Source organism: Hyaena hyaena, unplaced genomic scaffold, assembly GCF_003009895.1.
Source record: "Hyaena hyaena isolate Hyena2069 unplaced genomic scaffold, ASM300989v1 scaffold_1305, whole genome shotgun sequence".
NCBI lineage: Eukaryota > Metazoa > Chordata > Mammalia > Carnivora > Hyaenidae > Hyaena > Hyaena hyaena.
The window spans coordinates 295450-432594 of NW_024081941.1; the positions used below are offsets into that span (position 1 = coordinate 295450).

The 137145-nt window shown below is 40.1% G+C and overlaps 1 protein-coding gene across 6 annotated transcripts; it reads right to left on the reverse strand.

Annotated features, from left to right (window-relative positions):
* Nucleotides 1-2898: 2898 nt before the first annotated feature.
* Nucleotides 2899-85745, reverse strand: LOC120225023 (ankyrin repeat and sterile alpha motif domain-containing protein 1B-like). Of its 6 annotated transcripts, none has more exons than XM_039223250.1 (10): nucleotides 85639-85745; nucleotides 83401-83580; nucleotides 64610-64681; nucleotides 58226-58354; nucleotides 55813-55884; nucleotides 38884-38895; nucleotides 37875-37961; nucleotides 27766-27903; nucleotides 12257-12424; nucleotides 2899-3340 (listed from the first exon to the last, which is right to left on the reverse strand). In XM_039223250.1, the coding sequence occupies exons 2-10, from the start codon at nucleotides 83482-83484 to the stop codon at nucleotides 3233-3235; spliced, it is 870 nt and encodes a 289-aa protein (XP_039079181.1). In that variant the 5' UTR covers nucleotides 83485-83580; nucleotides 85639-85745; the 3' UTR covers nucleotides 2899-3232. The 6 variants fall into 6 exon arrangements, with proteins under 6 accessions (XP_039079181.1, XP_039079179.1, XP_039079180.1 ...); XM_039223248.1 differs by having other exon boundaries at nucleotides 2899-3343; XM_039223249.1 differs by having other exon boundaries at nucleotides 64610-64684.
* Nucleotides 85746-137145: the final 51400 nt, after the last annotated feature.

The window sequence follows — 137145 nt, forward strand, 5'->3', positions numbered from 1 at the left end:
TGTGTAGACCATATCAATGGGCTCCTTGTCCTCTGGCTTTCAGTGGGTTCAGGTAATGCAGGGTGGAGAGTGAGATCAGGTTGTTTTAATCTCTGGCTCCCTCTCTGAGGGCACCACAGCTGGCCATGTCCCTCAGCCTGTCTGGCAGCCCCCTCCATGCAGTTTTCTCCCTTCCCATTCTCCCTTAGGCAGTTACCAGCCCAGGGACACTGTTCATCTGTCTGTTTCCCTACATGCTGCCAGCTCCTATGTAAGTATTCTATTTATTAGACTCTTAAAATATCCCAATTGGAGTGTGCCATCTGCTTCATGCTGGGACTCTTAACAGATACAAATATGCATTTGATTCACAGAGAGAAGAGGACTGCTTACCTCTTGGTAGTTAGCAAAGATTAAAAAAAAAAGGGGTGGGGGGGCGGGCAAATTAACCCAGTTGAAGCATTACCATGTAAAGTTTTTTTAAATGTTTTCTTGAGAGAGAGAGAGACAATGTGTGAGTGGGGGAGGGGCAGAGAGAGAGAGGAGACAGAATCTGAAGAAGGCCACAAACTGAGCTAGCAGTACAGAGCCTGATGCAGGGTTCAAACCCACAAACCACAATATCATGATCTGAGCCAAAGTCAGAAGCTTAACTAACTGAGCCACCCAGGTGCCCCAAAGCATTACCATCTAAACTCCCAGCCCAAACCTTTCTTTAGGAAACCTGTCACTTGACTTGCAGCTGGCACATGTTTTAGGAAAATGGAAGGATGGATGAAGTAGTGATGGAATGTTTTGTCCCCTCAAAATTCATATGTTGAAGCCCTAATCCTCCAGTCTGATGGTATTTGGAGATGGACCTTTGTGGGATAATTAAGTTAGATGGAGTCATGATGGTGGGGCCCTCAGGGATGGGATTGGTGCCCTTATAAAGCTAGACACCAGAGAGCTTGCTGCTCCCCAACCCTCTGCACATATACAAAGAAGAGATCATGTGGCCACATAGTAAGATGGCAGATGCCTATAAACCAAGAGAAGAGCCCTCGGAGTGAAACCTGGGCCAGGCCAGCACCTTGATCGTGGCCTTTCCAGCCTCCAGAACTGTGAGAAATACATTTGTTTTTTAGCCACACAGTCTGTGGTATTTTGTTATGGTAAATCGGGTTGACAGAGACAAATGTGTAGATGTTTTTCCAAACATGCTATCTGCATTGTCCCAGACAAGTGATCTACTTGGGTGGCCCTGGCTTTTTTAGAAATTTCTGTTTTGGCAAGTCCTCCTTGTAGCCTACTTTAATATTTAAAGGCAATGGGGGTTGTTTTGGCTGAAATTTAAGCTTTAAAGGTCAATGTATCTTTGAGACTGATTGAACTTAGAAATGAGCAAGTTTTCTCAGTTTTGCCAATTACAAAATACCATTAGTATGGATGTTGAGGAGGCTGGGCCTTTGGTTTTGTTCCTAAATGGAAGTGGGAAGGTGCTCACAGACGATGCCAAGCACCGGTGGCTGTACAATTTGTTTTATTTTGTGTGCTTTTTTTTATAGGATATAAATAATGACAAAAATTACAAAATTTATAACTGGAAGCCCAAGCATTATTTACATGTATGTTTCTATTTCAGCAAAGCTACGATTTACTTTGCTCCTATACAATTACCTTTTGGTACCATATTTCAGTGTTATTTTATTCTCTGTTTACTACATACATATCAACAGTGAATAGGCAAAATATATACAAGGAACTGTTCAGGTCAAGTAATTTAATATTGTATTAAAATTCTTCAACACTGAACTAAATCCATATACATTTGTCAGTTTGAAACAAAATTTAGTTATCCTTTAAAACTCACCAACTGATAAATAACTGATAAGCCTCAGGTTTAAAATAATATTAGTTAATAAAAAAACATTAAGACAATCCCACAATTTATCAATATCGCTATAATGAACTTCAAAATGATTCACAATATGATCAGTTAGAACAATATACGTTAAAATGTTATTTTTTTCTATAATGATATTGGTACTGTTTATATAATTTGATTCTACATAAATATACATTATGGTATCATACAAATACTCCACAGACATTAAAAAAATTAAAATACCTTAAAGAAATGTAAGTAAATTTTATTTAATCAAATAGTAAGCAAACATTTATTTCAAGAAAAGAGTTTTATTACTTTGGAATCTCTCCTTTTTTTTTTTTTGTACTTTTTCTAGAAAAAAAATTTTTGCAATAGAATTTTATTAACACGGTTCTCAAAGGTTTCCATGACAGAAATCTTGACAGCAGGAGCCCTAGATTTTTTTTTTAACGTTTTCTTTAAAACACTGTGAAGGTTAAAAAAAAAACAAAACAATCTTTGCAGCTTATGGCTGCATCAGCACTTTCGGTTGGATGCCAGTCTGCTTGCCCTAGTCTCCTGCTCTGGGGAGCGTCATCAGTACTTTGCCACGCCCAAGCCAGTCCTCTCAGCGGTAGCAGTAAAAATTTAGTTATTTGAAATGAAACCAGAAACATCCCTCACAACTAACCTACTTTTCTTATCAGTGCATTAATGAAACATTCTTTTAATAAAAATATTTAATACAAGACACATTTCTCTGTGCATAATAAATTCCTGTTTTGAATCATTCTTAAATTTTGAATCAATCCATAGATGTAAATTTTTCTTTATCCAACATGGTTTATTACATATAAAATCCACAAATATAGAAATTGGGAAACAGGATTTCCTGGCAATCATGGGGGTGGTTTTTGTCCTTATGCATGAAATGATGCTCAGTGATATGATTTTACAGGTGTTTTATGGGGGTAGTTCTGTTCTGATTCTACCTTTAAAGCTGCTGACTGAAAAATCCAAGATTTTTATACTTTTAGGCAGTATTAGGGATCCCCTGTACTTTTTTTTTTAAAGTTATTATCCCCAGATTCAGCAAAGCAGTGTTGGGGCAGAGTCATTAGAAATACCTTGGGTGGCGGCAGGGAGGGGAGTCGGGAGAGTCAGCAAAAAAATCTCAACTCGTGCCTCTCAAGGGTTACAGCTGGAAAGTCTTGGTTGCACACTTTCTGTCACTGGTGCAGAAAGAACATCCCCAGGAATGGCCAGCGGCCTTTCGCCCGTGACAAGGCCACACAAACAGAGCAGTCTTCCTCCTGGGCTGGGTGGAAACGGAGGCGCGAAGGGAAGCCTGCTCCGGGACTGCTCCGCGTGCAAGGCACCGCGAGGACAGGAGGATGGTGAGTATCAGAAAATTGTGGTTTCATACTTGGTATTAATTCCTCTCTTGGCTTCTTGTCCCGGCTCCACAATCCACGGCAGATTGGCCAGAGTCTTTTGCTCAGATGGGTCGATCTGCTTTAAAACAGAAAGGCTGATGCCTGTTATACGGTACCTGTAACTGGGGTGCAAACATGCTTCCTAAAACGTCTTAGAAACCAACACTGTGCTCTGACAGGACTGCAGGGATACTGATGCGTGAGAATCTTGTGTTTGTCCTTTTAATACACATTTATTGCAGAAGGACTATATGCAAGGCACTCAAGGGAGTGGGTGGTGAATGAGACTCAGCCCTTGCTCTTGAAGGCACACAGATGGGGAGCAAACACAGAATTCTGCAGCTTAGTACTGGGAACGGAGAAAGGAGGAAGGGCAGGTGCTCTGTGGCCAGGGAGCCAGAGGACTTCCTAGAGAAGGTAACCAGGTTATGTTACTCCCCAGCTCTCAAGCCTACAGTGGTTTCTGTCACAAACCCAAAGTCCTTAAGGTGAAGTCCAGCCAGTCTAGCTTTGCTTCTTCCCGCAGGCCAACCCCACACCAAGGGCCTCTACTCACATCATCTGTTCTGCAGGAATGCCTTACACCCTAATGTCATTCAGGTTGCAACTCAAACATCACCACCTCACCTGTTCACCCTACACAAAATAGCATCCTAACTTTTCAGCTCTCTTCTTTATAATCCTCATTCCACTTACATTATCTCATGTTTATTGGCTCATCTTACACTGCAGCGTAGGATTTTGTTCTGTCACTGTTTTCCCCAAACTTAGAAAAGCTCCTGGCAACCCAGTAAATAATAGTAGGCACACAATAAATACTTAATAGAAAGATACTATAAAAGAATGAGGTAATATCTGAACAGCTGGAGGATGAGCAAGAATTTGCCTGGCAAGGGGGCAGGGAGAGGGGAACAGCATGTACAAAGCCCTGAGGTAGGGAGAAAGGGCTGGTTGAGAACTTGAAGTTTGCAGAGTGGGAGACAGGAGGGTAAATAGGTAAGCAGGGTCAGGTCAGGCTGAGCCTTGAACCAAACTGAGCTGAGCTGTAAAACAATTAAAACCATTTTAGCTCCTGTGCATACAAAGTCAAAACAGGCCATTCCTGGGTAAGGGTTGAGCTGTCAGCTCTCAGGAGGGGCCTTGGGAGGAGTTCTTCCCCACATTGCTGCCTCATCTTTGGTGCTTCCACATCTGCCCTGGCCCTGGCCACGTGCTCTGCTCAAGAATGCTGGGGCAAGGTAGCCTGGAAAGGCCTCTCTCATTTATCTCCTGTGAACTTTGGTGTCTGCTAGAAGGCTGTGGGACCCATGCCCTTTGGCTACCTTCCAGCATGATTTGATTGTATCTCCACAAAGCTGTGGGGAAGACTCCACATATTCTGAGGAATCATGGAATATTTTTCAGTAATAAACAGCTAAACCTGAAGGGGATGGGATGTTGAGGCAGTTAAAGAACGTCGGTATTATTCACTGTATATTTTCATATTTCTCAGTGAAGGGTTTATATGCATATTCTTTGAGCCCCCATGGCATCCAGCCCAGTTGTTCTCTCTTGGAAGAAGTCTATGGGGACCAGACTAAAGTCAGATGGAGGCACCTGCCATGAACAGATTTATCCAGCCCGTGTGAGAATGATTACAATAGTCTAAGAGAAAATCCAAAAAAAATTCTGAAAACTCCTGGAAATTTAACTTACAGTTTTGTGGGGGAAGATAATGAACAAATCTCTATCAATAAATGCTACACAGAATTAAAAGGTATATGCTTATGTGTGAAAAGGCATCTACCTCAGATTGGGTGGCCCAGGAAAAGCTTCAGTAGTGGAGACCTGAATGACAAGTGGTAGTCAGCTGTGCAGAAATGTGGGGGATACTATGCCAGGTGGAAGGGACAGGTAGCACGAAGGCCTTGTATAGGAGTGAGCTTTGGTCTGTTTGAGGAATAGGGAGGCCTGAGCATCATAGAGAAGTGTGGTGGAAAATTAGCTTTTGGAACTTGGAGCAGTGGCGCCATGATCTGATGTGTTTTTTAGGATCACTCTGGTTGTGTGGAGAAGAGAGGACATGTACTGCAATAGTTCTGGAGAGTAGTGATGATAGCCTGGATGAGAAGAGTGAGGAAATAGGAGTTGACAGATCTTTGTTTTAAGGGTTGAGTGGATAGAATCTGCTCATGGTTGTACATGGTGGTGAGAGGAAGACAGGAATTAAGGATGGTGTCTGGATTTATGGCTTAAACAATATGGTGAATGCTTATGCCATTTACTGAGCAGGGAAAGATTGAGAGTGTAAACCGCTTTGAGGGGAAAATCAAGAATTTTATTCTGGGGACTTCCAGGGAAGATAGTGGCAGAGAAGAATCCTAGGCTCAACTTATCCCATGGAAACACCTAGATAACACCCACAGCAGTGTAAATAACCCAGAAAATGACCTATAGCCTGGCAGAACAGACTTTCCACGGCTAAATTTAGGAAAGAGGCCACACTGAAGAAGGGAGGAAGGACAGAGATGCAATTGGAAGCCAAATGGGCTTTGGGACCTGAAGGAGGGATGCTGTAGGCACAGGGTACCTGCACCGTGGAAGATGAAGTCCCATAACGTCTGGCTTTGAAAACCATAGGGGCTTAACATTATGAGTTCTTAAAATCAGTTGGGCTTACCATACCTCGAACTTTGAAAATCAGTGAACCAGAGGGTGATAGGAAACTAAGTCTCTGCCCTTAAAGAGACAGCATAACAAATAGTCCCACCAAGTTTCAGCATAGAAGCAGCAGTTAGAAAAATGCCTGGAGTATACAGGAGGGAGGGAGGTTTATTTACTAATCTCTGAGCATGTGCCAGAGATCTTTGGGAGACTTTTCTAAGAACAAATGAAATGCCAGGCATCATTTCCTTCCCCCAACCCCAGCCTAGACACCAGTATACCTGTATGAACCAGTGCAGCAGGAACACTCTCTACCTAGCTTGCTAATAGCATCCCCTGCCCTGCCCCCATGGTTTCCTGAGGACCCACCTCCCAACCCAGCCTGTTGAGTCCATCCAAAGCAATGTCACAAGTGTGTCAGTATGCAAGCAGCCCTGACGGGGGTCAGCACCACCCCAAAGCAACTCCTGTCCTGGGGAGAGGGGAAGTAAACCACACACAGCAGTCTGACCACGGCCCCAGGAAGGGACTGGGAACATTTAGTCTGACTGCAGGCCCCCGCACTGCCCCCCCTCCCCCAACAAAAGCTTCTCAGGGGACAACACAGGGAGCACCTTAAGTGTGGTGCTCCTGTAGCTCTGGTCTAACCCAACTTAAGCCCAAGGCAGCCCCAGACTGACCCCCTAACACAGGGACCAAACCCTGCCCACATCAGGCAAAGAACCATAGCAGACAATTGGACTGAAGGCAAAAACAGGTCAGCCACAACAGTAAGGCACACACAACACAGAGAGGAGACACTTCAGAAGTGCCAGATTCTGGTGAACAGAGGACACTGCACTGTAGGGCACTATAGGACCTCTTGATAAGATCACTACTTTCAAGAGCATAAGACATAACTAACTTTCCTAATACACAGAAACAAGACACAGAAAGACAAAATGAGACAGAGAAATATGTCCCAAATAAAAGAACAGGACAGAGTCACAGCAAGACAGCTAAAATCTTAGAGATAAGTAATATGTGTGGGTAATAAAGTTCATAAAGATAATGGAGTTAAGAGTAGAGGACCTCTGTGAGACCCTCAACAAAGATAGAAAACACAAAAAAGAACCAATCAGAGATGAAAAACCCAATAACAAATTAAAAACACATCAGAGGGAAAAATAGTAGACTAAAGGAAGCAGAAGAATGGATCAATGACCTGGAAGACAGAGTGAGGGAAAGCAATCAAGCTGAAGAGGAGAAAGGAAAGAGCTTAATAAAAAATGAGAATAGATTAAGGGAACTCAGTGACACCATATAGCATAATAACATGCATTATAGGGATCCCAGAAAGAGAAAAAGGGGCAGAAAACTTATTGGAAGAAATAATAGCTTAAAAGTTAGCCAGTATCAAGAATGAAACAAATCTAGATCCTGGAGACACAGAGTATCCCCAACTAAATCAACCCAAGGAACAACACACCAAAACATACAGTAATTAAAATAGCCAAAAGTAATGATAAAGAGAGAATTTGTAAAGTAGCATGAGAAAGAAAACAGCTAAATACAAAAGGAAGCCCCATTAGGCAATCCGCTGGTATTTCAGCAGAAATTTTGCAGGCCAGAAGGGAGTGGCATGACATATTCAAAGTGCTGAAAGAAAAAAAAACCCTGCAGCCAAGAGTACTCTAATCAGCAAGGCTATCATTCAGAATTGAGAGAGAGTTCCCACAGCAAAAGTTAAAGGAATTCATGATCACTAAACCAGCCCTATAAGAATTGTTAAAGGGACTCTGAGTGGAAAGAAAATTTTCGCTCCTAAAAAAGGAGTAAAAATTTATTACCTTTATTTTATTTTATTTTTTAAAGTTTATTTTGAGAGAGAACACACATGAGCAGGGGAGGGACAGAGAGAAAAGGAGAGAGAGAATCCCAAGCAGACTCTGCACTGTCTGCATGGAGCCCAAAAATGTGGGGTTCCATCTCATGAACCATGAGATCATGACCTGAGCCAAAATCAAGAGTTGGAACCTTAACTGACTGAACCACCCAGTCACCCCAGATTTTATTGCTTTTAGAATGGGTTCAAACTTAAGTGCCCATCTACTTAATATAGACTCCTATATGCATAGGATGTTATACACAAACCTTATGGTAACCACAAATCAAAAGCTGGTAACAGGCAAAAAATAAAGAAAAGAATCTATATCATTAAAGAAAGCTAGCAAACCATGAGAGGAGAGAGAAAGAGAAGAAAGAAACAGAGAAGAACTACAAAAACAACAGGTAACAAAATGGCAATAAGTGCATACCTATCAATAATTACTTGAATGTAAATGGACTAAATGCTCCAATCAAAATACAGAGGGTGATGAAATGGATAAAAAAGCAAGACCCATCTATATGCTGCCTACAAGAGACTTATTTCAGACCTAAAGATATATGAGATTGAAAGTAAAGGGATGGAAAAGCATTTCGCATGCAAATGGAAGTGAAAAGAAAGCTGGGGTGGCAATACTTACATCAGACAAACTAGACTTCAAAACAGACTGTAACAAGGGACAAAGAAGGACACTATATAATCATAAAGGGAACAATCCAACAAGAAGATATAACATGGAAGCACCCAAATACATAAGAAGCTCATAACAAACATAAAGGACATAATTGATAGTAATATGACAGTAGTACGGGACTTTAATGCTTCACTTACATCAATGGACAGTTCACCCAAACAAAACAGATAAGGAAACAGTGGCTTTACTAGATGGACTTAACAGATATATACAGAACACTCCATCCTAAAACAGCAGAATACACATTTGTTTCAAGTGCACATGAACATTTTCCAGAATAGATCATATTAGGCCACAAGATAAGTCTCAACAAATTGAAAAATGCTGAAGTCATGACTTGCATCTTTTCCGGCCACAACACTATGAAACTAGAAATCAACCGCAAGAAAAAATCTGGAAAGAATGTAAATACTGGAGGTTAAGTAACACCTATAAAACAATGAATGGGTCAACCAAGAAATAAAAGAGGAAATTAGAAAATACAAATGAAAACACAGTGGTTCTAAATCTTTGGGATGCACCAAAAGCTGTTCTAAAAGGGAAGTTTATAGCAATACAGACCTAACTCAAGAAGCAAGAAAAATCTCAAACAATGTAACCTTATAGCTAAAGGAGCTAGTAAAAGAAGAACAAACAAAACCTAAAACCCGTAGCAGGAAGGAAATAATAGAGCAGAAATAAATGAAATAGAAAAATAAAAACAAAACACCAACAGAACAGATCAATGAAACCAGGAGCTGGTTCTTTGAAAAGATCAAGAAAATTGATAAGCCTCTAGCCAGACACATCAAAAATAAAAAATAAAGAGGACTCAAATAAAGAGGAGAAATAGCAATGGACACCACAGAGAAAAACAAGAATTATAATATTATGAAAAATTAATGCCAACAAATTGGACAACCTAGAAGAAATTGATAAATTCTTAGAAACATATAATCTCCCAAAAGTGAATCAGGAAAAACTAGAAAATTTGAACAGACCAATTGCCAACAATGAAATTGAATCAGTAATCAAAAAACTCCCAACAAATAAAAGTCCAGGACCAGGTGGCTTCAGAGGTGAATTCTATAAACATTTAAAGAAGAGTTAATTACCAATTCTTAAACTTTTCTGGAGAATAGAAGAGGAAGGCAAGTTTCCAAATTGATGCTGATACCAAAACCAAAAGACACTATAAAAAAAGAGACCTATAGGCTAATATCTAATGAACACTGATGCAAAAATTGAGAACAAAATATTGGCAAACTGAATTTAGTAATACATTAAAAAAAATCACTCACCAAGATCAAGTGGTACTCCCCACCTCCCCCCATGCAAGGGTGTTTTGATATTTGCATATCAACATGCTATGTCACATCAATAAGAGGATAAAAACCATATGATCATCTCAACAAATACAGAAAAAGCATCTGGCAAAGTGCAATATCAATATTCATGATAAAAACTCAACAATGTAGGTTTTAGAGGGAACATACGTCAACAAAATAAAGGATGAAAAACCCACAGCTAACGTCATACTCAATGTTGAATAACAGAGCTATTCCCCTAAGTTGAGGAATAAGTGTGTCCACTCTGACCACTTTTATTCCAATACTGGCAGTCCTAGCCAGAACAATCAGCCAAGAAAAAGAAATGAAAGGCATTCAAATTCGTATGGAAGAATAAAATTCATTATTTTCAGATGACATTATACTATGTATAGAAAACCATAAAGACTACCAAAAAACTACTAGAACTGATAAAATCCATATACAAAAACCACTGCATTTCTATACACTAATAATGAAGCAGCAGAAAGAGTAATTAAGAAGATACCCTCACTTATAATTGCACCCAAAATAATAAAATACCTAGGACTAAACTTAGCTAAGTAGGTGAAAGATCTATACCCTGAACAAACACTGATGAAAGAAATTGAAGATGATATAAACAAATGGCAAGGTACTCCATGCTTACAGACTGGGAGAACAAATATTGTTAAAACGTTTACCTAAAATAATTTACAGATTAAATGCAATCTCTATCAAAATGCCAACAACTTTTTTCACAGAACTAGAAGGCATAATCCTAAAATTTGTATGGAACCACAAAAAGACCCTGAATAGCCAAAGCGATCTTGAAAAATAAGAACAAAACTGGAGGTATCACAATCCCAAATTTCAAGATACATTTCAAAGCTGTAGTAATCAAAACAGTATAGTACTGGCACAAAAACAGATACGTAGATCAGTGGAACACAAGAGGGAGACCATAAATAGATCCATGATATGATCTATGAGTCTTCAATAAAAGAGACAAGAATATGTAATGGGAAAAAGAATCTCTTCAACAAATGGTGCTGGAAAGTGGACAGCTACATGCAAAAGAATGAAAGTGGCTCACTTTCTTACATATACACAAAAATAAACTCAAAATGGATTAAGGACCTAAATATGAGACCTGAAACCATAAAAATCCTAGAAGAGAGCACAGGCAGTAATTTCTCTGACATCAGCCATAGCAACATTTTTCTAGATGTCTCCTGAGGCAAGAAAACAAGAGCATAAATAAACTGTTGGGAGTATATAAAAATAAAAAGCTTCTGCACAGCAAAGAAAACAGTTTACAAAATTAGACAACCAACTGTATGGGAAAAGATATTTACAAATGACAGCTGATAAGGGGTTAGTATCCAAAATCTATAAAGAACTTATACAACTCAACACAAGAAACGCCAAAACCCAATTAAAAATAGATACGCATGGGAGCAAATGGCTGGGGTGGGGTGGCAGTGAGCAATCAAGGAGAGAAGTGCTGGAAGGATCATCTCCATGGATGTTGAAGCTGCCAAGAATGGTGACAGGAGTAGAGGCCCAAAGGAAGACTGTAAACCAGAAGCCACATGGTCACCAAGGGAGGCACTTCCTGACAAACATTAAAGATTCTACACTTCTGTGACCCCATGGGCAGGGATGGTAGGAAGGAAAGAGTCGGAGATAGAGGGATATATGAGTATGAGAGCAGGGCATCTGGGGGTGCCTGCCTGCCCCAAGCCACAGAGTTGCTAGGATGCCATAAGGCAGCTGGAGCAGAAGCCAGATGGGAGGCTGATTGGGAATGCACCAGCTTCTGGGTATTGCTACTACCAGAAGAGGCCGCTTTGAAGTCATGAAAGTCTGTTAGGACAGGATGTCTACAGAGCTTGTGGGAGGGAAGGGGGAGGAAATTCCTAGAGGAAGGCAGATGACAAGGAGGAAGGTGAAGAGTCACCACTCTGCAGGAAGCCTCAGCTGCTGGGAGAAAGCCTGCCAAAAGCTGGCATCTAGGCCTCCAGCAAAGGGGGATAGGGCTGCTTTGCTGTGAGCACGCACAGCCTGTGCACCTAGCTTCCTTTAGCTGGGTACCTGGGACACCTTGCTGTGAACCTCTGCCAACCACTCCAAGGGCCAGTAGCCTGCAAGAGGCTCTGGTCCCTGGTGTGATGGCAGCGAAGCCTCAGAGAACATCATTCCCAAGCTTTCCTGGACCTTGAGGAAAGATTCATCAAGGAAAAGCAGCAGCATCCAGTCCCCTCCCCACCCCCCCGCCCCACGACACAGAAAGAGTGAAATTTTCTTGGGAACCTCAAGGTTCAGGCAGATCATCCCCCAAGACTTTGCAGGAACCAGGCTGGGAGGATGAAGGATGCATGCCAGGAGGAGGCCAAGGGAGACAGAGAAATGTGGTCCCACACCACTCAGGGCCTGCTTAACAACTTTCTCTCCCTCCAGCTCAAGATTTTCAGAACATCTGTTATCTTTTCTACTTACCACCGATTTGCGAATGCTGACACGGGGCTTGGGGATGGGTTTGGAGGGTTTGTTTTCAAAGCTTTCTGGAAGTGTAGAGGAATGCCCCCCTTTTCTTGCTTGTAGTGCAAGCTGGTAAGCGACTTCAAATGCCTGTCCCAGTGTTAGGATGATTTCATAGGCTAAATTCTGCAAGAGTAAAGAGAAAGCATTTACTATGGTGTACCATAGGGTGGCCAAGCCGAGTGGCTGAGGAGCACTGTGGGAGGTGAACTAGCAAGGACCTTGAACTACTCCACCTGGTATGGCAGTGAGTCAGTGGAAATCTGTGAAAAACAGGAAACTAGGTCCAATTTGGAGTCTATATGAGGCATTAGTCAGCAATGTGATACACTCTTACAGCCATGCTATGGAGCTGACCCCCAACTTCACCCCATGGGGAGCAGGCCCCCACCCACTGGCCCCAGGAGCCTACTCCATTCAGAGCCTCCTCATGGGCATCTGGTTTGCTCCCAGGCCTTGGAAGATAAGGGGTTAACTCTGGTCCTTCATCTTAGTTCTGGGAGCGCCTCAGCCCCAGAGCCCACACACACCACAGGAGGTGTTCCTGAGAAGTTTGGGTCTTTTTACCTCAAACATCTGTGACTCAGTGAACATCTCTAAAGCACAATCAAAATCTAATTTAGGCGGAGGGGAGAGGCATTAGTCATGCTGGTGTGGCGTCTCACAGTTACAGCAGCCAGCATGCAAACAGAGCCAATTATCCATCTATTTCTTGAGGCGCTTGCTCTCCCTGTGGGTCCACTCCATATTTTATCATCAAATCAGCAAGAGACAGGAGATTGTGTCAGGCCTGAATGCCATGCCAAGCAGTGCTTGGGAGAAAGGTTCTTTTCATCAGACCTTCAATCACTCCTTTCAGGATGACTTCTAGCTTTCTTTTCTCCTCTCCAGATACGTATCTTGGATTTCTGCCTTCTCTTCCCAGCACAGCTCCACCCTGTCTTCTCTCACTGAGAAAACATGACATTGTCTGACCCCAAAGAGGCAGGGTCTCGACAACACCCCTGAGGTCACAACGCACTGAAGAGGTAGATGCCTATTAGTCATAGAGAGCTTTCTTAAAATCACTGCACCAGCAGAGAGGATGCATGGTCTGTCCCAAATTTTCATTCTGATCAATGTCCCTAGAATGTCTATTCATGGTTTCTTAAAACACAGAAATGGCATTCTGCTTATGCTGCTTTTGCAACTATACCCATCTCTAGCCTCTCTTCCCCAGTCAAGCATATGGAACAGCTCAACTCTCATGATTCTGGGGAGAACTGTTTGGGACTATTCCCACTTGAAGATGGTGAAGGAGATACAGGATGGCCTTCAGAGGCCATGTGGAAGGAGCCTGTGCATTTCAGGACAGACCAGATTTCAGATCAATGCCAGACTGTTGTGATCTTGGGCCCAAGCAAGGAGAACACTTCCGAGCTCAAAAACTGTTTTTGACAGAGGCAGTGTCTTCTTTTTTGAGTGACATGTTATGAAATGATGGCCCCACAAGACAGATGTGTGCTTGTTGGAGACACTAAACCTCACGCAGCCAACCGAGCACATCCTGCAATGAACACTGATCCTGTGTTTGCCTCCAAGGATGAGTCAGACTAGTAAATTAGCAGTGCACCAACAAATGATAGTGGAGGAGGGCTGGCAGACAGCTCCGGCCATCACTGTACAGAGGGCTGAACCCTTCGACTGCCTACACTTGGCACTCACGTCATCATCAGCCTTGCCTTCTTGGGCACAGATGGGACCCCTCTGAAAGGCAGACTGGGGCTTCTGATTTCTGCAGTCTCCATGTGAAGTCACAGGCTCTTGGTCTTGTTCACCATGACTGTGGAGATGGTTGATGTCCATCTGTCAGGCCATATAGCACATATTCATTGCTCTGGGTGGGCAAATGGACTAAGGGAAAGATGGCAGATTCAACAATTCTGTAATGTTCAGCTTTTAGGTCTTGGAACAGTGGAGCTTAATGAGTGTGAATTCCTTTATCATTAACCTAAAAACAAATTCCTGAAAGTGAGATTTACTTAAAGCTCCAGTGTCTTCAATTCAAAGTTGAAGATCCTCATTTGAACAAGTGAGATTTTTCACATGACTATTATGGGAAGCCTAAAGGGTTTGAAAGGTACTGGGTTAGAAGCCCTGCATTTTCATTTTTAATTACTTCCTGCTGTTATGAAACTGCTCAAATAAGACAGAGAGGCCCCAGGTATTGCTGAGCAGAGAAGAGCAGAACTGCGGTATTCTGCCCAAATCCCTAACTCACAGAATCATAAACATAATGAAGTGGATGCTCTTCTATGTCACTAAGTTTTAGAATGGTTTGTTAAGCAGCAGTAGATAACTGGAACACCATGTAGTGCTACAGAAGGCTGGCTCGATCCTTATTCAGGTAGCAGGAAGAGGAACTTCCAGCCTTGAGCTGGGATGAACAGTATGTAGTCATGGGGAGTTACTCCTGGAGCCACCAACCCTCAGCCCCAGCCATGGAAAATCTAGATGTAAGCACTAAGGTGTCCCTTCACACATGCTAGCCCAAACCACAGAGCACTGGAATGTCCTTTTAAGTTGGCACAACCATGTTCTCATCTGTAGCCACTAACTCCCTTGAAGTCAAACTCCTTTAGCTTTACATTCACTACCTTACATCTTTCAAATGCTGTAATTGGGCTAGTCTCTGACCTTGGCTCTTCCTGTTCCTCCTAGCTTATTGAAAAATACTTGCCCTGAATTTTCCAGCACCAGTCTCTTTCCAGAATCACATTTATTATGGCAATTGGCAATGAGCCAATGATTACTGGGGAGAGGATGCTCTGAGCCTCACTTTTCTTAATATGCAGTACTTACCTTGCTGGATTGTTTTGAGAATCACTCACAATTACACTTAACCAATGACAATTCAGCCAACACTCATGATTTTCTGTGTGCCATGCACCGTATGACATGCTTCACATGAACTCTCTCCTTGAATCATGACAACTCTGTGGGTGCTATTAATAACGCTGGAATTATTATTCCTAATTTATATGTGAGCTCAGAACAGTTAAATAACTTGTCCATGAAGTTAGTACCAGCAGAACTGGGATTTGAATCCAGGTGTGGAGAGGCTATGCTCTTGACCACTATACCTTAGAACCACACTTAAGATAAATGACTTCTGCAAACTGTTAAAAAAAAAAAAGTATAAAAACATTAAATACAGAAGCTCCTGGGTGGTTGATGCATCGTGGCTGGGATGAGGGTACTTAAAGGTACACAATTTGCCTGGGTCTCATGCCAAAACCAGTGGAGAGGCAGCCTACAGGCAAAGGGTGTCCTTTGTGACTTAACATGATCCATCATCGCAGGGATTTTCAACCAGTGGATGCGCCCCTTTCATGATGAGGGATGCCAGGCAACACTCCCTCTCCAGCAGAGGTCCTTTAGGATGAATGCAGGGAATTCCAAGTCAATGGGGACAACCATCCCTAGGGAAACATCACCATCTCCAAAGCCCTTCCCTTTTCTCCTAGGGACTTTGATCTGTGAATTAAGAATTACCACATTAGAGGAATTTGCAGAGCCATTGTATTTTAAGGATAGATCTTAACAGTAATCAAGGGACACAAACTGGAGATATGTAGGCAAGCTTGCATTTACTGTGAGCTCAAGACAGGACTACAGTTGACCATCAGCTTGGATACTTACTGAGCTACTTCCATGTGTCAGGGGCTGAGTTCCTGATGCCTAGCCCATGCCTGGTCTGTAGCAAGTGTCCAGGAAGTGCTCACTGAATGATGTGGACAAGGGGAGGCTCGTGGAGACACAAAGACATGTCCCCATTGTCCTCCTGCATCCTAGTCACTGAGGCTGTACCTTGCACATTGATCAGTTTGGTGTTAGAAAAACTTCAGCAGAGATATGGACAATCTGTTCCCTAGGAAAAATTTTGGCCACTCAGGTAATTAAGTTACATTGACTGATGCATCACTAAGATTTTTTCCTGCTTTATAATTTTGTGTTTTATTTGAAAAATTAATACTTATCATTTCCATAATCTGATAATAATCATTATAACAAAGGAAGAAGTAAACATCAAATAGCTTAGAAAAGAAGAATCAGCTCATAAAACTTAGAAATTTTTTTTGAGATAGAGAAAGAGCAAGTGAGCAAGGGGCAGAGAGGGAGGGAGGGGGAGAGAGAGAGAGAGAGAGAGAGAGAGAGAGAGAGAGAGAGAGAGAGAGAGAGAAGCGGGACTCAACCAAGGTGGGGCTTGAGCTCATTTGATGTGAGACTTGAACTCACAAACTGTGAGATCATGACCTGAGTTGAAGTCAGATGCTTAAGAACTGAACCACTCAGGAGCCCAAAACTTAGAAATGTTTAAGCACACTGGACACTAAATATGCTCTTGCCACCTGTACAGAACATCGGCAGGTGGGATCTAGAATGACCATCTTAGTAACCGCAACCCTAACCTGCATCCCCTCCCTCCTAGGAGGAGTTCGTCCTTCCTTCCTTATTGGAAAAGCTCTGAACAAATTCAGGAAGAGCCTGGTTCCTGACCTTGCTTGCCCTGGGAATCTACTGTGTCTTCCAGCATTGATCCAGTCTGGGGTTCGGTCTAGGGTGCCTGGTTTCAGGGGTGCCTTTTGATTCTGTCCTAGCAATAAGCTTTATCTCCATTCCTAAGAGCCAGGCCACCACCAGGTCTGGAGGAGCAGCTGTGGTGGCGGCCTGGGATGGGATCAGAAACGAAAGCCTTCTTTCATTTTTAGAAGGAAAAAAACCAACCCAAGCAGTTTTAGATAAAGTAGGGGTTTGAACATTTTTTAGGCTGAAGGGTTCAGTGGCATATTTGCAAGAATATTATAATTTTTAAGATTTTCATAAATAGAGGACTGATTAAGTATACTACATAGATCCACACAGTGGAACACTAGGCAGTTAATTAAAATGAAAATTGAGTCATTAAAAAAACTGGTTAAAAGACTCTACATAAAAATATATGGATATATACAAACATAGATGGTATCTATGTGCACTGAAAACAGGGATATATATTAAGATGTTACTAATGGTTATCATTGAGTGTTGAGATTGTGGATGATTTTTCTCTTTATGTTTCTTTATGTTTTAAATTTTATTCAACTGAAGATGAATAATTTTATAGTCATAAAAATAATAAACTTTTCCATTTTAATAATTAAGAGAAAATATTCTAGCTAAAAAAAAATCTTGCTTATTCTTTACCCATCACCTTGGGGTTCTGAGTGCCTTTTCATTCTTTGGCAGAGAGGGCCAGAAACTGTTCCAAGCAAAACCCGGGCCCTATTGCAGGTGTTACCGTGGCTCAACTCCATGTACCAGTAGGGCTAGCCATCCATTTGGCCAAAAATCTAATTTAGGTTCTCTAGTTTTCACACTTGATGTCAATTCTAACATCTGCTCGGTTGAATTTTAGACTCCCTAGCTTTTCCTGTAACCTGGAACCCCAATATTTCTACTCTAAGTACAAGGAGTTGAACCTTCTACTGTCCAATTTCTAGCAAGCTCAGCTGAAAACTGTTGTATGTGGACATTAACTTATGGACACACACTCAGTCCATTCATGCAGCTGTGCTAGGTTTTATCACCGTACCAAATCAGACCACCTGTGAACCGGAAGCACATTCTATTTCATTTCACAGGGCCGATAAAACAGACCTAGCAGCAACTAGCACATGACATTGCTTACTATGTCCCAGGGACCTGCTCAGTGCCTGATGTGGATTGCCTAACTCTCAGAGGTACCTTAGGGAGAATTATCACTCTCAATTTTATGTGTGAGAAGTTCAGGATTAGTGAGATTGATTAGCCTGGCCAAGTTCACACTGCTAGTAAGGGGCAAAGCCAAGATTCAAACCCAGATCTGACCTCAGATGAGCCAGTATTTTGTGCCACAGCTTCCTGCCTTGTTGCTTTTCATGAGTCTGTTGGTGTTCTGCTTTCACTGAGGGAATTGTGTTTCCGAGATTCACTGTATATGAATGTTGGTAGATACTATCACACAATATTCTGTCATGAGAGACTCAGGACAAAAAGTTCTTTCAGACTTTAGTCTCACTGAATTTTTGTTTTCTGAGAGGATGTGTTATACTCCACAATACAGGAGACATGTATTTATTTCCCTATTTGCCTTGACCTCCAGGAAGCTCAGAGCGAAATTTATGGCTTGGCTCTAATAACTACATACAATTCTGTAGTCTGCATATTGATGTTAAATCTTTTCCTTTGGTGTTGATCTCCCTTTTAGTCTGTATTTTCCCTAATTCAGATCTGTGTGTACCTATATTTTTAGATCTATCATACCCATTTAAGTAGGGTGCCTTAAATCCTTGATGGACGAAGACATGGTATAAACGGTGTCCATTTGTTCATGCAAATATTTGTTTGAGAGCTCACTTTGTTTAACCCATTACTGCCAAAATGCCTGACAAGCTACATCATACATGGCCTTATCATCTGATAAAAGTGACACCTCAATAAGTGAGTGAGCTGAGAAGGGGTGGGACACCACAGGTAGAGAAGGCCCTGTTGGCCCAGGCTGGTAAGTTACTATTTACAAGCAGACCATCCTGACCTATTTTCTGGCACTTTCCACTAGCATTAAAAAAAACAAAAAAAACAAAAAAAACACCACATTTCAGTAACCGGAATTGAAGGAATAAAGAAATAAGTTCCACAGCCTCAGAAAACTACAGGCCCACACCTGGTTATTCTTTGGCCTCTTGGGGTCAGCAAAGGTACTTCCTGAGGTCAGTAAAGGTTACCCATGCCTGAAGAGGATGCCAACACAGACATTTAAAGGGCTACCTCTGTGCATAGAAACCCTAGACAGGGTGGAAGAGCCACAGGCATTATGAAGAGGCTCAAAGGTTTGGCACACCAGCACTGGTGAATAAAGACCATGCCTACATCATCTGCATGGGCTAAAGCTACTATGGGCTACCTACCTATGGCACCCATCACTGCCGCTGAGGGGACGACACTGAGTGCAGTCTGGTCCAGGTTACCTTCAGGTTCCTTTCCACCCTGGGAGATCCAGGATTCTAATCAGAAGCTGGTGTCTCTTACTATGGATTCAGTTTAGAGATGTACATATAGTTGACACCATGTTAAGTTGTAGCATACTACACAAAGGCTAGACTGTAGGCCTCGACAATCCACCAGTCAGTGCTTAGAGAGGCAATGACCAAGGGGCTGGCCTTACTCTCAGAGAATGTCCTCATTGCAACAATCACCCCCAAAACTATTCCAAATGGTCTAGTATTTTGTCTGTTATAAAATGGCTCTTGCTTTTAGCAGAACACCCTTTCCCCATCTCTTACCTTTTGATGATGACTTATTGCTCATCCTTGAAGTTTCATGTGGGGCATTCTATCTTCCAGGAGCCTTCTCTTAATCCCCTTTCCTGACCCTTTGGCTAAGTAAGGTGCCCCTCGTCAGGCAGCCCTGAAGCATCTTTACACAGTTCGACTTACTTCATGGTATTTACTAGTATTTTCTCTCATTTGACTTTGTGTCTGTAGGGCTTATGGTAAATTAGCTGCCTGGTAGCTCCCTAAGATCAGAGGACATGCACCTTAAGGGTTAGATAAGGGTGAATATGGATGGCCAGAGGCAATTTTTGCCTTCTCTCTCTTCTCCCACAGGTAGAATTGGATGAACAAATGCCAAACAAATGCAGACAATGCCATCAGGGCCCTGAAGACAGAGGAGAGTGGTTTTCAATCTGGGTCCTCTCCAGGGTCTCCAGAAGGAATCTACATTTCTCTTTTGGCTGTATTTTGCTTGTACTTCTTGTTTTTTAAGACCTAGGGTACGCTTCATCTACAAGTTGCTTCACCCACGTCTTGAAGCAAAAATAACTCTGAGAATATTCTGGGCATATTCACAGAATTCATTGACATCTCCTTAACTCCACCTATAGTTAGTTCTCTCAAGTACAAGCCAGAAATTAATCTCTACAGATTATATTTGAAAAAATAAATCCTGCCCAATCACAGGTCTTTAGTATTTAGAAATAAACATTAGGCATCCTGCTAAGATGTCTATTTGGTCCAGGGCTGACATGTGGACTGACCAATATACAGATAATGTCTTTAGGGCTAATTTCAGCTCACTGAAAGAATCATGAAATTAATATTTTCCCCTAATTACAACACAGGTACATGTAGACAATTTTGAAAATATATAAAGAAGAAAGTAGAAAATCACCTGTAAAATCCTGCTGGAATACAGCCAATACTGCATTTTGGTTTATTTTCTTTTTACATTCATATATATATATATAAATACTTTGATATGCTATATGAATATTTACATATGTAAATTAAAAAAATTAAGATCATACTTGATATGTGGTTTCAAAGTTGCTTTCTCATGCAACACTAAATCATGAATAGTTTTTGCCTGCTACCAAATTTTTTTTTTTTTTTTTTTTACAAATAGTTTATTGTCAAGTTGCTTTCCATATAACACCCAGTGCTCATCCAAATGTTCTTTAAAAAGCAGATTTTTAGGGGCGCTTGGGTGGCTCAGTCAGTTAAGCATCCGACTTTGGCTCAGGTCATGATCTCATGGCTCATGGGTTCGAGCCCCACGTCAGGCTCTGTGCTGACAGCTAGCTCAGAGCCTGGAGCCTGCTTCAGATTCTGTGTCTCCCTCTCTCTCTGACTCTCCCCTGCTTATGCGGTCTCTCTCTCTCTCTTAGAAAAAAAACAACAACAACAGATTTTTAAAGGTGGCAGGGCATTATTCTACCACCTTCTGCTAAGATTTAACCTTCTGCCTCACCCTGAGTACAAGAGTGCCCACTGGCTTAGCAAAGATATAATTAGCCAGGAGGTTGGGCCCTCCTCCCTTAAGCCATGACTTGCTTTCTTGTAACATTCCAGGTTCTCCACGGAGACCATGCACCTGTGCCCCATGGTCACCTGTCCACATGGAACCACAGCCTAAGCTGGCTGGATGGCAGGCCTCCACAGTAACTTGGAGAAAGGGTGTGCAGAAGAGAGATTTGCCCAATTTCAACCTCTCCCCACTTTTTTTTACTTTCATAGTTTATTTTCAGGTTGGTTTCCATATAACACCCAGTGCTCATCCCAACAAGCGCCAAGCTCCTAATGGAAGCTACAGTAAACCTTCACTAACCTGTGATGCCTTTGAAAAGGTGCACGTCCCAAATTCAAAACCCTTTTTATTTTAACCCTTTTCATTGAAAGTCTTTCTCAAATGGACAAGTCCATTTCCTTGGCTTAATAAAAAAGGTAAATATAAATGACTTCTTGCTTACTGCAGGTGCATGTGTAATACCCTGAGCTCTCCATTCCCAAGTGAATTAATGAGTTGTCACGCCTCCAAACTTATCACACGTTCACACAAACTAAGCATTCAGCTTCCAGCCCAAGCACGCCTCCTCTGAGAGCTCCAGCCCTGTGAGGTGCTGGCACAGCTCCAGGACAGCACGGGTCTGATTTCATGGCAGCTATTTGTTATGTCCCTACTTCTCCTACTGAACTATGAGCTTCTAGAGAGCAGGGACCTGTGCCTGACTCATAGTAGGCACTCAATAAATGTAATTAAATGGACTTTGAGTTTGTTCCTCAAGTGTGGAATGCTGTAGCAGCAAACACATGCTGTAAATGAAAAACTGGTTTTCATATGGGTTCTGACGACAAGAAAAAATACAACTGCTACTACCCCTCTCCTGTCCTCAGCAGCTGAGAATGGCTGAAGACCCTGGGCTGGAAATTGACACATACTATCTCATTTAATTCTTATAACAGCCAGAAGTGGTGAGTACTAGTTACCTCTGTTTTACAGATGAGGAAACAGGATTAGTTCTTGGCCAGACTATAAATCTAAGAAGTGCTGACCCGATTCTAAAGGCTACACTTCTAAACATGACACATGAGTTTTAGTTCTTTGGGAAGAGGCTTTATGGACACAGGTATGAATGTTGCTAGACGATCTGTGAAAAAAATCCAGAATGCTTTTCTTAGATCTTTACAAAAAAATGAGGTTGATTTTAGGCACTAATAACATCTATCCTTTCCTCCCCTTCAAAAAATAGAGATGAGGAGAAAAAAAGTGATTATTATGCTTTGAATATCCACCCACCTTTGACTTTGTGACTTGGCTAATTCTCAATGATTTATGCCAATGGAGAAAAGATACAGATAAATTCATGCTGACAACGTTAATTTATTCCCTTTTGGTGAGGGAACAGGCGGTGGTGTATAGGTACCACCAGGCTGGGAACACTGCCTTTTTATATTCAATTAGAGCCACTCATTGCTCTCGGGAGCAGGAGCCCTTCTGACATTGACTTGCTGAGGAGTCTCGCTGGCTTCTGGGCCAGGGAATGGCCTGACTTTTGCCATAAGTTGCTATCATAAGTGGGAAATAAGGCAAGGAAAGTGTTAGAGTTCCATCTAAAGGACTCTATGCACTTTAACTGCTTTCTATTGCCATGTACTTTCATATTTCATAGTCTCATAGTCAAAGAGGTTGAGGGCCATTTTCAGGTGGAGAAAACGAGAAACAGAATGAAAGCTATGACCTGGCTCCACGTACAATATTAATTTAGTTGTCAGAGGTCAACTAATATCACCACCACCACCACCACCAACAACAACCGTGTTTTGCACCAAGATCCCACTTTGTTGGATAACCTCTGCTGGATAAGTCCTAAATACTTCTCTCCAGGAACTTCAAGCTACACCATTAATCTCACAGTTTACAAACAGATAGTACAGGTGAAGGAGGTCAAAAGGTACAAACTTCTGGTTACAAGTTCTGGGAAATGTCAAGTCTACCACGGTGACTACAGTTAACAATATTATGCTGTATATCTGAAACCTGCTAAGACAGTAGATCTTAAAGTTCTCATCACAAGGGGAAAAAGTGTTTAACTTTGAGGTGGATGGATATTAACTAAAGCTGTTGTGGTGATCATTTCACAACATACACATAAATCATCATGTTGTATACTTAAAACAAATACAAGATTCTATGCCAATAATATCTCAATAAAACTGGAAAAAAGTGGGCTCAGGATTTTTCATTTCATTAAACAGATGAGAAAACCAAGAAAGAAACTTGTAGCAGAGCCAAAGTCAGAAGCTGGCATAGGTCTCATTGGTCAGGACAGTGTGGTTGACTGGACTGTCCTTTTCTGTCTATGCTTTGCTTGCTGGGACATACTGGTGGCACAGTACTATCAGATGCTATCACACAGTCTGCCAAACATGTCTGCCTGCGTTTCGTCATCTCTGCTTCTCCAGTTTAGTTCCTCTCATGGCCCACATTCAGCCAAGAAAGCACAGGAAAGAGGGAGCTTCGTCTCCCACATCCACCACCCACCAGCGTCATGACTCCAACCTTGCCTGCACATTCGTGAGCCAGTCTGCATCATACCACGTGCTGCATGCTCAAGATTACAGAATTTGGGAGTTGCACATAAGAGAAAAATGAGCATGGTTAAAAATATCAAAGACTGTTTGATTTATGTTCTTTATAGAGAAAATAAGAATTAGCAAGGGTCTAACAACAGTCATGGCTTTTAATGCTATTTAAAAAACCTCCTTTCGTATTTTAAAACTATTGAATGAGGTCCTTTCTAGATTTTTACAATAAATCTGATAGTCCTACAAAGAATGTATTGAAATGTTTCTGATCTACCTATCTCATTACTTAGAAATCTAGAATGAGTGAACAGTATATAGAAGATGCAGTTTCTTACCTATAGCATCCATCTAAGGATGATCACTGCAGGTTTGGGATCCAGGGGCCACTGAAATACTCATTCCCCCCTTGCAATCCTTGCTGCATAGTATTCCCCTTCAGCTACTTGAGATAAGGCAGGAGGGAGGGAAAGTTGGATCCATGTTTTTAACCCCTGCAGCCAGTCTCCTGACACATCCTTCTTTTCTACCCAGCCCTGTTGCTGCCTCCTCTCCTAAGTTCTCACTGCCTGGATGGTGAGGTTTGGGAAGCCTTCTGTTCTTTTTTTTTTTTTTTTTTTAATGTTTTATTTATTTCTAGGAGAGAGAGAGAGACAGAGAGCGAGAGAGACAGCGTGAGCAGGGGAGGGTCAGAGAGAGAGGGAGTCACAGACTCTGAAATAGGCTCCAGGCTCTGAGCTGGCAGTCAGCATAGAGCCCGACGCGGGGCTCGAACCCACGAACTGCGAGATCATGACCTAAGCGAAAGTCGGACGCTTAACCGACTAAGCCACCCAGGCACCCCGGAAGCCTTCTGTTCTATGGTGGATGAGATGCATTCTGGGCCTTGCAAGTTAGAGATGGGAATAGAAATCCACACCATGACAGTGAGAGTCTAGAATGCAAGGACGCTGGGTGCTTGCTAATAGGTACATACTGGCTTTTTTCATGGGGACCTGCCCCCTAATACTGCTTTTGCTCTAGTCTTTTTACTTGCATTGATCTACCTGTCATCCAAAACTGAAACTATCACAAGCTGAATAGCTTAGCATAGATTCTAAGTAATGGAAAGAGGCTTAGAGATCCTAAAGTATAACATTTCCTAAAGTGTGTTCTGTAGAACACCACCCCTGCAAGCTGCTCTCCAAAAATGGCTCCATGGTCAGGTGAGCTTGGGATATGTGGCGCAGTCCACCCCTCCTGGCATCTGAGCTTATGAAAAGCTTGGCAATGTCACTTAGTAAGCAAACTATGTTAAACTCACATGGTAGATTTGTAGGGGGACTTGGGCCTCCCTTCCCAGACCACAGGATTTCTAAGGGAAAGTACTCTCAATTTCAAATCTAACTCTCCACAAATTGGAAGTGTTCTAGACATCACTGAATTTTCTTGATGATGGCAGATACTCATAAAAACATTTTTTTTTGAGCTGTAAAAGCTTTCCAAGGTCAAAGATGCAATAACTTTGCAATAAAAATGTGTATGTATTCATATATATCAGCTAAAATGTATACTTATAGCACTTTTTTTTCCAATTTGAGCAGCCCAGGGGAATGACTCATATCAAAAAAATTTTAAGGCTTCAAGACTAGACTGAATATTGAACTGTCCTATATAAAGATACAAAATCCATACTCAAAAAGGCTTTTTTTTTTTTTTTTTTTAAGTGCAAGCAAAGCTTGTTGCATCTCAAAATTGCTCAAAGGCCCTGTTCAAGGCTGGTGGCCTTTGTTACTATTTTTGAAGTTAGACAAACTGTTCACCTAGAGAGGATTAAAATGGTGGATTTGTGGTAGACGGTGAAAATCCTTTGGAGCTGATTCCAGCCAGAATCCTAAGCCAGAGTCCTAAGCCTGTGAATATCTACGGTAAATCAAACATCTGGGTGAAAAGCTAAAAGATGAAGCAATTCTCTGCATGCTTTCCAAATGTATCAGGGCCATCATGTTGATCCTGGAATGAAACAGTTGACTATTTTTCCCCCACGTTTCACCTCAGTATTCTGGCATCACAGATACACTACTAAAAATTCAAGGGGGCAGAAGGCCCGTAGGTATCATTTTTAGTTTGAATACAGGACAATGTTTTGGGTATGATCATAAAGGCCAATTTTATATTACTTTAAAAACTAATAAGTGCTGCAGTACTCAACAAGAGGCTGGAATTCATCCTGAAGAATATGACTAATGTTAACACTTAGTGAAAATGTTGCATGAAGGCAATATACCATTATAAGGCCTGCGGAGTCAATATTTTCTTTCTCTTGTTTCTATTTTATTTATTTATTTATTTATTTATTGCTTCTATTTTTTTCAGTTACCTTACAAAAGCAGTGGGAAAACTTTGGATCATAAATACATTTCTGGCAAATCTATTTAATATCTTTTAGAAGAAAGAAGGCCAGGTTGTCAATTGTGATGTAAACAGCCAAGGAGAGGGAAGAGGTAGGGAAGGAACATTGAACACCTGTTATTTATGAGGCACTCTCCATATGTTCCTTCATTTCACTCCTGATGAAAACGCGTGAGGTACAGATCCCTGTACCTGGTTTATAGACAAAGGAAATTGAGGCTCAGAAAAGTTCTACAACTTGTCTAACCCCAGGGTGCAGGAAGCAGAGCTGGCATGTGAACTCTGATCTGCCTCTTCTTTCTATGATACTAATCCAACTCCCATAGTAAAAGGTGTTTCATGCAAACCAAAAGATGTGTGGATAGAATGGGATTTTGCTCTTTACAGAAACAACTGCACTTCATAAGAATGGCAATTATGTTTAAGGCACCAGAAACCTAATGCTGAGACGACTTTAATCAACGCCATTGATCTCATGTAAACAGACACAACCAGAGATATTCAAAAGCAACCCTCGAGGGCTTTGCTTTCTAGTCCTTACTATTATCACATCCCACTTCTATCTTATTTTCCATTTACCTTCTAAAACAGAGGCAAGTTTTTAATATCACATGAACATTCTTTCCTGTTTTCAGTCTTCAAAAACTGAAAAAGATGTGTCACTTGTTCTGAGCAAATGCTCTGAACACGAGCCTGAGGTACCTTAGAATAGTGTATATTTTGGATTATGGTGGTCATTGGTCCCTGGGTGTCAGCCAGAGATGAAAAAGATTGTTCCAAGAAGTTTCACCCATGACACGGAACTATGGGCTGGCCTCCCAAGAATACATTATACTGCAGTTTCTCTGTAATTCTTTAAATATGTACATTTCAAACACACTGAACAGGGCAGACTTGTCAAGTTAAAGTGACATTTTAGAATTTTTCTGATTACAAATTATTTCACAATTGCAGCCATATCTGTTCTAGCTGCTCCACAGGCAGAATGCCCAATGTACTGTACTAGAGATATCCTCAAGAATTGGTACCATACCGAGGGTATCTATCTATCTTAATGGAACACCTGTTTGCTAGAATTGCTTTCATTTTTCAAGTTTGTAATATAAGGACTAATGTTTAGTCTAATGACAAATAGGACTATAAGTGGTGTGATGTAATAAGTATGTCATTACCAGACTAATTCTGAATAAGCAAATGAACCAAATCTTGGTGTTCCCAATTATTATATGTAGGTGTACAAACTGACTACTTTTCAATATAGAAAACTGCAAATAATGTACGAGGTACTGAAATTTATTTTTCTTCCCAACAAACCTGTACTATTATGCCCTACTATTTAGATATGGCCACCAGAGAAACCGGCAGACATTACTATGTTTTGAAACCAAAGAAAGAAAGGGATTTGTCAAATCTGAAAAATAAAGTTAGTAGTTGAGCAATAGCAGTTCAGATACCAAGGAGAAGTAGGAGTCTAAATTTAATGGGTGAGTGAAAATCTAGAAAAAGCTCAGAAAAACAGTCTGCAAAATACCTTACATTAGGCATACCTGAACCCTTGATAGACAAGCCAAGTATCTTAACTGTAAGTTGAACTTTCAATAAAATGCACATATATTTGGGGAAATATTTAATCTGTCCAAAGATGGTACTCACCACATCAAAGGCAGTAAACACATGACAGTAGTGGTGATTGGACTTCAAATCTTTTGTGATATAAGCAAACGTTGAGAGGTCTTCTGGGTCCTGGGCAGCACAGGAGATATTACGAATTTCATGCTCGGCAATTATGTTCTGGAAGAAATGACATAAATGACCATTATTTTCCTTGGCAAACCAGTACATTTTAGAACCAAGGCAAATGACTTGGGAATCAGTTGCCTCTTCTCTTTCTAGAATGTTCTAGATCAGCATCATTCAAAGTGATCCAACACGCTATCTGCGGGTAAATGAATACCAGGTCTGGAAGGAATGTTTTCATTTAATTAAAAACAACCTAATATAGTCATATCCTGGAGCAATGGTTCTCACCAGGTGCTGTGAGCAGAAGCAGTCTGGGTGGCAGACACTCTTTAAAAATATAGTAGTTATGAAGCAATTTAGTGTTTTGATTCCCCATATACACCTATAGATAGGCAGTGCTGCCTTTTGCTAATTCTGTCTGGGAAGGATCACCTGCCACATTCTGCATGCTGGGAGAAACTCTTCCCGTCTTGCTGCCCACTGTCTTGTGCCCTGCCCCTACTGCCCCAGAGCAAAGGCTGGTATAGAAGGAAGCAGGCAGGTGGAAGTGTCAAGGTCTTTCAAAAAAGTTTTGGGGGGTTTCTGGGTAGCTTAGTTGGTTAAGCATCTGATTCGTGATTTCGGCTCAGGTCATGATCCTTTTTTTTTTTTTTTTTTTTAAAATATTTTTATTTATTTCTAGGAGAGAGAGAGACAGACAGCGTGAGCAGGGGAGGGTCAGAGAGAGAGGGAGACACAGACTCTGAAATAGGCTCCAGGCTCTGAGCTGGCAGTCAGCACAGAGCCCGACGCGGGGCTCGAACCCACGAACTGCGAGATCATGACCTAAGCGAAAGTCGGACACTTAACCGACTAAGCCACCCAGGCGCCCCTGCTCAGGTCATGATCTTAAGGTTGTGAGATTGAGCCCTTGCTTGGCATTCTCTCTCTCTCTCTGTGCCCCTCCTCCCCACTCATGCTCTCATTCTCTCTCAAAATAAACAAACGTTAATTTTTTTTAAATGTGAGTTTAGTTGACACTGTTACATTAGTTTCAGATGCACAATGTAGAGATTTAACTTTTCTGTACATTATGCTATGCTCACAAGTACAGCTACCATCTGTTACCATACAGCGTGACAATGACAAGCAATTCTGAATTGCTTACTCAGAATTAGTCTTATAATGACAAACTCATGATATTATACCACCTATAGTCCTATTTGTTATTAAGTCTAAACATTAGCGCTTATATTATTGACTTATCTTCCTCATTCTGTGCCTCTTATGCCCATGACTTACTTCTTCCATAACTGGAAGCCTGTACCTCCCACTCCCCTTCACCCATGTTGCCCATCCCCGTACTCCCTTCCCTCTGACAACTCTGTTTTCTGTATTTATAGGTCTGGTTCTGCATTTTGTTTATTCATTTGCTTTATTTTTAGATTCCACATGAGTGAAATCTGATGGTATTTGTCTTTTTTCGTCTGACTTATTTCACTTAGCATAATACCCTCTAGGTCCATCCATGTTGTTGCAAATGGCAAGATCTCATCCTTTATATGGCTGTGTAATATTCCATTGTGTATCTATATACATGCGTGTGTGTGTACACACACACACACACACACACACACACAATCTTCCTTATCTAATCCTCTATTAATGGACACTTAGGTTGCTTCTCTGTCTTGGTTATTATAAATAATGTTGCAATAAACATAGGGGTACATATATCTTTCTGAATTAGTCTTCTCATTTTCTTTGGGTAAATACTCATAGTAGAATTACTGGATCATATGGTATTTCTATTTTTAATTTTTTGAGGAACCTCCACACTGTTTTCCACAGTGGCTGCACCAATGTACGTTCCCACCAACAGTTCAAGGTGCTCCCTCCTGAAGACTCTGGAGGCTAAAGGGTAGAGAAACAACTACCTGGCATTATTCAGGTCTTGGATCCTCTGCTTGATGCACAGCCCCATGGGTGACAATACCTTACTCACTACACCCACTGTGCAGAATTATGAGTGGGCGCTGTGGCTATCATTATCATCCTACAGGTGGGGAAGCTGGCACTCAGTGTGAGTACCTTATGCAGGATGGGTGGTGGAGTTAGGACTAAAATGTAAGGTTGTCTGACTGTAGAGTTTAGGCTCTTTCACATGCTGCAGGGCCCCTTATCGCCACCTCTCCTTCACTGGTTTAGCATAATTTCATTTTTTTCTCTCTAGTATTTCTTCATGGCATCTCCCTGCCAGCCCCCTCATTCCAACGAGCCTCTAAGAATAACTGGTGGGAGGTAAGTGAAGAAAGGTTTAAGTATCATTATCCTGAAGCACAAAATAACCAAGGAGCATCATCTTGGCTGCAAACCCTGCTAGAAATTTCTTTTGATACACAGATGTATTTAAAAAGCAAAAAAAAAAAAAAAAAAAAATTCACATAATCATGCAATCATTTTTTATCTTATAATATCCCATTTATGTTTCTTCCAGTTGTCATAGATCTAAAATCCTCAATACTTTAGTTACGCTAATTACTTTTTAATTACACAGTCTTAAATAACCTGTTGGCAATAAAATGTTCCATGTAAACCCATCAATGCCTAAAAATGCTTACGAAATGTCCTTCCCTGCCAGCACCCCCAGCAAGTACTTCATGTCCCTAACTCTACTGAGCTGTGTGGCGGGGAAGCAATTACAGAATTAACACATAAAAGAAAATTAAATTAAGACATTCTTCACTATGGCCCTGTATGTTGACACTACATGCAGCGCTCTGTCAAAAATAACTCAATCTGAAACTGGAATCCCATAAACAAATAACATTCTATTGTAAGGTACAGTTTCAAAATAGAAGGTCACAATCTTTGAAATGCATTCAGATAGCATTTCAAATAGAAGACTAAATTAGGAACTAGTCAGTCTTAAAATGAATTTAAGAATCTACATAGTCTTGAGGCCCCTGGATAACTCAGTTGGTTAAGCATATGACTCTAGATTTTGGCCCAGGTCATGATCTGCGGTTGTGAAATTGAACGTCATGTCAGGTTCCATGCTGAGTGTGGAGCCTGCTTAAGACTCTCTCTTACCTGCTCATGTTCTCTCTCTAAAAATAACAAAAAATAAAACAAAAAACAAAAAAATAAAAAGAATCTACAGAGTCTTCACAGGGATGGTGTTTGCAAGTGCTGAGAGTCTCCATCATCATTTTAATTGGGGGCCGCCATTACCTCGGGGAGTGTGGATTTGGTCTCACCTATCCAAGATCCACTGTCATCAGAAATGGAGCACTGGCTCTGATTTTTAACTAAATTGGCATTTTGTTTTCTTGAGATCCTTTACTAGAATTTGGTAGATTGGAAGATCAACTTCTTGGGAAAGTATTATAGTGAAAAGTACCCTGTCATTTTTTTAAAAAACAGTATTTTTTGAGAGAGAGAGAGAGAGAGAGAGAGGGAGGGAGGGAGGGGGGGGAGGGAGAGTGCCAGCAAGCATGAGTGGGGAGGAGGTACAGAGGAATAGGGAAAGAGAGAATATCCATACTGAGCTCAGAGCCTGATGTGGGGCTTGATTCTGTGACCTGGGATCATGACCTGAACTGAAATCAAGAGCCGGATGGATGCTCAACTGACTGAGGCACCCAGGAGGCCTGCCCTCTTATTTTTATTGTACTGAATTCCCTGAATCACTTCTCAACCATCTTCAGTGGTAAGTGACAGCATCACGGCCCTGGACAAAACTATAAAGTAGGTGAAGTATATCTTTGGAGATCTCCCTTTATTACGGATTGCATGTCTGTGTCCTCTCCAAATTCATATCTTGAAATCTTAGGAACCCTGAAAACTTAAGCCTTGATATGATCGTATGTGGAGGGGGGCCTCTAGGAGGTGGTTAGGTTCTGAGGATGGAGCTCCCATGATGGGATTAGTGCCCTTACAAGAGAAGAGAGACCTAGCTAGCTCTCTCCGCCATGTGAGGAGTGAGGACACAGCAGGACGATACCATCTATGAGCCAGGGAATGGGCTCTCATCAGATACTGAATCTGCTGGTAACTTGATCTTGGACTTGCCAGCCTCCAGAACTGTGAGAAATAAATGTGTATTACTTAAACAACTCAGTCTACGTTAATTTGTTATAGCAGCCCAAATGGATGAAGACATTTCTCCTTTCTTGCCATTCCCCCAATTTTCTGGAACCCACCACTTCTGTATTCCCCAGGAATGCAGGGCTGTCTTTTGGCTGGCCATAGAGGCTGCCCTCTTCTGTGGTGCTCCATGTTCCCAAATCAGCCTCCTCTCCAACTACTGGAACTCTGCTGCTATGATCTAGAGGGAAGGCTGCTAATAAATGTATTCTATATTCAGTTAAGAATAAATGCTGTTTAATCACTGTTTAAACTGGCACTTTAAAAATATGCTGTTAAAAATCAAAACGACACTGAGATATCACCTCACGCCAGTCAGAGTGGCTAAAATGAGGAAATCAGAGAACTCTAGATGCTGGCGAGGATGTGGAGAAACGGGCACCCTCCTACACTGTTGGTGGGAATGTAAACTGGTGCAGCCCCTCCAGAAAACAGTGTGGAGGTTCCTCAAAAAATTAACAATAGAACTCCCCTATGACCCAGCAATAGCACTGCTAGGAATTTACCCAAGGGATACAGGAGTGCTGACGCATAGGTGCACATGTACCCCAATGTTCATAGCAGCCCTCTCAACAATAGCCAAAACATGGAAAGAGCCTAAGTGTCCATCAACGGACGAATGGATCAAGAAGATGTGGTTTATCTATACCATGGAATACTACATGGCAATGAGAAACAATGAAATGTGGCCATGTGTAGCAACATGGATGGACCTTGAGGGTGTTATGCTGAGTGAAATAAGTCAGGCAGAGAAGGACAAATGTCACATGTTTTCACGTATAGGAGGATTAGGAGGAACTTGACGGAGGACCATGGGGGAGAAGAAGGGGAAAAATAGTGGGGGAGAGGGAGAGAGGCAAACCATGAGAGACTCTTAAATGCTGAGAACAAACTGAGGGGGGCATGGAGAGGGGCACTTGTGGGGATGAGCACTGGATGTTATATGGAAACCAACTTGACAATAAACTATTTGTAAAAAAAAAAAAAAAAGAAAAAAAGAAAAGAAGCAATGAACATAAAAAAAATATGCTGTTAATTGAATTCATATTGATGGTTTGGGTAGGGAGGTATTGTTGAACAGAACTTCCTGATCTTTCTGCAGGGCCAGAGTGTGGTGAGGTTCAAGGTCTCACATTCAAACACTGCCACCTCTCTGCACTGTCTACCTTTGCAGAATGATGAGGCCGGTTCTCCATGCGTGAGATGCATCGGAGACCAAGGACTCCAGCTGGAGACAGCATGAAGATTGGATGGCTGGTTTCCCACATGGAGAAGATGTCTAGTAGGGACACATTCTTTCCACTTCCTGTCACACATCAGTTGGTGGCTCTTCCATAAATTAAAAGTGAACATCACCATAAGGCACAGGTGATGTACCTCAGCTTACAATGGACTCCTCTTATGTTGCTCAGCCTCCATATCTAAGCATGTAGTAAGGATACTAGAGCTTTTAAAAGACTCAAAAGAAGGAGTGAGGAGGGGCTTACCCTGCCGCTTCTTTGGGATAGAAAGTTTGACAGCCCAGTTTCTTGCAACAAGGAGAGATTGTTTTTCTTGTCTGTTGCCTTTTATCACGTTGAGAAACAGCTAAACAGGTGCCTGGCTGGTGGGTGTAGAGTAGAATTGTCTGGTCCAGCCAATTAACAGAGAGGTTCTAAGAAGGGCATGTGATGTTGAAGTGATGGGCGCGAGAAGTCAGCTTCCTCCCCACCTACCTTCCTCTCCCCTCCACCCCTGCCCCCTGCTTCCCTCACTCATGCCTCTGACAGGCAGGGCCTTTCTCCTGGGTCTCTTCCTCAGGCCAGGCCTTTGCCGAGAGAATGCAGTGCCCCTGCAGAGAAGGGGTCGGACATAGAGGGATCAGAGGGGACCTGTAGAGAAGCTGATGCAGATGAGAACAGCACACATGCTTAATGGGCTCTTAATCTGACTCTGAGCTTTTTAGAAGAAGTATGTGCTATATATATAAAAAAAAGAGCACTTGTTTAGGCAAATGTTCTGAATTATTTTGTGCTTAAAAAATAGCATAAGCCTTGTTTGAAGTTGGCGTTCAAAAAGCAAACAAACAAAAAGCAAACTCCAGCAATGCACTGTTCCTAATTTAGCTGGATGGAAAGATTGAGGAGGGGGTCAGAGAGGGAAGGCAAAATGCAACCCACTCTCAGCCAAGCATTGGACGTGGGGACTGTGTCACCTCTTGCAAAACACTGCTGGTCTGAAGATAGGTCAGTAACCAGTCAGAGACCTCTGGGCCAAATGCCATGCTAGAATTATCTCTGGGCTGCGGATCTACAGAAAGTTGGTGTGCTTGATCTACATGTAAGGACCAGATCTATTCCAAGTTCTATTTAAAATATTTTTTTAAAGTTTATTTTTTATTTTTGAGAGAAAGTGAGAGAGAGCGAGCGAGAGAGCGAGCGAGCAGGGGAAGTGCAGAGAGAAGGAGACACAGAATCCAAAGCAGGCTCCAGGCTCTGAGGGTTGGGTACAGAGCCTGACACGGGGCTTGAACTCATGGATCACGAGATCACGACCTGAGCCAAAGTCAGAGGGCCAACAAACTGAGCTCCCCCAAGTTCCATTTTTAATTCAAGACTATTTTCTACTTCTTCCTTCTTAAATCACGATTAGTGGTTCAATTTGTTTCCTAAGTTTCCGGGCAATACACTTGCAAGTTTCTACCTAGGCACCCGACCCTTCCCCATGAAGTGGCCAAAATCACTTATTTATTAGAGGAAAAGGAAAGAAGTGCTCTGCTGGAGGGCTCATCTATCACAATCTAATGGGTGGTAATAGGAATGGAAGAGGAGCACACACTGAAAATTAACTGGTGGCCTGGTGGCTGAGGAGGAACAGAAAATGTGTTAGAGAGTCAATCCTTTTCCATGACCAACTGGCTGTATGAGTCACTTAGAAGAGACTCTGAGGTGTTCCATTCCTCCCCATGTGTCGTGCAGGATGAACAACCCCCTCTACCTCTCTAGAGCAGAGTAAGAGAAACGCAGTGGTCAGGAGAGGACCGTCTAGGTAGGAATAAAACACGATGGAATCATCAGATATGAAAATTAAGTTGTGACTTTCAGGTGTGCCTTACTACAGGCTTAGTTGGCCACTAGTACCTCATGTTGTGAGGTCTTCTAATATGCCTCCACAAGTCCTTCAAGTCAAAGTGGCCCAGTGAGACAACACCTCCCAGGGGAGAAATTTCTGCCTCAAACTGAAATCAGGACTCTGGCACTTATCACTCTGTTCCTTTTCTGTTGTGAGTGTTAATCAGAGGTTTTTGGTCTTTGCTACAGAACAAGGCAACAAGGCAGTATATGAAGATGCAATGTGGACTCTGCTGGAGTCTAGATGGCTGAGCATAGAGCCCTTCACACCACAACTTGAGAATGGTCCTTCAACAGTAGCTCTTCCATGCCTTCTAGAACCAGTCCTTCAGCCCTGGCTGGTGGTAATGTTTCTCAGCTTTCTGTAGTCAAATCCCACCAATGCAGCCCTGACACTATTTCTTTCTTCTACACTCCTAATACAATCTCTCTGCTTTGGCTTCTCACACACCAAGTATCAGACTGTGGTCCTGAGTCACCCACTCTCTCCCTATCCACTGCTGTGTCGGGGCAGATTAACTGCATTACAGGACACTGTGATGGGGACACTGTGTAAGTGTCAGTGTTGAAGTCAATGTCCCCAAATTCCTGAAAAAGCCAGGCACATGTTGTCATGGAGAGGTTGGCTCTGCCTGCCACTAATACAAGCACTTTGCTTTTGCTCTAGATTTTGAAAATACGCTGAGGACCACACAACAAGAACTTGGAAGATATGCTGGCCTTCTTTAGTGTTCTAATTCACATAGAATTATCTTTTGCATATTTTTCAGTGCTTATACTTCCAGACAACAGTCATCAGTGAGCAGAGATTTATGGATAACTCCTCTAGTTACTGGTGACTGAAGCAGAAGGCTCTCCTCTATGTTTGCGGGGACTAAGTTCTATAACCCTGATGTGTCCATGAGCAAAATGCAACAGAATCGACAGAGCTCTCTTGCCTCTGGTCATGAAGACTGGAATGGAGAAGATGCTACTGACACAGATGCATCCAGTCACACCACCAGCTTCACAGAATGACAGCCTTAAGACTCTGGAAACGTCTCAGGGCAAATACTACTTGTTTAGAAACTGTCAGAACCCACGACTGCTTAGGTTGGTAATCTAAGAGAGTGTCAAATTCTTACTGTTAACAGTAGAAATAGACTACCGTTCATGGTTTTTCAAATGCAAATGGGGTAGAGACAGTTGCTCTAGGTTAGGGGAAAAAACCCACAGGCCATAGGCTTTTTTTTTTTTTGAAACTTACAAACAGTGATAGCAATCAGGTATCATCAATGAGAGGTTCATAAAGTTCCAAGACTTTAAAAACCAATCGGACTATAATTTAAGGATACAGAAAGTTTGTTCACCGGTAACTGAAGTTGTTTCCAACTAATAAAAGAGCAAATCAATTGGGATTTTTCTGATTAGAATCTACAGAGCTATAATCCAACAACAGTAACTATCAACAATATATTGCAGACTTGAAACTATCATTTCACATAAGGAAGGCATCTGACTCTGTGCTTTGGAGATCAGCAGCCTACATAATCATGCTGGGTTATAAGCTTTCTGCTCTGGTTTCAGAACTGTTTCTAAAACTGGAAGGTTGCTCTCCCAGGTAGATCTGGGGAGCCCGGGCTTGTCTAACTGCTGATAGAGCAATCTTCTTTGTTACAGAAAACAAATCAGGAAAACTCCGAACTGGTTGAATCAGATGCTCAGGTTTATTATAGTTAACCCAAGAGTCACTGCCCATGGCACTTCTGGTGGCTAAATCCAGTTGCCCTGGCCCTAAGTTACTACTGTTTAGTTCACTTGTTTCATGACTTCTGTTCCCTTTCTCCAAAATGGAGTGGGTATAGGTGGGGGGTACTGAGTAGGGGGTCCAGAAAAGAAATGGTATTCACCAATGGGGATCACCTCATTTTCCCTTTTTCTAGAGTTTATCAGTTGGGAGGATATAGGAATAAAACACAGGGGCATCTGGGGGTCCTGTGAGGAGGAGTCCATCAAGTTTCAAGTTCATGGGGAGCGACAGCGGTCACACCCAGGAGTTCTAGTCTAGCACTGGCACTCTGTCACCTTCGCCAAGAACGGAACTCTGGGACACTTAAGTCAAATGCAACCCAGTTGTTCACATGTGACCTTAGGGCCCATGAACGGCTTCCACTGTGAGTACAAAGTCACAACAGAGTCACAGTGTGGCCTGAGCTTCTTTCTGATTGTGCCTCCTCAGAAAACAATGCGGGTGAAACCCTCTGTCCCATCTCAAGAGCTGAGAAGAAACGCAGTTATAAAATGTAAAAGTCAGGGAATGTGTACCTTGTGTCAGCTGTTTATTACACATATAAAGAGAAAGGACATCTATATCTCTAGAGAAATGGGGGGACGAACGTCTTCGTCCTTTAGCTAGTAACATTTCCTCTGATGAAAGGGTGATGGCTTTTTGCATTGTCATTCTATACATGACTCCCCACCCCCTGTAATGTTCTCTAGAGCCAGAGGGAAGTACCAGATACTAAGTGGCCACAGTCTATTAGAGAAGGCACCACAGAAAAAGCAGAGTATGTATAGGAATCCTAGATCAAGTCCCCCAGATGAAATGTGCCCTTTTGTATAGATGTAGGAATGTGTGTGTGTGTGTGTGTGTACGTGTGTCTATGGGTGTTCAGAGAGCAGACAGGTGGGGGCAGGGAGTGAATAAAATGGGAGATGCTGGGCATGACGAGATGCAAAGGATTTTAGATTGTAAACTCAGGACTGTATCTGGTATCTTAAGGCAAAGAGAGATGTGCTACTCACCTTATTTGTTGCATCAATAAATTTGACTCCTTTATAAGAGACTGAAAGAATAATAGTGGGGACCTTCTTCATTTGCTCCGTAGACTTCTGAAATTAAAATTAGAAAGCTGTTAGAGCAGTTTGTGTTGCATGGCAACTGAAGCACATAATTTCTCCTCTTGGCAGATAAAAATGAACCCAAGTTAAAAACAACACACACACACACACACACGCACAATCAAACACACACCAAACACACTAATTTAAATGTAGGTCTCTCTTCTCTTGGGCTTAGCTGTGGTTTGGGCTTCTAAAGTGTCTGTCTTGCACTTGAGGATCTAAAAACAGCTTGTTCTGCTGCCTCCGTGGGTGAAGGAATACTCCTTTTCCCCGACACCAAAGGGAGAAATGGACATCTCTGTCGCCTACTGCAATTTCAAGCAACACTTCTTTGACTAGAGCTAAACCATGTCAGCGTTACCTCCAAGGGTGAGCTTAGCATTAGCAAAGTATGTGCTGCTGCTCCCCTTCTCCTGGCCACTCTTGCTTCAAGACAGGACTTCAAGGCTTTTTAACTATCTGAACGTGTGGCCAAAATAGGGGTTTAAAATACATCATTGTGAATTTTTTTTGAAACCCAGTCAAATCCCTAAGAGCTGGTATATTTACAGCACCATCACTTGTGACCACGTGGGATAGAATACCGCCCTACAACAACTGAGCCCTCTGGGAACAGCATGTATTTTGAGCCACAGCAAAACTGGACAGTCCAGGTAACAACCTACTTTATCATTCAGAGCTGCTGTATTTCCTTAGGCTATGTGCTTATGATGGATGTTCACTCTGGCTTAATGTGCTCAGAGTCTTCAGCTTCTATAGTTTTATGCATCTGCAAAAAGTTTCTCCACAATTTAGTATGTGTCTTTTCTGTTTAGTTTTATCATTCATCACGGGTCACCAACAGTCTGTGTACTTCATTTTCCACTATGGATCCTCCTAATAATCACATTAAACATCAAGAAGAACCTACCTGACAGTTAGCCTGATGGGTTTTCCAGATAAGACAGGTGGGAACAAAATAGGAGAGAAAATACATAAAAAGGTGAGGAAACTGTTTCAATAATTCACCAACAGCATAAGGTCATTAAAAAGTGAATGGAGAATAAGCTTTATCGATACATACAGATGCAGTGAAACTGTTATTTTAGGAATGGCTGTGGGCTTTTACAGACCTCGTCTCTCCTTTTCTGTTTTCTAATTACTCTATTTATCACACTGTCTAGTCTCACAACTGACACACCAGAACCCTCCACATCCAGTGTCCCACAATACCTGTCTCATGGATATTAAGGGAATCAGGAGAAAATATTACCCAATTTGCCATTTTAAAATTCTGCAGTGTGACTGGAATTAAAGAAGGCTTTTAGTTGGATAGTGTGATTGAAACTCACTGAACTCTAAAATAATAATTATATTACATCTTTCACTTGAGCCACAGAAAATGTGTTTCACATTTTCCTGATTGTTTTGACATATCTTTTGGATAGCTACTGTACCTGTTTTAAAGACAGAGAAAATAGATCAGTAAGAGTGTTACTATTTAGTATTTATTAAATGTTTCATACAGTATAGAAAAAAAAGTAGCACTCTTTAAGTGCTTTTAACTAGTTTTAAAATTACCCAAACTTGCTAGTTTTTTTCTGTCATTGCCAAAGAGATTTAGATACTTTTGTCTTTTTAATGCTTTATACAACCAACTTTTAAAAGTGTGCAAGGTAAATCAAAGGCAAAGGCAAACTTTTTAAAAAACTTAAAAAAAAATCAGTGTGCTGATTTTAAGGCAAACTCATGGGCTGAGCTCTGTAAAGACAGAGCTATAGCTGGCACCCACAGGCAGTGGCTTGGTGGACTGAATGAGTGTGTGAGAATTCTCTGCAGAGTAACAATGGATTGCAACAAATTACCTCACTCCTTGCCATGAATATATTCTCTCAGACAGATCTATCCACACCATCAAACAATATAAGATTAAAAGATCAACATTTCATTTAGTATTAAGAAAAGCCCCAAAGGGAGAAAACAAAACCATTTGTCATTCATTCAGCAATTGAGTGGTTATAGTAGGCAGCCCACTGTGTTGGGAAAGCTCAGAGTCTACTTCAGGGCACGTCACACAGACCTCAAGCTGTGTGCAAACTACAGTCTGCAGCAAGTGGCCGTCCCAAGTGTGGTATTGAGAAGACTGTGAGCCTGTGTCTGGGCTCAGTGGGAAAGGGGGCTGGGAATGAGGTCTGCCATGCAACAGGGAAAGCAAGAGGCAGAGCTACACACCACGTTCCGGGCCTGGTCTGCCACAGAGAGAAGCCACGATACAAATGCTGATAAATGCAACAGTGATACAGAGTGCCTCTAGAGAACTGAGCAGAGAGAGCCTCACTTTGCAGGAGAGAGTGGGGCAAGTCTTCATTATTCACTTGACAAGTGCTGACTGCCTGCTAGGGCTGACTGAGCTGTTCTTTCTTCTTTTTTTTTTTAATTTATTTTTTAAATTTACATCCAAGTTAGTTAGGATATAGTACAACAATGATTTCAGGAGTAGATTCCTTAATGCCCCTCACCCATTTCGCCCCTCCCCCTCCCCCAACCCCTCCAACAACCCTCTGTTTGTCCTCCGTATATAAGTCTGTTTTTGTCCCCCTCCCTGTTTTTATATTATTTTTGCTTCCCTTCCCTATGCTCATCTGTTTTGTATCTGAAAGTCCTCATATGAGTGACTGACTGAGCTGCTCTAAGAGGATGAACTGGGATTTTCCAGGGGCCAAAAGAGGACAAAATAGGCTGTTTTAGCAGAAGCATCAACATACGCACATGCCTGGAAATGAGAAATAATGTGGTGGGTTTGGGTAACTGGTGGAAGATGAAGCGGGTACAGTAGGTTTGGAAGGTTGTGACATACTCCTCCCATTTAGAATCCCCTGGAAGCTTTTAAGTAGGGAGGGACGCAATCAGAGCTGTGTTGCAGAAAGCCAGTGCTGGTGACTGGATGGACAGCTAGAGGTTGAATGCAGGAAGGGGAGGTGCAAACTCAAACAGGAGACCCTAAGCACCTGAGCTGAAACAGAAGTGCAAGAATGGAAGAGGGAGCCATAACTCCGATGAAGACGACTCAAGAGGCTCTGCTAACCCATCTGCTATGAAAAATGAGTGAGCAAGAAGAGGTCACAGATGAAGAGATGGTTAACTGAGATAAGGTATACTACAGGTGAACATGCTTGTGCATGAAAACCCCTTGAACACTGGTAATCAGGTGGAGATGTCCAGTAGGAATAAGAATCCGATCTGGAAATCTATGCACATAGCAGGGGTGCCTGAGGAAATGGGAGCAGATGAGGTGGCTCAAGGAGAGATCAAGAAGAAGGCTAAGAATCCTGTCTGGGGAAGATGATCCTTAAGGGGTGGGGCAGAAAGAAGCATCAAAGAAGCTGAAAAGAGTTGGAAGATGCCTGAGTTCAGTATCGCAGAAGTCAAGGGGCAGATTCCTTAGAAGGTGGGAGCAGTGTCTAATGCCAAGGGGACTGAAAACGGCTAAAAATCGAAGCCCGGCATTGTGGCTGACACACGTAGTCGCTGCTACATGTATTGGGTCTTCTGGGTGAGGTCCTTGGCTTTGGCAACTAGGACAGTTTGTTGCTGATTTTATGAAGAGCAGCGTGAAGAGAATGGTGGCGGCAGACAGAGGAAAGAACACAGAGGGGTGTGCTGTGATCATCAGTGAGAGGGAGTGGAGGGCTGGGGCAACGGACGGGCTGGGATACGGCTCTCCAGCTGAAATGAAGGCATCAGTGGCGACTTCTGTCCCTATACAAGGGTTCTACCTCATACGCTCAGCCAACATGGCCACAGAAGACCAGAGAAAAGGTGGTCGTGTCCTTTTTGTCCAGGTGCCCAGAGCCCCTGCTCTCCTAACTGGAGGCCTCACTGGCGTGCCCCGGCTGCAGGCTGTGTGCAGGCCACCGTGGACGGCAGTGCCGGCCGTGTCCATGCAGTCTAACCTGGAGCCCAAACTGAGCTGCTCTCCCACGGTGCGCGTGACAAGAAGATGATGGACCCTGGCTGGCTGCAGAGCCACTCTGGCAACTCTCCAAAGTCATACCTCCCCTTTAAGGCATTTAAAATTCTGGAGATAGAAATCCAAACTGTTTTAGAAGATTTTCTGTTGATATACTTTGACGAGCTTTCAAAGAGGTCTTTTCATACGCTATTTTAATGAAAGACGAAGACGCATCGAAGAAAGCAAATATACCGAGTCTTTAGGGGGAATAATCAGGCAAGAAATCCAATAAGTGCGACTTCATTTTGTGAAGGCTGTACAGACACCAAAATGTGAGTAGGGCTCCTGTCCAATCACAGACAGCCCACGTCCCGCCATCTCCATTTTCTCTTACGTGTTACAATTATTGTTTTCTTCTCCTTCCCAGGGATGGAGGCACTTAGTCTGGACTGACATCACTGCTCAAGTTACAAAGCGCTTACTCTCGGGTGACACTGGTCTCTGTGACCTATCTGCAAGCTTTGCTGTGATTCTGGTAGTTAATGCTCACATATATGTATGTATGTTGAACATTCAAGCCGTATTGATCTGTATAAACAGAATTATCTTCTTCAGGCCCTTTCCCCCAGTGAAATGCTCAGGGAAAACCTTATGTTATGGCTCTATTTTGTTTCTAGTTTTTTTTTTTTTTTTTTCCTACACCATATTCTTTGTGGACTTTCTGAGGCTTCCCTGAGCCCTCAAATTCCCTCCCCTTCAGTGCCAACTTTACAGGAGAGATTCATTTGTATGAGGACCTTTGGATACCTAAGCAGCTGAATACTCACGGGTAATACCCAAAATTAACTTAACTTTCATAGCATCTTGCTCTCCTGCTAAGAGCATTATAGTGATATTCAATTGTATTTTGTTCAGTTTCCCAAAATAAGATTATCATCCTTTTATTACTCTGAGAGAAACAATATTTAGTTATATAGGGATGCTACCTTTCTGAAATCCAAAATAAAGTGCAACTTTTGAATCTTAAATGCAAAGCCAGCTTTATATTTAGCACTTGGATTTATATTATCTGTAAGCATTTACATAGAATAGGGCTTGTAATTTCATATCTGGGGGTGGGCACCTGAGATACTGTTCTTAATAGGTAAAGTAACTAAACACTTTTAGAACATTTTTTTAAGAGGGATTTTTGGATACACCAAGGAAAGTAATACCATCTTTTTTTTCCCCTTTCCTTTTAAACTATATAAATTATGCACTGCTTGGAATCTTTGTATTGGTACTTTTATTTTATCCTTATAGCATGCTCCAAGAAGGGACATTTTCTCCTTTTCCAATGCAGAGTCAACAGTATGAGAATATCCTTTTGAGACTGCAGGGATGCTCTGGTCTCGGAGCATGGCTTTCCTAAGTGTCAGCGAGAGCAAAGAGGTTCACAACAGGGAGCACTTCAAGCGTGAGCCGTAATGTTGTGTTTGAGTCTGGAGTGATGTTTATGTTCCTAATGAGAATCATTTTGTGCCCCATAACCAGTACAGAGAGGGAACAGAGTGAGGCGGCCCATGGGGAGGATGTCGCCAACCCTTCATTCTTACAATATCCTGCTCATTTCCAGTGTATTTTAAACACAGACTGGGGAATAGATTTCTGGATGGGCTACTACCATCCAGCTCACACTACATTTTTAACCTACACATGGCTACCCTGAGAGTGCTTTCTAGTTAGATATTCAGTGCTGAGTCATAACTATTAATTGTGCCATATAATATTTTCTTCAGTTTGTCTCAAAGCTTGATTATTACATTCAGTTTCAGCAACTAAATTAAAATAGGATCAATCATGTTTGGTAGCCTTAAGTGCCTTTCAAATGATTTAAAAAATGTAGAAAACAAGCAGTATCGTATTTTGTATTCAGTGAAACTAGATATGCTGCGGAGGTTGTAAGAGAGAGAAAGCAGACCACAGACCTGCCATTTGAAATGTGCCTTTACCCTTCAGAAGTCAGTTTCAATGTCATTTTCTGGGAAAGCTTTGTGTGGCTTCACAGCCTGACAGGATGGCTACTTCTTGCTCCTCAGACCTGCCCTATGAACCTCTGCCACTCTCCCTTGGGGTTCGCTGCCCTGGGTCTCGGGTTTGTTTCCTCACCATACAGGGAATTCCTGGAGGATGGCCCACATCTTTCTTGATTTGTCTCTGATCTCCTGCATAATGAATGACTAGCACATGGTCTTAGGTTGAGCCCTATGACATTGCCAGTTTTTATGGGTCAAAAGAAAAGGTGAAATATCAACAATTTCATAGGGTTCAATCTAACAGCTGCTGAAATCCATGGTTATTAAGTAAATGAGCAAATGAATGAATGTGTGGTAATGAGCACAAGGCAGCTTTATAAAGAAGAACTGCAGTGCCAGCCTCTTAGTGCACCAGGAGCTCAGCAGACTTCTCAGAGTCTGATGCCCAGAGCCAGGCATGGAGGCCTTGAAAGAGCTTGGAGGAGAACCACAGATGTGATTAGAGATAAGCCGGGAGATCCTGATGGGATGGGAAAGCCTCACAGACCTTGTGATTTGTCAGCCTCAAGGAGAGAAGGCTTAGGTCTTCATTTTTGCAGTAGGAACTGGTTCAAACTGCAAGTGCTGAGAAGGAAAGACTTTTTTTTTTTTTTAATTTTTTTAATGTTTTATTTATTTCTAGGAGAGAGAGAGAGACAGCGTGAGCAGGGGAGTGTCAGAGAGAGAGGGAGTCACAGACTGAAACAGGCTCCAGGCTCTGAGCTGGCAATCAGCACAGGGCCCGACGTGGGGCTCGAACCCACGAACCGCGAGATCATGACCTAAGCGAAAGTCGGATGCTTAACCGACTAAGCCACCCAGGCGCCCCGAGAAGGAAAGACTTCTTGAGAGAGAGAGGGAAAGAGCGAGAGAAAGAGAGAACAGGAGAAATATTAGGGGCAGCTGGGAAGTTTTCCCCTCTGGATGTCTTTAAAAATAGTCCTGACTCTTATTTGTCACTGATGACTTAGGGGTAAGTCTCATTTGGCTGGGAAATGAGGCCAAATGACTTCTCAAGGGCTTTTCTGGTCAGGAGAAGCCTGACACCAGGGCTGGGTGAATACAGATCCTGGAAAGACCATGTGACAAGAGCAGACGGTGGGCAGGCAGCCATTCTAACCACTCCCCTGGCACAAGACACGGCTATTGTACTGCCAAGTGTAACTCATACAGCCTGGCCAAATCCAGTACAGCGCAAAGTGATGTCCTCTATCTCCACTCCTCTGGCCTGGCTGCTTTCCAGGGACCATGACAGAATGACTCCACCAGGCAGCCCAACTGCACAACAGACTCAACAGGAGTGCCCAGCGGAACAAGGCAGCGGTTCTAAAACTTCTGTGGGCATTTGAATCACATGGGAGGCTTGGTAAATAACAGATTGCTGGGCCTCATGCGTAGAGTTTCTGATTCAGTGAGTGTTATGAACTGACTGTGATCTCCCAAACTTCTTATGTTGAATCCTAATGCCCAAATGTATTCGGAGTTGGGGCCTTTGGGAGGTGCTTAGGTCATGAGTGGAGCTGTGAACGGGATTAAGTGTGCTTATAAAAGGGTCCTCTTCCATCATGAGAGGGCACAGTGAAGATGGCTGTCTATGAGCCAGGAAGAGGGCCCTCACCTGACACCATATCTGCCAGTGTCTTGACTTGGTGACTTCTCAGGCTTCAGAACCATGAGAAATAAATTTCTCTCAGTTAAATGGTATTTTTATTATGGCAGCCTGAGAAACCAAGACAGGGAGTCTGAGGTAGGGCCTAAGATTTTGCATTTATAACAAATTTCCAGATGCTACTGCTGCTACCACAGTTTGAAAACTTCTGTTCTAAAAACACAACTGATTTTTCGGGCTCCTGGGTGGTGCAGATGGTTAAGCATCTGACCCCTCATCTTGGCTCAGGTCATGATCTCACAGTTCATGAATTCAAGTTTGGCATCAGCCTCCATGCTGATGGTGTGCAGCCTGCCTGGAATTCTGTCTCTCCTTCTCTCTACCCCTTCCCTGCTTGTGCACACTTGCTCTCTCGCTCTCTCTCAAAATAACAAGTTAAAAAAATACAGTTGATTTTTGATTGAAAGTCACTGTCAGAACTGTTCTCTGCTGCTATGTATGTAAACTCAGTTGTAGTGCATCCTACATTAATTCAGAAAGAAGTTAATTTATCAAAACACAGCATCCTCCATTTGACAAGTGATTTCCAAAAGTCCTTAGTTAGCACTTAGTTACAGCTCTTGGTCTTCAGAGCAAATAACAAGAATTATTTAATCTTCCATAGTTTCTCAGGGACTGTGAAAGTATAAAACAGCCTTCACATAAAATAAAGAGTTCAGGTCATAAAGGTATTCTAGAGGTACTTCTAGAATAGATGTTGATCAGACAGAGCTGACAGGCCCAGAGGTCACATTGAAGATGTACGGTTTCTCATAAAAGTTCCCCAGTTCTCCCTCAACTAGGAACACATCATGGATATTAAGTATACACCCTTGAGAGCTGTGACAAGCAAACACTAACACACTTTTGTGTACTGCTTCTGGAAGTATACACTGGAACAAGGTTTTTAGAAGGCAGTTTGGCAATTTTTACCCAGAGTTTCAAGATGTGTATACTTTTGACCTAGCCATTCTATATTTAGTGGCTAATTCTAAGGAAAGAAACAGACATGTTGTATAAGAGGTAGGTATAAAGATGTAGCTCACAGTGTTGGTTATAATTTGAAAAGATTCAAAATGACCTAATGAACAATAAGGGGAACTGGTTGAATAAGTTTCGTTCAGTTATTGATTGGAATATTGTTCAACCACTATAAGTTATGTTGAAGATAAATATTTATTGGAGTAAAAACATTTTAAAATATATTGTTATATTAAAAGTAGACTAGAAAATGGAAAACAGTAGGCACAGTATATTTCTATTTCTTTCTAGAAAAGAGATGCCTATGAATGCATGATTAGTTTGCAGGATTACATGGGAACAAGGTGTTAACAGAGAGGTGTTTACCATCTCTGTGTGATAAAATTACAATCGTTTTTTAAAAATATTTATTTATTTGTTTGTTTATTTATTTATTTTTGAAAGAGTGAGAGAGGGTGAGGGAAAAAAACTCCCAAGCAGGCTCTGTGCTATCAGTGCAGAGCCTGATGTGGGGCTTGATGTCATGAATCGTGGGATCATAGCTTGAGCTGAAATAAGAGTCAGATTGCTCAACCTACTGAGCCACCCAGGCACCCCAACAACTGCTTTTTATTTTCCATTTCCCTATCTCTGTTTAAAACTGGATAACAATGAATGTTTATTACTTTTGTAATAATAAAATGAGAAGTTTTAAAAATGTATATATATAATTTTTTAGTTAAAAAGCTAATTGTATGGGAATGCAAACTGGTGCAGCCACTCTGGAAAACAGGATGGAGGTTCATCAAAAAATTAAAAATAGAACTACCCTATGACCCAGCAATTGCACTACTGGGTATTTATCAAAGGGATACAGGTATGCTGTTTTGAAGGGGTACATGCACCCCAATGTTTACAGCAGCACTACTAACAATAGCTAAAGTATGGAAAGAGCCCAAATGTCCATTAATGGATGAATGGATAAAGAAGATGTGGCATATGTACAATGGAGTATTATTCAACAATCAAAAAGAATGAAATCTTGCCATTTACAACTATGTAGGTGGAGCCAGAAGGTATTATGCTAAGTGACATTAGTCAGAGAAAGACAAATATCATATGACTTCACTCATATGAGGACTTTAAGATACAAAACAGATGAACATAAGGGAAGGGAAGCAAAAATAATATAAAAACAGGGAAGGGAACAAAACCTAAGAGACTCTTAAATATAGAGAAAAGAGGGTTACTGGAGGGGTGGGATGGGCTAAACAGGTAAGGGGCATTAAGGAATCTACTCCCAAAATCACTGTTGCACCATATGCTACCTAACTTGGATGTAAATTAAAAAATAAATAAATTATTAACAATAAAATTAGGGGCGCCTGGGTGGCTTAGTCGGTTAAGCGTCCAACTTTCGCTTAGGTCATGATCTCGCGGTTCGTGGATTCGGGCCCCGTGTCGGGCTCTGTGCTGACTGCCAGCTCAGAGCCTGGATCCTGTTTCAGAGTCTGTGACTCCCTCTCTCTCTGACCCTCCCCTGCTCACGCTGTCTCTCTCTCTCTAGAAATAAATAAAACATTTAAAAAAAAAAACAATAAAATTAAAAAACTTTAAAAAAGCTAATTGTAAACATGTGAAAAAATACACCAACTTGTTCAATCCATTACTTATTAGAACAAGTTAAAAGTATGTGTGGGGTCATGTTGAACTTATGAAGAAGGGACCCAGTGATAAGCTCCTTCTCCAGGAGGCACTGCAGTACAGTGAATAACAGCACAGAAGGCCATGTTTGGATTCCTGTCTTGGCTCCACTGTGTGTCAAGGCATTTAACCTCTATGTCTTAGTTATTTCATCTGTAAAACAGGTATGTTAATATAGCATTGACGTTGTAGAGCTCTGAGGCATGCATAAGCCAGTGCCCAGAATGTAGTGAGTATCAACAAATTGTAGCCATTATGCTTATTCTGAGGATGAATGCTTTCACTTAGCTGCTTTCCAAAGTACATCCTCCCACTGTCAAAAGAGAGTAGAAGTAAAGTAAAGATCTGTGAGCATAACTGAATAATCTCTGGGTTACATGCTAGGATAGCAGTGAAATAGTGATTCAAACAATGAACATTCAGCAGAGCAATATATCTGGACCAATGACAATGGACTCAGTATGTTTAGAAAGAGAGCTTAAGTGGAATTAAAGGGAGAAGAGGCCCATAAATCTTTCACTGATGTAGAATAGTAAGGGTGTGTAAAGATGACATGAGATGAGATGGTTGGAATTGTTCAGTCTTCCTGTGGGAGGACCCCTAGGAAATCACTCACAAAGCAAAAGTATAAGTGAGCAAAGCTTAGCAGTGAGCAGTTAGAAATGCCGTTTCTTTGTGTGTACTGTTATTTTAATATACGCTCATATTTATGAGCTTAGACCTGTACTGACCTGGCTCCTGTAGTACTTGGGAGGGAGCAAAAAATGAAGTATTTGATTCTTCCCTGAAACTTGGGCAAATGGAGACTTTAAAAAAATAGCTGTTTGCACATTTTCCCTAAGCCTGGTTCCTAAATAGTAGTCCCTGAAATGATTTCTGGAAATGACAATCCCCATAGATGGGAGTTGCAAAGGGAACTAAACAGGACTTCAGAGAGAGAGCACAGAGGAGAGGGGCATAGAGAGAATTCCAAGCAGGCTTCATGCTGTCAGCACAGAGCCTGACACTGGGCTTGAACTCACAAACCATGAGATCGTGACAAGCACAGGAAAAAGACAGTCTTCACACTTTGACCAAGGCACAATTGTTTGGAAATGTATATATTTGAAAATTCAACTTTAGAATTGCTTCTCGATTGAAAGTTTAAAAATGAGACAAGTTAAGGGGAATGGACTCTACAAGAAACCTACACTATGGTATCTGTACTATCTAAGCCCTTTGGGAAATAAAGACTTCCTAACTTAAATTTGCTAGAAAATCTGCTTATTCCTGACTTTAAAAAAATTCCTATCTTGCACTGAGAAGGCAGAGTTCTACCTGATTGTAGTTGAAAACAGGTATTTTTCTTTTCTTTTTTTTTTTTTTTTTTTATTTTATTTCTAGGAGAGAGAGAGAGAGAGAGAGCGTGAGCAGGGGAGGGTCAGAGAGAGAGGGAGTCATAGACTGAAACAGGCTCCAGGCTCTGAGCTGGCAGTCAGCACAGAGCCTGACGCGGGGCTCGAACCCACGAACCGCGAGTACATGACCTAAGCGAAAGTCGGACGCTTAACCGACTAAGCCACCCAGGCACCCCAGGTATTTTTCTTTTCTTAAAAGAGAAATTGCCTTGAGCACAAACACCTGTGAACAATACTAATCATCAACTATGGGATTAGAGAAAGTCAGATTTCACAGAGTATTAAATTGAATATAATAGCCTACCTCTTATAGTAGCAGATGTTTCCTAATGGTGTATTTAATTAGGGAAGTGATTGAATAGTGTATATTAGTGATAATTATACCCGGAGGCAAAATTCTGGGCTGGGGGGTTGGGGTATGTGTAAGTCTGGGGAGGCAAAGAGGAATAGTAGAACGTCATCTGGCCAGAGTAAATCCCTCATTTGAGCAACCACTGTGCGTCTTAGAATCTTTGAAGTGGGAATTACTCATACCACTTCACCACCAAGAGAACACTGAAAGGCCAAAGCAACCTATTTATTGCTTTGTAAAGTTCAGTCCTGTGGATACATTATTTAGAAGAGGCAAGCTAACTCCCAATCGATTTAGGAACCAGCTACTTCTCCAAAACATAAAACTGCAAAATTACATTTACCATTTTATCAACAGTTTCCCATCATTTTCTTTCCCTCATGGTAATAGCCATTAAAAACTGGTTCTATGTTCTATCGGGAACACGTTAGGGGCATCATATTCAGGATCCCAAAGCTAATGCTTCCCCTCAGGAATCCTTTCAGAAATGAAGCCTGTCTTTGAGCACAGATTTAGCTGGAAAACCCAACCAGTAACATAAAAGGCAGCACTAAATGAATATGTTCAGATTAAGTAGATATTTCTTACAACTTCTCACATATACTACTAATATATGTTTTTAGACTTTAATTTTAACTAGAAATGTCTGTAAAGCTGTCACAGTAAAAGAAATAGCCAAGTTGTACTATTAAAGAGTGAAATAATTCATAGAAATCATTTGTCCTGAAAGTGTGCCTCAATATCAAGGCATATCTAATCTCTTAGGCTTTTATTAAAGAAAACTCTGAAAGAGAAGACAAAAACTGCAATTTTACTTAAAAAATTATCAGGGTTTAATGTAAGTTCCTATTGATTCTTCTTCACTAAAAACAATTCAGAAGATAATTTTAAGAGGGTTTGGATCCAGGAAAAAAAATCTTGAGACGAAAACCTGCATATAAATGTTTATAGTGCTTCTGTTCATAATTGCCAAAACCTGGAGGCAACCAAGATGGTCTTCAATAGGTAAAGGATAAATAAACTATGGTACATCCATACAATGGAATATTATTCAGTTGATAAAAAGGAAGATCTATTGGGACACCTGGGTGGCTCAGTAGGTTAAGCATCCAACTTTGGCCCAGGTCACAAGATCATAGTTCAGGAGTTTGAGCCCTGTGTCAGGCTCTGTGTTGACACCTCAGAGGCTGGAACCTGCTTCAGATTCTGTGTCTCCCTCTCTCTCTGTCACTCCCCAGCTCTCGCTCTCTCTCTCTTTCTCCCAAAAATAAATAAACATTAAAAGAAGAGCTATCAAACCACAAAAGACATAGAAGAAGGAAGCTTAAAAGCATATTGCTAAATAAATGAAAGAAGACAGTCTAAAAAGGGTACATACTGTATGATTCCAACTATTTGACATTCTGGAAAAGATGGAAGACAGTAAAAAGACATCCCCTGGTTGCTAGGGGACAGGGGACAGAAGAGATGAACAAGTGGAGCACAGGAGATTTTTAGGGCATGAAACAATTCTTTATGATAACGTAATGGTTGCATTTGTCAAAACCCCAAACACTGTGTAACACCGAGAATGAACTCTAATGTAAACCACAGACTTCAGTTAATAACAATATTGTTCATAATTGTGACAAATGTACCACATCAATGTAAGATATTAATATGTGAAACTAGGAAGGAGATTATGGAGGGGGTATGTTCAATAACTCTGCACTTTATGCTTAATTTTCCTATTAACCTAAAACTGCTCTAAAAAGCAAAGTCTGTTAGAAAAATTATAAGGTAATTTGAGGAGGAAAAAGGCTGGCTGACCTGAACAGAAAAGTGATTCCATACTGTAGAATGATGTGAATTACTATCATCTCACACATATTAGTTTATGATGGCCTATTTTTGATTGAAATAATATGTATATAATAAAATACTAGGACATCGGTGTAGAATTATCTTGGTTTCAGAACTGGAGGGAACCTTAGAGATAAACAGGCTTAGATTGGGGCACCTGGATGGCTCAGTCGGTTGAGCATCTGACTTTGGCTCAGGTCGTGATTGTGTGGTCTGTGAGTTCGGGCCTCGTGTCGGGCTCTGTGCTGACAGCTCAGAGCCTGGAGCTTGTTTTGGATTCTGTGTCTCCCTCTTTCTGCCCCTCCCCCAGTCATGCTTTGTCTCTCTCTCTCTCAAAAATAAATAAACATTAAAAAAATTTTTTTAAAAAAACCAGGCTTTTGATAAACTTAGAAATTAACCGTTTGTGACCACCAAACACTCCAAATGTTTCTAAAGGGTAACATTGTGTTTGGTTTGTGCTGGGGCAAAGTACATGTACTTAAGTATTGTGGAAAAAAAATATAGTTGCTTAGGATGCAATAAAAACTCTCCAGAAATTTTTATTTAGATTAACACATTGGAAAGTACCTCAAATTACTATATATATCTGTGCCTACGTGGTTTAAGTTCGCTAATTTTAGACTCTTTGAGGGTTTCTAAAGCTCTTTATCAACATAAATGATCCACATTTCAGCTACTTTATTTTGTTTTTAATCTTTTAAGTATTTCTTTTGAGAGAGAAAGAGAGGGAGGGGCAGAGACAGAGGGAGAGAGAGAGAATCCCAAGCAGGCTCTGCGCTGCCAGTGCAGAACCTCATGTGGGGATTTAACTCACGAATGGTGAGATGACGACCTGAGCTGAAATGAAGAGTCAGATGCTTAACCAACTGACCCACCCAGGTGCCCCTACATTTTCAGCTATTTTAAAACTCCGGGCAATAAATGCTCCACTGGCTCATTAGAGAGGTGGTGCAGCCTTGGGTTTGGAGTTTGGTCGTGGAACTAGAGCACCTAGGTTCAAACCCTGGCTGCACCGCTTGCTAGCTGGGTAACCTTGGGTAAGTTATCTAACTGTCGTTGGCCTTTGGGGACAACAGCAATACTCACTCACGATTAAGTGAATTAATGCACATAATCACATGTGCAGGGCCTGGTCTACAGCTGTTGAGTGATAACTGTTATTAGTACTGATAAGCTGATTTTAGGAGACTATGCCTGAAGGTCATTTTGGGGATCATCTATGATGATCCTGTAGGTTGATGAAAACATGAAGACCCCTCTCTAGTGAAACTTCTCCTACTTTGGGGGAATTATGTGTTAACTTGTAGGATTTCTCCACTGAACTGTGAACTCAGTGGGAGCAGGAGCCAAATCTTAGTTATCTTTGTTGATAAAGTACATCAAGGAAGTGTTTCTCAGAATAAAGAACTGTACTGATTTACTTCTTACTGGGAAAGAAATTTTAATTTCAGCTAAAATGCACACCGTTGAATTGAAAACATCTTTTTTTTTTTTTTAACACTCGAAGAGTTAAAAACCAGGTAAAGTTTTTTTTTGTTTTGTTTTGTTTTTAAACCAGGTAAAGTTTTAATCCAAAGTAATTCAGCCTAATGATATTACTATATATCAACATTTAAGATCACCAGTCCTACAGTATTTCCCCTGTAGACTTGATTATTCTGGGACTTTTGACTGGAATGCTACCATGTTGAAAACAGAAAAAATAGGGACTTGAAGTTCAAACTGAAAATTAACTGCAAGTTGAGATCCATACCATTTTCAGTTGGTGAGAGTTCTAATTCATAATACAAGAGTTCAGATAACAGCAAACCTGCATTTCTAGTTTCGAAAGGCTCTAGTAAATCCACTGAGTGCAACTTTAAGCCACTGTACCAAAGACTGATATTCATTTAATCAAGATGGGAGATAGGGGCTCGTGATATTCTAAGAAGCAATAAATTTCCTATTTTCATGTAAACTCTCCCAAATAAACACCAAGGGTAGCAAGCCAGAAAAATGTCTCAATGAACAGAAGAATGGCTTCTAAACAGACAAGCCTTTTCTGTTTCATTTTAAGCAACAGACAAGTATTTAACTAAATTATTCTCCACTGACACTATTAAAATGGCTTTCCTGTTTATCAGAATGGAATTTCAGATCCACTTAATTTCAAGAAATTGACTGAAATTCAAATCACAAATCTGTGATTTTAAATGGTGCTATGTGCTCTATGCACTATTTATGTGGATTACAGCATCAAAGTAGCTGAATTGACTGAGATAATTGAGTTAAGAGTATTAAATCAGAGATGCCAAATTAATTTCTTAGACGTGTTCATAAATAGCTCTAAAATTATGATGAAGCTTGATGATTGAAAAGTGTTCCCATTTTATTGGTCATTGGTGACATAATTTAGATCAGATATACATTGAGGATACCAGATTCCCAGAATTATAAAACCATGAACAAAGACCCCTACAGGGCATCTAGTCCAATGTCCTCATTTTCTAAGTACGAAAACAAGGCCCAGGAGAAGGAGGCACGTGCAATAGTTAAATGCTTGAGTCAGACCTGCGTTCTGGTTCCAGATTGGCAAATTATTTACTATGTGACCTCGGGAAAGTTACTTAACCTCTGTCAGCCTTGGTCTCTTCTAATGTAAAGTGGGGGTAAGGACAGTACAGTACTAATCTCTAGGTTTGTGATAGGATTCAGAGGGATAAACTTGCAAAGCACCCAGCATAGAAGACTGGCACGTTTTACCTACTCAGTAAATATTAGCAGTTATTGTTATTATGACTAAGAGTGACTTCCAAAGCATGTAAGCAGCAACAAAACCAGAACATAGAGTTCCTGACACATATCACAGCTTTTTTCATCTAAATATAGTAACTGGGATAAAGATTCACTGGCATCGACAATAGAAGTATAACTCTACATCATATAAAAGGATAAGTATTTTCAGTCTTTTTGCTACTGAACTGATCCAAATATTAAATCAGTGATCACATACTGAGGTGTCAGTCTCATGAAGATTCACATGCCCTCAGCCTTCCAAGAGGAATCAGTATTACATATTGTCTTCATAACTGTTTTAGTTTAATTCGATGCTTTTAAATATTTCCCACCCAACACTGCTTATATAAAATAAGTGATAATGTATACTGGCCACAAATAAGAGTTCAGGTTCACTTGCTGACAAACTTAAATTTGACTCTGGTTAGTTGCTATATGGAGTAAGTCTACTATTCTCAATCTGTACGGTCAGTCAGATAGCGCCACACCCTCCATCTGCTATGGAGGAAGCAAGAATAAAGAATATAGAAAAAAAAAAGCTAAAGTGGGTGTGCAGAGTGAGTAAGACTCCGTCTGGCTAATACAGACTCCTAGGAATCCAGCAAACGCCAATCACAGGCATTTCCAATTGCCCTTTTTGTCAACATTTACTGCCCTTACATGATTTAACTCAGAGTTGAATGTTTTTTTCTATACTAAAAAAAGCCCAACAACCCAGAGTAATTAAGAATTAATACTCATAAAGAATATTAGCTTTATAAAGTATGCTCTCAATACTTTAGCATTTGATAATTTTTTAGTTAATTGGTGGTCTTTATAGTAAATGTTCTCAAACTGGCAGGTAGGTGCTTAAAGGATTTTCTTGCAACCAACTAAAGACCATTTTTTTTTAATCTGGAGAATGACCAATGCATATACAATTAACTTTAAATCTTTAAAAATAAGAGTAAATATAATATGGCATAAATACATCAAATGGACATCAACTCAAACTACAGGGAGATAAACTCAAGTATAAACATGAACAAAGCCCAAACACTTTTTTATGGAACAGCAATGTGATTCAATAGACCAACAGATGAAGAAAATAGTCATTTGAAAAGTGGCAATTTGTAACCATACCCGGTATTTAGTATTTCAGCGACTAGAAATAAAATTGTTTGGCAAACTTACCCGCATTTTTGCACAGGCATCTTGGGTTGATTCTGTCCCTCTAAGCTCTTTTATCAGCATAGAACCTAAATACTAAAATACAAAGAAATTCAGTGATTTATGAAAAAGAGTATAAATATGAGTTGTGATTTAGAAACCAAACTGTGGAAGTCCTATTGGCTGGGTTTCCTGTCGGAAAGTTGTTGAATAACTTTTAAAAACTAACAGTAACTAATCCTAACAAATAAATGCCTTTAGAGAGAGAATGCTATAGAATTAACTACAGTTTTGAGAGCTGTAAATTGCTCTTTATAATAAAACTGCAGCATCTTCTAAAGATGCCATCTTTCAAATCATATTTAACTGCAAAATGGGGGCATCTAAAAATGTTTTGCCTTTTTTTTTTGAGGCAGCAATGTCTGCAAAAATAAATCACACTACTCTACGTAATTACAGGGTTGTGTGAGACAGCTGAGAAGCTAAGCAACATGCACCCCATTTGGGCTGACTTGGCTGCGTAGGTAATTAACGTTAGGCGGAGACACAGTTTGGGGTCTTTTCATTCACAGCTGCACGCCCAGTGGTTGATCCACCTGAGAACGAGATGGGCCCCGAGGGAAGGGAGCCAGCAGGGAGGGCGAATGGCATCTCAGTTATTCCTGAACAGAAAGATTTTAGCCCCTGCTGCAAACCCACAAAGGAGGGCTGAAGGGGGGAGGAGGAAGATGAAAAAGTCTCCTGCCAAGAATGACCAACCACTTGGGCTGTTAGGTGATCAGATCCAATACTACCTTGGGACAAAACACCACTCAACGCTCCACTTTCTAGCTGAGGGGCGGTTTGTAGCAAATCTGCCTTTCCACCCACCAATTGACTCCTCTTCAACTCTTTGAAGCTTCAATCGGATTCCTTTCTTTGTCATTTCCCCCCCTCCCTAATCTCCTTCCAAAAATAATAAATAAATAAAAAGAGCTCTATGTGTATTTTTTTAAAGTGAATTAAAATAATTATTTTCCTGACATGACCGAAGAAAAGCTGGTCCTCTGCAAAGCCGCGGTTGGGAATCAGGCTTGCAGACCAGGAAATTGCTGACTTGAAGAGGGTGAGCCCTTAAGGGGCTGAGAGCAGAGGGCGTGGATAAGGGCCTTGAAGAAAGGAGAGTTCCTAAAGGCTCAGGGATTTGGTGTTTGAGCTTTTGGAGGAAGAAAGAGGCATTTCAATCCTACAGTTTTGGGAAGATTACTGCTGAAATAAATCCAGTGCTTCACAACAAGTAGGCAGTAAAAGAGATATAGATAACAAAATGAAAAAAAGGTGAAATTGCTATACAACAACCAGAATGCCCACATCTTAATCAAATTAAGAAAAATGATTTAGGGGGCACCTGGGTGGCTCCGTTGGTTAAGCGTCTGACTTCGGCTCAAGTCGTGATCTCACGGTTCGTGGGTTAGGGCCCCAAGTTGGTCTCTGTGCTGATGGCTAGCTCAGAGCCTAGAGCCTGTTTTGGATTCTGTGTCTCCCTCTCTCTCTGACCCTCCCCTGCTCATGCTCTCTCTCTCTTTCTCCCTCTCTCTCTCAGAAATAAATAAAACATAAAAGAAAGAAAAATGATTTTCGTGAAATCCTTGTCTTTTAAGTTATTAGGGAAGTTTGTCCTAATTGAAACATTTCTTTGTAAAAGAGGTGATTTTCTTCTGCTGTAGTCATGACAACTACCACCTGCCCCCAAACCTACGGTATTTTTTCAACATTTCCCTGTTTATATTGCAATTCTCGACTAAGCCTGATTCTCTCTTCTATTGGAAAAAAAAATCCAATATTATAATTCTAATGAAAAAAATGTGGTAGTAGAGCCAATGTTTTGAGATCATTGGTGAGTAAGTGGAGATGTTTGTATGTGCTATACTTCTGTTCGTATCCATCTTAAGATCATACTTTATTTCATTTAAAATATACAACTATATACAAAACAGATCTTAAGCTCACAAAATTCAAAGGGATTGTAAAACTCTATTTACTTGGACTTTCTCTGTATATACAGAAAAGGCTACTTAAAGAATAAGAGAAGGGAAGGGGGAGCCTGGGTGTCTGAGCCAGTTAAGCATCCGACTTCGGCTCAGGTCATAATTTTGCAGCTCATGAATTTGAGCCTGCATTGGGCTTTGTGCTGACAGTTCGGAGCCTGAAGCCTGCTTTGGAGTCTGTCACCCTCTCTCTCTCTGTTCTTCCCTGTCTGCCTCTCCCCTGCTCATGCTCTTTCTCTATCTCTCAAAAATAAATAAAACATTAAAAAATTTAAAAAAAAAAATAAGAAAGGGGGAGAATAAGTTTCAGCGGTGGACATTTTGGTATATTTTCAACATAAAAGTAAACAAGTCAGAAAAACACCATCTCTCCCCACTGGACCCCAAATACTGAATTCACAGTAACTTACAAAAGCTTTGTAATCGCACGATTGGAAGATTAGCTTTTCTGGGTGGTGTTGCCAGTACTGTACTGGAGTGGACGCTGTGGCTTCATTTGGAGGTCGCAAGGTAATGGAAGGTTCTCCCCAGTCTCCTGTCTGAAAATCACATTTATTCTAGAGGTAATATGAGCAGTTGGCCAAATTCATTCCCTACAGCTATCCTGAGTTCTTCTTACACATGTGTACAGGGATGAGCAAATGTATTTGAGTTTATTATGTGCACATAAATACTTTTATTGTTTATTATGGTTTCATATGTGGTAGCATCATATTTCCCAAAGCTGACTTAATTTTTGAGGTGTGAAAGAAGTTACTCCATTTTTAGATTGACACCCTAAGTAAGGAATTTTAAAATAAAACAGAGATCTTCATAAATGAGGCACTAATTCATAATTTTCTGTCACACAGAAAAGAACATACAACCTTGGAAAGACTTCTGTTTTTAACCTGGATTATTTGAAATTTTTAGTTTGAATTGCTTTTACATTCAGGATACACAGTTCCATGAATTTCAGTTTCCAAATGTGACATGTACCGTGTACTTGGGATAATTTTATATCTCTGGAGAAAAGGTAGTAAAAGTGTGACTCTAAGCAAAATTTTAGAAGAAAAATTTATGAATGGATGACTAGTTTCCCTCATCTGAATTCATCTGTATTGATAAAATGCCACTCTGACTGTCTTAGATGTATTTGGCTACCTTTCTCAGAAAACCTAAGGCACACATGAATAATAAACATTTAAATACCAAGTTTGGTCGTATGTACACATGCATGTACTTGAGGATCTTGGTTCACAAATACAAGCCTGTGCACATATGATGGTGCATCATATAATGCATACGCCCACTAAGACAGACCTGAGACAGAAGGACATCCTGTAGTGTCATTTACCATTTTCCATGAGGTTAGCCTCATAACGGGTTAGTGTGAGAATCTATGAAGTGAGAGGTCTGTGCTGGCAAGTCTGGGCTCTAGTCTGATTCAGGTATTATATACAGGAGATTTCTCACTCTCTTCCCTAAAGATTCTCATTTCTTAAAATTCAGCAATTTGTTCTCAAATGGACATTAACAAAACTAGACAACAGGCAGATTTCCAAAGCCACTCTCTTTTAACCTGGATTCAGCTGGTCTTGTAGAATTACAAGGAATCACCTTTCTCAGGAATTGAAGAATATAAATAGGTCTTATGAATTCCCAAGCCAAATAAAAACTTGGTTAGAGACCAACTTTCATGGAAGTACTAGCAAATAAGTTGATGCTATAGGGATTCTTAAGAAGGATAAGAATATTCTTATATTCTAGGATAAGAATGCAAAATTGTGGATGTAGATGTATGTTTTGGGGGAGAAAAAACTCTACAGTTTTCATTAAATTCTTTCAAAGGATCAGAAACCCCAACAGGTTAAAAATCACAAGTCTCCAGGAATAGCTTAAATAGGCTGTATGTTTTAGGGAAGAGGACCAGCATTTCAGTTTTCTCTGTTCAGACTGGACTTACATGAGGTGGCTGCTAATGCTGGGAAGTGGTAGGCATAGGCTTTGACTTCTGAAGCTTCTAACTGGCTCTGAAAAAATGGGAGAAAATTCTAGAGCCCTTCAGGAATGCACAGGCCTTTTCACTGGAGCAGAGAGCCTGAAGCTTTTCTACTTGAGATGGGTCACTCCCAATCTCAGGAAGAGCAAAGTTAGTATCATGCTAGCTCATTGGTTTCTCACTGGAGTGTGCGACCTATCAGATCTCAAGCTCTCCCTCACGCTCTAAGCTCTTCTTTTTTTTTTTTTTTTGATAATTGTTAACATTTATCTTCTTTATACTTGCATATGGCTTGGTTCTCCTATCTCCTCTCTGTTGGTACGGTTAACACTTTACCTGGAATGATTACTTTAGCATTTCCGTCTGTCTTAGGACCCATCCTTGACTCATTCTTGAGTTTTCTCTTTATATTTATATGAACTTTTATTTTGTAAAAGCAATGACTGACTGACTTCAATTAATTTTAGGCATAAGTTTTCCTCTGGCTGCCTATTAAGATATTTGAATTTCCTTCCCTCTCAAACATCTGGTCTTGATTATTTCCCCAGTCTTTAATTCAATTGGCTGTGATATGCTTTAAAAAAAAACAAAAAAAAAACTAGTATAAAATTGAAAATGTAGGAAATGTGGATTTTGGTATTATTTTGAAGGTGAGTGTAATAACATTTAAGTGATAATACCTATAGTTAAACCTCTGGAAACATGCAACTACAAGTTCTTAATTAAAAGCTCTCCCCAAATCTGGCAAGTCCTTTAATCTGCCCCATTAACTTTCTTCCCGCTCCGCCTCCCACCCTCGATAAAGCAACAACAAATAGCAAACAGGTGTTGTACATTTAAGTCACAGGTAACACTGTTAACGGAACAACAGAAGTTTGCACGCAACTTCGTGGAATGATACAAAAGGAGGAGCTTGTTGATGTTACACGATCCTTCCATCCAGTATTTGCTGAGGTGACAACTTAAACCAAGCATCAGATCTTCACATTATGCCTGTCATAGTTCAGCTGAGTACACCTTGGCCAAACTCAACAGGCAGTTTTCAAAACAGTCTGAACAGACATGGCAGGAGCTGGGGTTACCATGGGTTGCTGGGCAAGGGTTGGGAATAGGGCTGGTGGGTGGGGAGAAATGGGGAGAAGCTGGGGTTATGGGGACATTTCAGGTGTTAGTTCATTAGGCATGCAAATCATATGCAAACTCATTCTCTGTTGAATTAACTCAAGCACTTTTATAATTAAATTTCAATGTGAGTTCCGTACATTTAAAGCAGAACTACAGCCAAATGCTGATCAAAATATTTACATCATCCACATAAGTCGTAGCAGCCATTTTGGGAGTAACAAGCCCCAGCACATACCACCTCAGTCTGGAATACATCCCGACCTCTTATTTGATAACCACTTGAAGAAATTCGTGGCATATCCATTTAACTCTGTTTAAACAGCGCCATCATCTGCTCTTCTATGACTCCACTTTGTCCAGAAACCACAGCCACCTGCTTTGAATTCAGAGTGATCTGACAGGGCCTCCCCTACGTGCTATGGGGGAGGGGAGGAAATTACAGGGAAGAGAAATACAATCCTTACTTTATTTTCTTTGTGGCCTTGAAACATTACTCCAGTCCAAATATTTTTAAATTCTCTATATAGACTGAATCTATCTTTCTGGAAAAAGATAATGAGTTTTGTCATATTTAGGGCTATTTCCAGAAATTCATTTTCAAATGAGGGAAAAGTGTTGTTAAGATTCAAGATATAACAAAATAAATTTATGTTCTTCCTGGAGATTTACCAACTTATTATTATTGTTCTTAATCTTGGATCAAAGAATATTTATAAGACTCAACTTATAGGTGTCGATCCTTCTCTTTGGAGTTAATTTTAAGAGAATGGACAGACTTGGTGACGCATTACTGCAAAGGGCAGGAATGGTTTTAGCCTCTGGGTGGGTTCCCGCTTCAACTAGTCAGCTGACAGTAAGTACAAGCCTCCAGAGAACAAGGGTGCCTTAGGGCTCACCCATCTTGGAGGCTGGACTGCAGCAGGAATGACCTACGGAGTAACTGATCAGGGCAGTATAGTGTATGGACTAGCAAAAGAAACCAAAAGACAAATTAGGGTTTCTACCTTAGCTATAAAATAATTCCAAACTGTGAGGCCCATTGTCAGGCTTTGCCAAATAGTACACTCTTATAAAGATGGTACCTGTATTTCTTCAGGTAAATTAATAAAATTAATTTAATAATTTCCCAGTTTTTAAAAAATTTGTGTTAAATATGAAAAAAATAAAAAAGATGTTTTGCCTCAAAGAATGGTCTATCATCAAATGTTACATAATCAAGCCTTATCCTCAATGAACAGTAGATCTGAACACAGGTAACAATGATGAAGCAATATTTAAATAGAATAAAAGAAGACAAGAGGAAAAGGTTGGGGTAAAATTCTATCTTAAACTATTACTGACTGACAGTACTTTAAAAGGCTTAAGCAACTGCAGAAGAGAAATGATTCAAGGCACTCTTACTAAATGTTTTCAGGCTACATTTTTAGAGCTTAAAATACTTAAACCTTTCCTTTATGTTCATGTATTAAATGATCTTAATATTCCAAGAATTTGGTCATGGCTTAAAACCTCATTTACTTGGTATGTATGTACATATGCATGTATATATGTATTTCTTTAGGATAATATCAGCATAAAAGAAAAATGTACATCATTAAGTATCCTTTTGAGCTCAAACAGAAATTAACCTTTGAATATAAAGGAAAAACATAATCTAAGATTAGAGCTTTAAATGGAAAATTGATTCTGTTGAATAGGTAGGCCATACTTAAATCAAACGTCTTTCATGCCACTAGGTGAAAGTATAAAACTACTAACCGAATTTAATATCTATATATACTAAATTGTATATATAACATAGAAAAAGTTCACAGAAGTCTATAGATAGATTTTTATTGGATAGCAGAGTCTAAAATGCAGCTTTTAAACTTTGCTTTATTTCAAAAGACGGTAAAGCTGACTGACTTTTAGTTCATCTGCACCAGATACATAAGGCAAATGCTAAGATATCACATTGTGTAGCTTTCTCCCTGCAAACTGGAAACTGAAGAAACTCCATATTCTCTGTGCAAAGAAAGGGAAGCACTGTCGATATCCTCATTTTCTTCTTGAGAAAAAACTTCCTAAGGTTGTCAATAAATAATTATAAGCCATGATTATCACTGAGCTTCCTAACATGAACAGAAAGGTATGGTATTTTCCAAGTCTTCTATTATTCTTTAAATTTTTTTTTTAAAAATTAGGATTTAATTGATTTTTTTTAAATAGAAGCTTTTAAATCTTTTATATGAGGAACTGTTTCCACCTACCTGCTTATAAATTTAGATCTGAATATTCACAAACATTATTCTCTATTTCTTCAGAACACTTAATGAAAAACTAAAATTATTTTAAATGACAATTGTTATTTTAAGGTTTCATTTTATTTATTTAAAAAACTTTTTCCCTTAAGGTTTCATTTTCAATAATTCTGACAAATATCAGAGAAGGGCTACCCAAACATTCATAAGATATATGTGATTACATGTATTGTCTGTCATCTCTAAGGCTACGAAGAATGCTACATAGAGCTCTATGCTTATAAATGTGTATATATATATTGGGATGTGAATGTAAAGAAAGGCTTCCTACAAACATTCACACACACACAGAAGCAGGATGCCACAGCAGTTGTTTTAAAAATCTTCAGGAATAAAGAATGCCAGTTTTGTCAAATGCAGCTGGTTATACTAAATTTGTTCCTTTTGATGATAGAGAGCAGAGATGGCCACTGATTAGCACTTACGGGTTCGGGAGGGACCACTGGGTCACTGAAGCATCAGTACCAGGCAATGTATAGACCCCAAGAGGCAGAAATCCCATGCACAGGAGGGGTGTGCCTGGCGTGGCTCCCCGAAAGAGACCCTCACATGCCACCCTGAGAGCTCTGCTTAGTGATTCTCAACCAAATGTCTCAACCTCTCAGCAGGCTATCCAATGGCAAAAATTTATTCAACAGGATGTGCAAACAGGATTGTATTTTAAAATACAAAGCAGAAAATACCAACCATAAAAATGTCTACTTTCCAAACAAAAACGAATTTTTTTTTAAGTATGCAAAGGTAGAATGTGAATATTTGAATATTAGGTAGCTTGGTGTAAAATGGGTCATGATTTCAACAGTTTGTAAAGATCAATTCAGAATTGTCAAATGGAAAAAGGCTGAGAACCACTTTGTAGCCATAATAGTGCAGCTCCTGGCTATACTACTCTCACACTTGCATGAAAGGTATACAGAATATCATGCAAATCATACTCCAATATTTCTCACAAGTAAAGCACATGAACCTTTGAGAACTGTTAGACACAATGGGTTGAATAGCCCGTGGACATGGGGAAGTACAAGATGAGGAAGAATAACACCGATATATACATGTGTGTGTATATATATATATATCAATTTACCCTTTTCCTTCTTCCTGTAAAAGCAAATTAACACAGACACCTAGGATGAAAGCCAAAACTCACATGGGACAGATTTTAACTGTAGACTTTAAAACCAAGTATGTTTCTCATTTTAGGACAATGTTTGCACGTCAACTAGTCACAAGGCACAGTGAATGAAATATAATAGACAAGATCTCAGGAGTCATTAGACATCACAAATTTTCTGCATTGCCAGGACACAGTACCTGTAGCTATTGACAACACTTTGCAACACATTACAGAGCGCAAGTTCAGGAAAGAAAATAACCATTTGTAACCTTACATTATGAACCTGATGGATGGCTGAGAAAGGAAATCCAGCGTTCTGATTCGTCCATATCTCACAGACAGACGACTGCTGATATAAACAGAAAACTATCTCATCTTGTCAATATTTAGAACATGGCAGCTACCATGGTAGCATCAAGGAAAGGAAGGAGGAACATAATAAAAAGCAAAGAATCACATTTCTTAAACACTGACTCACACACACACACACACACACACACACGCACACACACACACACACAAACTCAAACAATGTTTTAGGATGCCCAGGTTTAATAATTGGCTTCCAATTCATTCTTTTGCTTAAAAGGATTTTGGGTTGGCTGGGCGGGGGAGGAAAAAGACCATTTATGCATTAGTTTTATATCAAGGGAGATTACCAATAAATGCACATCTTGCGAAAAGCAAACTGTTTTACATTTGCCAAAGAGAACGGAAATATCTTCCCTCTTCACATCATTCATTTCAGAGGATAAATATTTTCATGAAGTTCAAGAAAGATAGGAAAAAAGCCTTTAACGCAGAATAAATATTTTTATTTTCTTATCTTCAATGACCAAAAGCAAACAATGCAATAAAATGACTTTCCTGACTTAGTCATTGCTCCACTTGATAAACCTAGAAGATCCTTCTCCCTCCAGAGTTCTCAAGGGCAAAACTGTGATTGCCCTTGGGAAGAATGGGGAGAAGCATCAGTATGCCACTCAGCAGTAGAAGTGTGTGGTGGTGGAGAAGGCAGGAGATTAGAGCAAGGAGGGGTTGGGGCTAGGAAGCCGGGGTCTGTTATATCGAAGCAGACACTTTGGTGAACAGCACTGGGAAGCCTAAAGGAGTCAGCTCTGTAATCTCAACTCTCCACCACACCATTAACAATCTAATAATTAACAATTATTAAAAGGCAATAATATTTGCTTAGAACCAAATGCCAAACTAACTCCCCTCCCAGGAATTACAGCAGAACCACCAAATAAAGCGAAGAGACTCCTGGCTTGATCTTTATAGAGTTCTTTTCCTGAATTCCATCATTCTAAAAGACACCATGAAATTGAATCACAGAAAATGGCAGCATGCCTAAACTTACTCAGTAAGCACTGTGAACATCCCCAGAATTCACAAGCAGGCCGTACAAAGATCATGCAGGAAGGAGATAAGAACATAACCACAATATGGTTTAGAAGCCCAGCAAAGAACAATCGCATCAGCAAATGAATTATGGAAAAGAAACTTATCCCTGGCTAAATGTCTTCCCTACCTCCACCCTCCCAGAAATGCTCACCAGAAATTTAACATCTCTCTGTCCAGTTACAGTAGCATCTCCCCACCCACACATAAACATCTTTGTTTTTCATCCCTTCTGTCATCTGGATGGCTTGCTGGGGATGGATTGTTAGGTAACTGGCATTTCCTTAAGGAAGTAAGATCCCTGGGGGTCTGACCAAAGGCAATATCAACCACCTCCCACTCTAAGTGGCTTAACCAGGTCTGCTACTCTTAGCTCTCTCTCTAAACTTCATGCTGTTTCTTCCACAGGGGATTTTCCTCTTCTTACCTTTCAAAAATTAAAACTAGCAAGTTAAGTCTTGCCGGTTAACCCCCCAGCTTCATCTACAAGAGCTGCCATCTGATTCGAATATACTAACTCCATGCTTTGGTGGGGCTGCCATCTTAACTGGCACAAAACATACTTCTAGGATATCCTTGACCTTTTCAGTGCTATCATCCACAGTTCTGAGCTAATTCTTTCACAAATTTCAGAGACTTTTAGTGCTAGAAGTAACCCATGGACCACCTGTCATCTGACAGATGAAAGGCACTGAATTGACATTCAGAGATGTAAGTGGCTTGCTCAGGTCACACAGGGGAGGGTCACAAGTCAGCCTGCTAGGATGACTGGAAAGGACTGCCAGCTTGGTACTGACTTCAAAGAAGGCCAAGGGGGTCTCCAGTTATATGGCGATATGTATTGTTTTACCCATCCTGGAACACGTGTCTGTAAATGGAACCAGTTCAAGGAAGAGTCTCAATTCCACTGGGGTTCAAATAACCTGAATGTTTTATTGTTTCCTATCATTACTCCCAAATGGGCCAGTCCAGTCTCCCCTCCTTGATGGGCATCAGGCCACTTGACATTTTGGGCAGATCTCCTAACTTCGTGGTCACTGTGAGTCCCTAAGAATCCATTTTGTATACAACTCGAGTATCATCTGATTCAGACTTTGCGCTCTCTTACCACAGGCCAGTCCTGAGGCTTAAAAAACTCATGGTGGCTAAAAGAGATTTGGTTTGTACTTGATCCTCTTCTCCTTTGTTCTTCCTGTAGGAGCAGGGAGGAGTGAGGTGGAATGGTCAATCTTGGAAACTCAGGACCCCAAGCTCTACCTCCTTCATGCCCTTTGCTGGGGAGGAGAGCACAGGAGAAGGACAGTGGCCTCTTTTCTTATCTGGCTATGGCTGGATTCTCAGATGGTTGCACTGCTTCTAAGGGTGACACTAACATGGCTTCCAGTGTTCTGGTGTAGCTGGTGCGCCCACCCTGCCCCACTCTCACAAGGGTTCTGCTGTGTACCCGTGTGAGATCTTTGGAGTCTCCGCTGGGGAAGGGGAGTGGGTCCCCACTGCACAGTTCTCACTGATGTAAGAAATAGGTCTCTAGCTTGACTTCCTCCAACCTCTCCTTAGCTCCCCTAGTGCCCATGCTGGCCCCTTGGAGAGACACAGGGGAGAGTGTACAAACCCAGCCTCCTCAGGGCGGGCTGCTCTGTGACCACTCTCAGGAGACGTCTCTCCGGTTCCCTCTTCTTCAGCTCAGGCTGGTGCATCTGCTTATTCGAAGTCTGACCGGAAAGAGATGCCAGTTTCCCCTTCTGGTAGGTTCCCCTACTCTGGATAGACCTTCTTCTTAGAGGTCTTCTCATAGGGCTTAGAGGACATGGGGACATCCCTCTCCTCAGCCACATGCTCTCCTCAGTGGCTCAGACAGTTCTATGCCCTTCCCCAACACCAATCTTCTGTTTGTGCAGATAGGTAGCTGGCCGGCAGGCCACAATTCATCACCTTTTGGTTGATCCTGAACAAGGTATCTGGATCCATTCTCACCAGCTTTCTCTGGAGAATGTTTGGAACTTAGTACCTACAGGAAATTTCCCACTTAACATCTTGTTACACGAATACTATATTCCAACAGTCCCAGAAAGTTACCAGTTAAGGAGGGAAGAGATGGTCTCATGTATCACTTATTTTATTTTTAAAAACCCATATAAAATTTTTCTCAATCATGAAAAAAATCTACGTCTAGTCACATACACTGAAAAGAGTTTGTATTTGGCTTATATATATTTTAAAAACATTACAATAACTATTTTCATGTATAAGCTATGCCTTAAACTTAGAAAAAAATAGAACTGCTATAATTTTCAACAACTAATCGACTCAAGGCAAATGGTAAAAAGATTTTTAAACAAAAGTTGAAAGTAAATGCAGTTAATTAAGTTTTAGTTATGGAGGCTGCTGAAGAAAAAGCTGATAATTTCAGATACCACAATAATTCTGTTGATAGTAAATAATTTACCAGGCTCAAAGAGCAGTTACTTCAAGGGGATCAGCTGTAACTGGTGTCTTTATAATATAAAACGGCTCTTCTTCTAGACACAATGGTTATTAGACTCAGTGCCAGAATGAATTTTTTAAATGCAAAAGAGTTTCCACCACAGAATTTCACTATATTGATGAAGATAATATTTCAGGGCACAACTTGTATTGAAGTGCTGAGTTTTGAATAGTTCTGAGAAAGAAAATTTTGGTGATAAGATTTCATCTGGGGCCCAAACTCCTAGAACAGTAGAAACTTGAATCTAAGTTTTGATTAAGCTTTAGAATGTCTTCATCTGTGAAAAATAATAATATTTGACCTACTTATTTCATCAGGTTGTTCTGTAATCCGTTAAGCTTCAAGAGACAGGGAACTTTTTTACAGCTAAATTTCTAGAACCTGCAAAGCAGAAGGCTGTCAAATGTATTTACTGAATCAGTGGAATCATAGAATGTGTTCATGGTTTCTTAGCAAATATAAAGCACTACAGGAACATTAATTACTGCTATTCGTTATCATTTGTAATTGGTCTGCTCTGTTGTTGACACTTGTGCCTTCCGTCAACAATGTCACTGCTGACACATTTCTGGTAAAAGGCACCAGAAATTAACCTTGCAGCCTTTTCATTAGAACATTTCCCATCTTTCCTGATAAAGGCTGACAAAGCGTTGCTCACTTTGTTGAAGAGAGAAGGAGCATTTGTAATTAGTATACCTCTATGTTAAAGGCCTGCTTATCCACAGCTTGGAAACAATTCTATAAAAGGATGTTAAATATCCCTCTGCACATTTATTTGCTTATTTCTCAGGCTAACTTAGTTTTTCTAAACCTGAATTACCATGATTCCCCGAATAAATGGGGATTAAGGAAAGATGTGTAGTAGTCTTTCAACTGAGATATAATTAATAATTTAATGTTGGTTTCTTTGATGGAGATATATAATTGAAGGTATATAATTTTATCTTTAGTGTAGATCTCTCTCCTCACTCTGGAAATGTTTTCTTAAAATACAACCTGGCTCATTCTTTCTTGTCACTGTCCTGTATCTCGGGTTACCAGGAATTCAGTTTAGAAACATACAACACACTCTCATTCAAATCTACTGACAAAATGGAAAGCGCAAACTCTCTTCAAGGTTTTCTTCCTAATGGTGGACTTCTTTTCTGCTCAACTAGTAGCAATTGTTTATAGTATATTCTCTCTTCCTCCTCATCCGTTTCCTCCCTCTTTCCTGGAGCATTCTCAAACAGTGCTGTAACATCTACTAAAAGCCAACAGACTCCTTCCCTTGACTACCTACTCAATTTCTGTTCTACTTTAAGAAGCACAACGCCCCAAGGGGTGCCTACACCGTCTCCATGTTCTCTTTTCCTGTCCTCACCTGGGTCCATCTTTCTCCTGAGCTCCAGATTCAGATACCCAGTTGCCTTTTTGTCACCTCCACTTTGATGATAAATAGCGTCTTAACCTTAAAGTAAATGCCCAAATCAAGCTCCTGCTTACCTCACTTTCCCTTTAAGTCTTCTTGTCTCAGCAAATGGCAAGCCCTTCTTCCAGTGGGAGTCTCCTTTTGCTCACATTTCCTATATAGGAGCAAATCCTGCTGAATCCACTTCTACAGTCTTCTCATCCTCCTCCTACTGCCTGGTCCAAGCCACTACCTTTACTCACTTGGATTATTCCATGAGCTTGCAAACTGGTCTCATTGCTTCCATCCTTGCCTCCTTAGTGCTTACTCTCAATACAACAGCCAACGTGATCTGTTTGAAATGAAAGCTGCATCGTGCTGCTCTGCTCCATTTAACTCACAGGAAAACCCAGAGTCCTAATGCTGGCCTGCAAGCATCTCCATCCTCTGGCACCCATCCCTGCCTCATCTCTCTGCCTTCCGCTCCTACTATTCTTCTTGCTCACCTGATTCTGGACAGCAAAGCACACTCCTGCTTCAAGCCTTTGCATTTGTCTCCCCTTCTGCCTGAGACGTTCTTCCTCCAGCTACTGCGGGACTAGCTCCCTCATCTTCTGCAGGCTCTACTCCAATGTCACCTTCTCAGAGAAGCCTTCCCTGAGCATCCGGCATATTATATCCAAATTAAGTCTATGTTTTCCACACTGTGAACAGATTATTCTTTCAAGCCAAAGTTGAATGTTTAAAAAAAGTTTAGAGCATAGGGATCTGTCTCCCTGGCACCCTGGCATCATTCCAGGATAGTTACTGCATCTTCTGAGCACAAGGCACCAGCTCTGCTTTTTGTCACTGTTTATGCAGTGCAGATTGTGACAGATGCTACCCCTTTTCCACTGTCAGGACCAGTAGTAAACTGGGATTCAGAGGCTGATGGTGGGTCTTGGAATGGAGCAAGATGACAATAGCTCCATCTACCCACCAACACCAATTAGGCTCTGAGAATCTTCCAGGAGTCTGCCAACACTGTGTAGCTAGTTTAATAATAATAATAATTAATAATAATAATAATAATAAAAATAATAATAAAAATGTGTATGAATAGAGCCCTCTGGTCAGATTCTACCAGAGATGAAATTTTCTGCCTTGTACTAGCCCTGAAAAAAATCTTTTTTTTCTTCGTTTCTCCCTTACATTTGTCATAATTCTTTCACACTTTGAATTGTTCAGAAATTGACCAGAAGGAATCCAACAAGAAACAGGAAAGGTTCAGGGTGAAAGCTAAAGGTATAATGAAGTCCATTCCTTCTCTTGGATGACAGCACTTCTAAAATAAAACAAAAACAAACTTGAAAAGTGAACAAAACAGCTTCAAAGGCAAAAGAAAAAAGGGCACCCTAACAAAGGAAAGCTCGGGCGGCAGCCAGCAGACTTGGCAGCTCCTTGAGCTGAGACTAAAATGAGATCCATCAAAGATGGAGTCAAAGAGACTCAGTTCAGGCAAGGATTAATGCACCAAACACCTCTGTGTCTTTTCTTCCAGCAGTGACAGCCCCACTGCCTCTTCCTCCAGGGGCACAAATGCAACACTGCCTGGAAATAAAAAAATCAGAACCCCTTGTTTCTCCGGAGTTGTTCAGAGGCCGTGAGGCAGCCTCGATCACTTCTGTCTCTCTGCTGTCACTAGAGAAGTAGTGCTCCTCTGCCCCATGCACATGGCCCTCAACTCTATGTGATTCTTCTTTTTCAACTAGAAATGTCTCAAGTTCAGGTTTTTAAAAACATTTATTTATTTGCCACCAACCCTTTTTCTAAAAGTTTTCATATTGACGGTTTCATTTGCAGGGAACACTAGACTCAAGAAAATGCTGCTTCCTGTCATTTCTCAACCTCTCCGAAGAGCAGTCCTATCAAACCTTCATGACTATGACCTTCCCTTGTGTCTACAGGGAAACTCTTGGACAAATCACCTGCTGGAAGTGAAAAGTCAGACCAACAGTTGTTCTCTGTGTGAGACCCACTATTGCTGGTGTCAGCATTAATCCATTTAGCAAAAGTGGGAAGAACTAAATACCACTTTTAGCCCCATCATAAATCCATTGGCACAGTATAGCGTCCAATGATAAATTCCTGTTGCTTGCTCAAGTTTACAGGTTTCTGTCTTTCCCTGCCTCATGCCCTCCTTCCTCCCTCCCCTCCTTCCTTGTTAACTGATTCTGCTACTGATAGCATATAAAATCAGCCCTCAGCTACCAGAGTAGGAGAGAACTATAGGCTTTGTGATTTCTGTTGTTCATTTGTAGAGATAATGTATAACCCACACCCCCTAATATGACAGTTGTAGTGCTAAATGACAATACGCAATTATTTATGAGACCTCTTCCAAAAAATAAAGCAGGGAGAGAAAAAAGAACACTGTACAGTCCAGATCTTATTATATTGCTCTCCAGTTTCTCTGGATGTGGAGAGAATTTAAATCAATTGGGATCATGCTGTTTATTGCAATATGGGCTATTTGTTCTGCCTCAAACTTTGGATGCCACCATTACTGATACATTTTTCAGAACAAATAAACACCTAAAAACCAGAAATATTAATAACTCATTCAGAAAAGCAGCGATCAGCTTTTTAATCATAACAGGAATTTCTGCAAAGGAACTGGATTTTGCAGAGTAATACTGTTCTTTGCCTGTAACATCTTTTTATATATTATGTTCCTTTCTTGCCAACTGAGGCTGTCATTTTCTCTATCTAAACCCATTATTAACTAGACGCTGAGCACTGCTTCCTGCATCTGGTAAAAAATAAGTATTGGACAAAGCCATCCATTCACCAGTGTTGAGACCCCACTATCTCTTCATATTATCCTTGCGGGGAAATATAGAAAAAATGAGGTCTAGTTGAATGATTATCTTAAATGAGGCCCACCCAAGAGGTCCTTGGCAGAAAACTACAGTCTTTTTCTTCAGTTCTACTTGTCCAACACGGAAATCAACACATTGGAGAAATTACTTGAAAGGCATATTTTTTGAGGTCATCTTTTGAAATTAGCACATTACGATCTTGGGAAGGATCACTGATACACTGAGTGTTGACCAAGCTTTAAAAATAACGTTAATAGACTAGGATTATTGGATAAACAACTTGATAAAACTGTTTTTGCTGGAAAGGAGTAATGGAAATGTAAAATCCTGCATTAAGGTTACACACATACACACTACCACCACCACCACCACCACCACTGAGGGCTGAGAAGGGAGGCATGGCTCATGGCCGTTGGTAAAGGCTGGGAAATTTTTATGAAGAAAAGCTCAGCAGGAGTTAACAATATGTTAAAGTTGTTAAGCATGAACATCAAGGAAGAAGATGTGCCCAGAGCTGAGGAATCAGGATGCTGTGAGGCCCATATCCCACTATCAGAATGATATTGGCAAGGAGCTAGATACGATTAATAGGGTAATGGGAAGGCATCAAATTATCTTTAGTCTTAACTATTCTCAATAAGAAGGAACAGATTTATCATTCATGTTTTCTGAAGATAGCATTAACTAACTATGTTGTAGTTTCAGGAAGCCTTATTCAACATAAGGCAAAAGTTCTATCAGTTAGAAATTTTCCAGTGCTGATAGGGCTGTTTCACAAAGTGGGGGCCCCCTTTCCAGTAACAAATTTAAGCAGAAACTTGTGGCTGTCTATTAAGGATGTATTAGGAGGGGGTGCTGTATTAAGTCACAGGACTAGATACATTTTCTGGCCCCTTCCTATCCTAAGTTTCTCTGTTTTTCTTTAACAGAAGCACAGAAGAATCTTCTAGCCATTAACACAAGTTACTGCAAACTTTTGTGATGCTGCATTCAAACCTCATTAGAGACCCTATTGTGTCAGGGCACCTGGTGGCTCAGTTGGTTAAGTGTCCAATTCTTGATTTCACCTCAGGTCAGGATCTCATGGTTTGTGAGTTTGAGCCCTGCAACGGGCTCAGTGCTAACAGCATGAACCCGCTTTGGATTCTCTCTCCTCTCCCTCTCTCTCTGTCCCTACCATGCTTGCACACGTGCATGTGCATGCATGTGTATGTGTGCTCTCTCTTTCAAAATAAATAAATGTTAAAAAAAAGAGAAAAGGGGTTATGTCATTTTATAATTGTTTACATGAAGCACTTGTTTACTACTCTTGATTTGTAAAGAATGAGAAACTGTATGTCAAGAGTGAAGGATTTTCTTTACAAAGTTTATGCATGCTCCCTTAGAGGTTCAGTTCTCTACTAACCTTGCATTTATATAAAACATTAAGTATTATTAATATAATTTGTCAAACGATTCAAAATATTGGACTAGAGCCTTTTGGGGTTCTAGAACTTTTAGAATGTGTTATGTCTGCTGGCACTCAGTTTGGTTGGAGACAGCACAGAGTGTTAATCAACACAGTGGTTAAAGCACAGGTTGTGAAGTCTGACTGGGTCCAAATCCTGTCTGTACTTCTTACAAGCTATGCAGCCTTCAGTAAGCAACATAAGCTCTCCATGCCTCAGTCTCCTCATTATAAGTTGTATTAATCAGTGCTGCCTCTGATGATAAAAGTGATGAGCTAACTACCAGATCTAAGCTAGGCAGGGGGTATGCTACTGTTCCACAAAGTCTCCCTAAAAGATTTGAAGCCATCCCAAAATGTATCTAATCTGGAGTCCTAGAAACCTGTGGCTTTGTGGAGCCTATAACCTTATGTAAATTAACCTGGCAACAAGTATTTACAGAGTGCTTATAGGGAATTTTAAAATGGCGAAGGAAGAGTCAAGCTTGCTGTTACATAGCCAACAAACACTTCGTTATAAAAGAAAAATAATTGTTTAAAATATAAAATCTAATGATAGATTTTAATATATGCTAATTCATAAAGTATTTAAAAGTATTTCAATAGGGATATCATCCATAAATCCTTTCCAAAGGGCTCCAATGATAATCGGGTTATAACACAGAAAGGAACTTCTTGTTAAAACTAAGTACTATTGTTTCCATATCAGTGGAGAGGTATTAGTTTGGGCTTACAAGCTGGGAAATAGAAATAGTTTTGTAAAGCTAAGTTAAATATTATGAGCTTTACAGTGCATTCATTCCTAGTTGTTTTGAAAAAGTATAGTGTAGAAGTTATCTCAAAATAATAATACTTTCTAATAAAGCAACCTTAACATATAGCTTTAGAGTTTGTAAAGTACTTTGACAGTTGCCACTTTTCTTATGCCTCACAACAATTATGTGAGGTGGGCATTAATTTCATTTTAGGAAGCGAAAACTAAGACTTTGAAGGGCTAAGAGTCTTGTTCAGGGTTACAGAAGATAACCGAGATGGTATTTTTGATCCTGATCACAACTTCAAATCTGGTTTGTTTATTTACATATTTTATTTTTATTCATTTATTTTATTTTTTTAATATTTATTTATTTTTGAGAGAGAGAGAGAGAGAGTGATAGTGGAGGAGGGCAGAGAGAGAAGGAAACAGAGAGTGTGAAGCAGGCTCTAGGCTCTGAGCTGTCAGCACAGAGCGTGACATGGGGCTTGAGCTCATGAACCATGAAATCATGCCCTGAGCTGAATTTCGACACTTAACTGACTGAGCCACCCAGGCTCCCCTAAAGATTTTATTTTGAAATCTCTACACTCAATGTGGGGCTTGAACTCACAATCCTGATATCAAAAGTTGCATGCTCTGGGCACCTGGGTGGCTCAACTGGTTGAGCATATGACTTCAGGTCAGGTCATGATCTCACAGTTCATGAGTTCAAGCCCTGCATTGGGCTTTCTGTCAGCACAGAGTCTACTTCAGATCTTCTGTCCTCCCCTCTCTCTGCCCTTTCCCTGTGCATTCTCTCTGTCTCTCTCAAAAATAAATAAACAAAACAAAACAAAACAAAAAACCCAGTCATATGCTCTACTGAGTAAGCCAGTCAGGTACCTCTATCAGACATTCTCAGAATGTCAAAGTGGGTTTATTCAGGTGCCTACTTCTGCTATTTCTGCCTGTATAGAAGCCATTCCCATTTCTGGTCATGATACTCTGTCCATGGGAGGGGCTCCTTTTCCACGCCTCAATCCGTGTGGTGCATGTGAAGCTAAAACCACCTCCAGGCACATGGCCTATGCCTGACTAAACACACCTCTGTCTGTCTGTCTGTCTGTCTGTCTGTCTCTCACACACACACACACACAAACACATACAGACACAGACACACACACCCCTACCTTTTCTTTGTGATTATCTTTGGACAGATAAGTGATCCAGAACAGGCTGATCTGAATAAGTGGTACTAAGTGATGGGACTTTTGGGGGGAACTCTTGGAAAGATAAGCCCTCTTTCTCATAGTTTCAAGCTGAACAGGAACTGGATTTGAAACTGCCTCATATAGAGAAAGCCTGTTTGGGAAAAGAGCCAATCCAGAGGGAGCAGAGCTAAGCCATGAAGAGCCAAAGAGCAAGACATCATATGAGCATATAAGCACCTGGACCCAGGTCTTATTGGACTTACTTGGACTTGGCAGTGAAATGATTCAAACACACGCCCTTTTTAACTTAAGACACTGTGGGTTGGATTTTTGTTAGTTGCATGTACCTAGAAGAGTCCCTACTGGTATTTTACTTTAGTCATATACGAATGGGATTAACCGAGACAGGACCACATAATCAGCCAGATTTCTAAAAAACTTTGTCTTCATTTTTTTTTTTAACACTGGAAAAATAAAGAAGCAGGAAAGGGAGAATAAGAAGATTCTCCTACCCTTGAAAATTTATCAAGGTCAGATCATAACAGCCAAAACTCTGACCTATGGACCCAAGAACTGGACTGAATATAATGAGAAACGTTCCAAAGATTTAACAAGTGGAAAAATAGCCCGGTGTGCCTCTTTGTGAATAAGCTGCTCTCTGTCAGTAAGCCTAAGATACCATTAAATATCATGAGGTCAATTCCACTGAAATAGGATTTTTATGTATTGTCAGATTTCTTATTACTCAGTTGAAAATAGGATCTTTTCTACTGATCTTTAAAAAAATCCATAGTCTGTTTTTAATTGGGAACATTCACTTTGGTTAAGTATCAGGACATGGAGGGAAGGTGGAGGCATCAAAGCTTCTCCAGCAAAATGAATGGAAGTGTTTATGTCTGACTGGCATCTGTCAGAACAAATTCCTGGTGGTCTAATTTGCCTCACTGATGGACTTGACAGAGAATGAAAGAATCCAGACTTGTAAGATGACTATCAAAATCTAAAAACAAATCCATGAGTGCTTTTCCCACTTCTTCCCATTAATATATTTTTTAACTGATGTACAGGATAGACAGTAACACTTCAGTATTTCCCAAAAGACACTAAGCACACTGGAATTTCCAACCTCAGAGTTGTGACAGTGAGAGCAGTGTATATTTTGAGAAGAGGCAATTAGCTGTCCACATTAATAAACATAGGGTATGCACATCAGGTTTAAATTCCATTTCTGAAAGCAATGCTTTCCACTTGTGCTTGGTGTGATGCCTTTGGGAATAGATGGCTGGTGGTCTAGAGTTCTTAGCTTGAAGCGGGGCACAAATATCATCAATATCCCAAGTTATCTCTGAAGCTGGTGTGTCAGCTTGTCAACTCTACAAGCTGTCAAATCAGAAGCTCCTGATGGAATGGCTTACTGAGTTTATTCTTAACCTTTTTTTTTTTTTGGTTATATATTATCTGTCTGTGCTTAAGTATCAGGAGTTGCTCTTTAGACCTTAATGGAAGAAAATTTTGAAGCCATGGACAGGCTGAACCTTTCTGAGTAGTGGCTAGGTGATAAGAATCTAAATTAAAAACTAGCCATTAACCTTATGGGCATTAACAAAAAATCTAATGTTAACACAGTAATAAGAAAACTTGTAAGTTTTAGGGAAAAATCACTTTACAAAATGCTATTCCTTTAACATAGTTGTGCTATTTTCTAAAAGCTGATTCTGTAAATACCCATAATGTCAGAATTTCTAGAAAGAATAGACTTTCTCTCCTAGGGAAAAGTATGAAAGAATCAATTACCATCTTCTTTCTTTCCCGAAGACCGCTAAGCATTTGTCTCATAGCTTTTTGAGATATTCATGCCTTTTTAGCTCATTTTGTGCACTCTATATTTCAAACAAGTTGTAAATTTCACTTAAAGGAAAAATAATCCCTTCTTTCTCACTGAATGTTTTACCTACCATGTTAAAATAATAACAACATGCCATTACTGTAAGATATTCTTCGCTACATACTTTTTTTTTTTAAAGTTTTTAATTTAATTCCAGTTAGGTAACATGTTAGTGTCAAATGTACAGTATAGTGATTCAACACTTCCATACAACACCCAGTGCTCAATATAAGGGGAGGGGCATGCGGGGATGGGTTGAATAGGTGATGGGGATTAAGGAGTGCTGCCTACTTTTGTAACCTGAATTTGTAGAGAATTATTCCATCTATATTCATTTCTCCTGGCTTTGTGATCACTACACAGAACCCTTCTCCATCATGAGCCACATCTTGGTAGCTTTCATATTTATACAATTAAAATAATAAAGAGGAAAATTGCAATTCCATTGTCCGTATATATTCTAAGCATGGATAGAACAAAAAGATGGTCTTTACAGAATGCTACAACCATCTGAGTGAACACTTACATTTCTGATATCTTTGGTATTAACTGGCCCTATGATGAATCAGGGACTGACAGGTGATATATCTGAATTGAGAGTCATATCATCTATGTATTTACACATAAATTTCTCTTCTGATACACACAAATATGCTTTCACATAAATTATCTTATCTGATACACACCACCCAGAGGCAGGACTTACCCACATTTTAAAGAAAACTAAAGGTCAGAGGAACCACATGACTTGATACAGGTCACACAGCCAGAAAGAAACCAAATCTGAACTCCAAATGAAGAAGCCACTAAGGATACAGCATCCACTGTTTGGAGAAACCACATACAAGGACCTCTCTATGGGCAGTAAACCCCACACCCACATACAAAGCTTTCACAAACATAGGTGCAGGGCAGAGTTCTACCAGGCTGTGCAGAGAGTGTCTCCACCAAAAGGCTCAACAAATAACCATATGGTTTTGCATTAAAGAGTTTTATGGTGATTCATAAAAAAGCTGATTCAATAAGTTTCCACTAAACTACTAGTGATTTTATCTTCATTCTGTTTACTATGCCTACATAAGTGTAATCTATAACAGCATATAAGTTTGTTGAACTGTTATGAAACTGTTTTATATAATTTAAAAATATTTATATCATTTAGGGGCACCTAGGTGGCTCAGTCGATTAAGCATCTGACTCTAGGTTTCGGCTCAGGTCATGATCTTGTGGTTTCATGAGTGCGAGGCCCACATCGGGCTCTGCACTGGCAGCTTGGGAATCTCTTTCCCTCTCTCTTTGCCTCTACCCTACTTATGCTGTCTCTGACTTTCTGAAAATAAACTTGAAAAAATATTTATATTATTTAAAACAGATACAATAGGGTATCAAGAGCCATAGAAGAACCAGGATACTGTCAGGTAGTCAGAGCTTGAGTCTTGGTTCAAGCCATGAGGCACCGCCCTCACCAACCCCGGCTTCCTGAGTATAGGAGGGACGTTGTGAGGATTAGATAAAAGCACATGGAATCCCAGGCATGGACTTGGCCATGGCCAAGGCTTCTATCTGGCTCCATTTCCATTTCTCTTCTTTTAACAATATCAAAAGAATGAACTTTTGGAGAACTAATAATGCTTTCAAATAGAGAAGTAATTGTTTAGTCATACTTATTAAGTAATGCTATTTGGATCAAGAAACACTGGACTTTCTATGGTATCAGCTTTTTACTGATTTAGGAGCAATTCAGACAAAGTCTTTGCAGTGCCTTACCTAATGCTCCAGGCGAGTTCTGATTTGGTTTCTTTCTGGCTATGTGACCCAGACCACACAAGTCATGTGGTTTCTTAGTTTCCTTGTCTTCATAATGTGGATAATGCCTGTTTCTCAGGTTTGTGTGCATCAGATAAGTTAACTGCTCCCCAGTACTGATATTTTTATTTAGATGAGACCCTTCAAAACACAGACTTCTAAATTTTGGATTTTACTCATTAATATCAAGCTCAAATTTGTTCAAAGATATGTGTTTCTTTTACTATTTAGGAATCCCTTTTATTTTGTGAAAATAAAAACATCATTTCATTTTTCCATAAGTATTTTCTGTAAATGAAGGCCTTTTATAAATGGTAGTAAGTTTCACATTGGGAACTTATCCTTCCTTTCTTCCTAGCTTTGGAGAATGTGGTCCCTAAACTTGATTAGCCTCATTACGCTCCTTTATTATTCATTTTCAGAGTATTCTGACTTCTAAATATCACTTGAGAACATTTCTAAAGATTGCGAGTAAGTCCTAAATGCTGGAAATATTTACCTCTGTTCTGATCGACCTTCCATATTTTCACTTTATTTTCACTATTACAGAACTCAGACTGAAAAGCTGATCAGCCACATGCTATGTGCACATGAGCAGTTAGGTAGGATACTTCATTTTGTACTCAAATGAGGTAACAGATGTGAAAGTACTTTGAAAATTTAAAAGCTCTATAGGCACTAAATTATTATTATACAAACGTGAGTGTGACATTCATTTATTAGAGGCAGGGAAATGTGGGAGCATTTCAGAGCTTCTGAGCTACTAAGTCCAATTTAGAATTGTAGGCCAGAAAAGCGATGTTTTCAGCATGACAGAAACCCATTGTCTAGATGTGATTATATCATTACATTCAGTGGCTTAAAACATGTTATTAGTACTGAACTAAATTCCATCTCTCACATACTCATTGAAGACAATTTGATGCCAGAATATTTCTTACATCAGAATAAAAGCAAACAATAGCCACAGTATTTAAAAGCCGTTGGATTCCAAACAGGTATTTTTCATAGTGATTCAAACTGAACACTAGTGTTCAAACTGAACTCTACTGTTTCTTTTAAACATCATTTGCCAATGAGCAAATTTCATAGTGGAACGGACATTAAATTTATCTCAATTTAACTGTAAGAATCGGTTTTTCCAGGTTAAGCAAAGCACTTCCAAACATTTACTGAGTAGATCTTAAGAAGGCAACACTCCTATGAATTACTGCAACCACCAAGAACTTGAGGTTTCTGGCCTATGTCTGGAACTCCAGATCACTCTGGTTGAGTCTCTGCTGAGAACAGATTTTCTGGCCTAGGGATTTCCTCTTTAACTGCATTTTCCTTTCTTTTAGTAAGTAAGCAAGCCTGAAGACAGACTTGTGTTGCTTGGTTAGGGGATCCTTACCCATGTAGTGGAAGCCCCTTGGGAGAAAGGCCCTGGGAAAGAGCCTCAGGGACCAAACTCCTGACTGGAAGGAGGTGTAACTAGCTGCTTGCTTACTGAAATTTTAATTTCTAATTCAAGTCTTTAGGAAGACCCAACTTTATTGGCTAAGCACATAGCCTCAGGGAAGAAATGCGGCGTAAGGAAAGCATAACAGGTTGTTAAAAAAGCAAATAGATTTAAAAAATCATCCTAGCAAATGACCAGCAAAGAAAGGATAGGAAAAACACACCATCTGAATGGATGAGTGATAGAAAAGCACTTAAATAAAACTGTTCAACAACAAAATCACAGAGTCTTTCATATTTTGACAGGTTAAAGCTTTGAGACTATTTTTAAAAGGTATACATTCATTTCTCCACTATTTCTGGCATTTCTAGACTAGGAAACATTCTCAAGAGAAACAAACAAAAAACTGCAATTAACACAACCAAAAGAGTTGCGATCCCAGAATCCTTTTTTTCTTATTGATTAGATTCCTGTAGTGCCATCTCCTATTTTCTCTGCTTTCTCTGCAGCCAAAGTGCTGTATTGAGCGGCAGGATTTCAGAAAGGTCGAATACGCTCCTGGCTCCTGGCCTATGTCTACACCAGTCATTCGATTTCTGTGAGCAGTAGACATGAGGAAAACAAGCACATCCACACAGACCCTCTGTGGCTCTTATCTCATCCTCTCTCTGCTTTTGGGCCTTTCTCATCTGGCCAGATACAAGTTCATTCAAATTTCTCAAGGGTGAGACAATTCCTGAAAGGGATGCCTTCCAATCAGAGTGATGGGGAAAACATCTGGGCTATTCAACAGGAATACCAGTCTATGAATCTCGTGAAGGGCATAAGGGAGAAATCTTGCTAGATTATCTCAGAGTGTTCACACACAGGCAGAGAAGTAATTAATTTCCTCTTTGAAAAACCTGTATTGTGTGCAGAAATGTCATAAATTATAGGAGGATCTCAGATAGGTTTTTGACGTTGGCATAGTCGATGGTTGCTAATGCTCTTTAATGAAGGATCCTCCTTTACCCAGGAAAGAGAAAGGTTCAGCAAAGACCCAGTTAGTGCTAATACATAAAGACTACATGGCTCAAACTTAAAATAAACCATGTCTCTGAAATGCTGTCATTACAGAAATTTAATCACATATATGTGATCCACAAATAATAACAAGTAGCAGGAAATACATGAACAGCTTGGGGGGAAAAGGCTTTCAGATTCTAAAAGAACATCAGTGAAAACAAGAATAAGGATTAAAAGATAATACTTAACAAGAGAGGAAGGGAAATTATTCATTTCTTGTAACTCGTACATTCTCATCTCCCCTTCAAGAAAAGATTCTCTGTAATCCTAACATTGCTATTCCCTGCACAAAGAACCCAGAGAACAATTCAATATTGAGAGAGCTAAAAGGAGTTGCAATATACCAGACTCTCTCTCCAGGGCATCTGCAGGCAGAAAAGCCATGGTTTCCAGAACATTCTCTTCACATTTTTCTTTCATGAGCAGCAGCACAGAATGTTTACCAAAGGCTTTTCAAAACAGAATCTCACCAAACAGTTGAGAAAAATATTTAACAAGCAAAGCAAAGCAATTACAGTCAAATTTTCACCTCAAGATTCTCATCTTAAATGTGGGAGGCAGAGAAGCCTCTTAACACACCAGTCTGATCCTAGAAGGAGGATGAAAACAGGTGATTCTGCCGGTTGTTGTCAACAAATCCCAATCTTTGAGTCTTGGGGAGAAATGCTAGAGCTATAGCTGCCCCTCTGAATGTGGGTTAAGAACAGCTCCACTGTTGGGTCTGGCTGACTCATGTTTCTGGACAGCAACCTGAGGGCAGGTGAGACATGGACACCTCTACCGAAACCACAGAAAGGGCTGAGCATGAAAGATCTCTCTTTTCAGTTCTTTGTGTCAACCAGAATTATCACCTTCAACTACTCAAGGTGACACTATGAGATGATGCAACCAGTCCCAACAGTGCGATACTGTTCAAATATGTTAACTTGGAAGGAAATTAACAACATCATGAGGAGTTACTATTTCCCCCCGACTTCTGTTCTGTCATCTAACCAATTTATACTTTATAACCAGATGTTTATTATCCATTTTCATTATAATTTCATTCTTACACGGTATGCTTCCCTTTGGCGCAAAGACCTTCTGGGTGCAATGAGATCAGACAACTTCTCCCATAAGAATGGATAACAAGGACCTGGGTATTACATTCCATTCCCAGAAGGTGTGTTTCAGCCTGGTTTGAGCAAGTAGGGAATGAAAGCCATAGCATAAGATGGTAAAATTCCAGTTGGGTAGAAAACAGGCATCCACTCACTGTAATCTTGTGTTCAATATCAGAATGCGTTATTCGATATGGGTGAAAGGCAAAAACATCACAGAGGCTTTTAATACCTTACCTGGGCCATCTGCCTCTCCAGTTTTGATCGGGGAATATCATCAAAGTAGTTTTCATTTCTTCTCCTCCTTGCATCGCCCTGCATGATAATGTGAGGAACGTCTAGGGAGCCACCAGTGGTGTAAGTGCTTTGGCTAAGTGATGGAGACAACTGAGGAGGAGTGTGATTACCACTGGGATCCTGAATGGAAATACATCATGAAATAAATACCATGACTTGTGGCTAACCTCTGGTTTCACAAAATTGTGAAATACTGACAAGACAAACTGCAGGGGTGGGGAGTCATTTCTGAATCACCTGCTAAGGAATGGATGACATTCTATCATTTTATTAATGGTGTGATCAAGGCAATACTTTTCCCCCTAAGTATTTCAGAGCGGAGGTTTCAAGGATAATGAGTCAGGTCCGATTTTCTTATACCAGTGCTACAGAGGAGCTCAGGAGAGAGGCACCCATCTGTTGGGCACCCCTGACAGTATCGGGTGTGTTTACAAGCTGCATCTCCATGTGGACAATGTCCTCACTGTAGTAGACACATGACAAGAAAGCCCCAGTGTGACCTGATGGGTCTTGATTTTCCATCAAAGGGTGATCTGGCAATCGGGCAGGGAAGAGGACACAGTACGGAAACACAGCATGTCACACGCAGACTGCAGAGCAATGCATATAATGACAGGGGGATGTGTTTCAACGGCAAAGATGACTCAAGCTGAGGGAAACTAGTCAGAAGTCAGATAAGGGGAAGCAGACGGCTCTAGGGTTTGCAAATCAGAGGGTTGGATTGTGCTGGATCTCCAGGTCACTTCTCCCCCAGATGTCCGGGGCCTCCTGTGACAGATTAAGATCCTGCACTTTTTCTTGGGAATCTCTGTCTTTGATCTGTTTGTTGTTCTCCTAAATCTCTTCCAGAGAGCCGGAGGGAGAGATTCAGGAGGGGAAGGAAAGAGAGCAGAATAAGTAGGAGGAAGTTACTTGTCTAGAGAGGCATTTTAGGGTGTTTACACTGACGGCACCTACATCTTTACCTCCTTTCGTGTAGCAAAATGAAGGTAAGACAATAATCACTTTCTAGTCTTATTTTCCCCCTAATTTATTTGAGGTTCCCTTTACTAGGAAGAAAAATAAGTCCTATTTTTGCTTTCACTGCTCCCAAAGCCCCCAACTGGTTACTCTCCCAAAGTTCCAGTGTATCCCAATTCCCCCAGTGCTCAATTTTCCTGCTGGTTCCCTCCTCCAGCCACATTTCTTGCATTCCCTGAAATCATTGTGTATCTTCTTCTTTAAAATGGAATCAGACTCACAGTCTTACCAGCTTCTCTCCCACCTGACCCTCTGCTGTGCTGGCAGTAGTTATGCTGTTTGCTGAAGTTCACTGATAAGAGGCTTTCTACCGCATTTCATTGTTGGCAGTTACATCTAAGTGCCATGCTTGTGTGCACTGTTTGCTATCGTTGCCTTTGCTGACATGTGCAGAAAAGGGATCAGAAGCCAGTGCAGGACGAAATAAAGAGAAAAGAGTTGGAACTCTCCAATCGGTCATGGAGATCCCAGCTTTTTGATGTGTTTTTGAGAAGTTCCAACAGGCCTCGTGGAAACCAGGGACTGTTGGCTGCTCCTTTCTGCTGCCATTTTGCTGGCAATCAACTCTCACTTTTCTGTTCTCTCTGCTTTGCCCTTCTCCTTGCATTTTATCTTTGTCTCCCTATTATTATGCTTTCTCTCTAGTTTTTCTGCCCCATAATTCTAAAATATAGCTGAAATCATATATTAATGTTCTGGATTCTTTATTCTTAATTTTTGATGTGGGCAAAGCTGACAAACTTGTACTTCCTAAAAAAACAGGACACCCTAAGGTTAACTTTTAATTGACCTTTCCTTAGCTGCGGTCCTTGATTGATTTTCTTTCTACGGTTTTGAGGAGTTTGACAGAAAACTCATCTCTTACTTGGTACAGATGGGAGTGTGGGAAGGGGGCAGGGGGAGTGGTTCTTTAAAGGTGCTGGTTTGTCAGGTGTATGTCTAAAACTCAAAAACATACATTTATTTAACCAATTGAGAAAAATAAATCTCATCTTACAAAATGCAATCAAAAGTGAGACTGCTTTTATACAAATAAGGTAAGTCACATGGAAAACAGCCTGTGCTTCTTGATCCATTGCTTCGGTCATTTTATTTTATTGCACAAAATAATTTTTGAGGATAAGAGTGGAGGACATAACGAACAAGCTGGGCACTTACCCTGAGGGTGATGGACCGAGGGGGCTTCTGTGGTGGATCGTCGTGCAGCCTGTCTCCCAGAGATGCCAAAATACGTTTCCTGTGGCCAATCAAATTGATTTTTAAAACCTGAAATGACATATACTTGGGTTAAATACTTCATCTGAGAAAAATAATTTTACATGTCCTAAAAGATGAAAGAGTGAAGGGATCTGTGCAGTTACCTCTGCACCGTGAGGGATGTGTGAAATCAGGGTGGCCACTCAAGTCCAGAAAGACAGGAATGGCAGGGGCAAAGTCCAGGGGGACAGTGGGGTGGGGGTCGGAAAAGAGAGCAGAGACATGGCTCTTTCTGCGGGTGCTGCCTTGGAGTCTAGATCTCCACTCATCAACGACAGCCCTTTCCAGAGGATAAGTCATGTTAACCCTCACCAGCAGACAATTCTACCATAGATAGTGTCCTATTGCTCTTAGAATAAAATCTGAGTCCCGACCTGGCCCCAAGGCCCAACACAGCTGGTTGCCCTCTGCCTCTCTCTGTGTCCCTCCATTCAGGATGCCCACACTGGCCTTCTCTGTTCCTTGAACAGTTCATACTCATTCTTGCCATGGGGCCTCTATCCCTTTTGTCCATCTGACTGGAATAGTCCCCTCAAGATTTTCCAAGGATGCCTTCTCATTCCTCTGGGGCTCAAGTGTTATCTCCTCACAAAAGCCTTCTCCCTCCTCTCACTATGAGAACCATGCCCTCAACCCCCATCACACTCTACTCCATGATCCTTTTTTTATCATTCTCTGCAATGACTTTATTTATAGGTTCAGTGTGTGTGTGTGTGTGTATGCGTGAATGTGCATGTGTGCATGCGCACCAATACCCCCCGGTAAACTTCCTACAAGCAGGGTCCTGTAGTATGTTTATCATTAGGATTTTCCAAATGCCTAAAGCAATGCTTGAAATAATAGGGGCTCAATGAATATGAAAGAATGAATGTCAATGTAGAAGAAGGTAGCAGAGGAGGGTTAATGTCAAGCACTGCCCACCTGGGGTAAGACTCAAAGTCTTCCCAGGATGGGATTTGAGTCTGAGGGTGCTACAAAGGGCACATCGTGGAAGAGATGACAAAGGGAATCAAGACTTGCAGAGAGGTTCTCTCAGTCCACATCCGTTCCTGGAGCTTTGCAAATGCCACCCCTTTCAACCACCCCAGAATCCCTCTCTGGAGGGGGTTCTTCTTGCTTTACAGAAGAGGAGCCTGAAAGTTCAGAATAGTTAAGTAGCCTATATAAGGGCCAGTACGCGGTGGCTTTGGGATTTGAATGAGGTTTGCCTGATTCCAAAACTTGTTTTACTTGAAGGTAAACGGCAAAGTTTGGGCACATCTCCAAATATTGCTGATGTTTTAAAACAGCACATTATAAATCCATTCATAAGAAATGCATTTACCTCTTCTCTGCCCATGTGTAGTTCCAGGACAGAACTGGAACTATTTGGGTAACTAGTTCCTAAAGTACACTACCCATAGTGTAAGTGATCTAAAAAAAATCTCTCTTTTAAGTTTTAAAGAGGAGAGCTGGGCATTCTCTGGCATTCATCCTGCACTATCTTGAATTTTTATTTGCCTATTTGTCAGTTAGCCTATTGGTCTTTCTGCCCACACAGATTCAGATTTTAAACCAGCAGTACGCTCTATTCTTTTCACATCTACTCTCTGACCCATGTCTGTCAATGATGGGGATGGCAAATGTTAATCAAGGTGAGTGTCCACATGCACCACATCCCTATGATTTTGTAAACCTTTATCTTGCCAGGCTGATGCATCCTGATCTTTGCAGTTCGCCTCCATAAAGCAGCTCCTCTTCCCCACAGATCATTTTAGTCAATTTCTGTACCTTCTCCTACCCTTTACAGCTGCTTAAGGTTTATCCAACAAATTACAACATTCCAGGTATATGTGAACCATGGCTTTACATCTGAGCAGTACACTATTTTCTGCTTTGAATGTTCCCTTTTAAATGTCCCTTTCCAAGCCCTCCTGATTCTGGCTGGCCTTTCAGCCACGGGAGGAAAAACTAGGGGCAAAAATATACACTGTAAGATCTCTTAACTTTCTTACAGCTGATAGTTCAAAGCCCTTTAATCTTGGAAAGGTGGTCTGTATTACTTCTCCCTAAATTCCTTATCCTACAGTCGTCCATGCAGATACCCATCTGCTGCCCTCCTCCCTACTCATGTAACCCTGTGTTCTCTTCCTACGTATATATTAGCCGGCTTGGCATTTCACTACCTGGAGGAGTTTTGCAGTTTATGCAAATCCAGAATTTTACCATATACTCCTCAGATGATTTATAAATATCCTAAATAAGGATGGTCCCAGTGTCCATGACTTGCAGGCAACATTGTTTACACAATCCAGAGAAATGCACTCATATCTTCGCACTGTTTCTTTCTTTTTCTAAAAAATGCATCAAGATCAAAGAATTCCTCCATTTCAGAAAAATATAACATTAACCTTTTCAAATGTATTTGCAAGTCTAAAAAACACCACATTTTCCTCATTCCATTTTATTCTAATTCTCAATTATTTTGCCAAATGCTTCTATTGAATATAAATTCCTCCCATAAAGTCTCCACTGTCTTCCTCCCAATAGCTAATTGGACGGATGCTGATGCTGCTACCTTGGGCCCTTGGGTCCTGCTAAGAAATGCTTTTATCATAATAAATACATTCAAAATTATTTTGACAAATAACTGACACTAAATAACAAAAAAATTGTGGTAAAATTGAGCTGGTGTCCCCTCCACTGCTGCTTTTGGTTTACTCTCCAACAACTCAATTTGGGACAAGTTACCTGAGCCTCTGATCTCCGTTTTCTCACCTATAAAGTGAGGAAGTAAATGCCAATCCTAATGTTGGGAAATGAAGAGTGAGATTGTGCGAATAACCAGCTCAGGGCCTGGCATAGAGAAGATACAACCGTCACACGGTGCTTCTTCCAGTTAGGGGGTTCTAAGAATGCACGGATATCATGACCCAGGAAGACAGGGACTTTGTGATTTTCAAAAAGTTAATCACATCAAACAAGTTTGCTGGTGCTTTGCATGCAGAGATTTGACTAACCTTGGAAAAAGCTCCCACTGAAGTGACATGTACTGGAAGGAATAGGTCTGGATTCTAGATGTAAATTTATTCCTAGACTTAATCTAAGAGAATGCATGGTATTCTCCCAGGTAGATTATTTAATCCCCAACAGGAAGGAAACTGAGGCAGTCTACACTGGAGCTCCTCTTCCATAGAACCGCCCGGAAGAGGCCAGACAGATAGACAGATAGACAGATAGATAGGTGGATGGAACAAATTAGCACAGAGTGAAGAGTTGTGTCAAAAATATGTGGGTAACTCTCATTTATTAGAAATGATCCCACATTACAGAAGATACTGATGATTACCATACTTAACATCTGCTATGGTCTAGTTGTGCTAGAAACTGTGCTAAGTGCATTATATATGTGTAAATATCTAATTTAATCCTTATAATAACAGTATCATTCTCATTTAAGAGACGCAACAGAAATACTGAGTAACTTGTCCAAGGTCACATTGCTAATGGCATCATGGAGGGGATGTGCACCTGATTCTTAACCTGCTCTTTATCATTTACCAGGCTCTTCTTGCTATCAATCTCTACACTGTTTGGCATTAGCTGCACTGTAGATTATGTGTTATGAGGCTTCTTAAAATGGTGCTTTTTAAATTTTGAGTTATCATGTCCAAAACATTTATAATGGGTTTTGATCATCTGCAAACATTAAAATACTAGAACTTCAATTCTGGACAAGGCTCATAGAAGTGTTAAAGCTTCAGGTCAAAAGAGCTCTGGTGGGTACCTTACAGAATTCCTTGTGAAATGCCTATATAGACAAAGGACAGGAAGTCCTCATAAACCCAAGATTCAATCTAAGTTGGCTAATAACAGAGTGGTAGGGAAGGTGACATTTGGCTTCAAAACTCCCAAGTCAACAATAAGAAATCAAATTGGCAAGACAATAACAGAATATTCCAAAGACAGATAGTCATTATGAAAAAGTCAAGTCCAAAGGCAACTGGGTTTGTCTTGGGTGAGAACAACTTAACATATGGTCATCATTGTAAGCGGACAGGGAAGTAGTGGAATCCTATCACCTCAGGTACCATAACTGATGACCAGACAGTTTGCAAACCTTTGGTTTTCAAAAAGCCAGAGCAATGATTACTGTAGTAGAGAAGAATTCTGTAAGGTTTTCATTCCTGCGTGGGTAGACGTGAACTGCATATAAAAGGAACCCCATGGGTATAAAAGGTAAAGTAATGGTAATATATTGGGGATTTAGTTATTCTAAGATATTGAGCCAATTCAGCTCAATTCAAACACTGATATTGAGTTTCTGCTACAGATTATTTGGCAATACAAAGAGGGAACTCAGAGAAACCGGACATGAATAACTACACGGTCAAACCCTTAACTAAGAAAAAATTATTATACACATGAGGATAAGAATGTGGTTCTACCTGCTGAATTCTAAGAGATAAGAAATAAAAGTTACTGCATATTTTCTTAATGGTTTTTATTACAACTATCATGAGAAATGTGAGCCAAAGGCAAGGAGTGTTGTTGAACCAACATGAGATTTCCTCATATTGGGACCCATTCATCAGAGCAGTAGCTGCCTCTAAGAATTTTCTCCAGTTTCATCTATTGAACAGGACATCTTCAGAACCCCCGTTGCAGATCCCGGCAAGAGGAGAATGACTGCCGAGTGACAATGCTGTAATGTTATGTCACTGTCTTTTATGTTTCTGGGTCTGGTTGTGGGACTTCTGCTAGACAGTGTCATACCATTACTCTCATACTGAATAGGCTCACATTAGAATATATGTCACAGCACTAGGGAAAGTCAGCATACTTAGATTTCTTTTTTTTTTTTCTTTCTTTTTAAATTTAATGTGATATAAGTTAAACATTAAATTTAACATGATTTAAATTAAACATGTTTTTTTCTTTATCTGCTTTTAAAAAGCAGTGTTTGGATTATAGTAACAATCCTGCTCTCCCACTGTAGAGACAGAAAATACAGAAAAACGAAAAAGAGAACAAGTTCTCCATAGGCTATTAGCATATAGATATACTTCCTTTCATTTTGTCCCCATGATTATATTTTATAGTAGCTGTAACAGAAGTTCAATTTTCACCTTAATTTTTCACTCAATATTAAAGCTAAAATACTTTCCTACATATCCAACTCTCAGTAGACATTTTGAGTAACTCCATATTACTATATTATTGCTTTAGAGAAGCATGGCATAATTTACTAACCATTCCCTTTATTGTTGGAAATTTAGATTGTGCTTCTTTTCTGGATATCAAACATTCCATGGACCAAAAAAAATCCTATTATCCTACAATTTCCATTTTCATTGCCATGTTTGCACAGACACCATAGAAAAAACACTGGAGAAAGCTGCGACAATGCTCATGAGTCATGAAGAAAAGTCATGTAGCAACAGTCTGTCTCCATGTTCCACATGAAATCTCAATCCATTTATTGCCGGCTGGACCAAGTCCTCCAGGGAAAATCACAAATCCACATAATGTTCCTCAGTGTCATATTTTGCAGTTGTTACATTTTGGAGCTTAGATTTAGCTGACAGACGTGAAATAACACATGTAGCTGAATACTCCAGAGATTACACATGCAGCAACACTGAGCACACAAGTGATTCCAGTTATCACCACCCTGGGACTGCATCCTTTTTATTTCCAGTTTTTTATTTAGAGGGGATTGTTATTTAAATGGTATTTAGATGAAACAGCTTCATCCTGCATTTGGAACCCTCCTCCATTTTAACAGGGTAGATAATCCCCCTCTTTCTTTTCTAGGTGTTTGCCAACTAAGGACAGCAGCTTTCATGCAAGTCTACAGCATGCATCTGGCTTTACAGTGGCCTCTTCTAACAAAACTGCAAGAGTTCTGAGGAGTTTTGGTGTTCTTAAAGGCCCAGAATGGAAGTTCAGGTGGTAGTTTATCTGCTTTGTTCTCATCTGCAGAACTAAATTTTGCAATTAAATGTGAAAGGTTCCCCTCCACCACTGGTAATTTCTAAACACTTTCCCCCACCTGGAAGCATCAAGGCACAAGTGCCTGTGTGTCATCCAATTTCAACTCCCACAATGCTAGAAGTCCTTGTGTGAACTTGCATTTGATTTTTGACTGTGACATGTTCTCTCCAATTTCTTGGGCTGTAATAATCCATTTCTGGCATAATATAGTGGATAGAAGGACCTATGAAGCAGAGTATCATGACATTCTTCTTCTGATTCTTCTTCCAGCTAGGTGATCTTTTAAAATTTTATTTTTCTTCTTCTTCTTCCTCTTCCTCCTCTTCTTCTTCTTCCTCTTCCTCTCCTTCTCCTTCTTCTTGTTATTATTGACAGAGAGAGAGGGAGAGGGAGAGAGCATGTGCACATATGTGCATAAGCATGGGAAGGGCAGGGCAGAGAGAGAGAGGGAGAGAGAGAATCTCAAGCAGACTCCATGCCCGGTTCAGAGCCTGATGCGGGGATTGATCTCATGACTATGAGATCATGACCTGAGCTGAAATCAAGAGTTGGACACTCAACCGACTGATCCACCTTGACAAGCTACCTAGATGATCTTTAATATCTCTGAGTAGTGATATTAAAGGGATAATAATAATCTTAAACAACAAACTATTGGATGCCTTCCACATATAACCACCATGTTATACAATTTGCGAGCCACAAAAAAAATATTCAGTCCTCTAGGTTCTCAATACAGTAGTTGGAAAAACCATTTAAAAATTGGTGTGTATATCTTGTCTATTATTATGTATCTAGGTATGTATCCATCCATCCTTACATCCATTCCTCCATCCATCTATTTACATATCTATCATCCATCCATCTATCTAAACATATGTGTCTACACAGCCTGCCAAGACTAAAAGGGATTTCTGTGGATTGAATGAGAATGACTAGGAAGCTGCTTCAGAAACCAGGAAGCACTGAACTAAGGCATGATTTCTCTTTTAAGTATAACAGAAACTTTAAACTTTTTAAATCCTATCCTTGAATAAACCTACAAGCAAAATTTTTACTATTATCTTCATTTTTTAAATGTGTTATTACAGATATTTCTGGGTAGATTCTACATCAAGAGCCATTCCTTTCACTTCTCTAGCTCTCTCGTTACTCTAGATTTTCTTTAACTCCAGCCAAATCTCCTCCAGGTCTCCAACTGTGCCATGTACATTTCTTTGGCTTAAAAGTACAACACTTCTTCATATTCTATGAATATGGATATGAATGTCATGCTCTCATTTTCATTAGAATCTTGCAAGGATGAGGTCAAGATCCACCTAAAGTTTTCCTTGCTCTCCTTGGATTACTGCAAACTCTCTCTGTGAATTTCTCTATTATCTGTGAGTCTCTATTATCTGAATTCTTTATTATTTCTCTATTATATGTGGGCTGCCCTAGATTGGTGACAATGGATATACCTTGGCTTATACTGCTAGCTCTCTTTTTACATATCTGTATCTTACCTGTTCAACTTGACTGCAAGCTCTGGAAGGTCAGGTACAGTATCACTGAGTCCTAGAGTTCTCATAGTATCTAGCTCATGAGTACATTTTAGAGGGGTATCCCTAAAATCTCAGATCTGATAACTTTTGCTGGGGGCAACAAATGACATAGGGGAACTATCTCTGAAAGGCAAAGAGGAAGAGAACACTGATGTCCTATTGCTATTTCCTTTCTACTCTCTAGTCTTCTGTTCTTTCTGAGTTTTGGCCCCTAATTCCTTTACACAGTCTTGCCATGAGTGATGGAATACTGGCTTACCTCCTACAATCTGTAACTCTTTCCTTTTACCTCTAACACTTAAAAAAATCCCTCTGACTAGATTTTCCACATTTTCTTTTCTCTCTGCTATTACTTTTCAAAGCAACTACTAATAATCAGCAAACACCAGTTTGTCTAATAATACATGTCACCAAAATACAACTGTGCTAACCTATGGGGTGGAAAAGAGGTCCCAAGTTGTATGGCCCCAGAGAGAGCAAAGGACAGTGTGAGAGTGAGGGGGGTCCCAGGGACTGTATGTTTTCTCAATACAGTCTGTCCCAAAAAAACAGGAAATACTAAGTAGGAGGAAATGAGATAATCTCTGCACGGAAAGAGAGATTTTAATGGTATAATTGCCTCTGAGCATTTAAGGGTTCCTGGAAGTAGAAAGCCTTCTTTTGTAATCAATGAGAATCTTAGGTTTATTTGTAAAGCTCTCTGAATTACCTCTTGATGAAGGTACTAATTTTCTGATTATATTTTCACATAAACATTGCTCCAGAAGATTAAAACCAACCAACCAACCAACCAACCAATCAGTTCCTAACTAATTTCCCTGTAAGTTACTTTTTAAGTACAGCTTGCTGCAAATTAGGTTTTCATAGGAGAAATTTGGTTTGCATTGCTCAATAACCCAATCGTTGGGATTACTGAAGGAAAAATTTGTTGCAGAAGAATACGGGAAATATGTGCTATATCCCACATCTGAAGTTATTCTTGGAGATGTGATGATGAGCTAAAAGAATCTGAAAACTGCAAGTCTCTTTGCAGTATTATTAATACATAAAAATACTCTATATCTACAACCGAGAGGCCACAGTTAGTTTTATCTTTTGCCAACCACAGGGGATATTTATGACGGACAGTATTTTTCAACTTATTTTTGTTCAGTTTTTGAGATCATAAAACTTACCATTTATTATATACTGAGATTCATGGTCTCAGTGTATTATATATGATATTATGTCTAAGAAAGTTCATTATTAACACATGTCCACATCTTATAAATTAAACTGAATATGCAAAATAGTTGACTAAACATATGTTTGTAAACAAAAGCTTTAAGACAAACTGTATTCTAAGAGACAATCTTAGGTAAGTAAGGGCCTGGTTATTCAATTTTTGGTTTATAAATGGTCTTCTTTTCTGCTCTTTTGCTGCTTCCTTTGTGCTGTTTAGCTACTTTAATGACATAACACCCTACATAAGTGGGTAGAATAGTGAAAGATGCAATGAATTCAAGGCAGTCAATTCTGTTTCTTGTCAGCAGCTCTGATAAAAGAATTTGGTGTGGGAGGAGGTAAAAGTCTACTGAAAACTAGCTAAAATTAAGGTTTAAAAAGTGCATCCATGGATTTTACTTAGCTCAGCTAGCTACTACTGCACTTTAGAATCAGGTATTCGCTGTATTTCAGCCCATGTGGGAAGGGAAAAAGAACATCAAGGGTTTAAAAAGTATTTCTAAGGAAAGCAGATGTTGTTAGTCCTGAGGACAGGCTCAAGATGAGAAAGTAGAATGATGTTGATGGAGAGATTTTTAATAATCCACTTACTTCCTTTGTTACCCCCCACCCCATCTGTTTCCTTATCTCCTGGAGAAACACATAAGAGAATACAACTGGGAATCACTATATACCCACTAGAATGACTGAAATAAAAAAAGACTGACAACAGCAAGTGATGGCAAGGATATAGAGAAACCGGAACCCTCATATTGCTAGCAGGGATGTCAAGGGGCACATCTACTTTTTGGAGAACTGCCAATATCTCACATTATGACCCAGTTTCTTACCATATGACCCAGCAAGTCCACTCCTAGGTAGCAGTCCAAGAGAAAGAAAATTACATGTACACACAAAGATTTGTAAATAAAAATTTAACCAGCATTATTCATTATAGCTAAAACCAGCAATCCAAATGTCCCATCAACTGGCCAACAGGTAAGTAATATCTAGTAGATTCATGCAATGGAATACTACTCAATAATAAAAAGGAAAAGACTACAGATAATGCTACAGCATGGACAAACCTTAAAAACATTATACTAAGTGAGAGAAGGCATACCTTGTTATATGACTCCACTTATATAATGTTTCTAGAGAAAGCAGATCAGTGGTTGCCTACGATAGGAACAGGAGTGAGGATGACAGAAATGGCCATGAAGGGAATTTTTAGGGTGATGAAATTATTCTAAAACTGGATTGCATTGTATATATTTACTAAAACTCACTGCAAAGTATACTTAGAATGAGTGACTTTTATGATCTGTAATTATGTTTCAATAAAACTGTTAAAAAAGAAAAACACTGGGAGAAAGCACTCAGTATTCAGTATTCAATAAGTGCAATATAAATAAAGCCATTGCTGAAGGCTGTAATTCACATTGTGCCAGACAGCAACCACTGTCCTTCTGGAAGAGACCAGTTACCAGCTAGACTAAAGGATGGGTGTCACAGAAACTGCATAGTGTCCAGTATATTTCAAAGGAAACATGACCACTAGTGTAGCTTTGGTCTGGGTGCTTAGTGCTGTTTACCTATAGGTTGCTGCGTGAGTAGGATATTCTTTTTATATGTGTTTGGTACACTAGTACTTATGACTTACCATGTGTATATTTTAAGAGTCTTAATTCTCCCAGTCATGACATTTTGGTAAAAATATTCATGCTTTCTAAATGGTTACCACAACAATTTGTGCATGTATGCAAAGAAGGCAGTGATCACTAGGAACCCAAATAGATTCTGTAGGGGTAACAGGTGGTGATAATGAGATTTCTTCAAGCACTTGGGACCAGGCTTGCATTCTAAGCACTCAATTAATCATACCAACAGTGTAAATGGAGACAGAATGGCTTTCTGGCCCGGAAAGAGTCAGTGAAATAGACTGGCAACTGGACTGTCATTTAATCATTGATACTGAAACCCAGCTAAGCAAAGAAGGTGTGTGTCAGAGTAGGGTGGGCATGGAAACAAATATAGACGGCAGATTCAAACAGTGAAACAATGGACAAAATATAACAAAAAGCCCAGCCTTGACAGCACTGTTGGGAGAGAGGGCTTGACTCTGGAGAAGGGAAGCTCCTTGATTACATCAGAGGTATTCTCTGCCACTGGGTGGAGGCTATTTCATCAGGCCTCGTGTTTAATCAATTGAGCTATCCTTCAAAACTCCCTTTTCTCCAGTACCATGTGCACCAGGAAACACAATCAGAATCTGTTTTCTTGGGGCAGTTGGGTGGCACAACTGGTTAAGTGTCCAACTCTTGGTATTAGTGCAGGTCATGACCTTACGTTCACATGAACTCATGTTCATCGAGCTCTACACTGATGGTACAGAGCCTGCTCGGGACTCTGTGTCTCCTTCTCTCTGCCCCTACCCCACCTGTGCTTGGTCTCCTCAAAATAAATACATAAGTAATTAATTGTATGAAGAATCTGTTTTCTTGATGCTCAGATACCAGGAAAGGAAGGGTTGAAGATGGGTGGTGGGGAGGCTTTGATCATAGTTAGAGAATTCTTCCCATCATCAGTTAACAGACTGGAAATCTTGTTCCCTCGTCAATTATCACCACCACTGAGGCACAAGAGTCTGTTCAAGAGGGCACCGTGATTAAGAGCCAAGCATGGGTGTCAGGGGGATGTGGGTGTGAGCCTTGATTCTGGCATTTTCTATCTATGACTTTGGGTCAACTATTCAACCCCTTCAGCTTTAACTAACTTGTCAAAATAATAAAGTTTAAAAGCATCTCAATAAATTGTAGCTTTGTTTAGTGTTTGATTAAGTTCAGTTTCTGAGCTGGCTCCTGGCACTTGGTCAGTTCCTCGGCGCAATGCCACAGCTAGAAGCACGCAGCTACTGGCCAGGTGTCTTTCCTCTGGGACCCACCCCTGTGCCACCAGCCACTCTTCTTTCCAAACTTCACTGGTCTCCTTAAAAATTAGTTTGTGCAGGGGCGCCTGGGTGGCTTAGTCGGTTAAGCGTCCGACTTTCGCTTAGGTCATGATCTCACGGTTCGTGGGTTCGAGCCCCGCGTCGGGCTCTGTGCTGACTGCCAGTTCAGAGCCTGGAGCCTGTTTCAGTCTGTGACTCCCTCTCTCTCTGACCCTCCCCTGCTCACGCTGTCTCTCTCTCTCTCTCCTAAAAATAAATAAAACATTTAAAAAAAATTAGTTTGTGCTGCCCTATATTAATTTCCCCCTTTTGACAGGGTTATTAGTATGACGTTGACAGACCAGAAGAATGCCATGGACATAGTGTCTTTGATTTCAATAAAGTACTTGATGAAGTCTTTCATTATCTATAAGATGGTGGGCTCTATGAGAGAAAAATTAAGTGGATTCATAGCTGGTTGTACATCTATACCCAAGAGACATGATGAATGACTCTGTCACAGTCTGTAGGGGGACCGATGATTGAATGCCACAAGGCTCTGCCCCTGGATTCTGCTCTATTCCATATTTTTATTAATGGCATCAATGTAGACATACAAGGAACGTTTATCAGATTTCTCAATGCCATAAAGCCATGAAGGATATTTAATACGGTAATAGACTGATGCAAAATTCAAAATTCCCTCAACAGGCTCAAAGGCCATGCTGACATAAAAAAGATGCAATTTAACAGGGACAAATGCAATGTTATACATGAAGGTTCCAAAAGAAATCAACTGTGCAAGTTCAAGATGGGGGAAGATACCACTTTTTCACAGTTCAAAGAAATATCTGAGTTTTCAGTTGAACATAAGAAGAGATTTGGCAGAAAAGACTGAGGGTCAGAGAACACACATATAATACAGACCAGGCCATTTACATTATCATTTCAGTGTTACAAGGCTGTGACTATCTTCATTTTAGAAATGAATAAACTGAGGCTGAGGAATTTTAGGAACTTGCCAAAGTAGGTGACAAAGCCAGGATCTGAGTCCAATTCTAATTTCCAAAATTCATGTCCTTATATTCACTCTATCTGGCTGCCATTTCTCTCCCAGAATTGACAGGAGGTCCAAGTGAGACAATTTTAATAGAAGTGCCTAGCATGGTGCTTGGCCCACGTCTGCTCAAAAGTCATGGATCTTTTCCCAGGGGCTCATTTAGCCGTAACATTGTGGGCTTCTCTAAATGACTGGTATTTTATTTATTAGACTATGGGCCCTGTGGTTTATAATAAGTCTTTCAATTCTATCCATTAATATAGCCACCACAGGAACAATTCTATTTTTCTTCCATTCCTTTCACTCTCTTACCCTTGTTCCAAAACTCTTAATGCCAGAAGAGGAAGCTCTGGCCAGTAAAAGGTAATGGGGAATTTGAGGGCAATCAGAAACCTCTGTCAGCCAGTAATGATTCCCACAAAATGAAAACATTTTTTTTTAAATTAAGAGAATTTTCAGGAGCTGCATTAGTGGTTCAATATTTCATATTTATAAGATATAACCACAATTATCTTTAGATAATGAGGTGGTATGTTAAGTAACCTTAGTAAAATGATATGCATATAGAATATACAGAATTTTCACTTCATACAATGTTTTAAATTAGTTTACCTTATCATCAAATGACACTTTTCCCTCATTCTTGTTGGAATCTCTATTGGAATTCATGTATATATATATATGCGTGTGTGTACATTTCATATATATTATATAATATTTACAATTCCAAATGTTACATAATATATAACATATTCTTCCTAAATATATTATATATGTGTTTATATATAATATAATGTCTTCCTAAATATATATGTGTGTGTATACATCCAATATATAAAAATGTTTAGAAAAATTCCAAATATTACATATATGTAATATGTAATATATAGATACATAATCTATATATGTCTGATACATATACATAAACACAGTCTTTTTCTCCCTTGCCTAAGTGCAGTTTATTGATTGTCCTTAATTTTTTTCTGGATATTTGTAATATTACATGGTGTCTGAGTCAGGCTCTGTGAAGACTGTTTGTCACTGGGCCACAGTGCTGCCACAAAAGGTGGCTGAGGAATGCACACTGGCCCCAGCAACATCCCAGAAGGTTTTGCTCTTTTTGATAAGTACTTAGGAGTCCTGTTTGTTACTGTCTCTCACACTGAAAGCAAGAGCTGACAACATCAGTTATCTGAAAGGTCCAGTTAATGGAGGGTATACTGTAAAAAAATAATCCTTCAAGGGGTGGCAAACTCCTTTTAATTTTCTCCCTGCCGAGGCCAGTCATGATCAACAAGGCTGGAGAACAGAGAGTCATTAGAAAGATGGAGTCATTAGCTGCTGATGGTGCTGGTCCTGTCCTCCCGTACGACACAGAAAGGGAAGGTCATGGTGAGTGGCCAAGCTGACCAGGCCGTGGATAAGCTGAGAACCTTTGCTGTACACTGTCTACAAAGACATGTAAAGAAGTGATATTTCCGGGGGCGGAGGATTCTTTGGAGATTAGAGCATTTAATCTGTGATAAAGTGGGACACTTCCTTCAGGTTTTTAAGGCGTATGAGCTGCACCTTCTTTTTGAATGCCTGTCACCTCTTCTTTATCTGATGAACCCCTACACATCTTTCAATATTTCAAGATCAAGTTCAAATACTGCTTTTGTGAAAGATGAAACTTCTACCAATACCCTTGTCATTCATCTCGTCACCTATCTTATTGAGCTACAGCTAGGTGTTTACGTGTTTCCTTTAGGCCATGATCTTCTTGAAGGCAGAAATAAGCCTTATTCTCTTCATATTCCTAGCAGGTAGTATATTAGAAGGTGGTTCAAAACTAAACCAAACCAGACTAAAACAAAGACACCTCAAAATAAATAACAGCAACAGACCTTTAAATGACAGTATCAAATTAGTTATGCACCAAGAAAAATCTACTCAGTATACTGTATGAAAAATGAAGTAGAGTATATTTATTTTGTACAAGGTTTGTAAGCTTGTTGATCAATTTTATGAGCTCAACACAAAAAAGCAAAAAAGAAGAACAATGCTTTCTAAAACTAGATGATGAACTATCAAATGGAAAAGTAATATCCCTACTTGCCAATATAATTCATTACAATTTATAAGCCTCCAATCAAAATCAAGCAATAAATGGTGATTTAGTATTTGGTATAAAATACGATTTAATATACAATTGTCACTGAACTCATTACCTACATATAATGTCCTTCACACAGTGAGGAATTACTCATTTTTTACTTCAACATAATTATAACATTAAGATGGACACAGAAACTATGTATGATGAAAAATTGTTAATTTATTCTTATGCTGCACTACAATGATCAGAGTATGAGGTATATAATTAATTAATGTTATTCACACAGTGGACACTTGATATCCAAGAAATGCATAATTAATGATGAAAATGCCTCAATGTTATTATCATATGTATTGATGCCATAATTTTTTCCCAGCCATGCTTAAATTAAATCTTTCTGAAATCCCCGGTTCAATCTTTAGAGGATTCAAGTAATTTGGGATTTTTGAGGAAGAATTTAAATGCCAAGTTCACTTCCAGTCTATAAAAAATGATCATTTGCCACAGAATATTCTAATCTCAAATTTTAAAGGAATTTACCAACATTATTTCAGGCACGATGTTCAATTTTTAAAATCCCATATTTTAATTTTTTCTTTTTTTATGTTTATTTATTTTTGAGAGAGAGACACACACACACAGAGTGCAAGTAGGGGAGGGTCAGAGAGTGAGGGAAACACAGAATCCAAAGCAGGCTTCAGGCACTGAGCTGTCAGCACAGAGCCCGACGTGGGGCTTTAATTCACAAACTGTGAGATTATGTATGACCTGAGCCAAAGTTGGGCGCTCAACTGACTGAGCCACCCAGGCGCCCCTAATTTTTTCTTTTTAAAAACATTTTTAATGTTTATTTTTGAGAGAGAGAGAGAATAAATCTGAAGTAGGCTCCAGGCTCTAAGCTGTCAGCACAGAACCTGATGCTGGGCTCAAACTCTACAACCACGAGGTTATAACCTGAGCCGAAGTGGGATGCTTAACCAACGGAACCACCCAGGCACCTCCCATATTTTAATTCTTTGAGATAAAAGTGGCTTCTTTGTCCCAGTGTTTCTTGTTTGTATTTAAGTTTAATCTTTTCTCTTATGAACATTCATAAAAAATGAGATTTGTATCTCATGGACATGGACAGAACATGTTGAAGACTCTCTGAGGGAAAACTATGAGCAGAGGTAAAAATCATTGCAGGATTCTTCACTCCTTAACTGCAGTGTCTCTTAGGAAAATGTCGCGTATGAGAAACGCTAATTGAGGAGGCTGGGAGAAAAGAGATGCTACTTTTCCACACACAACATTTAAAAAACAAGTATTATTAACATAGTGGTTTATGAAGCACTTGAATCTTACATAAGTATGGCTTATTTTTTTGTTTCCTAAAAAAAGACTGCATTTGGGCAAACCAAAAACTGAATAATTTAAATCATGAATTTGAGAGGAAAAAAATTCACATCTAGCTAGAAATTTAATAAAATGCAACTTTTCAAACACTTTTTTTTTCTATTTTGTAATCATTTACATGGCTATTTGCAAAAGCTCTAGTCATGTAGAAACTGAAAAGGACGGGTTTAATTTTAAAATAGTAACACTGCACTCATTTATGAGGATTTTTGCAGGGAGAAAAGGTTTTATAAACTATTCATCTCAGTATAAAAGGGCTTAAATTCAAGAGTGTTCAGAGTTAGAATTTGAATTTATTACTTGGAATGGTTTCATGGCTAATATGTTGTCTATATGCAAGGTCAAACAGATGTATATCTTTGATTAATTTGGATTAACTGCCGAGCAATTTATTAGGGAGCTAGGAATCTGAATGATCATGAAGACAACAGAACAAATGGACTTTGTCTGATTAGTTCAGTTTACATGATGATTAAATCTTCATGCCTACAGAAAATTTACTGGATTTCCAAATGAGACAGACACTCCATGACATACTTACTATTTAGAACCCTATCTTAATTAAAGGAAAAAATCAATTTCCAAAAGGTCAGCATTAAACATCTTTGTTGCTTATGTCTTTGCTGAATTTCGTCTCCAGAAGTAGAAGAACTTCTTGTTCCCATACTTCCTGATGACTGTCATATTTCCCAGAAGTGGTGACTTCTGGGGAGATGGATAATTGGGTATTAAATATCAGAAATTATAAGCACCTGGTCTTCCTTTAGCAAATACTCCTTTTCCAAGCGGCCAGTTTGATCTCTGATTAAATTTAGGCAGAAGGCTTCCTTTGGAGGCTCATAAGTTATCTTCCACATGATGGCAGTGATGGATACCAGAGAGGCAAAATTTTAGGGGAAAAACAAAGTTTCTCTCCAGCTCTCTCTGCCTGGCTTGCTGATACCCCCATTTTCATACCACCCCAGCTAGCCAAGACCTAGCCTTCCATGGAATAAGGGAACAATGAGCCAAGCATGGAGTTTTACTACTTTTGCTACTTAAAGTGCAAAACATGAAAGAAAGAAAGCTTATGACAGAGCCACAGCAGGTTTTATAAAAGTTGGCGCCTGTGTCCTTGATAGAATTGTTACAGTCCTACACTTCCGGTCTCTATTGGCAGTTCTGTTCTGAGAGTCACATCGTGCTGCGCAACCCCAACAACGCAGCCTATAGTGCACAGTTATTCATCAGAAATCCACATCCAGGGTTGACTGTGTCAGTGAAAGCAGAGGGTCAGGAGTGACCCGATCCAGGAGGAGCTGCAGATGGTATCATGGTGTCAGAGGAAGGCTTTCAGGGATGAGTTAGATTTTCAGGTAGAAAACTAAGGGAAGGAATTCCAGGCAGAGGCAGAGGAAATACCATGCAAAAGCTCAGAGGCATGCAAGAACATAAGAACATGACATGTCTGTGTATGGTTTTAACATCTGATGGATGTTTGGCAAGAAAGAATTGGATGTGTGAGTGGCAGAGCAGAAAGTGGTAGGGGTGTGTTGTGGCCAGATTTAAGGGTATTCTAAAGGCATCTGGCCTTCTAACTGAATTAGACAATAAATGTAAAGTGCTTAAACAACGCCTGGCCCATAGTACAGGCTCAGTAAATATGGGCCATTTTTACTATGTTGAAATCTTTGGGAAAACAATCACGGTTTTAAAGAAGGCAAAGGATGAGATCAGAATTGATGAGATCAGAGATCAGTATTGCTTAGAACAATATTTTTGATGTCAATACTGAGAATGGACTGGAGTAAGGAGATACTGTCCGTAGGCGAGTAAACTGAAATAATTTGAATGATGATGAGTGCCAGGAGTTCAGGCTTGTTCACTCCTCTTTTCCCAGAGTCCAGTGTAGTGGCTGCAGGTAGTAGGTACTCAACAGTCACTGAATGAATAAATGAATGTCAATGAGAGGAGGGAACGGATCTGAGAATTATCTAGGCAGCAGAAAGGGCAGGGATGGTGAGCATCATTTGTAGGTGGTAAAGGAGAGGGAGGTTTTTTAAGGATGACTCCAGAAAATTGGGCTTGGGAGAATGGTGTTGCAGAAAGGCGGAGGAACGGGTTTGGCGGGGAAGGCAAGCCTCTGTGAGTACTACTCTTTACGCAACTGTTGGACTCAGCCTCTCCTGAGTGTTGAAAAGAAATGGTCAAGGGAGGGCAAAGGACCCTCACACAGGCACTGAGCTTGGTGCTTTCCTTGTTACTTTTTGTCCAAAACCCTCTGCGAGTTTACAGGGGTAGGCGGGCAGGGTGCAAGTGGGGAAGCTGAGGCTTAAGATGGCATATTAATTGGGGGGCAGCACCCTGATTAAACACACACACGCATGCACACATATGCACGTACACACACACACATCCCTTTTCATCACAAAGCCTGTGTCTTTCATCACTCCATCACATTGCCTCCCCTGTTAAAATGAACTTTTGGAGTACGACACATTCCATATTTAAAAAAGGTATATTCCATATTCCACAGAAAACTCATGGCTGGGGAGGGGTATACTTTGCAAAGAAACCAAAGCCTAAGTTCTGTTAACTTTCTGCTTCATTAATGCTTCAAACCTGTCTTCCTCATGTACAGAGTTTTCATGAGGATCCAAAAAAAGATGTGAAAGTCTTTTGACAAACAATAAAAATATAAGAACAAAGTGACATAAAAAAAAGCAAGAGGAAAATATGTCAGATTCTTGTTAAGGAATTTTAGAAAGGTGCAAAAGGTGATAGGAGCTGGATACTGTATTAGGACAATTTGACCAGCAAAGGCATCTTTTCAACCATAGTTCAGAGAGCTTATTGAGTTGTTTTTCTATCTTTATGGGTCAGTTTACCTAAAATATGAAGATCTGGATTTGAAGTATGGGGAAAGAATAAATTTTGCCTTCCAAAGTCACAGAGTTTACAACTTTACTGCTTTCAATCCTTTTTCAGAGAGTTGTGGTTCTTGAATAAACCTAAATTCATATCAACCTGTGTCTGCAAATTCCCTTAGGGATTGGGTGAGGTGGTCACTGGATGGGGAGTGACCCCAGCAGTAGCCACGGGGTGTGATGCGCTTTCCCCTTGTGCTGTGTGAAGTTTTTCAATACCACCAAGGACCCACAGAGTATATGGTAATGTGTCTCGGTCCTATCCCTGAGCAGAGGCTGCATTCTCACGCTCATGGTAGCCACAGCACCCAGCATGAAAGGTTCCCTGTGTGTCACTGAAACTTACATTGTTTACACTCTTCACAGGGCTGGGTCCTTCTACACACTTAGGACTCAACTCAGATGTGTTTCATCAGAGGGGCCTTTCACGGCCACCCTCTTTAAGTAGGCTCTTCCTCTACTCCCTGTTCGCATACTCTGCTCACTTCTCACATGGTTCTTCTTAGGATTTATATTTGCTTGTCCACTTATCTGTTGTCTCCCTCTCAAACTAGACTGCAGGCCCCATAAGGACAGGGGAATATGTCGACTTGATTCAGCCCAGCATATAGCATGGGCTTGGCATGTTGCAGGCTGTTAGAACCTATTTGTTGTTCTAACGAACAGATAAAGCTGACCTGGAGATGGTGAAGACAAGTGACAGGAAGACAGAAGACTCAATACCTGGTGGATTGCGCAGGCTGAGTTATGAGCTATGAGGGACCAGGCATGAAGCAATGGGTTTGCTCACATGTGGATGGAGGCCATCTCTTTGGTCTCATCAGCAAGATATGCCAACCAAACTGGTCCACACGCAAGCCCCACAGGAGAAGCACACAAACATCACTATTCCTCAACCTTGGAGTAGTTTCCTTGCTCTCCTAATTAAATATGTATGGCATGTAAAAATAATTGTGCAGACAGAAGGACTCACAGTTGCTCAAAGTAGACCAGGAAAGTGTTTGAACCATTCAGTGGGTGGTGTGACTGCCAGGGGAATCAGGAATGTGTCAGGGGGTGGGAAGAGAAACTACTCCAGGAAATGGTACTGTAGGAAACAATTTACATATTTTAGGGCAAGAGAGGTGCTTTAACGGCATTTGTTCCCCTGCAACTAAATTGTTAAGACTTAAAATGAGTAGAAGATATGTAGTGATAGGGCTGGAAAGCCATATAAAACTAGCTTATAGGCCAGGCTTTATGCATAATTTATCACATCAGATCCTTACAACCTGTACGGAAAGTAATGTTATCCCCTATTTCACAAATGAGGAAACAGGTTTGGGGAGGTTATGCAAGCAACGAGGTCTGTTAGATTTCAACACTTGCACATTCTTTACCATGGAGCCAAAGCCAGGTGACTGTTTAGAATAGAATTCTAAGTTCCATACTGCAGTGGCTTTTCTTACATATTTCTGACAAGCCTTTTAGAAACCAGGAATATACTTCTGGTGGCACAAGAGAGTTGCAAAAATGGTGGTTTAAAAGTGATGGGGTGCATTTTCCATTTGGAAACAGAATGAAGGGAACAATGGTTTTTACCTCCTCAGTGTTAACTAAAATGACAGTCATTGAGGATTTCACCTATTTCCCAGGAGTTATTTCAGTCTTACTAAACAGTTCTTATCCTTTAGAAACAATCTCTTTACAGACTGCCTCCTTGCAAATTACTTATTTTTCAGTAAATACCTTCTCTGACAATTCTAAAGATAGGTACATGAATTCTACAGCCTTGCTATGGTTGTCAAGAGAGGTGAAATATGCAGTAGCCATATTTATAGTACCCAAACCTGTTCTTCTGGTGTTGCATTTTGCTGATCTGCTCATTCCGAAGGGCTTCAGTGCCTTAAATATCCCCACATGTCATTTATTGCTGCTTAATGTGCTTATTCATCAATTTTTGAAAGTAGAAGCGTATTTTGGAACATATTTAATTTTCTGATGTTGAAAATGATTGCTTCTGGTTCTTCACCCAAACTATATGGAATACCTAGTATATAGCTGGTGCTCAGTAAGTAGAGTATTTCTAGAAGAAGAAAATATATTGAAGGCTAAAATAATCTCTTTATTTTCCCTACATAATTCTATCCACATATAATTTCGATGGTTCCATTGGCTTAAACGCTTGGATGCTTATATAAATATATAATCAGTATGAAAAGTTTGGGAAGGGGGGATGCAGAATTCAAAACTGGCTCTCAGCCCATGAGTTTTTAAGAGACAATGTCTTCAAATATTTTTGATCTACAAAATGCCTTTGCTGTCTTTCCCATCTTCTCTTTACAACTGGCATTGTTCTATGAACCTGGTGTCCCTTCCAAATTAGTCTGTTGTTTGGGATCCTTAAGGGAGTGTCGACTTTGCTCCTTAAAGACAAATTGGTTGATGTGTTTCTTCAAAAAATACAGTTAGACCTACTTCGAAGTCTAGGATCTGGTTACGCTCTGGGACTCTAGCATTCTGTCCTTTGGGAAGGGTCTGCTTTTCTCTGGGCCTTGATTTTATTATCTGAATCATGAGGTGTCCTCTAAGAGGAAGGCTGCAAACATAAATAATTCCTCAGTGAATGATGTTCTTCTGTGAGGTGCATATATCAGCAGTTAGGAACATATGTGAGGCCTTATACATCATGGCTTAATAAATAATTTATATTTTTATGATATATATACAGTGTCGCTGTGAATAATCTACCACAGTCACACATACAAGCCATACAATCATTAATATTAATCGATTTTCCCTATTTTTGAAGCAGTTTGCGTAACAGAATGAATTGGCTTTGATGTAAGGTAGACCTGAGTTTAATTCCTAGCTCCAATATTCAGAGCTGGATCCCAGGGAAGATATTCACCTTTCCCAGCTTTCATTTATGCATCTGTGAAATGGACATGATAATAATACCTCCTTCATACATCTACTGAAAGCATTTAGTGTATTGACTGTATGTATATTGTATTGGTGCAGGGTTAATAAATATTGTCCTTTCCTTATGCTTTACTATTTAATGTGACTGTGAGGTCAGTGGCCAGTGCAATCAGAGGTTACACCGGGTCAGGTCATGTAAGATGAGGATAAGGGGGAGGGTGGTCACAGGAAGATGCTGAATAATCTCTCTGTGAGCCTAGGAGGACAGATGATTGCAAGTAACTAGGGACAAAGAAGAAAAGCCAAAGGAGTTATTAAAGCATATTTTCTTCTATGTCTAGAAGAATTGGAAAGGCACATTATCAAGAGAAAAATTCTATTTGAGAACACAAATGACATATGACATGAGTATTTACTTCTATCAAGTCTTACCTGGTGAGAGGAAAGAAAGCATAATTATTCCACAAACTTTTGTTAAATATCAACTATATGAGAAAGCCATGCAATGGAGATAGAATGAGTCATGAGACATAACCCTTGGATGCAGTGGGTTCTCAGTCTAATGGGGAAGGATATGTGTACCTGACAAACCACCCTGCCAGGCTGTGATTGGTTCTATATTAAAAGACAACAGGTCCTGAGAGCACAGATAGAAAGTAGTTTCTGAGAGGACCAAGGACATTTGTCAAGGAGGCAAGATATTTTAAGCTAGGTCTTGGAGAAGAAACAGGATGTCCACAGGGAAAAGGGATGCATGTAAAGTACTGATGCACCTGCATGGGTTAGGAATGGGCTATGGTGTGAGCCAGGCCTAGACAATTGCAGTTATTCTGATAGTGCTGAAGCAGAGTGATCTCAACCATGAGGGGATGGGGTGACACTGCAGGGAGCCATGAGGATACAAGGAGAGAAGAACAGATGGGTTTTGGAGAGGGAGAGGCACATATTTCTCTGCACAGGTAAGTCTAGGTGCTACTTGATTATGGCTAGAGGTAGAGAAACTGTGCGTTCTCTCTTTTTAAGCTGTGTTATTGAAGAATGATTGAAAAACAAAAAGCTGTGCTTATTTAATGTACATAACTTAATAACTTTGGAAATAAGTACACACTTGTGAAATCAGCACTACAATCGAAGCCATAAAGCTATCCATCACCTCCAAAAGTTTTCTCCTATGCTCTGGCAGTATGTTCAAAGAGAAAATGCCTACCTTCACGGTCTTGGTGTGCTGACAGTCAGTGCCACTGATTGATTGGATGAAGTTGACTAGGGTAGAGGGTTAATAAGCATAAAATAAAAGCTGAGGAACTATGTATGGGGATCAGTAAACATGAAATGAATGAAGGCGTGGCTTCTGATCTCAAGGTATTTGCAAGTCAGTTGAAGAGATATGCGTAAGGACATGTATGTGAGGACATCATACAAATTTTAAAAACAGAAAGTTAAAGGATTGGTTCATGAAATAAGAGTGTTCAAAGGTAAACAAGTTTATAGTTACATTTTGTAATGTAACACTATGGTCTTTTTCCTTCTTGTTAAAAAATATCATAGCCCACCTACCTGACAATAGTTACATTTTAAGTTGTATTCAGATTCCTGACAGTGTTTGGTGCACAGACAGATTTGAGGAGTTTTAGTAATTCAATGCGCTCCCCTACCTTATCCCTACACTCCTCCCCTATTCCCAGGGCCTGAGAAAGAAGGATCCAGAATCAACGAAAAAGCATAGTTCAGAGTAAAAGAGAGTGGCTGGATTGTACACGGTGTGTTTAGAGGAAAAGTAGGCCAGTTGAATGGAAGAGAGGGTTCTTTAAGCAATACTTTGAGAAATGAAGCTAGAACAGTTTGGGGTTCGACTTTGTCTTAACGCCTGCTATGGAATCTGACCCTCTCTCTACCGGCATTAAGCGCCATGAAACTGGCATGGGACCTTTCACATTGAAAACTGCGATGTCAGATCTGGGCTCTCTGGCAGATCTAACTAAACACATCGTTAGCATTTCTGCTAGTTTTCCTTCAGGAAGCGAGTCTAGCAAGGCATCTGTTTCCCATGGGATAAGAGAGGAAAATATATTACCCAATTATATTAAAAAGACTTTTGGCTTCTTTTAGGGTTATTGTCTCTTTCTGGGATCTCTGGCAAGTGAGTAAATGCATATTTCCATGGATTTTCTATTTACTAAAAAATGTTGGGTCTAGTTTGTTGTGATACATGTTGCTGAAAACATTCTCATTCACATGAAGTTAACTTGGTTCCTGAAGAAAAGAAGGGCTGGGTTCTGGAAGAGCTTTTGGGTCTCATGCCAGAACTTCTAACCTTACAAGTAAGTACAGACAGTTATGGGAGCTCAACCCACCAAAAACGACTTCAATAGAACATTCACATATGTGAGGGTATCAGAGCCCAAGGCTTCAAAGAGAAATATTTTGAAAATTGTCACTGATTTCTGGCAAGAACAACAAATCCTGATTTTATTTCTTTATAAAAATAAGAAAAGACTAACAATTTAAAACCTGGGCATTAATCAACTATTTAATAATGCCAACAAATGAATTGAGTTCTACTGTAATTCACTGTGGGGAGATTAGAGAAACCTAAGAGCTACAAAGAAGCCATTATGAACAGTTTATAGCGATTGAACACATGAGCTGTGATTAATAATGAATCAGAAGTAAGGCTATGAATGACAACAAACAGAATGGACTTGTTAGATTAAGAATTTTGTCAGTCATGATACTCTACATAGAAAACCCGACAGACTCCACCAGAAGCCTACTAGAACTGATCCAAGAATTCAGCCAAGTTGCAGGGTACAAAATCAACGTACAGAAATCGGTTGCATTTTTATACACCAACAATGAAGCAACAGAAAGAGAAATCAAGAAACTGATCCCATTCACAATTGCACAAAAAACCATAAAATACCTCGGAATAAACCTAACCAAGGATACAAGAGATCTGTATGATGAAAACTATAGAAAACTTATGAAGGAAATTGAAGAAGACACAAAGAAATGGAAAAACATTCCATGCTCATGGATAGGAAGAATAAATATAGTTAAGATGTCATTACTACCTAAAGCACTCTACACATTCAATGCAATTCCAATCAAAATTGCACCAGCATACTTCTCAAAACTAGAACAAACTATCCAAAAATTTGTATGGAACCACAAAAGACCCCGAATAGCCAAAGTAATCCTGAAAAATAAAACCAAAACGGGAGGTATCACCATCCCAGACTTCAGCCTCTACTACAAAGCTGTCATCATCAAGACAGTATGGTATTGGCACAAAAACAGACACATAGACCAATGGAACAGAATTGAGAACTCAGAAGTGGACCCAAAAGTATACAGCCAACTGATCTTTGACAAAGCAGGAAAGAATATCCAATGGAAAAAAGACAGCCTTTTTAACAGATGGTGTTGGGAGAACTGGACAGCAACATGCAGAAGAATGAAACTAGATCATTTTCTCACACCATGCACAAAAATAAACTCAAAATGGATAAAGGACCTGAACGTGAGACAGGAAACTATCAACACCCTAGAGGAGAAAGCAGGAAACAACCTCCTTGACCTCCACCGCAGCAACTTCTTACTTGACACATCCCCAAAAGCAAGGGAATCAAGAGCAAAAATAAACTGTTGGGACCTCATCAAGATTAAAAGCTTCTGCACAGCCAAGGAAACAACCCAGAAAATTAATAGGCAACCAACGGAATGGGAAAAGATAGTTGCAAATGACATATCAGATAAAGGGTTAATATCCAGAATCTATAAGGAACTCACCAAACTACACGCCCGAAAAACAAACAACCCAGTGAAGAAATGGGCAGAAGACATGAACAGACACTTCTCCAAAGAGGACATCCAGATGGCCAATAGACACATGAAACGATGCTCAGCATCCCTCCTCATCAGGGAAATACAAATCAAAACCACACTGAGATACCACCTCACGCCAGTCAGAGTGGCTACAATGAGCAAATCAGAGAACTCTAGATGCTGGCGAGGATGTGGAGAAACGGGCACCCTCCTACACTGTTGGTGGGAATGTAAACTGGTACAGCCCCTCTGGAAAACAGTGTGGAGGTTCCTCAGGAAACTAACAATAGAACTCCCTTATGACCCAGCAATAGCACTGCTAGGAATTTACCCAAGGGATACAGAAATGCTGAGGCATAGGAGCACATGTACCCCAATGTTCATAGCAGCACTCTCAACAATAGCCAAAACATGGAAAGAGCCTAAGTGTCCATCAACAGATGAATGGATCAAGAAGATGTGGTTTATCTATACCATGGAATACTACATGGCAATGAGAAACAATGAAATCTGGCCATGTGTCGCAACATGGATAGACCTTGAGGGTGTTATGCTGAGCGAAATAAGTCAGGCAGAGAAGGACAAATATCATACGTTTGCACGTATAGGAGGATTAGGAGGAACTTGACGGAGGAACAAGGGGGAGAAGAAGGGCGGAAATGGTGGGGGAAAGGGAGAGACGCAAACCATGAGAGACTCTTGAATGCTGGCAAAAACTGAGGACTGATGGATGTGGGGGGGAGGGGGGGATGGGCATGGAGGAGGGCACTTTGGGGATGAGCACTGAGTGTTATGTAGAAACTAATTTGACAATAAACTATTTGTAAAAAAAATAAAAAAAAAAAAGAATTTTGTCAGAAAAATACAATTTGGATTTTGATTCAATGTTTTCATTGGCAACAACAGGAAAAATAAATCTTTTATGCAATGCACTGTAGCTGATCAAATTCAAATTGATAATGTATAAGACAACACTTAGATTATTACAGCCCAGGAGATGTAAAAGTATAGGCTGTGTGGTCTTCTAAACAACTGACATTTACAGATTCCATTTTTCTTAAGATCAGCGTAAGCAATGGATAAGTGCCCTAATATCTTGGGTTTTCAGTAAGGAGACTTTTCAGTCTTGCTTATATTTAGGTCAACATACTGACATCTTGATTTGTGACAAAACCACTTTCAGATCCATATTTTTGGTTCATATTTTCTTTATTACACAGAAAATAATTTATTGCATAGGGAAGCAAAAGCTAAATTGAATTGATTTTATAACCTGCAATAAGTACAGCTCTCAGAAACAAATGCAAATGGAATGAACAATTCATACCATATGTTTCTTGTAGGCTACTCACGTTTTCCCCCATTCCAAGATGATTTTGAAAACCTGTTCTGTTAATGTATGCATGCAATTTCTGCAGTCTTGAAGATTTAAAAACCTCTGAGTTTTTACAGTCTTGAGTATCCTAATACACCTGGATGCTGAACACACACACTGAAATATATTCTATAAACCAAGGAAGTTGAAAGGGACCACAGGTTTCTCATTGTATGCTAATACTGTCCTGTGTCCACTCTTCACATAAATGCCAAACTCAGGCCTCTGAATTTTAAGAAACGATGCCATACTTTAATTTCAGTAAGTTTGACCCTCTGTTGTTTATCTCTGCTCCTCGGAGATACAGGCACACCTTGTGCTAACTGAATGAATACTAATGTCTTAATTAAGCCTTGATAAAGAAGCATGCTACAGCCCTCACTTAAAACATGCACAGAATTAGAAGGGGAAAAAAAGCAGAATGCTGTAGGCCTATCAAAGGCAGAAGAAAACCACAATGTCAATGGTGCATTGGCAAAGGCTTCCTCAAACTGCTTATCCACTAAAGGACCTAACAATGAAAACTACTTTCATTTTCCTTTCATTGACATGAGTTCACTTATTTTTTTTTTTTTTTCAGAGGTGAAGGGGCAATGGAACAGAGTGGTTTGAAGTCCATAAAGGGATTACTGACAGGGGCACCTGGGTGGCTCAGTTGGTTGGGCGTCTGACTTCAACTCAGGTCTAATCTCACAGTTCATGGGTTCGAGCCCTGCGTTGAGCTCTGCACTGATAGTGCAGTCTTCTTGGGATTCTCATTCCCCATCTTTCTCTGCCCCTCCCCTGCTCGCACTCTAAATCTCTCTCTCATACAAATAAATAAACATTTAAAAAAAGGATTGCTGACAGATCTGTGGAAATTTGACTCACTTCACAGTTTCTCCCATTCCCAACCCCTCTCATTTCCACGGTTAGGTTAGGTGAGAAGGATCCCATCTTCATATTAGAGTCTCATTACATCTAAACTATGGTAAATTCTCAGTAAAGTTAAGACAGTTTCTCTCTTGGAGTTAGGCTATTTCATAGTTTCCAGCTCTCAGTGGAAATGTTAATGTAGTTATATCGGGCTCCATATACTGATTTTTGCATTTCTCTTATTTTCTGGGAGGACCTTCTTGGAGCCTAATTTCTGATATAAAGGGAAAACCGATTTAGTGTCTTAAGGAAAAATACTAGATCATCCTTGTTGCTTGTTGTTCTAATGGTTCCCATATGGCTCTGTACCATGTGCGGGATCTGACAGTGTCTTCTGGAGGAGGAAGAGAAGGCCTCAACGTCTCTAGCAAATGACCAAAGATCCACTGTGATGGTAGAGTTAATGCCACCAATTAACAACGTTTGAAAAAAATGTCTGCCCAGCTGTTGATCTCATCAGGAGAAAAAATAAAACCCACAAGAAACATCTTAGAAAAGAGCGTAATTAGTTTTGATTCTAAGACAGCATGTAAAAGTTCTGCTAATTTCTAGTCTGAAGATATCCATAAAATATTAGAGCTGGCACAAACTCTGGTGATTACTGGAAGAAAAAGGTTTTAAGTTTTTGGAAACTGAGACTCAGAGGGTGACGTGTTCAAGGTCACCCAGAGTTAACAGAAAAGCCAGGAATGAATCTGGGGGCTTCTGAGTTCTGATATGCTGCTGTTTTGCTGCAAATCACAGCATCTGAGATACACACTTTGAAAAAGTGTGACATAAAATAACATTGTCATTTTGAGGTTAGTTTTCTATTGTGACAGATGATTAAAAAAAATCTTGACCTTCCCGTTTCCACATGTTTAAAATGCTATCAATATTTTAAATTTCATTTTCTCTTAAAAATCAGTAAAGATTTTTGAGAGACAAATTTGCTGTATCAATTTCTAAAGGTTAAGAATGTGTGTCAGTTCTCTTTTATTCTAAATTGTTTGAATCATCCCTCAGAGAAATAAGATTTTGGTGTGGTTATGCCAATATTAAAGTTTCCTTTTCTTAAGCTAAGACGAATGACTTGATCTTGGCATAGCATAAGAGCACAGACTCTGGGGTCAGTCGGACTGAGTTCAGACCCTGTCCCACCACTTCCCAGCAGTGTGGGTGTGAGAGGGTTACTAGAACCCTCTGTATTTCAGTTTTCTCATCTGTGAAATGGGAATACTCAGAAGTCCTCGCTCAAAGGACTCTTTGGGTGAGAATCAAATAAGCTGCTACATGTAGGCAAAGCAGGTGAACAGTGAACAGCACAAAGTAAGTGCTCAAGACAGCTAGAGGGTATCCTTATGATCCTTATTAGAAAAGAAAAATTGAAAGATAATTTTATGTAATTGTTGTTTATTTTAGTAGTGGGAACTCAGCTTCACAACCATGAAACTATGAAATTTCACCATTAAAACTGAACAGTTTTACACAAAATCCTTTGCTCAGATAATGATATTTAGCAATGACTGACTTTTAGATATTGGGGGAAAGGGATTAATAGGAACGAATTTGGCTCTGAAAACCTGTTCACTGAAAAAAATATATAACCAAAGAGTACAGGCTTTCACTCTCAAGCACGAATCAATAATGCACATCCCCTTCCCTCCCGTTCCTCACTAATAAACTATTCAGAACAACCTTACTTTACATCTTATTTACATACAGTAATACACATTGAAGACTCATTTAGAGTTCTGAAATGTGATGTGCAAAGTGAGCATTTTGATAGGAATATGTTCCCAAAGACCTTTCTTTGGCCACAGTATAAAATAATAACCTTGACCACAGACAGTTGTATTTAATGACCCAACATAGTACCTACATGAAAACTGACAGATCATTCAACATGACCTCCAACACATTTGCAATATACCACACAGTCTGGAAGCCATTCATGACACTGCAGGTTTTCACCAAACTATTGGGTCCTTGACTTATCTGTGTTGTCATAAAGATACGCTTTTTCAGACATCTTCAAGGATACAAGCAACTCCAGTCTCGCTCTGTGTAATGAAGTTTTTATGCTTAGAGAGTGGAGTTCATCCCCTCATCCTATTAGTAAATGTTTATTAGTCATAATAACCATAACAAAGAGGTTCTGTCCTCTCTCACCTGAGAAGAACATAACAGCTGGGTTTTCCTGCAGCTCTGCGGGACCCCAGCCTCTGTGACCTCTGTTGCTAATGGGCTCTCCACAGGTGATGAACAGGAGACACCATCAATGCAAATTAGAGTGCTGGTGTTCCTTATAGGCTGCAAAACCCAAATGGCTCAGAATATGAACCAAGTGAGGCATTTCTATGACCCATGCCTGAAAATCGTTTGTTAATCTTTTTCTAAAGGAGGGATCGAACTAAGTGTGTTGGTTGTATACGTTCAACGTTGGGGGGAGGAGGAGGGGAAAGGGGCATTCTTCTATATAAATGAAGTCTGTCATTCTTCAGGTCAACTTGGTTGATACACCAAATGTGTTGTTTTTTCATATCAACTATGGGCCACTGACAACTAAGCAGAACAGAAATAAACTGGTACATTAGCAAGTGAGGAATAAATTGCTAAAGATGTAACTGGAGAAATTCCTGAGGTACATATATTAGTGAATTCTTTTTCCATGGTCACCTTGACAGAGAGTTAGTTGCAATGTAGATGATATAAAAAGGTTGGGTAAATATCTTTTAATATTTTGCATTCCCTACCCATGCATGCATTGCACCAGATTGATCTTAAATGTAAAAGTAAGTCTATAATCTTGGAGGTAGCCTGGAAGTCTATATTCTTGGAGGTAGCTGAGCCTCAGACCATCAGTGTTATTCACTTCGGTAGCCATAAAAGCCAGTATCTTCCCCCAGACTTTATGGTGCTCAAAGGAAACAACTATCCTAGCCTTACTGTTTCCCCAGTGAGACATGTACCTATGATGGTTTTTCAACAATAGATGCCCAGTCCTCAAGCAGGCTTTAGGGACCCTCTCCCTGTCCACTGCTCAAGAGTCACCCCCACCATGCTTCACCTATGCTCAGGGCTTGGCCATATGACCTGACATGAGATTCACTGAACATACTGTGTCCTTTCTGGCCCCTGTGACTTTGTGGGTGTTGCTTTCTCTAACTGGAACACTCTCTCAACCCTCCTTGGCCACAAGGTGCAACTTTCTTCATGGGAAGACGTATGGCCTGGCCAGCTCAGCCTTGTCTCCTTCTCTCCCTACAGCATCATTTCCTACAGAAAGTTTCTCCTGACCTTCCTCTCTCTGGTTGAGGTACTCCTCCACTACACTTTCAATAAAGCTGCCGCAGTTTCATACTGTGGCTCCATGGTCTCTTTATTTCTTGGTCTCCCCACTAGGTTTAAAGCAAGGGTAGGGATCATGCTTTTTTCTCTATATGCTTATATGGCACCTGGCTTGACACATAGAGGCGCTACACAAATGTTTGTTGAATTTATGAATAATCCCCATGTGGAAAGTTGAGGTTATACAGATGGATTAGATAGGGAAAAAATAAATGTAGAAACTGCATATGACTTCCTCTGGAAAGGGATTTCTCACAGAAGCAGAATCTGTATCACAACACAGCTATCCAGAGAAGCAGGCGATGTTTTGTGCTGCTTCTGTCACTATGGGTTAGGATGAGCTTTCGGGTCAAATGGATTACCCTGATCCCTCTTAGAGCCATTACAATAAACCTCATCTCAAGCTCAGACTTTTCTGGCACTTGATCTCTTTTGTACTCTTCAGTCCACACAGTGTGAGACCATCTTCCCGCAAAACTCTCTTTGGTTTCACAGACAGGAAGAATGTAATCCATTTCCAACACATGACAACAAAAGAAAATCTGAAATGGCATAAAAATGTAACGGTAATATCATACAGACAGGAAGTAGCTGAATCAAAATGAAATCGACCAAATGCAATCAGTGACTACCAGTAGGAAAAAGGCAGCTGTCATCTCCATTCCTTCCATAAGCTTTGTAAAGCAAATTATGTCTCCTGAACTGTAAGTCAGCTCTCTTTCTGGATGTTACCTCTCAATGCTTCTGCCATTTACGGGAGGTGAAGCCTTCCCTGCATCCCCGAGTTAGAAGCGGCCTCTGAATCCCACTTGGGTGTTTTATTCCCCAGGGCCCACCTTCTCTTAGCTGCTAGAACGTCTCCTGATGCCTGTTTGACAGCCTTCTCCTTTTGTCTCCATTCACACCACTCATTAAAACGCATTCTGCACTGATGTTTCAGCAGCTCTGGGTGCTCTGCGTCTAGAGGGAAAAAGGGCTAGGCTCAGATAAATAAAACTGTAATTCATGGCAGAGCACACCCTGGGCCCGAGGGGGCTGGAGGAGAGGCGCCAAGTGTGGGCTGCGCATGGAACGGGAACACTGGTGTTAGGTGTGGGCTGCTTGGAACGTCCCAGGAGTGGCTTGCCTCATGTTCCAGACTAGGAATCCAGCTGTCTGGAGGTGGAAGAATCCATGGATGGTGCATATTGCAGAGACATAGTTTCAAAATCTTTTGCAGGATGCACATGTCAGGAAAGAAGTCCTCAAAAAACAACAACCAAAGAACCCTCTGATGGCTTTTTAAAAAAATGTTTATTTTTGAGAGAAAGAGAGAGACAGAGCACAATTGGGTGAGGGGCAGAGGAAGAGGGAGACACATAATCCAAAGCAGGCTCCAGGCTCTGAGCTGTCAGCACAGAGCTGGATGCAGGGTTCGAACCCACAAACTGTGAGATCATCACCTGAGCCAAAGTCGGATGCTTCACCGACTGAGCCACCTAGGCACCCCATCTAATGGCTTTAAATGAACACAGAACATTCAGATATTAATCTTTGGCTGTGTAGACAAGGTGTTTCCCAAATTATCTCAAATACTGATGGCATGACTAATTGTCTCTTGGGGAAAAAATACCAAATACACAGGAAACAGACTTCCCTGAACATGCTGCTTATCTTTGGGAAGGAAGAGAAGAACCCAAGCAGAGCTGAAGTCACCAAAAGTAAGTCTGTAAAATGGGTTGACATAGTGGACACACTTGGCATGTGACCTGGTCCTGAATGATAAATGCTTGACAATTAGGGGCAATTATTATGATGATTTCTTGCTAGTTATATCCAATCTCTTACCAACTGAGCACTGTGATAGGAACAGCCTCTGTACTGGAACACAAACATTCTTGTGACACAAGAGAACTAACCTTTACTGCATAGCCTGTATGTCTCAGGCACTTTGTCAGCTTGATGTGCTGCTCTCTTTTCATCTTCCACATAGTCCCTTCAGAGACATATTGTATACCTGCTCTGCAAAAGGAAAACACAAAGGCTCTGGAGATGTTAAGTGTGTCCAAGGGCACACAGATGGTTGGTCAGGAGCCCCACTCAGCATGTCTCAGAGCAGCATGTTCTCTCTCTCTCTTTTTTAAATTGAAGTATAGTTGACATACAATGTGACATTCATTTCAGGTGTACAACACAGTGGTTCCAATGGCTTGTTCTCTTGCAGAGCAATTCTTGCACTTTCTGCTTCTCCCGTGGCACGTCCCCAAGGACACTCAGAGTGTATGCCCCACAAGGACAGGAATTTTCATGCTTTCTTCATCATTAGTTATATCCTCGGTGCCTTCCACAGTGCATAGTACATGTTCAGTGCTCAATAAATATTTATTGAGAAGTGACTAGACTCAGGTCTGGGGGAGGAGATTTCTGCCTCTGGCCCCACTTTTCATCCATGTGAGAGGGAGTCACAGACCCAAATGTTCCTGGGAAGAGAACTTTCTGACTGCAGAATTTAAGGACTCTGAGTCAGGACAAGACTCTATCAACCCAGATGACAAAGGAGCTGTGAGATCCTGGATGTGGTTATGTTCTGTGACCCTGGAGTCTCCGATCCTGGCCCGATTTTATCTTCCCCAGTTCACACTCATGTTAGAAGTCTTTCTCAGTGGATTCTGCGTCCTTTTTCTCCCAGTCTCTCAGGTTTTGTAAGGTTTCCAATGGCTTCAGATCTTTTCCTTGTGATATATGGGCATGAGTGCAAGTACGGAGCTCCTTACTTCTCTGCCATCTTGCCCCCTCCCCCTAGGACTTAGCTGGATGTGGTTATGTTCTGAAGATACATGTCCAGGGCCCCATCTTTCAGTGTTTAATTCCCAGTTCTGACAAAAATTAAAATAACCCAAATCCCTGATATCTAGACGTTTCCAGAATTGTGACAAGCATCTTTAATAGGATAAAAACCATCAATTCAATTAAAGTTCCACAGCATTCTGATTCTGAGCTACAAATAGTGCAAAATAACAAACACGTGCACATGCACACACCACAAATAAATATATAGGTATTTGCCAACTTTTGTCTTGTCTGGGAAATTTGAGTTTTAAAACCAAAAAAAAAAAAAAAAAAAAAAACCTTGTCCATTACTTCTTTTCTAATAGTTTGGCTAGTTAGCCACTCACTGCCATTTAACTCCTCTGAATATCACTTCTTTCTGTGAAATGGGCATAATGAGACCTTATGCTTCATGTGAAGAGCTCATGGTGGAATAAGCTAAAATACCCAGAAAACCAGAAAGTAGTGTTGTCAATAGCAGGGTTCTGCCTATAATTTTCACTTTGTGTGTAAGTAAGTAAGAGGGACACTCTGGGCCCCAGCCCTGGCTTGGTCACCTGTGCTCTGCAGGGAGTTTACAAGAGCCTGTGATTTGGTTTCTCATATCTATAACCGAAAGGTAATGTACCCAGCTTCTAGAGGTGGTAGGGAGATGCAATGAGAACTCATCTAAAGCACTTAGAAGAAGCCCAGCATGTGAGAAATACTAAATAAAATGTTAACTGTATTATTGCTTGCTTTTAGGATCAGCATACAAATGTCGATTCCAGGCAGTTCCATGCTTCCTGAACAGGAGAAAGGATTGTTGGCAACTGTCCTCAGTAGCAAGGGTGAGGGGTGGGCAAATCCAGGCCCACAAACCAATAAAGATGGCTGTCCCAGGAGTCATTTTGCTAGATAGAAAGGAACCAAACAGAAAAGCTTTTTGGGGGTATGTGTTCTTTATTTCCTTTTTCTCCCTCCTTCCATTCCAACTTTCCTTCCTTTTTTTTCCCCCCCTTTCCTATTTGAGTAAGCCACAGAGCTCAGGAGTTCCTGGGAGGAGATGTTAGGGCAGCTGTGAGTCCAGCTGTGAGATGATGAGCAAAGAGGCTAAGGCCCTGCTGTTCGACCCCATCCACTCAATCTTCCCCAATTAACTGGAGATGAAGTGGTGGTCTCCTAACCAAGTTCCACTTCCCACTACTAACAAGGCTTGTTCAACAAATGCAAACGCTTGGCTGTCCGTGTCCACCAGCCTGCATATCCATCACACCCTTGAGCATCTGCATCAGCATCCAGGAGGCAGGAACAGGGCTATAACCTCTTCCATGCTGCACTCAATGCTGTGCTGGAGCCAGTGGTGGTTACAAAATACTTGCCTGGTAATAACAAGAATGATCTCTTATGGGAGATTTTATAAGGGGACACTTCCTCTATGCTCACCTGTGTCCTTCCTTTGATGACTCAGACCTGGGGTAGGGGCACTAAAGGTGTCGCCATTTCATTTCTTCCTTTCTCAATGGATCTAAATTTCCTCCTACCTCTTTGAACTGGGCCCAGGTCTTTTTCCCTTTCAAAAATGCCTCAAAGACATCTTTTTCACTTTACCTTAAGAATGACTTTAATGGTCTAATTTTTAACCGTTTCTTCATGTAATATAGGTGATCTGCGAGGTTTCTTATATCTGACACCGTTTGAATTTCAAATTTTTTTCTAAATCAATTCCCCCTTGGCAAGGCATTATTAATTTCTGCCCACATAAATACTATCATCCACATTTTTCTCTCTTCTACCATTATGCAAGATTTACATTAACGTTTAAAAACAAGTTCTGAAAATCTAAGTATTGTCTTGCATATTAATTCATTAACATAATTCTTACACTGGAAAAATGCACAAGAGTATCAAATATGAAATAAGTTTGATATATATATAATCACATGCTTTTGACCAAGGAGAAAACAAAAGCTCAGGAAAATTAAATGCCTTGCACAAAACACGAAGGAGTGAGTGGCCCAGTTAAAATTAGAATTGACATCTTCTGATCATTACACAGCTTTCCTGTCAGACCACCAAAGGCAACACTAGAAAAATTATGAGTGTCTGAAAATGCAAAGACATTTCAAATTCTTTCATATCTAACAAAATATATGTATTTTTTTTTCCCATAAAGGAGATCCAAGAAACAGTTACATTTTTGAGAAGCCGTTTTTTTTTCTTAAACTATTTTCTTATCTACATTGGAATTCTATATAAATGAATTTATCTCTACAGTGGGAACAAATTACTGGAAATTAAGCAATTTAAAGCATAGTTACTTCATCAGTGATTGTAAGTGTGATATGGCTTCCACAGCAGTGCTGAAAGGGTCTATACATCGTCATGTGTCTTGGGTGTTTAGGGACAAAGTTTAGTATTTAATGAGGTATGACTTCTGTAATATTTTAATTCTAAATGGAGCTACATGGGAAATCTAGGATATTTATAGTAACATTTAGAATAAATTTAAAACATTTAAACAGCTTTGCTCAGCAGATAACAGCTCATCATATACTCTTTTAGTTAAGTCCAATGATTCTGAAAACCAGTTATGCCACTGGTTCAAACACTACCACAGATTAAATACAAACAGTTATGGGCTGAATTGTGTCTCCTCCCCAAACCCTCACCAAATTCCTATGCTGAAGCTCTCATCCTCAGTACCTCTGAATGTGACTACATTTGGAGATAGGGCCTTTAAATAGGTAATTAAGTAAAAATGGGGTTGTCAGGATGGTCCTCATCCAGTATGTCTGATGTCCTTATATGAAGGAAAGATTAGGACACAAACATCATAGAGAAATGGCCATGTGAGGACACATTAAGAAGGTGGCCATGCACAAGTCAAGGAGAGAATCTCATAAGAAACCAAACTTTCTGTCACCTTGATCTTAATCTTGAGCCTCCAGAATTGTGAGAAAATAAATTTCTGCTGCTTAAGCCACCCAGTCTGTGGTATTTTATTATAGCAGCCCCTATAAACTCATACAGAAATGTAGTACTTATTTTTTCCCCCCAGTCTCTGTGCCCGTGTTTCCCACAGACTTTTAGTTTCTTCTTGATCTGTCAATAATGCAAAGATTGGCAGGTATGGAAAGAGGAGTCAGAATAACATGAGAATACCCATCCTGAAAGACTACATCCTCCCATGAAACACCATTTCTCTTCTCCCTTGTTTGCCTATGAAACTCATCCTGATTTCTCCAGACCTACAATTAGATTCTTTTTCTTGAAAGCCTTTGTCTCTTCAGGGTGGTACCCCTATTACACCTTATAAATCTACATCCGTCATAGTATGTATCACACCACATTAGCATTGTTTCCATTGCTGGCTCCTTTCTGATCTTGTGAATGCTTGCAAAGGAGGCATCATCTTTGTAGCCCAGTATTTGACCACTAGGAGGTACTCATTAAATATTGGTTTAATAGGGGCACCTGGGTGGCTCAGTCGCTTGAACATCCCACTCGGCTCAGGTAATAATCTCATGATTTGTGAGTTCGAGCCATTCGTCAGGCTCTGTGCTGATATAATAGCTCAGAGTCTGGAGCTTGCTTCAGATTCTGTGTCTCCCTCTCTCTCTTCCCCTCCCCCACTCATGCTCCGTTTCTTGCTCTCAAAAATAAACAAACATTAAAAAATGTTGGTTTAATAAACAAACAAATGAGTGAATAAATGAAATAAAAAAATCTCCACTCCTCCAGGAATAAGCATGAAATAATTAAGTCCCCAACACAGTTTGAAGTATAGTTGTTTTTGTTGAGGGAAGAAAAGTATTAAGTGATACAAAGCTAAAAAATAACATAATAAAATCTACAGAAAGTACCTACTGATGAGTTTATAAGCAGCGAAGAAAGTCATTAAGGATAAGAAAATGGAAAAAGAGAAGCAGAGACCTTAGGACAAAACAATACAATCTAACAGGGCTATACCTGGGTGTAGCCTTGGTGAGGTCCAAGAGAAGGAACCCCAAGGGCAGTTGTTCTGAGCCAGGCCCTACATCACCCAACCTAAGACAATGCCCTCATCATGAAATAGAAAAAGCAGAGATTCAAATAATATTCTATGGGAGGCTGAAAGAGTCATAGTCCTGGAAGTAAAAATAACTTTACCTGTCAATAAACAGAAACATGAAAAAAAAAAAAACAACAAGCAGATTGAACTATGTGTGAGTTCTCTCCTCAAGGGCAGCAAAAGCAGATGAGCTAATTTGGACAGAACATGTAAGGGGGAAAGCAGGGTATAGATCACAGGACCAAGGCATGGAACTGAGGCCTGGTGGCTAGTAAGAGGGAGATGAAGAAGTCAGCCAGGACGACTTGGAAGTGATGTGGGAAGACGGCGTCAGACAGCTGGCAGCAGGGCGGTCATCCCCTGCCTGTTTCTCCTCACGTTTATTGCCATCCTCTGTAAATAATAGATCTGGTTAACGTAAGAGGTGTAGAATCAATAGGAATCCAAATATTTACACACCACAAAATGAGGCAAAAGGAAAAGAGAGCCCTGATTTTCAAATGATGAAAGTGACCCTGAAAATTGTAATTTGGCAATTTTGCAATATTGTGAGAGTAATAAAAAATCTGTTAACATCCAGAGGAAATAAACCCAAAAGTAATAAGAAGCTGAGCTTTATGAAGGGGAAAAAAAAGGCATGCCAAATTTGATTGCTTTTCTGATGGAATTACAAGATTACTAGTTTAAGGGAATGGAGCAGATGTGATATATTTGAATTTTATTAGAGCATTTGGAAGAATGTCTCACACAATTTCCTTCACAAAACTAAGTGACTTTGGCTTGAACATGGACTGAGGAGATAATAAATGAAGGGTAACAATAGACCGCAATCAATCTCATTAGGAGGAAGGTGTTTAAGAGGTGACACAAAAGCTCCTGCTTTTAGGGTAGATAGAATATTCTTTTTAATGTTGTGTGAAAAAATAAGGATGAGAGTGTCAGACAGGAAACATGGAGATTTATTGGATAAAGGAATGAGAACCTTGGTTAGAATGGTCTGTATACACAGAAAAATAAAAGCTAACAAATATTTTTATACATTTAAAATTTGTTAACATTTACTTATTTTTGAGAGACAGAGAGAGACAGAGCATGAGTTGGGGAGGGGCAGAGAGAGAGGGAGACAGGATCTGAAGCATGTTCCAGGCTCTGAGCTGTCAGCACAGAGCCTGACATAGGGCTTGAACTCACAAAGCGTAAGATCATGACCTGAGCTGAAGTCAGACACTTAACCTACTGAGCCACCCAGGTGCTCCAATAAGACTATATATTTAGAAAAAGAAATATATCTGGAAGACATTTGTAAAAATATACACATAAAAGGAGAAAGAATCTAGTACTAATAACACTGAGAAGTACCTAGAAGCCCTTTGCTGTATACTTGAACTGTAATACTGACACAAAACAGAGATTTTAATGACTTATGCCATGTCATAATGAAGAGACATTACGTGCCTTGCCCCAAAATAATTTTTCATGTGCAAAAGAGCTGATTTTTTTATTCATTTTTGGATTTTGCCCTAATGAACTGTAACCCTCAAGTTTGGTAATAAAACCATTAAAACAGTTTAAATGAACTATTCTGGGGTGGGGACAGCTCATCCAGTTTTTCTCTCCAATGCCACCTTGCTTTTAATCTGGTCCTCAATAAGGTGCAACTCGACTGCAACTATTTCTGGATAAATGAACCCTCTCCAGGGCGGTCATGACCGATTCTAAAAGGATCCGGAATGCCACTGTGAAGGTGTTGCTGCTTTCAGAAATCTCTTTTCAAAGTTTAAAAAAAAAAGGTCCTTTAAACAAATGCTCCTGAGCAGTTTCCAAAAAATAATGATCATGTCTTAGACTTGTCCACTCTTCATGTATTTGCTCTAAGCTAAGTGGGAAGCTCTGAAGCCATTATGCCTCAGTTCAAACTCCAGCTCAAATGCCTGTGGCTGGGTGACCTTGGGCAAGTTACTTACCATTTCAGTGCCTTAGTTCACTTGTCCAATAAGGAGATAATATCAGTATCTACCTCACAGAATTAAATAGTTAAATGGATTAATACTACATGAAGCACACAGTGAGCTTTCCATAAATGTGAGCTATTCCAAAACAGAGTCACTGTGAGCAGACAACACGTTTAAAAGACACAAACCTCCAAGAAAAACTTCGTATCTGGCCATACATGTTCATCAATGGCTGCTTGTTGAAAACCAAAAAATGAATTGCATTTTGCCAGGACAGCATAATCTAATGGCATTATCTTCAAAGCTGACAATGCGGTCTAGAAGCAGGGAACAGGGAGAAGATCCCAATCCCACTCTGCCACACTAGCTGTGTGTTTTCTGCATGACGGATTTGTATCTATAAAATGAGAACGTCAGCACTTGTCTAAACTTCCTTACAGGTTCTGAAGGGAAAAAAGAGGTGAGAATAGTTTGCAGGACTGCACAGGGCTTATAAAAGGAGTTTCATTTTTTTTGACCAGATATAAAAATGAGCCAAGGAGCAGCAGCCACATTGAGGGTAATATGGTTGCAGCATGGCATTCAAATGCAGCCAAAAGTCTAACTCCATTTCACAACAGTGGCACCCACTGAAAAACTCTGCCATCTGTGGACTATGGCCCATCTTTTATCATCTTTGACTTTGCCTTCTTATACATCATTACATTTGGCCTCTCTGCCTCTCTTTAGACCCATCTTTGTCTCTTGGATCCACAGATGCTAACTTTGTTACACTGTTCCTTCTTTTCTTTTCTTTTTTTAATTTGAGAGAGAGAGAGAGAGAGAGAGAGAGAGAGAATCTTAAGCAGACTCCATGCTCAGCACAGAACCCGACATGGGGCTTGATCCCACAATCCTGGAATTGTGACCGTGCCAAAGTCAAGAGTCAGATACTCAACTGAATGAGTCCCCCAGAGACCCCCCAGTACTCCTTAGTTCTTGACAGCATCAGTGTCAGAGCTCAGTAAGAGAGGGAAACAGGTAGTTTCCCTGTCTCCATCTTGTCCCTCTCGAACATACTCTCTGCTCTCATGACAATCTTTCTGTGAAGCTGGCTGTGTTAACTCTCCCTGTTCAAAACCCTCTGGAGGCATGGCGTGCAAGCCCTGGAAGCCTAGGTCTCCTGCAATCTCTTCAGCTCCTTCTCTTATCAGCTCTCTCCTCCTCCTCCATGCTTGGGCCTCAAGCACTTGCAGTTCTCAACAGCTTGTCTGTCTGTTTGCCTTGCACGTTGACAGCCCTATCTGCCCTTCTTTGCTTCCTCCTTTGGGAGATACAGATGCCATCTCCTGCATGAGGGCTTCCTGGTCTGTTTCCTCCTTTCTATTCCTTTAGTTTCTCTACTGTGATATTTATTGTACTCTTTTGGAATTGTTTACAAGTCTGCAGATGGTAGCAGGCACATCTCACTCCTCTGTGATGCCAGCCTCAGCAGACCCACAGGTGTCTCAGTGAATGGACCCAGACCACCAGACCATGAACATACTCAGGGACTGCATCCACTGTCGAGGCAAGTCTAGGCTTGTGATCAACAGGTCGTTAGTTTTGTGAGCAGTGTTCAGGAGGAAGAAGTGGCCCATAAAAGGTCTACATTTATGACACAACCTAAACATTGCTGTGACAAGCCAGGAGATAAATGGAGTGGGTAACCTGTTGGCCTGTGACCCTTAAACTCAGCTTTCCTTAGCTCACTGGCCTAGAAAATGTAATAGTTCAGATCAAGCCCTGTAGGAACGACAATGGAAACTGAAGGACAGGGTGGTCATTCAACACAAACAATAGAGGAGTGTGTGACGAATGCATGTTGTACCACATGACCTCTCCCATCTACAAATATAATCACATCACTTCTGTTCAAGATCCCCTCCATGGCTTCTCTTCACTGGCAGGCTGAAGTCCAACGGTCTCATCAGTCTCCTCCTCCTCTTCATCCCCACCCGCACTCTATTATTAGTGGTTCCCACCACAGGCACCACATGGTGCACACCTCTCTGACTTTGCATTTGACATTTTCTCTACAGAATATACCCTATCCTCTCATTTTCTTGTTAGCTTTCCTTGGTAAGCTCCTCACCATCCTTAACAGCTCATCTCAACTGTTGCTTCCTCTGAGAAGTCTTCCATGAACTCTTTAGGTAGAGCTGAGTATGTTTCCTTAGTGCCTTCAATGCACCTGTCATCTACCATGTAATTGAACAGACTGTCAGTTTACATGCTTATTCCTTCCTCTGATGGCAGCCTTACACATCTTTGTATTCTGGGATTCTAGCATAATGCCCATCCCAGAACTCAATAAATTACATGTTTAATTTAATTTGTTGAATTGACGTGGAAGAGACCACTTACCTAAAGCCTGAAAAGCTAAGGTGGTTAAACTTTTTGTTTCACTTGACAATAGGGAACATCATTAGAATGAAATAAAATGATCATGAAAGTGCAGAAAGACCTTCACAACCAGAAACTATGGGGATACCAATTTTTGTAGTTAATTAAACTGAAGACAAGGGCAATCACAGAAAATAATATTTAATGACTTTAGGGTACAGGTAGAAATCATATGATATTTTTAGGTTGCTTTCTTCAAAAATTCATCAAAGCATTGTAAAAAGCCAAAAAACAGCCTTTAAGAAGTATTTTACAGCAGGTATTTAAACTCTATTTCACTGTGAGTTTATTGCACAATAAAGAAAAGCACTTGGCCTTCAGGTCACTATGCATATACAGCAAATCATGCATAGTGACCTGAAGGCCAAGTGCATATATAGCATAAATTATGCAATTAGATGACATGCAATCAACCAGAACAGTAACACAGCCAATCTAATGCGGCCAATTTGGGTTTGAGCAACTCATAAAAACATTAAGTAGTTAAGTGATAGGCAGCCTACAAGGTTACTGAGTTGTGGTCTACCTACAACTCATTCATTATGGTGTAATGAATCTCTCCTGTGACTACAAGAGATAATGGAAACAGAGGTCTCAGATGGGGCCGATTAACTAGAAATTCTGCCCAAGAAGGAGCTGAGGTTTCATCTTGATTTTTATTATCCCCAACTCCTAATAAGATAGGAAATCTCTACAAACATACTGCTGTCGACATTATCAGGCTGACTTCACATTACTAGTAATCATAGGAAAACAACATTAATCAGAGGTTATTTTTAGTTAACTTGAAATATTTTCTGGCTCATCACCCAGGTAGTTCAACAGATGGGACATTTAGTAAGTAAAAACTAGTGACAGAGGAAGTCCAAATTTGCCTTCTTCCTTCTTCTTCATTGATTTATATATGGCAAGCTTGAGTGAATTAATAAGGTCACAAGTAAGAAATGTTATCTGTTTTTTAATGATCAAAGTTTTTTGTTATTGTGTTTTGTTTTAGGGGGATAGTTTTAGTCTTGTTTTCTTGTTTAAATATGGAAACATTCCAAAGGATTCAAATTAGGAGCAGGAAGGAATCCTTTAAGAATTGTCAAATTACCCTTACTGTTATCAAGAAGAATCCAACAAATGTCACACTTGCCAATATGACATTTTTTTATCTGAAGTTTGGGAAATAAAACAACCTAGCTATTGGACACCTGGGTGGCTCAGTCAGTTAAGCATCTGACTTCAGCTCAGGTCATGATCTCACGGTTCGTGAGTTCAAGCCCACACTGGGTGAACATGAGCCCTGCTTTGGGCTCCATGCATGCTGACAGTGTGGAGCCTGTGTTGGATTCTCTCTCTCTCCCTCTCTGTCCTTGGGTCACTCACACCCTCTCTCTCAAAACTAAAAAATAAAACCCAAAAAACAATCTAGCTATTTATTCATAAACCCATCTTTCAATCCCAACATGACTTTACTGACCATAAATATGACAGGCCTCAGTGGGAACATTAAGGGTGTCAAGACTTAGTACCTGTCATGGGGCGCCTGGGTGGCTTAGTCGGTTAAGCATTCGACTTTCGCTTAGGTCATGATCTCGCGGTTCGTGGGTTCGGGCCCCGCATCGGGCTCTGTGCTGACTGCCGGCTCAGAGCCTGGAGCCTGTTTCAGTCTGTGACTCCCTCTCTCTCTGACCCTCCCCTGCTCACCCATGCAGACTCTCTCTCAAAAAAAAAAAAAAAAAAAAAAAGAACCCAAGCAGTTAATGTAACCATTTTGGTGAAACAAAATCAATTAAACAGATGGAAGGCAATCTGCACAGTATGATAAATAATGATTAAAAGCAAAAATATATGTTAATAATACAAAGTTAAACCATCTCCAGTGCTTTGCAGACTGTAGCCTTCATATCCTGGGATGCTGACCTTCCGACAAATCTTTAAGTTTTATTTTCTATGCCCACAGAGGCTTTTAAAAAAGTAGAGGCTAAAAATGAGACAATAACAGCTCATATAGAGGATTACCTGGTTTCTCTACAGGGGATAGGCACAGGTGTCAAGAGGGAAAAAAAAAGATTTCCATGAATCATTTAAAATGATTTAGCAACAGCCACAAAAGACACACATGATGAGGGAAGTCGACTTAGATAACAAGCATTTACAATAAGACACAAAGGAAGGCAGCAGTCACATGGAGCCATGTTTCACTAACAATATGCCAACTGGAAATAAGAAATATAAAATAAATCAACCTTAACTGGAATTCACAAGTATACCTAGGTTCATAGGATAGGTAGGTTCCTAAAAAGTTCTGTATAAATACAGTTTTTTTCCTCTCATAATTAGAGAGAGAGAGAAACTATTAGTATCTTTCAGTAAATTCCTTTATAAGGAGAGAAATGTTGTTATATGGCAAATAGACATCTGCTTTGATTCCCTGACAGAAACGATTTAAAAAAATTGTAATAAATTATTATTTCTCTAACAGCATGTTTTCTATTTTTAAAGATTTTTAAAAATGTTTACTTATTTTTGAGAGAAAGAGAGAGAGCAGGGGAAGGGCAGAGAGAGAGGAAGCCACATAATCCCAAACAGGATATATGCTATCAGTGCAGAGCCCTACATGGGGCTTGAACTCACGAATTATAAGATCATGACCTGAGCCAAAAGCAAGAATTGGAGGCTTCATTGACTGAGCCACCTAGACACCCTCTTTATTTTTTAAGATTAAAAAATGTTTATTTATTTTTGAGAGAGAGCAACAGCATGTTTTCTAAGAACGAGGCAAACCTGTATGTCACTATGGATTTGAAAAGTGGAGAAGAAACCAGAGGGCTGATTTCTATTTTACTTTTGGTATTTAAATGCCACAGTGATAACTGAACACTGTAGTGTAGAGTCAAATAAATTATTGTTAAATTACCTTGTAAATTACCTAGGCTTTCAGTCTATAGTCAATAAAATATATACCTTACCTCTGGTTTACTCAAGACTACAGAAATTCAGAATAACCAGTCATTCCAGGTGGCTTTTTATAGCTTTCCAGGCAGTGAGAACTGTATTTTGTTGAATACAGGCATTTAGTTAGTAGGTATTAGTAACATGCAATTTCCCACATTAAACTATTTTCTATATAAACTAGCTTCCTGGATGCTGACTTGTAAAGACAGGTTATCTTCAGTTCACACAACAGACAGGTTAATAACTCATTTTTGTCTCTGTGTTTTCTGATTCTATAGAAGAATGCATTCTTTCTGCTCTCGTCAAAAAATAAGTTTTGAGAAAATATTCTCCAAGATTTTTCTTTTTTATTAAGTTTATTTATCTTGAGAGAGAGATAGTGAGGAAAGGACAGAGAGAGAGAGAGAATCCCAAGCAAGATCCACACTGTCATCACAGAGCTGGACACAGGACTCGATCTCACAAACCATGAGATAATGACCTAAGCTGAAATCAAGAGACCCTTAACTGACTGAGCCACCCAGGTGCCCCTCTCCAAGATTTTCTTATGTTACTGTCCTATAAATCAAATGATTTTTAAAAATAATCTTATTTTATTTTTTATCATGATAAGTGTACTCTTTAATCCACATCCCCTATTTCCACCAACCCCCACCCACCTCCCCTCTGGTGACTATGAGTTTGTTCTCTATAGTTAAGAGTCTGTTTCTTGGTTTGTCTTTCTCTCTCTTTTTTCCTTTGCTCATATTTTGTTTTTTAAATTCTATGAGTGAGATCATATGATATTTGTCTTTCTCTGCCTGGCTTATTTCGCTACTGTCCAGCTCTATCCATGTTGTTGCAAATGGCAAGATTTCATTATTTTTATGATTGACTATATAAACTAAATATTGTCAGACTAACTTGAATACCGACATTACCTATTGTGGTATTTCTTATATTATAAAGGAAACTGTACCATAATTTTTAACTATCCTACAGTTGATGAACTAATTACAGTCATCCTACCACAAAAATTCAAAGGGTAACAGATATGTTTTTTCCATTACAGTATAAAACAGGATTTTTGACTTCTATTCAAAAAAGATTGTGACAATGGCTATTAATTCAATGTATACAATCTATCTAAAATGATTTAAATTTACCAACATAAATGACAAGGAAAAAATGAATTTGGAATAAGCCTCTACTTCCCATGGTTCTTGGCATACACGAAGAAGTGTTCAAGTAAATGAATCCATTTGACAAAAGGCAACTATTATGGACAAAATCCACAGTGGAAAAGGGGTTATTTTTTCCTTCCTTATTATGGAAATTCACTGGTTATAGTTCTTAAATTGCAGTTCTTTTCTTTAATGGTAACTTTTGTAAAATATCTCTAACAAGACACCATTGCTGATTATGTAACATTGATGACATGCTGCTATGATTTCTCAGCTCTGTGCCAAAAGACAAAAAAAATAAAACAACAAATTTTGTTAATGTTTTAAATTAAGATCACCTTCTAAATCAACTGCTGTCTCTCAGTGTAGAGCTAGATCTCCTGAAAGATTATAGTATGAGAAATGACAAGCAGTAAGTATAAAGAGTAATAACAATTTTCAGAAAAATCCAAACTTTATAACATCTGAATGGACATGGAAGAACAAAGCATCCTTTCCCAGATGATGTGCAGTATAATTAGTCAGAAAGGTGTGGCCCTGCTCTTGGTTGTGATCAGTCATTTGAAAGGACCATCAAATAAACAATCTAGCTATTGCGGCTTTGCAAGAAACCTGATCATCCTTAGTGGTGAATATTAATGAGCACTTTTTAAAAAGGTTACAGCAAAACTAGCTTTGTGAATAACTGTACACTTTGCTACAAATGCACAGTTGGTAAATCAACAGTTTATCTAATCATTATCAATACAGCATACTTTGATATATTGGATATAAATAACTGTCACTAAAAAATCATGTGCTGTGTGTTCAGATAAAGCTATAGAGATCTGCCTTGTTACCTAGCAACTGAGCAAGTAGCTGCCATACTGCCAAAAGAAAAAAATCCTCATTTTTTAGGGAGAAAGGATGTTCATAAGACTCCACATAAAGATATTAATAAAGTGAAAGTATATATTAAGGTACCATCACAAACTATTTTAGATGCTTCCATGGCCTACGTTTTGAAATACCATGCAGTAATGAAAATGGTCAATATTTAGATTATTTGAACTGATCATGAACAACAATGCTCTGCACAGTTTTTTATTTAAGAATCACCATATACTGGGGCACCTGGGTGGCTTAGTTGGTTACGCGTCCGACTTTAGCTTAGGTTATGATCTCACGGTTCGTGGGTTCGAGCCCCGCGTCGGGCGCTGTGCTGACTGCCAGCTCAGAGCCTGGAGCCTGCTTCAGATTCACATGTGTCTCCCTCTCTCTCTGACCCTCCCCTACTCATGCTGTCTCTCTCTCTTTCTCAGAAATAAATAAAAAACATTAAAAAAAATCACCATATATCACTAATTTTTATTTGTAGTTTCACAGACACAGGAATTCCAACAAGAGCTTATGTACAGATTTCTATTTATTGGAAGGGTGATGTTTGCTTGTTTAAAATAACATAAAACTGTTTGAGTAATTAGTTCACTGTCAGGGATCCCAATTACTCTTACATTTCATAAAGCAGCTTAACGCCTTAAATTTACATCATTTGGGGGAGTCTGGCTTGTCAGCTAATCTAAGTTCTGGTTGGTTTTACTAAAAATCTGGATTCCAGGACTCTCTACATAAAACCTCTCTGTAAGAGCACTAGATGATTGGGACAATTTTATCATTTGACATCTTGGGTCTACATAATGCAGCATGTGGTCAGTCTCATGCTCCAGAGGAGAAGCAGTTCCCTCTGGGGTGTGATGCAGGTGACTGACCATGGCCTGCATGATGGTGGTCATGTGAGAGAGAGGAAACTGTGTGCCAATGACTCTGCAACAAGCAGAGAATGTTCTGTGGGCAGATATGGTTGTGACGGCCAATGTCTCCACAGCACCTCAAACCCACCGCTTATGCTGCACTCCTGTGTTGACATAACATAGAATAATGCTTTCATTTATATTTGTGTGGACAGAGACACAATTCAGAAAAGCTCCTCAAATGATTACATGGAATTAACATAAAGATGCATAATTTAAAAAATGAAATTATAAATTAGGTACTTGGTAGTGAAATCCACTAAACTGTTTTCATTGGATTTTACTCATTCTCACATTACTACCAAAGTCATCTTCTTTGATTTGAGAAGTACTCTGCTTTAAACATGCTAAATAAATCGCATTTATTCAAAATCAATATGAAACCAGAAAACTATCTGTTTGAGTTTGAGGTGTGGGTTTTTAGGGAAGGCAGCAGTTCATAAACCCCAATGTTTCAGAGAATTGAAGATACGTGGTCATATGCCCCCCACATCTTGCTTGAGAAGCATGGAAACGTTTCATAGGGTTCCAGAGTATTTTTCTTCTCAACAAATACTTCACATATATTAATCTCGTTCAATGCTCACAGCTCTGTGATACAGGGAAACTATATCAGTATCACCGTTTTTGCTGAGAATCAAAGCTAAGAGAGTGACCCATTGAAAGGCCACAGAAGCTGGTAAATAACAGAGCTGGGATTCATGTCTTGATTCCCAGGTCAAGATCTATAATAAAATATTATGTATTTAGTTTCAATAAAATGATTTCACTTCGTAAAGAACAAGGCTAAATTTCGTTCACTATATGTACCCTGTCCATATATGGACAACTGAATTTTAAAAGTGATGAATGATGTCATAAAGGTTATTGTCCCTGCTCCCCAAGAGCTTAAAGTCTCACAGGGAATATGTAAATGAGTGAATACCCAGAAACAATGCACAAAAAACTCAAACTCAAATAATCTAGAGAAAGACTGGATTATTTCTAATTGAAAGGCTATAAGAAAAAAGTGGCAGATGTGACCTGGAGCAAAGGGTAGGATCTGAAATAGTATGAGTAAAAAAGCATGAGGGAAGATGTTTGTGATGGAGTCTTAGTCAACCAAAATCTCTATAATTGACTCCTTACACGGGTTAACCTTTGTTATATAATGGTTCATCTTCCCCTGCTTATAAAAGAGTCTATTTCCATTGCTTTGGTTAATAAGATCACTAAAACATTTTTATGCTTCTTGATATAAATTGTATAGCTTAAGACACATTATGCTGAATTTCAGAGCTAGAGGGAAGATTGACTTTACAAATGGGGAGACTAAAGTCCAGAGAGATTAAGTAGCTGGAAGCTGTGTGACTACAACTTTTTAAAAAAGTAAATATGTGCAAAGTGCTTAGAACAGTGCATGTCACAGTGAAAGGATTATGTGTGTTTGATGTTATTTTTTATCATTATAATATTTACTGAAGGAGTTGGATCTGGAATCTGTTTCCTAATTTCTGGAATAGTGTTCTTTCCACTAAGCACATTACTTCAAAATACAGCAGTTTTTTACAATGTACATCTTCTAACAGCAAAAGCTGTATTTTAATTATAAAACATTGAATAAAAATGTGTATATTCACTTTGAAAACAGAAAAAGTGAGTCCTTACAACAAATAATTTATAGTTTTTTATTTAAAATCAAATCTTTATCACTTTTAATTATATTGAAGTGCTAATGGCCAGAAGGAAGTCTCAATGATCTTTGAAAGGCAACACTTCAGTTACTAGCTACTGTGTAGGTCTATAGGTATAAAATGTCCCATCTTTAAAATGTTCTCATGTCTACATTTCTCACTAATTCATGCCAACCAACCATTAACCTGATATGCTTATACTGAAAGATTTCAGACATTTGTTACACTAAGAACAGTTTATGCTGAGCTTAAAGAGTTCATACATGAACACACCTTGATTAGTAAACATTCACTGTAGGATTCCTTATGTTTACATTCTCTCTTCCTAGGTGATCTCATTCAGGCACATGGCTTTAGGTACCACCTATATGCTGGGCATCTTTCCCGAGTTTCAGTTTAGTTGATCCAACCACCTGCTTGACATTTTCACCTGGAGGTCAAGTTTCTCAAACTCAAAATGCTTAAAACAGAATTCTTGTTTCCTTCTTCCACCTTAATCCAATCTGTTCATCATCTACCCAGTTGCTAAGACCAGAAATTTAGGAGGCATTCATAGCTCCTTCCTTTCCTCCATCTTTTAAATTAATTCATCAGTAAGATGTCTATGTTCTATTTCCAAAATATATACCAGAGTCTGATTTAAGACAACAAATTTAAATTGCCTCAGAGAACTTCTCTTCTTAAATAAATGCCTAACAAAATGTGAAGAAAATGGTGAACAATTGTTTTGTTTGGTGAACAAAACAAAACAAGCTGACAGTTACCAATCAAGGAAAGGTACATACATATTAACAAACTTCAAAAACAGTATCCAAGGGACTGCACTGGAAGATGGCGGAGAAGTAAGGAGCTCCGTACTTGCACTCGCGCCCATACATCACACAGAAAAGATCTGAAGCCATTGGAAACCTTACAAAACCTGAGAGACTGGGAGAAAAAGGACGCAGAATCCACTGAGAAAGCCTTCTAACGTGAGTGCGAACCGGGCAAGATAAAATCGGGCCAGGATCGGAGACTCCAGGGTGGGAGGCGATCCCCCTCTACCCTCTACGGGGAGTGAGAGGAGAAAAGGAGAGAGTCCGAAACAGAAAAACCTCCGCTCGGGGGGGAAAAACCTCCGCTCGGTGCATAGAAAGACCGTACTTGCCAAATACCTGCA

What these genes read in the sequence shown, in the direction of transcription:
- LOC120225023 (XM_039223247.1), bottom strand. Translation starts at nt 83,484, where the DNA reads ATGCAGGGCGATGCAAGGAGGAGAAGAAATGAAAACTACTTTGATGAT. An exon ending in TGGAGAGGCAGATGGCCCAG is followed by an intron (nt 64,685 to 83,400) that starts GTAAGGTATTAA and finishes TGTTTATATCAG; the next exon opens with CAGTCGTCTGTCTGTGAGAT. An exon ending in TCAGCATTCGCAAATCGGTG is followed by an intron (nt 3,344 to 12,256) that starts GTAAGTAGAAAA and finishes TCTGTTTTAAAG; the next exon opens with CAGATCGACCCATCTGAGCA.